Source organism: Poecilia reticulata, linkage group LG2 (genome assembly GCF_000633615.1).
Source record: "Poecilia reticulata strain Guanapo linkage group LG2, Guppy_female_1.0+MT, whole genome shotgun sequence".
NCBI classification, from domain to species: Eukaryota; Metazoa; Chordata; class Actinopteri; order Cyprinodontiformes; family Poeciliidae; genus Poecilia; species Poecilia reticulata.
Window position 1 is genome coordinate 30,317,915 of NC_024332.1, and position 108,252 is coordinate 30,426,166.

General features: G+C 39.2%; 8 protein-coding genes across 18 annotated transcripts in view; 5 read left to right on the forward strand and 3 right to left on the reverse strand.

The window, feature by feature from the left end:
- gad1a (glutamate decarboxylase 1a) overlaps window positions 1-6,155 on the forward strand; it is a 15,886-nt gene extending 9,731 nt beyond the window's left edge. The window contains exons 7-17 of the mRNA XM_008399564.2: window positions 435-547; window positions 722-837; window positions 942-1,021; window positions 1,095-1,149; window positions 1,491-1,607; window positions 1,728-1,792; window positions 2,241-2,319; window positions 2,421-2,570; window positions 2,660-2,767; window positions 2,938-3,027; window positions 3,475-6,155. Of these exons, the coding sequence (XP_008397786.1) occupies window positions 435-547; window positions 722-837; window positions 942-1,021; window positions 1,095-1,149; window positions 1,491-1,607; window positions 1,728-1,792; window positions 2,241-2,319; window positions 2,421-2,570; window positions 2,660-2,767; window positions 2,938-3,027; window positions 3,475-3,648 (1,147 nt within the window). The 3' untranslated portion in view covers window positions 3,649-6,155. The remainder of the gene's footprint in view (window positions 1-434; window positions 548-721; window positions 838-941; window positions 1,022-1,094; window positions 1,150-1,490; window positions 1,608-1,727; window positions 1,793-2,240; window positions 2,320-2,420; window positions 2,571-2,659; window positions 2,768-2,937; window positions 3,028-3,474) is intronic.
- A 5,749-nt stretch (window positions 6,156-11,904) lies between these two features.
- On the forward strand, window positions 11,905-22,784 carry LOC103458600 (Golgi reassembly-stacking protein 2). Of its 3 annotated transcripts, XM_008399534.2 has the most exons (10): window positions 11,905-12,362; window positions 17,843-17,923; window positions 18,020-18,223; window positions 18,304-18,390; window positions 19,060-19,190; window positions 20,187-20,310; window positions 20,416-20,548; window positions 20,681-20,764; window positions 21,039-21,152; window positions 22,179-22,784. In XM_008399534.2, exons 1-10 carry the CDS (start codon window positions 12,300-12,302, stop codon window positions 22,382-22,384), a joined length of 1,227 nt encoding a protein of 408 aa, XP_008397756.1. In that variant the 5' UTR covers window positions 11,905-12,299; the 3' UTR covers window positions 22,385-22,784. The 3 variants fall into 3 exon arrangements, with proteins under 3 accessions (XP_008397756.1, XP_008397764.1, XP_008397773.1); XM_008399542.2 differs by lacking the exon at window positions 21,039-21,152 and having other exon boundaries at window positions 11,907-12,362; XM_008399551.2 differs by lacking the exon at window positions 11,905-12,362 and having other exon boundaries at window positions 16,290-17,923; window positions 18,006-18,223.
- A 642-nt stretch (window positions 22,785-23,426) lies between these two features.
- Window positions 23,427-37,344, reverse strand: tlk1a (tousled-like kinase 1a). Its single transcript, XM_008399522.2, is given in 23 exon segments — window positions 23,427-24,479; window positions 25,458-25,565; window positions 25,638-25,749; window positions 25,906-26,041; window positions 26,125-26,294; window positions 26,373-26,462; window positions 26,565-26,656; window positions 26,745-26,826; window positions 27,005-27,102; window positions 27,422-27,488; window positions 28,316-28,504; window positions 28,621-28,757; window positions 28,838-28,948; window positions 29,068-29,160; window positions 29,265-29,351; window positions 29,444-29,539; window positions 29,672-29,715; window positions 29,816-29,891; window positions 31,316-31,387; window positions 31,495-31,616; window positions 36,937-36,973; window positions 36,975-37,013; window positions 37,015-37,344. Coding segments are annotated over 23 exon segments (2,271 nt in total). The 5' UTR covers window positions 37,057-37,344; the 3' UTR covers window positions 23,427-24,308.
- Window positions 37,345-38,905: 1,561 nt separating this feature from the next.
- On the reverse strand, window positions 38,906-44,914 carry mettl8 (methyltransferase 8, methylcytidine). Of its 3 annotated transcripts, XM_008399495.2 has the most exons (11): window positions 44,830-44,914; window positions 43,440-43,596; window positions 43,208-43,299; window positions 42,950-43,107; window positions 42,758-42,838; window positions 42,595-42,644; window positions 41,901-41,961; window positions 41,123-41,262; window positions 40,255-40,361; window positions 39,612-39,677; window positions 38,906-39,206 (listed from the first exon to the last, which is right to left on the reverse strand). In XM_008399495.2, the coding sequence occupies exons 2-11, from the start codon at window positions 43,589-43,591 to the stop codon at window positions 39,052-39,054; spliced, it is 1,062 nt and encodes a 353-aa protein (XP_008397717.1). In that variant the 5' UTR covers window positions 43,592-43,596; window positions 44,830-44,914; the 3' UTR covers window positions 38,906-39,051. The 3 variants fall into 3 exon arrangements, with proteins under 3 accessions (XP_008397717.1, XP_008397703.1, XP_008397710.1); XM_008399481.2 differs by having other exon boundaries at window positions 42,758-43,107; XM_008399488.2 differs by having other exon boundaries at window positions 42,758-43,107; window positions 44,753-44,837.
- Window positions 44,881-50,573, forward strand: dcaf17 (ddb1 and cul4 associated factor 17). Its single transcript, XM_008399507.2, has 14 exons — window positions 44,881-45,034; window positions 45,119-45,222; window positions 45,718-45,808; window positions 45,972-46,108; window positions 46,203-46,281; window positions 46,534-46,626; window positions 46,702-46,809; window positions 46,917-47,019; window positions 47,156-47,295; window positions 48,192-48,301; window positions 48,415-48,499; window positions 48,589-48,672; window positions 49,419-49,574; window positions 49,885-50,573. Exons 1-14 carry the CDS (start codon window positions 44,906-44,908, stop codon window positions 49,999-50,001), a joined length of 1,536 nt encoding a protein of 511 aa, XP_008397729.1. The 5' UTR covers window positions 44,881-44,905; the 3' UTR covers window positions 50,002-50,573.
- A 195-nt stretch (window positions 50,574-50,768) lies between these two features.
- On the forward strand, window positions 50,769-53,475 carry cybrd1 (cytochrome b reductase 1). The gene is made up of 4 exons (XM_008399468.1): window positions 50,769-51,304; window positions 52,439-52,647; window positions 52,847-53,001; window positions 53,085-53,475. Exons 1-4 carry the CDS (start codon window positions 51,112-51,114, stop codon window positions 53,344-53,346), a joined length of 819 nt encoding a protein of 272 aa, XP_008397690.1. The 5' UTR covers window positions 50,769-51,111; the 3' UTR covers window positions 53,347-53,475.
- Window positions 53,476-56,233: 2,758 nt separating this feature from the next.
- On the forward strand, window positions 56,234-81,024 carry dync1i2a (dynein, cytoplasmic 1, intermediate chain 2a). Of its 6 annotated transcripts, none has more exons than XM_008399417.2 (17): window positions 56,234-56,328; window positions 58,125-58,236; window positions 58,620-58,737; window positions 60,422-60,509; window positions 61,440-61,529; window positions 61,816-61,931; window positions 70,027-70,116; window positions 71,036-71,201; window positions 71,285-71,384; window positions 72,942-73,067; window positions 76,345-76,491; window positions 76,581-76,694; window positions 77,073-77,206; window positions 78,160-78,304; window positions 79,599-79,739; window positions 79,865-79,990; window positions 80,528-81,024. In XM_008399417.2, the coding sequence occupies exons 2-17, from the start codon at window positions 58,135-58,137 to the stop codon at window positions 80,639-80,641; spliced, it is 1,917 nt and encodes a 638-aa protein (XP_008397639.1). In that variant the 5' UTR covers window positions 56,234-56,328; window positions 58,125-58,134; the 3' UTR covers window positions 80,642-81,024. The 6 variants fall into 6 exon arrangements, with proteins under 6 accessions (XP_008397639.1, XP_008397648.1, XP_008397655.1 ...); XM_008399426.2 differs by having other exon boundaries at window positions 71,039-71,201; XM_008399433.2 differs by having other exon boundaries at window positions 61,440-61,499.
- Window positions 81,025-82,177: 1,153 nt separating this feature from the next.
- Window positions 82,178-106,519, reverse strand: LOC103458520 (calcium-binding mitochondrial carrier protein Aralar1). Of its 2 annotated transcripts, none has more exons than XM_008399392.2 (18): window positions 106,407-106,519; window positions 105,847-105,900; window positions 103,185-103,327; window positions 101,738-101,853; window positions 100,765-100,904; window positions 98,990-99,136; window positions 98,773-98,911; window positions 97,772-97,865; window positions 95,954-96,038; window positions 92,530-92,611; window positions 90,474-90,632; window positions 89,531-89,583; window positions 89,253-89,333; window positions 86,787-86,927; window positions 84,804-84,942; window positions 84,397-84,555; window positions 84,224-84,314; window positions 82,178-82,707 (listed from the first exon to the last, which is right to left on the reverse strand). In XM_008399392.2, exons 1-18 carry the CDS (start codon window positions 106,416-106,418, stop codon window positions 82,521-82,523), a joined length of 2,022 nt encoding a protein of 673 aa, XP_008397614.1. In that variant the 5' UTR covers window positions 106,419-106,519; the 3' UTR covers window positions 82,178-82,520. The 2 variants fall into 2 exon arrangements, with proteins under 2 accessions (XP_008397614.1, XP_008397623.1); XM_008399401.2 differs by lacking the exon at window positions 106,407-106,519 and adding an exon at window positions 106,194-106,337.
- Between the last annotated feature and the right edge of the window lie 1,733 nt (window positions 106,520-108,252).

The window sequence follows — 108,252 nt, forward strand, 5'->3', positions numbered from 1 at the left end:
CAGTTTTTGTCAAATTATTTCTCTGAATATGTTATTTTTTTCAGCAAATTACCTTTTTTTAGTCTATCAATCAATCGATTACTAAAATATTTGACAATTCTTTCAATAATCAGTTCAGAGTGGCAGATCTGAAACGGGTCCTGATAAATGATAGCGACAACTTAAACTTCCCAGGTCGCATCGCTATCTCCTGCAGGGCCTTCTCATTTGCTGTTTTACAGCTGGAGCGCCATTTCAGTACCAGTTTCCTCAGAAAATGGTCTCAGCCATGAGCATTTCAGGAAAGCTTCATTCAGGAACTCAGCACTGATCCGGTGACCTCTGGCAGTCAGTGTCCATTTGAAACCTAAAACAGAGCTGTGTGTTATGCAGGGAAATTCTGGGTTGGGTTTTTTTTTAATCACAAGTAAATGTGACCATTTTGTCTGCTTTAGGTTCACTTATGAGATCGCCCCGGTTTTTGTGCTGATGGAGCAGCTGACGCTCAAGAAGATGAGAGAGATAGTTGGCTGGCCAAACGGAGAGGGAGACGGAATATTTTCTCCAGGTAAAAGGACAACCAAAGAGCTTAAAAAGAACTCAAATCTTGACAAAACAAAGCAAAATTCAGTCCATTGTGCTGCTTGTTATTACAGCATTTGTCAATGTACCCATGTATACGGCCGTTTTGTCTCGGTTCATATTAAATAGCTGAAAATTTGCGCTCTTTTGGTCTCGATAGGTGGCGCTATCTCCAACATGTACAGCGTGATGATTGCCAGATACAAGTCCTTCCCTGAAGTCAAGACCAAAGGCATGGCAGCTGCACCCCGACTGGTGCTCTTCACTTCTGAGCATGTTAGTTCAACACTCCTCCCTGGTCATCTCAGCAATTTAAACATGCTAACCTAAGCTTACAATAAGCTGGATCCGTTCATCTGATGGYGTTTTTGTTCCTGCAGAGCCACTATTCCATCAAGAAAGCAAGTGCAGCTCTGGGCTTTGGAACAGAGAACCTTATCCTATTAAAGACAGATGAGAGGTTTGCTTTGTGTTTCGTATAGTTTAGCAAATTTTTATAATATATGGAATACTGATGCTGGTTTTACTTACAGAGGGAGAGTCATTCCTGCTGATCTGGAGGCAAAAGTAATGGAGGTCATGCAAAAGGTAAAAATAGACCTCTGACAACATCTCACCAATCAGCTTTTTTCCCTCCTTCCAGTACTTCCCGTAATCAGAAACACTCATATGAGCTTCAGCTTCGTGTGCCGGAGCAAGACAGGCTACTTTAATGCGACCACTGCTGCTGTCACTTCACATTATGACGCTGCAGCCTTAAAATTTCTCTCCAGGAAGTAATTTCTGTATAAGAAATGAAAGTAGAGTACCAAAAGAGGGAAGCATTAACAGAGAATTTTCTTCTCTGCCCATCTCTTTGATATATAAGTAATAACATGGAGCAAAAAAATCTTGTTACACCGAGTCCTCCGCTTTCTTCTGCTTTTCAGGGGTACGTTCCAATGTTTGTGAACGCCACTGCCGGCACCACTGTCTACGGAGCCTTTGACCCCATCAATGAGATCGCAGACATCTGTGAGAAGTACAACATATGGCTCCATGTAGATGTAAGGGAATACATCATTTCTACCTTTCGACTAACTAAAGACTACAAGTCTGTCATCCGTTGTACAACTTGTATCCAGTGTTTCCAGTGTTATTACAGTGCAGCATGTTGTGCTGTGCAGGGTGCATGGGGAGGAGGCTTGCTGATGTCCAGGAGACACAGACACAAACTGAATGGAGTAGAAAGGTAAAAAAATATCCTGCTTAGGGAACAGCATGTTCAGTACAAAAAAAGGATTGTGTTTGAGGTCTTAAAAAAAAAAAACTGAACTGACTGAAAAATCTGCCTAGTATACCCATGACATGTCACTAGTTCATTGCACCAAGAAATATTTTTAAAAAGTACATAAAGTAATGGTTTTTTTTGTGGTTGTTTTTAAGTATGATGAATATGCTACTAAACTGAGGGAACCCCAAATATCTTATCATGCAAAGATCAAAATCAGGATTCAATCTCGAAACGCCCCTTGTGATTCCCAACACTGCAGGTTCTTCCTCTTCATTTGACAAGTATACCATTAGTCACTCTGGCTGAAATTACATATTTATATGTTTTCAGTTTGCTGCTTGTCTTTGCAGACTAGGCACACTCGAGCCCTCACAGAGATGTGTTTACCGTTTCCATATGTGTGCAGGGCGAACTCAGTCACCTGGAACCCTCACAAGATGATGGGAGTGCCACTGCAGTGCTCTGCCATTCTGGTCAGAGAGAGGGTACGTCTGTGTCATCGGTGAAGATACAGTGATCAGTGAAGTTGAACACAGCACTCTTTCCTCCTGTTTATCCCTCATCCTCATTGTTGTTCCCACTGCAGGGACTTTTACAAGGCTGCAACTCTATGTGCGCGGGCTACCTGTTCCAGCCAGACAAGCAGTACGACGTCACCTACGACACGGGGGATAAGGCCATTCAGTGCGGACGCCATGTTGATATCTTTAAGTTCTGGCTCATGTGGAAGGCAAAGGTGAGCAATTATCTGATTCAGCTCACTGTCAGACTCTGACATGTTAAAGAACTGACTGTAATTTCATTTTTTTTTATCCACAAAAAAAGGGAACAGTAGGATTTGAGCAGCATATAGACAAGTGCTTGGATCTGTCGGCGTACCTCTACGACAAAATAAAAAACARAGAGGGATTTGAGATGGTGTTCAAGTCAGAGGTAAGATCCAAGCGTTTTTCATGCGTCTCTTTCCACAAGAGCGTTGTCAACCTGCGAAATAATGAGGCAATATTCATAACTTACCCCGGTTTCAGCACTGATTAGATCATTTTACTTTGCTGACACAGTAACAAGCTGCACCCGTTCCAAATGTTGTTTTCTCTTATCAGCCGCAGCACACTAATGTCTGCTTCTGGTACATTCCTCCGAGCCTTCGTGGCATGCCTGATGGGAAAGAGAAGCGCGAGAGACTGCACAAGGTAATGGCTCATTAATCTGCAAATTAAGTCTCTTTTCAAACTTCTCTCCTCACATGTGGCTCATTCGTAAAGACACACAGGTAGCAAAGGGGGGGAAAAACAGGCATAATGGTTTACAGTGCCATGCAAAAGAATGCACAGTCTTGTACCTGTCACATTTAATCACATTACTATCACAGATTTTAGTACTGTGAAGCAGAAAGAAAAGAATATATTATTTTTAACTGTTTCAGCACAACATGACCAGAAAATCTTGAAATGCATTCGTATTTACTCCCCCTGTGTCAATACTTCGGATCTTTTTGCGGCACATTTCTACTCCATGATGCTTCAAAACAAAATACCTTGTTTCTGCAATATGCACGATAGGGAACTTGTTTTGGTTTTTAAATTCCTCCAGAAGGCACTGTGCAGAGCAGATTTCTAACTGCACAATATCTGCATCAGGTGGCTCCCAAGATCAAGGCCCTGATGATGGAGTCGGGTACCACCATGGTGAGTTACCAACCACAGGGAGACAAAGTCAACTTCTTTCGCATGGTCATCTCCAACCCTGCAGCCACCAGGTCAGACATCGACTTCCTGGTTGAGGAGATCGAGCGACTGGGCCATGAACTGTGAGAGTCTACTGCAGATTGTGTTCTCCAACATTAAYGAGTGCTGCTTTATGTTCCCTTTGTCTTTTCAACAGAGTAACATTTTTTTTGCCTACCAGTATTTTCTGGCAATGCACAATTAACAATAGTGTACCCAGTGTGTTTCTGTCAGTTTTGTCTTTAGCTACGTTGATGTATCTATTGAAAACATTTGCACATCTGACAAAAAAAAAACAAAAAAACAAAACAAAGCACAGTGGCATTCTCGTCTATTATGCAAAGTGGGAATAAACCACAATAAGGTGAATAAATTGAAATGGGGTCATTTTCTGTTTACAAAGAAAATGAAACATTGTTAGAAAAAGAACATTCAGTAACACACATAGCACATTAAATGATTTTAAGATATGAGGTTAAGATAAGACTAAAAAGGAATAAAAATCTGGAGATCTAATCCTTTGCTGTAATTTTTGGTAAGAAAATCATTGACAAGAAATCTAAGACAAGATTTAAAATCTAAACAGAAAGAAAGGAATCCATTAAAATGAGAGCAAGTACACAAAAGATGATGTTTTAAAGATTTGGAAGCAATAATCTCACTCTTTTTATAGAGCAGCATCAATGGTAAAAGTCTGGTTGTAATCGTTTGAACAGCTAAAAACTGCACATCTAGCATTTTCTCTGGATTTCTGGGGAATTTCAGGTCAGGAACAACATTTTAATGGATTAATCAACTTAATTTTACATAAGCAAGGAACATCGTAAGTTTTCATAACTGAGGATTCTAATAAAAGTATTATTTGCAGTAGTGTTGCTATAGAGGGGGACAGGCGTTAAGAGCAGAATTTCTCTCTGTTCTTGTTGATGTAAAAGTTAGTATTGGCACAGCACAGCTTGCTACTGCAGGCAGATAGAAAAGCAACATTTAACCATTTTGTGCTGATAAAATGAGTGAGTGCCCCTCAACGCTGGTGTTGTTGAGGATACTGGTTCAATGCTGGAGGTTCATAGCCACCTGCGTTTGTGCGTTTTCATCAGAAACCAGTACTGAGCGCTAAAAATATTACCCTGTTTTTAGCAATCTGAGACAGGCACAAGCTTCTATTGTAACTGTAGGGGGCGCTGTTTCATACAGAACTATCACATACAGTCCTGTGAAATTGTTTCCCCCATAAGTGATTATTTTCCTTTTTCTTATTGTTCCATTTTTTTCTATATATATTTTAAAGCATATACTTTGCAGGCCCCAAATGAGGTGTGGAGCGTTTTAGAATGTGAATCTTGAAAAAATAAATAATTATTTTTTTTGTGTTCAAAACAAAAATTTTAATTTTTTTTTCAAATAATGTACGATGAAGTAATAAAATTACCAAAAACATGCACAGATGCCATGATGAAAGGACCTCTTTCAACATCTCATATACTGTATACTACCAATTTTTTTAGAATGGAAATGCTGAGAAAAGTTCAATTCATTAGCATTCAGATGTGGATATGTTTAGCAAGTGAATTATACTGAGAAATACTGTAAACGACTATTTATTCAAAAAGTGCTTACATTAAAAATAAGTTGCCTCCCTCCCCTTGTGACTGTAAAGCAGCCACAAAGAATGTCCCTCAATGTTTTATCTGTGTTAAAAATACAATATTCCAATATATTTTCAGACATAGTAGGTAAAATGATAACAGATCTTCACAACATAGACAAAAGCATAAATAACAGAAATGTAAAACATGTAATAGTTATGATCTGTGTTGTATTTATCGAGCCAGTTGGGACGTCATAGCAGCTGCTGCAACCGACTGCAGTGACTTTTGTGTAGATTGTGTTTCATTGCCTCTGTGCCAAATATGTCCTAGAATCACAACGAACCATTTCTATATGTAAATCAAACATTCAGTATACTGTGTGACAGATTATTTGATTTATATAGAGAGACTTTTATTGTGAATAGTATCCTTTGTTTGAAAAAACTCTGCTGTGAAACATGTGCTGGTGTGTTTGTGAACCAAAGAAGGTCTGGGTTGCAGTCATGAATATTGTCACGGAAACGGATTTAACTTTGACTTTAGTGCAAACGTGGAACCATGGCAGAGTCGCTGTGATTCACTGACTGAATGTCATCGAGGTTCTCCGGCAGTCCGGCCGCTGCTGACAAAAAGCACATTACCAAATCATGTTAACGGGGCAGCTTTAAATTTAGAGACACATGATTGTCTGTACTATATAATGTGAAGTGGAGTATAACTATAATATGCAAAATTATGATGAGTACGTGCTTTCTGTAGGCATAATTTTATGTTTTAAAAAAAAAAAACTCTGCGGTTGTTTATCATTAAGCATTTTTGCTTGAAACCAAGTAATGTATTTGCTACTGTACTACGACTGAGTAAACACCTGTACATTCCTGATTTTTGTGGGGATGAAATTTCCCTTGTAGTACTTAATGTGGGCACTTTAACATGACTAAATAACTACTGTATTCACAAAACTAATAAAGACATGAGCTGTAGATCATCTGCAGGCACAGGTATCTGTGGTTTCTTTGAAAGACTCAAGGATCCGATGGGGAAAAAATAAAAAAATGTAACCACAAATGCACTGTGACAGTAAGAGCACAGCTGGGCAATGAAGTATGGGAGAATAGGATGAGGATGAAGAATTTCACAAAATGTAAAGTTTTCAAAAAGTGCCATGGAGAACTGTTGATTCTGCTTTGTGTATATTATGGTAGCTGACATCACAGCAGGCAAAATAACGGTGCAATTAGTCCATATTATAGAAGACAAGAATTTTTTTATATTAGATATTTTTGGATCCTTCTCAAACCGTGCTGTTTGTATTCTTCCATCCGGTTTGTTTCTGTGCATATTTTCCTCTTGTAAAATGAGTAAACACATTATTCAACACAATATATGATGAGTCGGGAGTGAGAATGTGTTGCATTATTCTGCTTGCATCGCCTTAAATAGTGCCACGGTTAGCCAGTGCAGCAGACCGCATGCAGTCTGAACTCACCGTTTGAGCTTACCAAGCCGTTTGAGCTTCATGCGTCTTCGATCAGGTGCTATCTGGAATGATGGTGAATGCATGGACTTGGCTAATTATACAGTGAGTTTTTCTTTGAGGAAGATGCAGCTCAGATGGCTCACCAGCCTATCACAGGATGCTCACTTCCAAGGACCAGTTCATCAGCTAAGGATTTGACCTGTGGATAGAAGCTGGAGCACCCTAGTAGAGCTCATGCATGTGAGTGGAGAAAATGCAGAAAGATCCCAAACCGTGATTTGAATCCAGGACCTTTCAGCTGCGAGATGGAACAGCAAGCAGCTGCAGCTTGCACTGTTCATTTCACGTCTGCTGTCGTCGTTTGCTGAAATGGCAGGTTTTGCAACGTATTATTCAAATATTATCATTGCAAAATAAAGGCTGTGCATGTTAACCTTAACATGTTGAAAATATTATTTCATCTACAGCATCAAATCTTTGGGTTGCATAAAAGTTTGAGTTCTTCATTTAAACATTTTTGGGTCCGTTTTTTTTTTCTTTTTTTTTTCTTTCCAGAACCTCCTCTCAGTCCTGTTAGCACCATTAGTCAGATTAATCACCCCTAAGAGACTTTTTTAAGTGATTGATAATCTTCCATCTGAAATTTCATGAGCCCCCACAGCCATTCTCCTCGTTTCTCCCTTTCCTCACATTTTTTTTGTCATAAAATGCATTCGACTGTGATCTCTTAACATTTACCCCCCCAAAACTCCCGCAGAGCCTATTTCAAGGATCTGCCTCGCTGTGTTTTATCTCGACACACTCACAAAAAGATCGACTGACTGTTTGAGCGGCTCTCCTCCCTTCCTCCACCGGGCCGACGCTATTTCTTTGTTTCATGCTTCAGTGCAGCAATCATTACAGGACCCGGTGTCAATGGAGGCTTTTGTGAAGCTGCAGAAAGCGGAGGGGTGGAGGGAGCGACCACTGAAAATCACCTCTGACTTCCTTCTACAGGGGGAGTCATTTCTGCTTTTTGTTTGGTGCTTTTTGAATGATTGTATCCGTGGAGGTTAAACGTTCCTAAAGCATAATAATGCAGCTAATTTGGAGGCAGCTGCAGGAGAATGTTATGATTGAATGCAAATGGAAAAAGGTTTTATAGCTCCTGCAGTCAGTCACAGTCTGGTGGGTTTTGGAGTCCTAAATCAGTGTTCCATATCAGAGTCAATTAATTCATAATATGTGCCATTAAATCTGTATAATGCTTAATCAAATGTTTAAAAAATAAAAAGCCGCAATATGGAGTTAAAATTAAAATCAGAAAAAGCTTTGAAAAAGGTTTAAACTGTTACTGATGAAAATGCAAATGTGACAATTTAAGAGACAAAAACATGACATTCTTCTGTCACTTTAAACCAAAGTGTTTTGTTTTTTTTACTTAAATCATCTACAAATACATAACAAAAATGGTGACGGATGCTTTCAAAACAGATTCTTTAAACTTTGCCCCATCAACCTGCTGCGGTGTGCAGATAATTTTCCACATGTCCTGTCTCTGGGTGTCAGACTTACCATGTGAAGAAATTGGTTGCCAACATCTTTTCTTTTTTTTTTTATTTGATGACTCCCACCCACCCTCTTCTAATGGCGCCCTGTGCAGCTGCCCATATTAAGCCCTCCAGTGATAGCAGGGCATCTAGTTGTTGCAGCTATTTCTGGATGGCGGCCTGGCTGACTCAGACTGGAAACTTTCTAAAGTGTCTCTGCTCTGGTCTGGTCTCCACACAGATGATTCAGCCCTAATCAAAATAAGTCCAAGACAACGTTCTTTAGATGAGAATAAATGCTTTTTTTTTCCTTTAAAAGACATCAGTTTGGTGGAAACTTTGAGCAAGGTTTCCATATTGAGTCACTGACCATCTTCTCCTCTGCATTCTTATCTTCCCTTCTCTGTCTCTCACTCTCTCTCTCTCTTTCTCTCTCTCTCTCTCTCTCTCTCTCTCTGTCTCAGTATCTCATGAATCCATGGATTTTGTCAGTCCTTCCCTGATGTGCTAAATATATCTCCCGCCTTTGGGAATCACTGCCACATTAGTTTCCTGATAGATACTGACGCTCCCATTGTGTGAGGGAAGTCTAATGAAAAGATGATATTGACTGCAGGCTGCCTGCCAGCCCTTCCCCCTCCTTCATCCTCACGCTGCTCTCACACACAGCTCAGCAGACTAAATGCTTCTCTTTGAATTAGCTTTAACCCTACATTATCATTATTGTTAGCTTTGATAACAGCTTTGCTTGTGAGAGTGCCATGTGCACGAAGAAGAAGAATCATTAGTTAATTCGTCTTTAGGTACTAACATAATTTGAGCATTTTTATGGTTAAACCAAACACTAACTGCACTTGACTCAACACTGATAACCGGATCAATTATAACACCTTAAGGCCTCCATCTGCTAAGCTAATTTTAATTGGTTGCACTTGTCTAAATGGCCTTCTCTTAATGATTACGTGTCCATAGACTGATTAATATTGGTGGAGACTGAATGTTGAGTCGTTGATTAATAACTTGTCCATTTCCTTGCAAATCTAATGTGGCATTTCTTTAAAAAAAAAAAAAAAAAGGGCTTCTAGTAAAACATGGGTGGTTTTTTGTGAGGGGAGAAAAGAATATCAGCCTCTGGGCAGATATTCTGCAGCTTACTGACTCCGAAAAACCAAGATTATGTTGGCAGGGGATTGTTATACAGGCTTGATAAAGAAAACAAGCTGTTTTCTGCAGGATCAGTAAGTCATTTCTACTTCCTGTAAAAAAAAAAAAAAAAACTGAGCAGACTAGGAGGGAAAACATTTGATGTTGTTCAAATTACAATGCCAAAGTTTCCATACTCCATGAACTTTTCCACATTTTGTCCATTTGGAGCCAGACTTCAAGGTATTTTCTTCAGAAAATACCTTGAAGTCTGGTTTTATGTGATGGACCAACACAAAATAAAGTGTAATTACAAAGTGGAAGGAAAATGATACGTGGTTTCAAGGTGAACAAATAAAAATGTGAAAAGTGTTCAACCCCCTATTTTATGATATCTCAAAAAAAAAAAAAAAATCGAGCATAACCAGCTGCCTTCAGAAGTCAAGTAATTAGTAAATATAGTCCATCTGTGTCTTAACCGGACATTTGGAGCAAAGATGGATCATCTTCTGTTGGTCTTTCATATAAAAACCTAACAAAAAACGGTTAAACTTTATAGCAGCAATGTGAGAAAATGTGGAAAAGTTTAAGTTTATACATAATGTTTATGCATAGTTATAGATGTAGGATTTTATTTAAATCGGATTTGCACTTCTTTTCTCTGCCTCCTTGTGGAGCAGAGAGCAAATACATCAGCATTTATATATTAGACAAAAATATCCTGGACCTCTAAAAGATGTACAGCATTAGTCCACTCAGAGGATATTTTTTTCGCAGGCTGGATTTCTGTGGTTAAAGTGACAAAATAAAATGGTATTACACTTTTTTTTTCTTTTGCAGCTGTAGTTGTAAAATCTTGAGGGAGTGCAGAATAGTAATTTTAGTGCAGCGACCCAGAGCAGTGGTCTTATTGTTTCAAGGCATCACCAAGCAGCTGCTCAACTCTGGAGTTTATTTATCTACAGCTTGAAAGGGTAAGTGTCTCCATGCAAAACACCACAGCACCGCTCTGGAATAACAATGAACGTCTACAGAACTCCTCTTTGAAACTATCGTTAAAAAAGGAAACTTAAAAATGATAGGAAATAGTTTAAAATCCAAGCATTTCTATTTCAGTTGTAAGAAAACAATAAAAAAGGAGTTGCAGTCACTGAATCACTTCACTTGGGAGATGTTTAATTTATTTGAAAACACACATTGCTGGCAAGTCGGTGATCTTTGTTCCTGAAGATGAGCCTCAGTTGCTCAGCAGTTTTTGTTCTCATCCGTTCAAATGTAATTCAATTCAAAACGCTTTGTCGACTCCAAAGGGGAAATCGGCGTTGTTGTGACTCATACAAGTTTATTCAAACAGTTGTAGATCCTGTGACTGCAATCTCCTGAAGAGGTTGCATGTTCAACTCTTTCTGACCTTTACAGATGTCTTCTATGGAAAAACTATTATTCTAGTTTGCTAATTATACCCGAAGCAAGGGGAGCAAATAATTGTTGTTGTTTTTTTTAACCTTTTTCTTTGTATGCCCATTTGTTTTTGTGAAATCTAATTTGTAAATAAGATCTTTCTTTGACAGGGATACATACCCAGCAATTGTTTTTATTTTTTGTTTGTTTGGTTTTCTAGTTTATTTTAGTAAGGTATTGAAACACACACAATGACGCCACTAACTTCTACAGAAACACATGAATTCGTGTTAGTTTATTGTGCAATAAGGAACAGGACATTATTCAAAGTTGCTGTTCCAAGCACCCTGCAGTTCATCTGATTTGTGGTAGGGGGCAGCATTGTGCTGATATTACTGCTTCAAGAATCGTTCCGCTAAAATTAAAGACGAGCTTCAAAGGACGATTCGAAAAATAAAGAAGTAGGAATATTTAAAAGTAGGAACATCTTTACATTGGGGAGAATATGTACATATAACCTCAAACTGCTTTATTTATTTGATCATAGGCTGCTTATTTATTTGAAGAAGTCCAGCACCAAAGTTTGGTTAAAGCAATTAGTAATATCCGGAGATTTGGGTGTCAAAATGAGAGAAAGTACAAACAAGGTAGTGAGTTTAGAGGAAACAAATTAAAAAAAGGAAAGAAAGAAAAGAAAACACATATGGAAATCTTGACATTGAGCAAATTGGGGAAAAAAATTGGACTGAAATAGTGACTTTTAAAAAGGAAAAATATAAATCATATGAATGGTCCAACTTAAAGGAAACAGTGAAAAAGAATACAATAAATGTAACAAATCACTAATATGCAGCAAGTTGTTTGAGATTCTAAGTATTTCAGAACCTTCAACTTTTAAGCAACTGGGAATTTTCAAACTCTTGAACTTACTGTCAAAATGAAATGCAAAATTTTTTTGTTTTACCTGGTAAGAGGCTTCTGCTGATAAAATCTGGCTGACAAGCAGCTGGAGAAGAAATGACACTTCAAGCAGTAATATCCCCCAAACTGTTGACTCTGTTTAAATTCACAATCTTCTTGAGATTGCTGTTATCTCGCACTTTTTCCTTCCGCGCTACTTTCCATTAATATGCACGAATACAACGCTTTGTGAACAACCAGCCTCTTTAGCAATTACCAATCCAGGCTACACCTGCTGTTAATGGCCATCGTGTCATCATGGCATTACCTGTTTTTCTATCCGCTTTCATTTTTTGACTGGGCTTATGTCAGCTGAATGTTGAGGGGGGTTATTAGCTGTCAGTATATGATCATGAAATTTTATTCTGTTCGAACTTGCCTATTGTAATTCACTGAGATACACCTGCGTGTCGTATTTTTTGGAGTCGGTGACATCACAGCTCGGGAGATGCTGTCATCACACAGCTGGTAGGGAGGAGGGAGGACTGCAGCACAGGAAGTGCAGCAGCAGCAGCAGCAGCAGCAGGACACCACGAACGACAGGAATCACGACATGACTCTTTCCGACAGAGCAGCCGCCTGTTAAACCAGCGCAAATATCCCACCGCGGCGGTCGGATTCAGGGGGGGGGACATGGGGGGCTCTCAGAGCGTCCAGATCCCCGGTGGAGGATCCGAAGGTTACCACGTCCTTCGGGTAAGAGCAGCTGTAATGGTCGCCTGCCCGGCTAACATTAACGCTCCTCTAGGAAATTAAGACACACTGCGGTGCATTGGTTTGTATCTAATAGGGAACACGAGGAGGATTCACATATGGAGATATACATCCGCCATAGAAAGCATTTCCTTGTTACTTTAGATGTGAAAACAGCTGCTCGTCTTTAATGTGGAGCAGATTAACGAGGTTGTCGCGGAGGGTCCGCTCCGGTTTGGTTGGAGTGCGCCAGGAAATGAATACATCTATGAATTTAAATGAAATGAAATGTTGGACGTGTTTTTAACGCCTGTTTGTGCAGTTCTCATCTCCGGTTCGCAGCTCTCAGGAGGTTATTCTCCTTGATGCCAGAATAACCGGTGTGGCCACTACATGACTAATGGAGAAAGGTGTGTCCTGTCCCCACCTTTAGTCTGAATAGAAGGGATTCCTGGGATAGTTTTATCTGCACATCCAACTCTGGACTGAGGACCAAATATCATTTGGAGATCTTATTCGGACCCACTCAGTGGAGAATTAGGTCAAGCTTTACTAAAACAACCGAGCTCAAAAACAAGAAAACTATAAGGTCAGATAAAAATAATGTAAATGTAAACAGGTAAAGGTTTCTGTTTCTCAATTATTTACCCCTATCAGGACCAGATGGGATCCTTTTGAAGATCTTTTAGCTTACCTCATGTTGTCAGTCTCTCTTTGTTCATTTTTTAAATTTTTTTTTTAAAGAAAATTACAAACACAAAAGTAGGGCTTTGCATCAAAGCAGATTGTCCCTAATCTGTTATTTTTTTACTTTAGGAGCAATAAATGTGTATTATTTCCAAACCTAATGAGCGATAAAGGTCAACAGCTGTGATTTCAATATCCAATATTTCAACACCAAAATAATATATTCTTGTTCTAAGGCTTTATACAAAGAAAGTTGAAACCAATTACAACCAAATACTGATGTGAATTATTTAAAATTAATCTCAACCCTTTCGTGCATGAAATATTTTTTTCCAAAGTGTTTTTTTTTTTATTGGCTCTAGTGGCCTTTATTTGATAGTGAATTGACAGGAAAGTGGGTAATGAGAGTTGGGGAAGACATGCGGCAAAAGTCACCAGGCCGGGAATTGAACCTGCGACGGCCGAGTCAAGGACTAAGGCCTCCTTATGTGGGCTGTGCTCAACCGCTGCACCACCACACCAACAATCCAAAGTGTTTTTGATTTTGAGTTTAACATATTTAAGCAAATCTAAGGTTAAGCCATTAGTTAATATAACAAAAAAGAAATGTGTATTTATCGGACCAAAATTATTATTTTACACATTTTGGTATTGTTGTTGCAAAATATAACCTTTAAAAATTCAGGCATACTGCTGTGTGGAAAACAGGTCACCAAATGAATGTCTGTGCATTTCGTTTATATATTTCATTAAAAGTTTACATCTTTAAAATTCATCTTAAAAGTTGTTTTGCAAAATGTAATTTGAAAAAAAAAAAAAATATCTCAATTTCTGAGAAATAAATTTGGATACCCAGATACATATTCCTATTTATAATGGCTAACGTCACACTAGATTCGTCGGATCTAGTGTGGTTGCAATATGGGCAACCGCACGCAATAGAAAAACTTTGTTGCTAAATATTTGGAAGGACATTTGCCTCGTTTCCAAAAATCTCGAAGCTCGTGAGGGATTTAAAGAGGCATAAGAAGAATTAGGAGACCTTTGCTTTCTAAGAAAAACCTGCTGGTCAGACTGAAGGTTGCCAGGGAGAACAAAGACAAAGACTGGAGCGTTTATAGACGGCATTTAATAACTGGGCGGGTTTTTTTCTTTTTTTTTTTTTTTTTTTTTAAACTTGTAAGGCAGGTGTCTCCATCTAAAATCAACAGTCACCTGCGTAACGTATGACAAAGATGCCCTTTACATTCATTCGTTTTAATTTTTTTTTTTTAACAAGTTTGACCTGCTGGCTGGTGTTGCAGTGAACTTTCACCTTCATTTGCTGTTTTAACTGATGAGGAAAATTTGAAAAGTGACCCCAAAAAGCCTTAAAACTCTTAGGGTGCGGTTTGTTGACATAGTGCAGATTATCCACAATGTAATCCTTTGATTGTAGTCAACCAGCGACGATAATTTATTCTCAAAACATCTCAGTTCCGTAAGATAGAGTGGAAAATATTCTTGTTGGGGTGATTTAAATGTGCCTCTGTACTTGCTCAGAGGCAGGTGTCACCGTCATTCATCACCACCTATTTGTTCTTCAGACGAGTTAAACCTGAACCTGTTTCACCATAAAACACGTTTAACCCAGAAGTTTGTATGTTTTCCTTCTGAGGTCATTAAGTTTGAGCTCAGACTCGAAGAGGACAACACTGTATGGCAAGCCGTTTTAACATAAATTCTGTTTCGTCGGACTATCCKTTATTACATTCCAGATATCTAAAAATGCATTTTGACTAGACAAAACTATATTTTGACTATCCGGAACGGTAATTTAAGATGTCTGTATTTACATTCTGACTAGTAAGAATAATAATTCAAGATATCTTCAATTACATTTTGACTAGTCAAAATTATTTTCAGGATATCTCAAATGACGTCACTGGATCACATATCCGTAATTACGATTTAAGATATCTTCAAGACTTCAACACAATTATGACTAGTCAAAATTACAATTAAAGATATCTTTAATTTAGTTTTGTCTATCAATCAAATTTTATGTGTATAGCACATTTCAACAGCAAGGTATTTCAAAGTGCTTTACATAATTAAAATAAAAACAGCATGCGACAGTGAATAAACAGTTAGAAAAACAGAATTTTTTTAAAGAAAAAGAAAAAAAAGATTAAAAAAGATGAACATTAAAACCTTGTAGGACTTCAGTTAAGCGTCTCACACCTCAGAGTTTTAGTTAAGATGTCATTTAACAAGGATTCTCACACCCTTAAATATAGATTCGTTTAACTGGGACGTTTTCCGGGGGGACTTTACATAGACAGTGTGAAAGAGAAATAAAAAGTAGTTAACTAGATGAAAAGTAAAGATAAAAACATCAAAGACATCAAACCCCGCACTCTAAACCTAATTTAGCCATAAGCAACTCTAAACAGGTGGGTTTTAAGTTGAGATTTAAAGGCACCCAGTGTTTCAGCTGTTTTACAGTTTTCTGGAAGTTTGTTCCAAATTTGTGGTGCATAGAAACTGAATGCTGCTTCTCCTCGTTTGGTTCTGGGGATGCAGACCAGAACCAGAAGATCTGAGGGGTCTAGACGGTTGGTACAGCAATAACAGATCTTTAATGTATTGTGGTGCTAAACTGTTCATTGATTTATAAACTATCAACAATATTTTAAAATCTATTCTCTGAGCTACAGGGAGCCAGTGTAGGGACTTTAAAACTGTTATGTGCTCTATCTTCCTGGTTTTAGTGAGAACACGAGCAGCAGCATTGTGGATCAGCTGCAACTGTTTGTTAGTCAGACCTGTGAAGACGCTGTTGCAGTAATCAATGAGGCTAAAGATAAACGCATGGATGAGTTTCTCTAGATCTCGCTTGGGCATAAGTCCTCTAATCCTAGAGATGTTCTTCAGGTGATAGAAGGCCGACTTTGTGACTGTCTTAATGTGGCTCTGAAGGTTCAGGTCAGAGTCCATCATTACTCCCAGGTTTTGGGCCTGATCGCTGGTTTTTAGTTGTAAWAACTGAAGCTGTGCATTGATTGTGGTTCGCTCCTCTTTAGGTCCAAAGATGATAACTTCAGTTTTGTTTCTGTTCAGCTGGAGAAAGTTTTGGTACATCCACACATTTATCTGTTCTAAGCATCTGTTCAGTGATTGGATGGGTTCAGAGTCACCTGGTGACATCGTGATGTAGAGCTGTGTATCACCCGCGTAGTTATGGTAACTAATTTTATTTCCTCTTATAACCTGAGCCAGTGGGTCTAGTCATTATTTGCTTTTAAGATATCTATAATTTAGTTTTCACTAGTCAAAACTACATTTCTCCTATCCAAAAGTACATTTAAGATATCTTGAATTATGGAGTCATTAGAGATATCTTTAATTACAATTATGACTAGTCAAAACCAAAATCGAGATATCTTGAATTTACTTTATGACTAGCCATAATTTAATTGTAAATATCTGAAATATGTATTTCAGATGGTCAGTAATTCATTTTTGATATCTTTAACTGAAGTCTCCATACAAGTCAATGGTAAATCTGACATCATTTCGACTAGTCAGAATGTAATTGGAGATATCTCAAATAGTTATTTTGTCTAGTAGAAATATAATTAGAGATATCTTGCATCGCTAAAACGTCTAGATGCAAAACAATTTGAGATATCTGGAATGTAAGGGCAGTAAAACCCAATTTATGCTAAAACTGCTTGCCATAAAAACTGTATTTGCTTCTTTAAAAAACGTCTTAGAAAGTCCACATACCCAGGATGCTCAACTGACTTTTTTTTTTTCTTAAATACCAAGAAAGTCTAACGCCACTGTTTTCATCTCCTTTTTGCCTTTTTTTACCTGAACTTACTAATAGGAACCATTTGTGCTGTGCTGAAGTCTTTACTGTATGTAACAAGAAATCAGCTGTCCAACAGTAAAGGCTGGAATAATGAAGTTAGGCCAAATTATAAGACAAAGATAAATGTACTGTGGAGGCAAAAATCGAAAGCTATTCAGTGACAAGTCTGCAAAAAATGGAAAAACAGAATAATAGTCTTTATTATGCTGTAGCAGGTAAAATAAGAAACCATTTTCTATGGACATTTGTAGGATACATTGCACATCATATTCAACTAATCACAACACTTCAAATGGAAGACAAGTTAGAAAATTTCCAAAAGGGCCAGATACTTAATTTCAGAAAACGTATTCATGTCCAAGCTGGACTGTGGGACATAATTCACCAAATTCATTTTCAGCTTTCAAATTTATGAAACAAAAATGTATGAAACGGAACTAAATTGTTATTATTATTTTTTAAATTACCCATTTCAAAGTCTGACCTGGGCCTCCTTAAAATTACGTCACAGAAACTTTACAACAAATCCCAGCAGGCGTCGGTGAACTGAGCCAACGAGGCAAAGCGGAGTGAGCTGAGATGCCAGAGGCTGATGTGAAGAATTCCATTCATGCCAAAGATGGTTCTAAATATGGACTCTGTGTGTGTGTTTTTCCCTTTTCTATAATTAGTTGCCTATATTTATTTATGTGCATAACAGCCTAGTTTTTCAGTGACTAATGCACATACCCAGGCAATGTCAAATATTCTGTTTTCATCTTTCTCCGGTTTCCGTTTTAAATTTTTTATCTTCTCTTTGCTGCTTTGGCACAAAACGTGCATATCAAACAGGATTTCATGTACAGTCTGTTTGAAGGACCGGACGTACGTCTTCATTCCTAATTGTTCTGCTTTGGTGCGCTTGTCCTGAACTGAAAACCCCTGTGAACCTTTTCAGGTGCAGGATCATTCCCCGGGTTACCGCGCACGACTGGAGCCATTCTTCGATTTTATCATCTCAGTTTGTGACACTAGGCTGGTAGGTGTTTATGTGAATCATCCCGATCCAGGGCTCGGACCGCCGTCTTAATGTTTGAGCGCTGATTTTTAAAGTATTAAAGTATGTCCGCAACAGAACAGGGACAACGACACCCTGAAAGAGCTGCTGAAAGTGAACGTGGAGAGGCCCGTCAAGATGCTGCTGTACAACAGCAGGACGCAAACTGTCCGGGAGACGACCATCACACCCAGCAACACGTGGGGCGGCCAGGGCCTTCTGGGGCTCAGCATTCGCTTCTGCAGCTTTGAAAGGGCCAATCAAAACGTTTGGCACGTCTTGGTGAGTGTGCAGGTCTCGTTTGAGGCTCTGTTTGCCATCAGATCCACCGAGTTAATGCTTGAGTGCGTTTCTTTATTAAGGAGGTGGAGCCAAACTCTCCTGCAGGCCTGGCTGATTTGAGGCCCTACGTTGACTACATAATCGGAGCGGACACGGCTATGCGTGAGGTATGCCCTCTGTGCTGATTAGAAGTCTTTTGTGTGGCGGCTTGCAAAACTATTCACTCTTCAACTGCAAACATCAGAATTTTTTATTTATTTTTTTTCATGTCAGACAGATGGAGTGATGAAGAATTTTGAATTTAAATTAAAATTATACTTTGGTCTCTACGTTTTTTTTGTTTTTTTTTTCAATAGAAGTACAAATCTGAAAAGTGTGGCGTGCATTTGTATTCAGTGGTACTGAGTCAGTATTTTGTGGATTCACTGCAAACGCAGCTGCGTCTCATTTTTTGCTCTGTCTCTACCAGCGCTTCATTGTTTGCCCAATTCTTCTCTATAAAGAGGAATGTCAGATCGGATGAAGAGTATCTGAGAACAACAGTTTTCAAGTTACAGGTTGTCTTGACTTTGACTAGGCCATTTCAACACACGAATATGCTTTGATCTAAAGCATTTCATTGTAGTTCTTGGCTTAATGTTTAGGGTTGACAGCCTTCTGAAAGTGAAGCTCTGACAGTTTTTCTGTCAGGATTTGCTCCTGTATCTGCTGAACCAAAGCATCCACACAACACGACGCTGCCACCGCTTTGTTTTTACTGTGTGGACTGACACTTTTACGAGACACTTAACATCAAATTTGCTGCATATCTATGCCTGGCCTGTGTTTTTGTTCAGAGCGAAGACCTGTTCTCTCTCGTCGAAGCGCACGAAGGGAAGGAGCTGAAGCTCTACGTTTACAACACGGACGCAGACAACTGCCGCGAGGTGATCATCACCCCGAACTCTGACTGGGGCGGAGATGGCAGGTATGATGAAAACGATCCACGTTGCCTTTTGACAATGGAAAATTCAGGTCATACTTTTTGAAAACACATTGGAGAGATTACCTTTGCTGATCATTTTACTGAGACATAAAAAACAGAGGCACAAAACCTAATTGCCTCCGGTGCAAATCTGCCGATCCTCTCTACTTGAATCTTTATGGGCCAGATGCATGAATGAAACTTCACCTAATTCCAAAAAGCAGGTGCAGGATACATATGGTGCCTCCTCTGAAAGTGATTGTGAAATCTGATTTTCTCTCCCATCTTTAGCCAAGAATAGAAAAAGACACTCTTCTGGTTAGTCATTTATCTTCAAGCAGGATTGTCAGCTTGGCACGACTAAAGGAAATACCAAAGTACGCCATTGCATACCATTTGTCAACTGACATACCTTAAATGCTCCTCTTTCTCCTCCAGCAGTAGGAACGGTAGTGATTCTACTGCATTGGAGGAAGAGCTGGTCTTCAACTAAACAGAGTTTTATATATTGGGCTCTTGCACGTGGCCATCCCTTTGAAACTCGTCATGCAGGCCAGACGTTTGAAAACTCCTCGAACTTTTCTGCGTCATCGTTTTGACCAAGTTCACCCGCCAGCTGACTGTCAGGGAATGCTTTCCATGTGTGTGAGAAAAGCAGACTTTTCAGAGTAAAGATTGCATTAAAACAAACAAAAATAAATAAATTACTTGATTATAAACATAAGACTAGGGTGCTGACAAGTCAGGTGAATGTGTGATCCCCGACTTATCTGCTGTTCATAGACCCAGACAGGTCCTGGGTTAAAATTTCCTCTAGAGTTTCTTTGTGACTGAACTGAACTTGAAGCTATTAATGTGTTAAATCATTAAATGTTTTAGTTTTGCTTTCAGAGTTTCACTATGGGTTTGGTTTGTTTCAGCATCTCATTTCTGGGAAAAAAAAAAAAACAACCTTTCTTGAGCCGTTCTGCTATTTTGTCCGCATTTCTGTTTCCGCAGTCTCGGATGTAAGATTGGGTTTGGTTACCTGCACAGGATACCTACGCTTAAGGAGGAAAAGAACTCCCGTTCCCCTTCGCAGAATCATAAGGCGTCTCATATACCCAAAGACGGCTACACAGAGGTAAGGTGACGTGTCCGTGGCAACTCAATCCGGAAAAATTTCATATTGCTTCATCTCTTTTGAGATTTTGTTGACATTTAGAGATAAAGAAATTCTGGTTACCAGGTCCAACTCTCTGCTGTCATTCCAACCGTTCCAGTTGTCGTCTCGTCTTCTGCTCCAATTGGATTAGAGCAGCCTCTCAGCAGCTTGTCAGTCAGCTCTGAGCCAACGGCTGTCCTCGTTAACACGCCGACAGGTAAAACACTGATCAGATTCTTTCAAATTTTTACTGGCAAATCCTGGATTTACCAGTCGCATTAAATTGACCTTTCCTCCCCGCCTCCCCCCCCATCGTTGACATGTTTCTACTACCATCCTGCTGTTTCAGGAATTCCCATCATCCCACCGCCCAACCATGTAATTCCCAAGCAAACGCTCCCTTTGACTGTAAATGGTGCTGCAACACAACCAGGTTTGTGAGCTTGTTTTTACATCACGAGTAACCAAATGTTGCACAAAAGAATAAACGGCTAAAGAAAATGAATCAAGGGTTTCATTAGGTACGTCATATAATTATCTCGAATACTGGAGTTATTGATGGCGTCACACTACATGTTTAAAGTTCTGCAACAAGTTTAGAAACGAGATCATTGAAACTGCTGTTAGTTTGGATACTTTGCCAATTAACTTAAATTGTGTGTTAGTTGGGGGAAGAAAAAAAAGGGATTTGATTTCTTGTCGCTCAGGCTTGATTCCCCTTCCTGGAGCTATTCCAGCCTTTCCTAATTTCCCGAACCTAAACGCTGCTTTGCCAGAAGTGGGTCATGTTCTGCCGCCTGGACTTGGGATACAGCATGACGGTATGCTGCGCTTCACTTCTCTGTGCTTAGATTGTGAACGCTGTTTGAAGTTTTGTATTTCACAAAAATACAGTGAAAATGCGTAGCTGCTTGTATCGCGCACATCCTCTTGTTTAAACATTTTCATTTGCTGTAAATGGTTGATGGCATGCAATATTTCAAAATTCTTTTGTATGTTTTCAATTTTTTGACTGTGAAAGGCCATCCACAGCAACGTGCGCATGTGGAAAATTCCCCCTTAAACCCGGTGATAAACTGATCAGTCAGGATAGATGGCAGAATTTGCCACTTAAGTCATTCAGGTCCTCAAGTATCAAACATGTTTGAGTCAGTATGAGGTTGTTTTATTTTTTTCTGAATCGGATGCAACGTGCACACACTTGTTTTCTCAACGGTCCACAGAATATTTTCTGAAGTCTTGGGGAACATGAGGTGGTTTATTTGTGGAAATGTGGGACAGGTCTTTGTTTTCTTTTTGGTCAGTAGAGGTTTCTCTCCCACGGATGCTGCGTTTGCTCTGTTTGTGTGAGATTGATTCATGAGCACTGAGATGAGCGAGGCCTCCAGAGCTCTAGATGCTGTGTTGCTAGGTGACTTCCTGAATGAATTGCAGATGCACTCTTCCAGTAATTTTGCCTCCTGGGAGGGTTCATTACCATAAACATTTTTCTCCATTTATGGAAAAATGGCTGTCACTGTGGCTTCCTGGAATCCCAAAGCTTTAGAATTGGCTTTGTAACCTTTTCCATTCTGATCTCCATGTCTTTGAACATCATTTGTTTGTTTCCTTTTGCAGTTGTTTGGCCTACTTCATGTTGTCAGACGGGTTCCATTTGAGTCTTTTATTGATATTGCAGGTCTTGCGATTAATCATAGTAAACCCCTGACTTGGCAAGCAGGATGATTACCTTTTTAACTAAGGGATTGTCTAATAAATACAGTCATAATTTGAAAGATGCATTTTATGTTAACTCAGATAAAATAAATCTTCTAATGCAGCTTTCTTATTTCTGTTGCTCTCTGCAGGTCTTCCTCCTCTCAACCTTCCAGCCGCAGTTTCCAGTGTTACTCCTTCCGACTTCATTTATCCACCCGTTGCTGTTAATTCACACCCCACCATCTATCCCTCTTCCACCATCCACATGAACAGTTCACTGACCAAAGCCCCCAACCATTCATCAGTGCCCAACTCGGGAGCAATTAATTTCACTGTAACTGTGGACTCATCTTAGCACGAGGGAACTCATAAAGACGACACCTCGCCCTCAAGTCCTTCCACAGCATAAGCAGTCAGTCGCTGACAAATGGGTCGTTTAAACCATGTTTGCATCCGAGCTCCTGGAGGACGCTGAAGATACATGCGAGGAGTTTCAGCTGAATTTAGACATAACTCAAGGCTGGTACTATGCATTTTCACTTGTCCCCAGAAGCCGATCATAAAATGTGGGAAAACTAATGCGGTTGTCGGCATCATTTCATTTTAGTGGTTAGATTACTGAAAAGTATCGAGGAAGATTTAAAAAAAAAAAGACGTTGCTGCTGAGGATTCTTTTTTTTTTTCAGGTTTGTTTGCACTGTTGTAAAACCATCTTTGAAAAAGAAAATGCATAGTAAAGTTTGTTATAATCTTGACTCGTTATTCTGTTCTGGTTCTTCCTGATTTTTTTTAAGGAAAAACATGCAGTTCCACATATCACCAGAAGATGGTGGTATAGCCTTGACTACACGTGGTGGCTAAGTATTTGAGAAACCGTTTTAAAAACGTTTTTAGAGTGCTCTGTTAATGTCAAGAAGTTATGATGAAAACCCAACATTACATTTCTCAGACAAATTGTGGTCAGGAAACCTACCATCAAACTACCAACAACGCTGATCTGACTGTTCAGTCACTGAATATCTACAAGGATGAAAGCAAACAAGTTATGTGGAAGGAAAATGCAAAGCATCCAGCATCAACTGACATTGTGGACAAATTTTGCACTTTGTTAGCCTATATTTTAGCACATTTGTATTGGTTTAATGGTCCTGCACCATATAGGATGCCAAAGTGAGTTTGAGTCATGTCATAATTACCAAAATTAACAAAAAAAACTTGTAAAGCATCTGATTTTCACAGAATTTAGTTTTTCTATCCAATCATCCACCTAATCCACTGTCAGAGGGCTGAGCCCCTTCTGTGCAATTTAGTTTTGACTATTCTACACTGAAAGGCACCAGTAAATATTGATAGGAATTGGGTATCAGGTCATCAATAACATTCACTGAGGAAAAAAAAACATTTCCTGGAATTTATTATTCACTCTAAGCAGAACTGTACAACTTGTACCCAAAGTGGAACATACAGCCCTTGAAAAAGTAAGAGCAGCAAAGCAGCAAAATGAAAACACTCCAGGAAACTCATTTTATGTCAGGAAAACTTTTAACTCCTTTAACACATCACTGCTGCAGCTCAAAATTTGAAAATTCACCTATACAGCATATACAGTTTCCAATTTGTTAATATTCCTGCATAGGGTTTTATACATCATTTTTCTACATTTGGTTACTTTGTGCATTTAATGTATGTAAGTATGCTGCTCCAGCCTACATGACACTAGATGCCACTTATATGCTACACATTACATTCCCATGGCTAAGTTACTCAAATTAAAGCCTAACATTTGTGGGGGAGATAAAAACAAAAACGGAACAATTAACCAAATCAATAGTGAAATTTCTTTAATTCTACGTAACAATGACTGACTTCTCCTCACAGTAAATTAACTTCTAGCAGCTGAATCATTTGCATCCTGGCAGGACAGTCTTATTAAATCAAATGGCACACAGCCGAATCTCCATTCAGCCACTGAATGCTCCATCCGTCTGCAACTTCTCTACAGGGTGTCCAGTCACATTTTCTTCAAAATACATAGTTTCAGTGCTTTTGTCGGACGCCCATCCCAACACGTTCTGTAAAACACGACTTCTCCATCCTTCCGCTGATAAAAGTCCCGATAAAGGAGAAGAATCCAGGCGCAGGTCGGAGGAGGCCAACAAACATCCCCCCGCTCCGGTCCTGCTCTTTCTGCTGCCCCGGTCACAAGTCCAGGCCTCCCGATGAGCCTCACAGTTGCAACTTCAGTTCTTGCTTGGCCTCTCTTATAAAGTTCAAAACTGTCAGTATGAGATGAGACTGGATGAGGCTGAGCCAGCACTAGCAGCGCTCATCTGTAGATTTCCAGAGGAGCTCGATCTTCGCATTTGAGGGAGCAGGTAGGGGTCGCTTCCCAGCTGGAGAACGTCGACTCGATCCTCCTTCCTGTAGGCCAGGCAGCGTCTTATGAAGGCCTGAAGGGAGGAAAAAGGAAAATCGGTTCATTATTGTCCCGTCTGGGTTCTTACAGTTTAGATTGCAAAGTTGATTTGAGCCATTTCTAATAAACAGCTACGGGTTCTGATACATTATTACGTTGATCAAGTCTTAATGAGAATTTACTCTGTTTTCTCACCAGCAGCAGTGAACAATTTAAAATCTATTTCATTTAAGGTTGAGAGAAAAAGCAAGCTTTAGACAACTTACACTGATATGGGTGAATTAATGTGTTGATAAAAACTTTCATGAGTTTAAAGAACTTTGCTGTCTTCCTCTACAAAACTCTATCCTAATATGCCTAGTAAAATTTAAAAAACATGCATCGCCTCTGAACCAAGGCGATGCATCTTTTCTGGAGTAAATTTTTACCCATGTAATTTATTTCTAATAAACGCAGTAATAAGCCTCAGAAAACAAGCCAAGCTCCTGGAAATGTGGTAATAGATTATATGCATTAAATGTTCCCAGACTCTCAAACGTAAACGGCATGAATAAAAATGGTTTTGATAAGAAGTCTAATAAATTAGAGAAATTTTCATAAAACAAAATAAAATTTGTGCGGTTCCCTGATGTATAAATGTACTTTAATTAGGTTTTTTTGTTTTTGTTTTGTGTGTACTACTGTATTAAAAGATATCAAATTAAAGGCTTATTATACCTCAACATGATGAATAATATAGAATTGCCGTTTTTCAACATGTGACGGCCTAGAATATGACATCTAAAAACCAGTGTTAGTGCAAATAATTGAAACAAGAAAAGGTCAAATGTTAAAACCAAACATAAGATATAATCAAGTTATTTTTTATATAATCAGATCTTTCTAGTTTAGAACCGCTACACTTTACCCAGGCTGCTTAGAGCTGGAAAAATATTCAATTTTTGAAACTTTCCAATACAGGTAATGTATAACAAATATGTCAAACAATACAAAAAACAAGCAAGTCTCCTACCTTAGCTTCATTACTGACGACTGGCTTTACAGGAAACTGGACCTCAGTAGCTTTGAGAATAGTGTTCTCCTGCAGAATGTCCTGCTGCGACTGGTTGTGGCCAAACGGCTGGAAAACAGGGAAAACTTGGTTCAGGCTCAAGTTACCAAAAGACAAATATTATCAAACTATCGGTCTCACCTTTCTTCCATACAAACACTGGAAAAAGATGACACCGACTGACCACACATCCACCTTATTGGAGATCTTTGGCGGTTCTTTACCAACCACAAAACATTCAGGAGGAAGGTACCTTTGAACCAGATCAATACGGTTTAAGGTCTTTGGAGGAATATTTAGACACATTAAATACAACTTGATTTAACCAGGAGCATTTAATAAGTTGATTTTTGTAAATCCTTTAAACATCTCTCTATAAATATGATGCCTTCATGCATGATTCCCTCACCAGTATGTTCCCGCCCCCTGCGACGTCAGGTCCATCCCATCAACGCCGTAGTTGTCGTCATCCATTATTTTGGAAAGACCAAAGTCGGTGATTTTTATTTCCCCGCAGGCTGTGCCGTCCACCAGCAAGATGTTACCTGCATGTCAAAGTACAGTAAGGTCAACACTGAACCTGTGGTCAAACCTTAAGAGGCGGTAAACTCTCAGACGGTGCGTTTACCTGGTTTAAGGTCATAATGGATGATGGGAGGTTTGATCTCGTTTAGATATTTTAGTGCGTTCACGATCTGCATGACAATAGACCGCGCCTCTTTCTCAGACATTAGCTTATGCTGCTTCAAGTAGAAATCTAAGTCGTTGCCCTCACAGTACTCCATGACGGTACAAAACCTGTTCAATGAATCAATGGTTATAGCCGACATCGAACAAGAGACCACAGAAAGAACAAGAATCCAGGCAGATACTGACGTGTCTGTATCCAGTGAGAAGTAGTCGTAAAGTTTTACGATCCTGGGATGGTCCAGCTCCTTGTGTATTCTGTACTCTCGACATGCATGCCTGGCAAAAACGAGGTGGTTTTTACATCGTTAAATAAAATTTAAAAAACGAGTCCAGACACAGTAGATTATGAACTATTGGTTTCCTATTAGACCCACATACTTGTGATAGTTCTCCTTTTTCTCTTCTCTCCAGTTCTTATTAAGTTGGTGAATCTTCACAGCAGCATATCGTTGTTCAATCAAGTCAAAAGCCTGAAGGGCACATGTAGTAAATTTAAGCAACCCAGCACCAGGTGACCTTTAAGTCTTTAATCTGAGACAGCAACACTTTCAAGCCTACCTTGTAAACTTCACTAAAGCCTCCCCGACCCAAGAGGTGTAGGAGCAGATACCGTTCATTTAGCGTGGGGTGATCTTTAAATCTTAAGGTGGAGAACGGGAGAAAAGTATCATTTATTATTTCAGCTCATTCTCCACATAGCTTTTTGTCAAGCAATAACAGACTTTAAAGCAAGTTTAGTGGCTGTTGATAGTATCCGTGTGCGCGTATTATGTTCTATGTCAATGCAGCATCTGTCAAAGGATTATATATAGACTCACTGGGAGCTGTCTTCATTATTTATTCTCTTCAGCTCCCTAATGTGAAGGTTGCGGACTCTCTCCAGGCGCTCCAGCTCAGCCTGGATCTCAGCTTCTTCCTATAAATGATTCAAGCACGTAAACACACAAATGCAAAGAGGCAACTTTAGAGAACCGACAGCGAGAAGAGGAGGAGATCATCACAACCTGCCAAAGTAAAACTGCTGGATTGGCCTTAAACAAGGTGGGAAATCAAAGTATTTAAATAATTTCTAATAGTTGAGTTTTAGATTTCACACCAAGTAATGACACTAGATTGTTGCACATGTTTAAAATAATGACTGAAGAAAATTGCTGCAAAAACCAACCAAACAAACAAAAAAAGAGTATTGTATTCAACATGCAGTGATTATGGAAACTATGTGATCACAAACAAACCTTCTTCAGATGTCCAAGTCGCAGTTTGAAGATCTCTTCCTGTTCATGGTACTCTGCTAGAGTCAGCCTAATCAGGATGAGAGGCAAAGAGGGGGAGATTACTCACAGTACAGCTGTGAAGGAATGAAGGAAAAAGGAAACAGAAAGATGAGAGGAAGGAGAAACGGAAAGTAGGAAGGCATAACAAGAAAATCGTAATAAAATAACAAGGATGAGAAATTCATTGGAAAAGAATAAATGCTTAAAGTATGAAACCAGAATTAAGTGAATTAACTGCAGATCTATTGATCAGAAGGAAAGAAGAAACGAAGAATAAAAAGGAAGTAGATGAAGCAGGGAAAGGAAACAAAACAAAAAAGGAATTGAGGATAAAGAAGTGGGAAAATTGGAAAGGATGGACAAATATAGGGGGAAAACTAAAATTAAAAATTAAAAAGTGAATGTAAGAAAGAAGCAGGAAAAATGAGAAAGAAAGCACAAAAGCAAACAAGGAGGTGAATAAGAAAGGAATGAAAGCAGCAAGGATAAAATGAAGGAAAAAGGAAAAACAAAAAGATGAGAGGAAACAGAAAAGGAAAGTAGGAAGCATAACAGGAAAATTGTAATAAAATAGCAAGGATGAGAAAAAAGTGAAAAGGAAAAAAAAAGAAAAAAGTGCAGGAAGTAACTGGTAGAAAGGAAGACAGAAAATTAAATAATACACTCTGGCAATGTACTTTGTTTTTAACAAACTTATCCAGAAAACACCAATATTAAACCCCAGCCTCTTCCAGGCTCTATAGGAAACTCTGACCTTTACATAGTACAGAGCAAAACCCACATTTCTACAATAACATAGATATAAAATCTTCACCCAGGCTACAACTTTTAAAGATAACACATGCAAAGTCTTACAGTTGAGGTAGGCTGGGTTTTAGAAAGGGATCACTCTCTGCTCCATTCACTGCCTTGGTTTTGCGTTGCTTTGGCTCCGAGTTCGTGGTTGGTGCTTGGGAGTTGCTGGAGGACGGAGGCTTCCTCTTGGCAAGAAGTTTCCTCTGCCTCTCGATGTCTTCTCTCTGTTGATTTATCCACTCCTGCTGCCTGTTGATGCAAATATGCATTTTTAAAGCCCCACAAGTCAAAATGTTCTCCAGCATTAAAAGATTTGTTTTAGTCGAGTGATTAAGGTGAAACTAGAAGGGAACGAAGGCTTTTACTTGACGAGGTTCTGGAAGGCGTAGCCGTCTGTCCACTGCTCTGTGAAGGAGGCGCCGTGTCTCACGGTGGTGAAATGGCCCAGACGTAACCTATCCTGCATGCTCTTCTCCCGACAGGCCTGCTTCTCCTGTGTGCTCTGAACAATCATATCAAACAATGATTTGCATCGTATTTCACAAATAATCTCAACCGTAAAAAGAAAGAAACCTAATGTACCTTTTCTATAAGCAACTTTTTGCTCATAGTGATGCATTTATTCAAGCGTTCCTTATACTTTTCAAGTAATTTTTGCTGCTCGTCTATCTGCCTCCTGAGATCACAGTTTACCTAAGAAGCAGGATCAGGAAATACATCAGCTACATAATATAAAAAAAAAAAACTAGGAAGGCTTTATTTAATTTGTTAGGCACTAATGTGATCAGAAACCCGTCCTGTTTGTCTCTTACCCTTAGCAAGTCATCTATTCTACCCTCCTTCTTCTCAAGGTCTAGGTTCTTTGTACTTTCAAGGGCAGCCAACTTCAAAACTGTAAGGTCAGTCTAAAGTAGAAAAAACAAAACAGAAATGTTAGTGGAGGATTCTCAAACTAATGCAAGCTACTAAAAATAACATCTTGATGCAAAAATTCAGCCATCCTCCTCACCTGAACAAATTTGACTGATAGTTGCTTTGGATTTGGCATCTGGTCCCCAAAAGACATATTAATAGGAGATGAACTATTTTGTCTAACCTGAAACAGAAAAAGATTATTTTTTTAAGACCAACTTGCATCAAATGGAGCAACCAAAGACGATCTGGATCTGAGGATGTGGGATGACTTACAGCAACGCCCTGAGCCGACTGGGAATGTGAGTTCTGGGGTGAGCGGAGCACTGGGGGGAGGCCTCTCACAGGACTGGACCCATTTCCTCCCTGAAACTAATAGGCAATAAAGAGGATTGTTAAAGTTTCACATCTAGAAACTACAGAGGTCTCTTCTCGCTAACAGGAGATTAAAACAAGCCATGAAAGGTAAAGAAATGTATAAGGAATATTAAACTGCAACCTTACATCAAAGTAATCACTTATTTTGGGTCCTCGCACAGCTGATTTTCCTTCAAAGAGAAAAGGAGGAAGATTTTAGGTTAGAAAAAAATGTTTTCTCAGATATTCTGGACTTATTTAATAAAAGTCCAAAAATAAAAAGAATTAAACCTTGGCTGCTCTCTGACTGGATCTCAGGCTTCCTTTTTCTGCCTCTGGTTGTTTCAGACTGTTTCTTCTCTGGAGTCTGAAATATGACATTTGAAAAAAAAAAAAAAAAGATTATTACAACACAACTTCCAACCTGCTATCCATCTGGAAAGAGGCTTTAGTGAGCATGCAGCTGATCCCAAACTCTTTAATCTGGGTTTGATTTTTCTGTATGTAATCTTATTAGTTCAATATTTCCATAAACCAGGATCACTTCTGTTGAACAAGTCAGTAACTGCCAAAGTGAAATCTTCAAACTATAACAGCTGTTATAAAATATATTTTATACTGGGTATGTTTAATATGCCCACCAAATATGAAGTAGAATTGCCTCTTTTTACACCAGACCCCAATTAAATGAGGAAAAACAGGACAGTTTTAGCAGAAACCAAAGATTTACTGGAAGATTTTTTATTTCTAAAAGGCCACAAGCATAATCCCCAAATATACTCAATAAAAACACCCTGGAGGTGTTTATTTAACTTTAAAGAGGAAACTAAAAAACTGAAAATTGCATTTGCAGAGCAGAAAAATTGATCCATTTATTGCAAAACATGACACATATTGCAGTATTTTAACATGTGGTCTCAATCACTTCATCATAACCCTGTTATACAAACTGTGACTGACTGCTTCTAAATGCTGGATGAACAAAAAACAAAGTTTACAGCTATCCATCTACACAATCTAAAATAGAAGTGATTTAATCACAAAAGCAGAAGCTAATGGGCACCTTGAATATTTGTTTTAAAAAAACAAATAGATTAGGTTGTTGTTCATGTATCCAAAATACAACCAGTTGACATTTGGGAGAAACACAAACCCTTCAACAAAACACCAACTAAAACCACTGCATGGCGATACACATACAAGCTCAACATTAACACAGACCAGTGTTCAGTTGCCAATGATTAGAAGAGCAACTTTTTAAAGACATGCAGCATTAAGAACATTTTGTCCATTCATGATTTCACTATGAAAATTAAGAAATTCTGCATTGTTTATTTTAGCGACACAGCTGGGGAATTTTCTAAGGTGCCTTGATGTCTCGGAGTCCGTCATCCTCCGCAGCTTCCTGAGTTTTCTAACTTTTCCTCCTCCAATTGCAAGCTTGCCAACCAAACTACAGCATCCCAAAACAGCTTTGTTGAGTCGACATCTTTCCTCCGGGATGGCTCAACAAAAGAAGTTCAGTTTGTGTCACAATTGTTTTTTCCTTTTGCAAAGAGGTTGTTCACTACTGAAACTTATTGAACAGAAAGACTATTCAGCTGGTCATATTTCTGAGATATACATGGCCCATACGATTAGACATTTATTGTGACAACTACTGCAGTTCAATTTAGTGTGTGGCTCTAAATGTAGAATCTCATCATTAAGTTGAGGATTGTAGTTTAGTCAATCTGACTGTAATGAGTGTAAAAAGGTTCTAAAGCCATACTTGAAATGTTTCTGCCTTACCTCTGACTCCTTGTCACTTAAGGATCCCAAACTTCCAAAACTATGATTTGAACATTCATTGTTGGTCAGTCCCTGCAGGAAACAGAAAACATTTAGCTTGGAATCAGTTTGAGACCCCCCAAAAAGTATTAAAAACAAACCCTTCACCATTTTAACCAACTTAACACACTATGACTCACTTTGGTTCCTCCACTTGTGCTGCACGTGCTTCCCCCTGTGCTGCCACTGACCCCACCCATAAAACGAGCCTCCAGCAGTTCCTGTCTGCGGGGGTCCAGGCTGTGCAGCTCCTCCATGGTGCCTGGGTGGATAAACACCTGTTATTTAGGAGTCTACTTAATTGAAGTTTTTCATTGGTCCATAAAGAGCAGATGGCACAGCATCAGTAGTAAGAACATTAACACAAAGAACTCATTTATATCCATTCTCAAGGGGCACTGAAAAAAAATCCACTCCAGCGAAAACAAAATTTTTTTTTCAAATACAGTTTACTCTTCCCCACACTTAAATAATCCTATATTGTTAAGAATACTGCAGGTGTCAAATCTATTTTATAACAGAGCGGAGGTTACAGTCTTTTCTGTGCTACAAAGCGCTGCCATCCTGAGAGTTCAACAGGAATCTTTCGATTGCTAGGCGATGCTGAATGCTGCGTTCCGGTGGGAATGATACAGGAGCTCCTTGGGATTCTGTGTTGCTGCAGACACAGAGGTGCCGGCACACTAAACCTGTGCTTTAATGAGACAACCATTTTGAAAAGCTACCGGGGCCTTAGCAAAGCACCCAGCATTTCAAGAGGTTGAAATGTTCAAGACCCGTTTAAAAAAGGGGGAAAAATAAAGATGCGTGAAAATAATAAAAGGAATTTAGCAACCAGTCAGGAATAGCTGATCAGAAACTCAAATCTTAATTCTGACCAGTGAACATATCAAGTGGAAACTGTTTTAGCTGGATGAAGACATAAAGCTGTGAGGTGCATAAAATTAACTGTGAGAAAACACAAAGGCTGAACAAAGCTCCTAGAGAGGAAACTGTATTTTCTACTGAGGCGTGTTGGGCTTGTTCTAATGCTGCTATGATTGGAGTCAGTAAATAACAGAAAGAGTTTTCCCTGTTATAGTCAGTTAAAAGATGCCGGATCAGGAAACATCGACATAAGAATCTACTTATTCCACACTAGTCAGGCTAACCCTTTTAAGGTTAGCCTTAAAAGGGTCATGGTTGGACTAACACAGCATGCTAAAAACAGATTGAATTATCAACTCAATAATTTTTGCCTTTTTTGAAAGAAAACAAATATCCTGTTTAACTGCTGTACCATCCAACATGGCTGTTCTCTCTGCAATAAGGTGAGATTGTCTCTCCTCTTAATATGAATAATTAATCGATCATGACCAAAATGCTGCTTAAATTCACTTTTTAGTAACAATAAATTAATTAGGAGTGCACTTATATAGGGACATTTGGGCTGATAATGATACCCAATAATATTTTTGATATTATATACATTATAATACCATTTCAACACCGTGATACACCTACCACACCACTAACATTACTTCTCTGCTTCTGTTAAACATCTCCCAATCCTGCACTACATCACTGTCATGTCACATGACCAAGCAAATACCACATGGCCAACCTCGTCCCTCTACTGAAACATAAAAAGCAACAACATGGAAATAAGCATCGGTTGTCTATATTGGGTCAGTTTAGCTACGGGATGATACTGATATGCTAAAAATTGACAGTCAATACCAATATTTCTGCCGGTGTATCATGCATCCCTAAAATTTGACAATGTAGCAAATTTTGTTTGTGGAAAGAAGTTGTGAACTATTACTTGTCCTGTAAAGTACTAACTGCTGCATTTATTGTGGTTCTGTTTTATTTGTACAGATATACCTGTTCCACAACATGAAGCGTTTTGCTAACTTTGTGACTGAAAGTTGCTTTTGAGAAACAATTGTTTCGTTTGTTTGAACTATGAACACTTTATTACCAAGTTAAATTTTCAGTAGAAAACAACTTATTTCTATCTCTTTAAAATCTGAATCAGCTAAAACTGGCAGAGGCAGGTTTGAGATTTACCAGCAAATTTGCTGTAAAATGTCCAGATGGTAAATTATAACAGTATACCTACAGAACGCAGATACTGCAGTGGACCCACTGATGGAGACAACAGTTATCAAAATATGTTTGATGTAAAATGAAAATTAATCTAGTTCCTATAAGATACGTTTTCCAAGCTGATATTGTAATATGTCCACACAAAACACCACTTCTGCAACAGATTTATAGAATCTGGGACACGATTCATAAAATTTCCGACAATACCTGAAATAAAAACTGGATTCTCTGCATGTAACGCACAAAGGAAGCTTATTTCCGCAAATAACATACAACCATGAAAACTGCTTGTAATGATAATAGTACAAGATGTAACACATAAAAATGACATGCCACCAATTTTAAATGGAGCACAAAAATATATGACATACACTTCCAACTGTTAAATATATTATTTTCCTTTAAGTTCATCCACAGAACCGCCTATTAAATATAGATTCAATTTCTAACAAATTATTTTGTTCATTAATTTAGAAATAAACTCAAACCAGTTTGTTAAGTACAGAAAACTTAACATGTTTTAAGAAGTCGGGATTTAAATTGCTACATTGTTATGTCATGAATTCTCTGTTAAAGCTACATAAGAATTATTACTCTGTAAATACTGAAGTACTACACTTATCAGGTGATTGAATTAAAGTATTACGAAGCCAAAGAAAGACCAGTAGTATTCAGAACTTACACAACTAAAATATTACCAAAATCTACAAAATAAAAACAGAAAGAAAGACAATTGGGCTTTCTTGTAATAGTAATAGTAATTTAAATGTACTATTACTGAAAGCGAAATTGCAGAAGTCTTGAGACCATTACATATGTGGCACCACTTTTTCTTTTTCAAATGTATTTATAATTCAACATTCCAGGGAGTTTCCTCTGTAAACCTCAAATCTCTTCGCTGGAAATGTTCCTGATGAATGCAATAGAAATTCCACCTCCTGTGCAATAAGAAAAATGTTGGAAGCAATTTGGCAGCCGTTCAATTTCCTCCAAGAACCCAACAAACTATTCTTGTTGCGTTTCTCCACAATAGGTCTTTGACTTCCAATCAAATCTGCAGCAGCACATTTTATTGTCGAAATCATCCGTCTAACCACAGGAAGACCGTCTGCATTTGCTTCATATTCAAGGAGCCACAAGTCAAAAGCAAAACAAAAAGCTGCCGTCAATTACTTAAGATTATTTTGTAACGAGAGCATACACCTGAATAAAATAAGTGTGTCAGTAAATCAGATACCACATTTCCAGCTCATTGCTTTCACCTTTAACTTCCACCAGCTTGAATGGGCAAATATAAATCATGCTGGTAATAAATGACTGGTATGTTCACTGTTGCTAATGATGATCTCCAAAATAAGAACTGCAAAATCCACAGGAAGCAGCTGTTGTAGGCATTCAAGCAACCCTCAAGGGAAGTGCTACTATTGAAACTCTTCCCTTTGCCACTTTTCACTGCAATCTTTATGTCTGATTTGGACCCATATCAACGGCAGGTTCCAGTGATTACAGAAGTCCAGATTGTACGGACTACATCACAAATGTCTCACTTAAAAAAGGTTGAATATTTTGGAGTTTCAGATTGTTTGATGTGGATTTTCCAATGCACAGTGTGTGTTCTCCATTTGTCAGAAAGAACAAGAAAAGCATGACGATTGTTTCGRCAGTATTTGGACACGTGAGATCTGTGTCATGCGAGATCTGCTAAACAGAGATCAGCCGAGACCAAGACGTCAGCATTTGATGCAAAGTGCTATATTTAAAACACATCTTGAGTGCTTTATTTTGCAAAATGACTGTTTCTTCTGACTAATAAAAGACTTTAATAACTCATTACAAAAGCAACTGAGAAATGTCTTACTCTGCTCTTTCAATTCCCCTAATTAGGTATGTGCCTGTGATCTGCATCACAACATAAATTGAGTTATTACATTTTTTTTCCCTTTTAAACTTTTAAAATTGGTCAAGCTTTCTGCACCACTCCTTAATGCTAAAAGTATTTTTTAATTAGGTAAAAGAAAATGTGCCACAATGACCTAAGTTATTGTTATTTTTCTAGGGTATTGGGTGAAGAAGTACTGCCCCTCCTAGACATGCTGCTACTGACTGCTTGTCCACTGGCTGAAGGAAGGAGAACAAGCTGTACTCATCTATTTAGAAGCAAACTACAGGATGGCTCACRTCTACTTATTATGATTTGACACTTTAGATTTTTTTTCCAAGAAACCACAAATATGGTTTCTTGGAGAAAAAAAAAATTAACAACATCCGACTTGTGCAGCACTCACAACAGGCTTAAGGAGCCCTACAATACCCCCCAATGTTAGACAGAACATGCATACCAATTTCACACAAACATTTGTGCTTTTTTATCAAGGATTTCCTTCTGTCTCAAACACAAGGCCCCTCAGTGTATGACTTATCTATTTTCAAGCCCCTGCAGGAGCCTGCGGTTGAACCCTTACAGCCCTTGTTGTGGATGTCATTTTAACTCCATGCTGTTCAGCAGACTGACCACCTGTTTATGGACGACTCATTCAGAGTCAGAAATAAAGCCCAGCCATGATATGAGTGTAGAGTTTACACCTGAGCTAAATCAYTGACAACTACAACTTCAGAGCAGGAGAAACACATTTTTAACAATGACAAGTGGCATTGTGATGTAGGCAGCCATCATTGTTGTCAATCACTGTATGGTACAGTGATAATACAAGGAGCAGAGGAGAAGCCAGCACAGCTCACTCCTCCATCACCGCAATATCTGGTGAAAAATGCTGACCCTAAAGTAGGCRCAAGAGCCACATAATAGTGAGTTACAACAGCTTTCATCCCCCTTGGCTGTTTTGCAAACTCAAATGAAGAGATGAGGTCAAAYAGGGATACCATGCGTTCAGTATGTTAGCATCCATAGCAAGGGGACATCTTCAAACAGCCTAATTTATCTGAATTACTAGCCGATTCAATGCACTCATGTCCCGTTAAGTACATCCAATCATTAGATATAACATAATCCAAATTTCTGTATGTAAAGACTACAATCAGGACACAAAGGATTGGACACCTTTACCTTGCTTGTTAGGACTCCATCGATATAACATTAACACTTCTAGAAACTGCTTGTTGTTCTACTTGCATCAACTGACTCGTTTTCAAGAGTTAGCCTTCCCAGCGACGTGATGTTTTTGTCAAACATGAGTCGATTATAACGTCTAAATGCGTCCTCCACAAAGATTTTTCTGCACCAGTGCAGGTTATTTGTCTAAAAGGTTACAACACTGGCCTGGGCACTGAGCTACGGTCCTGTCTTCGGTGCTACAAGCTAGCCCAAACAGCCTCAATGGACTTTGAAGCTGACGCTTCACTGTAAACGTTAGCTAGTGCCGAGCAGCTTTCGCGAACAGAATTTGTTCGGTAGTTTTAGAAGAACTGATTTAATCCCCTGTCAAAGGACCAAATAGGGAATATGTAGAGACTTTAAAGACGTTTAACRATACCTTCCGAGGCCTTCACCCCTGCCGTGGTATGCTGCTGAAAACACAGTCCGTGTTGGGGACGTGGAGAGCTGGGACCAAAGATGGCGTCCCCTCCAAACTTCCACTACTTTGGATTCTCATCAAGCTACTTTTTTGATCTGTAGGTGCCGCAGCGCAGGTCGCTCACACAGACTGGGAAGCTAGCCGTGCGGTGGACCGCATGTTGCTTTTCACACAGGTACACCAGACCAACAGGGACAGAAAACGGGAAAATTGGTGTTCTTTTAGGGCACAAACCTCTTTACACCTAAGCAGAGCGTCCGGGCTCCAGGGCCACCTCTCTCCGTCTTCGAGTGGTTGCCTGTGAAACGTCACGCAGCGTGTGCAAAATTCTTCTCGTAGAGGTGATGCGGTCTGTCTGAGCGTGCGTGGCGATGTCCACAATCATGGCTGATAATTACATGTAGAAAATAAATAAACTTTAGACATTGATAAAGAAACCTCACAAGACAAGGTTATTATTATTGTTATATTACAAGCCAATTTATACAATTTAAAAATAACGGTCAATATTAAAATGCTGTTGAAGTAGAATTATTCTAAATATGTAAGTACAACATATTGAACAGAATGAAGAAAACGACTCCGGATTTATTTTTGTTATATAGTCTAAAGCAAAACTTGTTGTCGAGGGTGTATTTTGAAAGACAGCTGAAAAAATATAAAAATAATACAGTAATTTAGTGAAATACATTTAAAATGGCAAACAAATAAGAAGCACATTTCAACAAAGTAACAGAAAACTCAGCAGTCCAGAGCTTTCAAGTTGCGACTCATAAATTGTGCCTACTGTTCATTTGTAACAAAAAGAATAAAGCGAGGCCATCAGTTTTATTCTATTAAATGGCATGTGGAGTCCCTCGCAAAAGTATTCACACCCTTTTAACGTTTTCACATTTTGCCATACTGCCATAATCTTCAATGCATTTTATTATGTATTTGTGCATATTTCTAAAATGAATCATGAGTTTACTTTTTCTAATAAATGAAAATCTAAAACATGTTTCATAAATTTGTGCTTAGCCATGTTTACTCTTACACACTAAAACTAATACTGCAACTAAATACCAACAGGTCAAGGATAAAGTTATGGAGAAGTTTTAAATATTGCTACATTTTAAAGCAATATCACAAGCTTTAGACATAATATGGCGCAGTTTTATCGCCAAAACATGAAAAAAGCAGTACACAACTAACCTGACAGGGAAGACATAAAAGGCATTAATCAGAGAAGCAGCCAAGAGGATAGTTAACTCTGGAGGAGATCCACAACTTAGCTAGGAGAATCTGTCGACAGATCTGTCAATGTGAACTCTATCTGCAGTAAGAGCTAAGACAGCACGGTCAGAACAAAGCATATTCATTAGAATGGCACAAAGTCCAGAACAAGTCCATAGCCAGATTTGGAAAGTACTATTCACAAATGCTTTCCAATAAATCTGACAGAACTTGAGCTATTTTGCAAAGAATGGGCAACAGCTTCAGTTACTAGATGTGGAAGCGATACAGATAAATCCTAAAAGAATTGCAGCTGCATGTGCAGCAAAAGGTGCTTCTACATCCAAAAATTTTAATTTGGAAAATACTTTTCAAACCATGCATTTTCTTCATTCCACTTCACAATTATGCTCAGTTTTCTGTTATACTATCACAAAAATGCATAATAAAACACATTGGAGATTGTGATTGTAGTGTGGGCATGAATGCATAACACTATTATTATTATTATTATTAAAGAGCAAAATTTAACAAGGTTAAATAGTAGGCCGACAGTAAAATCAGTCAGTTGTTCCAATCTGATTAGGTTACTTAAACCTAAATTTTCTAACCACTCTTGTAATGTATATTAGGTGGACATAAATCCAATCACTCTAACTAAGCTGTCTTACAAGAGCCGTGCTATTAATACAGTAAGATGAAAAGACAACAGTATGTTTAATTTGTTTATTTTACTTATTTTGCTGCAGCTGAAAATTTACATTAAAAAATTAAAACATTTTATAACCGAATAGAGATTTAAATAGTACAAAACCCATATAAAAAACACACAAATGCACAGCTGTGCTATTGGGGSTTCTAGGACGGCAATGGTACAGGTGGTTTCCTGTACTTGCTCTGCATCCACACCCGACGCATTGAGACTTTCTTTCCACGGTTCACTTGTAGTCGTTTGTCTTCAAGATTCTGAATTTCTTCAAGTCCAGCTTTGGAAAATAAATCATGGACCTCTTCTGTAAATGTTGCATAAAGCATAATCAGTGACCAGAGCTTTCTTTTCTTTTTTACAAAAATMATTTCCAAATTCTAATTTAATAGTCATCCAGAAATAATGTGCAATTATAATTCAGATTTTCTTAAATACAGTTTTCAAATTCTCTCTAAACTGGAGAAAAATTTTGATTTTTTTTGTGTGTGTGTGTAAAATAAGATTTTTTTGTCTGATAAATTAAAAAAAATATATAAAGTCAGAAAATATTGGAATGGATTTACATTATTCACCAGGGCAAAAAGTACACAACTGCTTGGTTCAGTAAACATCAAGCTGAGCTCGGTGTCATAAATCCTGGACACCGTCACCATCACTGTACTGTATTATGCATGAAGTGAAGCGTACATCTTTAGGTCATTACCAATACCTTTAGTAAAAAAGTAAACGCAGGTTCCATCTCCACGTGTGTAGAAATTGTCTGATAAGCATCGACCTAAATATTAGAAAAAAATAAAAAAATAATTACAGGAATGCATATGTATTTGGAAAAATATACTTCTAGGGTTCCTACACAGTCTAGAAAATCTGCAAAAGTATAAAAATTTATTTCAGTATTTTCAAGGTATGGATAAAAATAATAAATACATTTAAAAACCTGTCCTAGCCTATTACTCTAGTGTTGTGTCTATTCTTCTTTCTTACTTCCTCGTATACTTCTTTCCTCTCTCCTATTCTTTGCCACCTTGTCCTTTCATACTTCTTTTGTTTCTCCTTTTCCCCTTGCCTTGCGTTTTTCCTCCTTTCCTTCCTTGCTGGTGTCTCTCATCATTAATTAATTAATTAATTAACTCACTAATTCATTCACTCACCTTCCTTAAAACTAACTATAGGAAAATTGGCAATTTCATGGTGAACTTGTATATTTTTCTTTTTTTAAGAAGAACATTAAATGAGAAATCAGGAAATTAAGTCAGGAAAATCCTGGATTTTTAAAAAATACATAATGTGTAATAATCCTGGCATTCAAATCTGAATAAATATTTTGTTTTATTGTCAATGAGGAGCCTCACCCTTCTTAAACCTTAGCTGTGAAAGGTCATATCTCCCATAATCACGGAAGAGGAAAACTCCTCCATGCTTCAAATATGTTGAAAGTTGGTTCACAACTCTCTGCACTCTGTAAAGAAACAGAAAACAAATAATCAAATACTGTTGATTTGTAAGTGAACAGCAAATAAAAGTCAATGCAAGTGTGAACCATCAAGCAGCAACCAAGCAATGAAAACATTTAAATATACTTCTGTTCAGAAACAGCTGCTGCACAGCTCTTAAATTGTACTCCTCCTCACATTTTGTCAAATCACAACCATAAAATAGTATTTTATTATGGTAGATTTTATATGGCAGAATCACACCAAGTACAGCAGAATCCAGAAGTTGAAGGAAAACAATATGCAGGGGTTTGATTCAACAAATAAATCTGATTTGTGTCACTTGTATTTGTATCCAAGACAGTACTTATACTGTATTTTCTTACAACTTTAGGTGATGGTCTAACACAAAGTTGGCATAATTTTGAAGTGGAATAAAAAATACATAGCATGAAAAATATTTTCCAATTAAGTCTCAAAAGTATTGTCTGTATTTGTAGACCATAGTATGTAGACCACCTTTTGCTGCAGTTATAACTGCAAGTGTTTTCGGGTATTTTTCTACCAGACTGAAATATTCTATTCTTCTTTGTAAAACAGGTCAAGATAAGTCAAATCGGAGAGAATGAAGCATCTGAGAACATACATTTTAAAGTCTTCCTACAGATTCTCATTTGCATTTAGGTCTGGACTTTAACTGGACATGAAGGTGGGTTGGAGGGTTGTGAAAGGATAATGAGCAGGTCACTGATAAATAACTCTTCTTTATACTTTAATCTTCACCTACCGCTGAGGATGGATGGAGGAGAGCACAAAGACTGCTAGGATGACATCCAGGCTCTGAGGAGGGAAAGGAAAAGAGCCCACCTCCTCACAAATGTCGTGGACAAAGGCACGACACACAGAATCATCGTAGTCCGGATGGTCCTATTAGAGGGAAATAAACTGGGTCACATTCATTAAATTGTCTCTGTTCCCAAATTAATGTGGGAGATTTTCATTGGCATACAGTGTGTAAAATAAGTTTTCAACAAATCAATGTTTTTCTAAGATTAAATATGCCTGCAACAACCCAAATAATCTTCAAATACAAATAAATCAATGCAAAGTAATCAACAAATTGAGTTATGAGTAAAAAGAAAAAAAAAGAAAGTTATTCTTGTGTATGGCTCAGGTGTGATTTGGTTGCATTATTCCATGCAAACCATCTTCAAACCTTGAAGGCTCTGGGGGTGGTGTTTTTCATGCCTTCTTGTCTTCAGTTCTCATAGAGACTTCTTAATATGATACAAAACAAATCATTGACTAGGTATAGAAATGCATTGAAATTTGTAGCTCCAATGTGTCAAATATGTTCACATAATATGAATACTTTTGAAGTCCTGTTGTTCAACAAATTCAGTATTACAAGACTCTTTGAAACATACCGGTAAGTTAATCTTGGTTGATATAAACATCTCCCTCAAGTTTTAATGATGAAGTAGAAATGCATAATTGTCTGTTCATTTAGGATTCAACATCAGGTTAATATTATTACTTGGTTGTTTTACACTAATAATTTTTACCTTAACCAGCTGAATGGCACGAGGGGAGAAGTCACAGCAGTATAAAAAGGAGTCTGTGTTCCTGAGAAACAAAAGAACCAGCTCTGAAAATATCAAATAACCATAAGTGGATATGTACTGCAGCTTTGGATAACTTTGTTCCTTTGAATCAAGACTCCTTCATCACTTCAACAAAAACATAGACCTTGAAAGTTTCAGGAGTTACCTTGTTAATGTCAAAATAAAACTGGTGAACCATCCAAACATCAAAATTGGCCAAGTAACCACTGATCAGCACAGATTTTTTCCCCTTTTTTTTATAAAATATTCAAACTGAAGACTTCCACTTTTTCTGCCAGGAAACTCATCAGCAAACAGCTCATTCTTTTGATGCATTTTGTTTCGAGTTTAATTAAAATCAGATAAACTTGACGAACATATGATTTGATTCATGAATGTAAATTATATCATTATAACTTCTTTTAACATTGGACCTAATGGTTCTACCTCAGTCATGGAACATGCGGTGAATCTGTTCTCTTTCATGGTGAAAGTTTGATAAGTTTACACAAACAACATTTTGCATGTTAAAAGAAGAAAGAAAACATGAACCCAATCAGTACATCTGCAGATAAAACATTACAGTGATCAAATATCAAACATATAAATCTTTATACAAGTAATTATGTGTAAAACAGTTAAATATATGACCTACTTTATGGTATTAACAATGGGAAATACACTGTTACCAACTCCACATCCAACCTGAGAAGAGATGAAGTGACAGGCCAAGTTAAAGCAGTTAAACAACACTCTAAACATCTAAAACGAAGGAAAGGGATAAGCATAAACATGAAGAAAGTGAACATTTTTAAAACCTCCAAAATCCTGAAAGACGCATGCTGTCCAGGAAAAGGAGAGATTTGTCTGATGGTTTTATTTGGTTCTGCTGCTGCTTCCTGCAAATAAAAAGGTATCTGTTTTTGGCGGCGCTGAATGGGATCATTGTGCTGACAGTGTCCCGTTTCCCCATTAGTGCGGGAGCTACTGCTAGCTGGCTCTGCTGCTACCTGATGACTGCGGCATGCGTTTGTCCTCTTTTCTTCTGCAGATGAAGGAAGTAATTCTGGGAACTCTAAAAACAGCCACCTGCGATCTTTGAAGAATTTATCCTGGTGCGCCTCGTAAAACTGGTCCCAGTACTGGCAAGCGTCTGTGCTAAATTTACCTGAAGGAAGGAAATTGGACTAATGTTTAACTTTTTTTTCCCACATTACGTAAATAGTAATGTGATGAGGTAAATTATCATGTGGCAACTTGTACGTTACCTTGCTCTGTTAATGGAAGTCGTATACTTGAATTTTCTTCTGCCTTCTGCCGAGCAGCTTCTTGGTCCTCCTTTGTCCACTGCACATGGTCCCTAATAGTGAAAACATTAAAAAACTAAAAGAACTGTTGTCTTGATTTAAGTGCAGGATATACTAGATTTTCCTATTTTAGTGTTTGATTCATAAAGATAGACAAGAGGCTTTAGGAAGGTAAAAACAGATGGATACTGACCACATGTTGTGTTTAAAGATGTCATCGGGGTTTGTCAGAATTCGTGAACCCAAAGGAGCCGTAGGTCTTGCCTTAGTGCTCTTTAATCTCATGTAAAACCGGATGAAAGCAGAAGCTTGTTTGACCACAGAGCAGCTCCATTGTTTATGCATTTACTCTGCAAAAGGTCAGGGAGTTCAATTATGACATTTATTCTATAGTTAGAGACTGAAACAACAAAGTAATTATTAATAACAACACACATTTTTAAAATAAGGCCAGCATACATAGGCCTCACACTGAAAAATTCAACCTTTAATCTGAGCAGTTAGTATTATACAGTTAAGAAAAATAATAGAATTCCACCTTAAATAATTTTTTTTTCACAAAAGCTCAGCTGCCACACATGTAGGCACATTTCCTTTAAAATAAACATCACAGAAGCAATTTTTTTATTCATACTTTACTTTTTAAACAGACTAAGATTGAGATTTTCAGCTACAAACACTCCAGGTAGGTTTGTGGGGGGAAAAAATGGATAAGTATGTGTAAAAGCACCTCAAGGCCAGTGTTAAATATTGTGGATCTGTAACGATATGTATATTAATATTTTGCTATTTGTGAAAATGCAATTTTTTACTTGTAAAACTATAATCCATGATATTTCAGGAATTGTAAATTAATCTCATGACTTCTTATCCGTAATTAATATTAAAAAAAATTTCAGTTTGCATTGAAAAGAATGACAGATTATAAACTGTATCATGATTATTCTCAAAAGTAAAAAAGAAACCCTAATTAATGCATATAATAAATGGACGAAGTGATGTAAGCGCCCTAAAGGAAACAAAATACTGAGCAAAACATGAAAACAAGGTAATCAAAACAAAAATCAATATATTACAAAATGAGCAGAATGTAAATGGAAAATAACTTTTGTGGTGATTTGAAAGTTCACAAGAGTGTCTGACTTGTTTGTATTTTGGCTATACTTTAACACGTTTACTACAGGAAATAAGTGGATCTAATACTACTACATCGACAAACTAAAGCTAACGAATGTCGGCGCTGTGGTTTCACTCGGAAATGTTTTCTTATTTTGTCCGTAGAAGAAGACGCTTGGCAAACATGCAGCTGAACAGGCTAACGGCCAGCTAACTTCAGCACCAACCGAAAAGCGACATTAATTTCCTCAGATTAACCCGATTACCAGGTCCCTCAGACTCTGCAGATATACTATAGATATACAAATCGCTTTTTGCAAAATATCTATAATCGAGGTTTTTAGCTAAAATAAAAGCTATTTCTGATGGCTTCCTTGCTAACTTACTTACGCTGAGAACTACTGCGATCTGGGAAAGATAAGATGTGGTAAATAGCTCTTCCAGTTGGAGAACATCCCCATCCTTACCTGGTGGCTCTGGATGTCGTGTGCCGTTTGAAAGAACCTTTGGAGGCTTTAGTTTGTTGAGAAGCTCCGCCTGCAGATGGCGCCACCCCGCAGAAAGATGACTTTTAACACCGCTGATCTGCTGAACCAAAGGAGCAGAGGGATCTGGGATACTGGGACTTTACACAGATTCTGCTTGAACATCCTCAGAAGCATCACTCTTCATGTAACATAAAGCAGCACTTTAAAATTGTATCAATTCCTGCTTTCAATACATGTTTTACTATACGTAATTGTTGCCTCACTGTAGGAAAACAGGAGCTTCATTAAGGTTTGGAGCAAGACTTCAAAAACTGCAATAATGTATGAGAGTGGTAGAGTCTACTGTGATAATTACCAGAACTGCTACAGTTGGTGAGTACGGATTATTCACTTGTATTATTTACAGAATAATCTAATTTATTAAATTCAATGTTCAGACTTCAGCAATTTGATAACTGTGTCTCAAAAACATGTCAGAGAATCTGAATTTAAATATGGACAGTCTTTTACAGTCAAAGATATACCATACTTGAGTGCAGTTTTAGCTAGCAAAATTAATTACTGTTGTAAAGTAAAGCATATACCAGCAGTTACTATAGGATAAATAGGATAAATGTGTCAATTGGTCACATGTGGAGATGGCAAATAGACAATTTCTTTCCATTGTTTGGGGCTATCAACAACACTTTGCTAGAAATAATTTAAGCTTCAGAGTTCAGACACTCCATTTAAATTTTATTTGTAAGGCTTTTTGCCAGAGACTGTATTTTTACGCTTAGATTTCTCCTCAGAAAGATTAAAGCTCACTTGTCTGCTTGACTATTACTTACGTTATATTAGTATGTAACTTAAATCTTCTGATTTTAGTGTCCACGATCAGCCCCAGAATTTATACAAATTCCCAAAGAAGTCCAAACAGCAGAAGATTGAAGATGCTCTGCTTTGTCAGAGCCCTCTTGTGAGTAAAATTTAGACATATTTGTGTCCTTCATTTGTGACATGTAGCTGATTTTGCAAAGATAAACTACCTTCTATTACAACAATTTACAAGTCAACTTTAGAATTATATTTAATCAATAAAGTATATCCTGATTTTGTTGATTTTTTTTTGTTTGTTTCAGGACAAAACTTTATCCTCTCCCTCTGAACATAAACCCTGCCTCTTAGCTCTGACAGCAGATAACTGGCTCTGCCGCATTTCAGCTGAAACGGGAAAAGAACTGCAGAGAATTTATCTCTCTCCTAAATACAAGTACAGGTATATTTAACACTCAGCTCTGTGTCCTTTGATGGGTTATAATTAATTTTATTTTATAAAGGTGTATTTGAAACCTTGCATTTCTGTTTTGTAGATATCTTGCCTGGAATGTTTCACAAGAAACATTTTACATTAAATCTGTTCAGAACAAAGAAACACCCTTGTCGAGACAGGTAAAATTCTATTATTTTAAGCTAACTTGAAATATGTTGCACTTTTACAGAGACATTGAAAGCCTATATGCCTAATATAATGAGCATTTAAGCATCCTTGAGTTGTTATTCTGAAATAAATTAATCAAGAAATCAAGAAACAATAGTTTTTATGTGGTAAAGGAGTCTGCTTTAACAATTAAACATTTTTGTTTCCTTTTAATAACATATTTGACAAAGATCTATGTAGTTTTTTTGTTTTTTCTCCCGCAGGCAGGTATATCGCAGAATGGGATATACCTGCACATGGCCATTTTTCGTGTTTTCCCCTTGCAAATTGTGGGGATTTTGGAGATAAATAAAAAGGTATAGTTCATTTAATCATATAGATGTACCTGATTTTAGGATTTATGTTATAAAATGGAAATAATTTTATTTCAGGGATTTGGAAGGGGTGTTACAGATGTGATTCTGTCCCAGGGTGTCCTTGCTGTGTCTTACAGTAACAAGTCAGTGAAGCTGTACAGCCTTGAACACATTGTCAAAAGTGTATGTATGTGTTGAGCTGGAACGATCTCCATATCTCCATTAACATGCTATCTGTGAAATGTATTTATAGAATATCTTAGATGAAAAATAACTGTCTTTGTTGTTAGTGTCTAACAGAAGAGTTGACATTGGGACAGCAGAGTCCCCTGCTGGGACACAGAACCGTCGGGGACGTTCCATTTGGTATCCCGGTTAACATCCAGATCACTGGTGAGGCACTTTGACCCTGTGGCATTCCTTCATTTAGTTCTCCCTCTATTCAGCCTTTATAAACTTCAGTCCTCATTGCCATAGCAAATATTCAGAACATTTTCTTAACTTAAACACCAGTGTTTTTATTTCACAGAACCGCCACCACTTCTTTTTGAGGCATTCTCTCACAATGGTATCCAGATCGGCGCCTTCCCTTGGCACTGCATTTACACTCCACCACACAAGAAACACAGAGGGACTCACTACATCTGTTCACTCAAGGACAGCACTTTGGTAAATTTAGAGAGTTTTCTTCATCTTTGCAGGACAACGTCTGTGTTTTGGCTGATGAGCTAATGATTTGTTCATGAGTATTTGGGACAAATTATAATCATGGAACTGATTAGTGCTCTTTGAAGTACAAATTAGTTAGCTTTGAATGGTGTATCATTAGACTTTGACTAGACATAATATTTGAAAATCTTGCAATATAAAAATACTGGCTAAGTATTGCAATGGCAACATCAAATGCAACCCATTCATTCTTATGAATGCTTCCAATACTCATCTGTTGATGAATTGAACAGAGCTCTGTGAGACGTTTAACACTTCAGAGTATTTAGTAACTTAATTCTGCCTTGAACTTTGCAACCTCCTCTCAGACTTGTCTGTTGCTTTCCTTGTTTTTCATGATGATGTTTAATTTCTGATGTTCTCAAAGAACATCTGGATTTATATTGAGAGAAACACGGGTGGATAGTATTTACTAATTAGGTGACGTCTGAAGGCAAATGATTGGCCTGAATTTTATTCAGGAATATCAGATTACAGTGGACTGAATGCAAATGCACAACACACTTTTCAGTTTTTAGACAATTTATGAAACTGTAATTTTTCTTTCATGAAGCATTTTTTCACTACTCCGTGTTGGTTTTTCACATAAAATGCAAACAAATTATATTAATGTTTGCCGCTGTAGCACGACAAAATATGACTAAGTTCAAGAGGTGTGAATTAGTTTTGCAAGCGACTGATGGTAGCAAAATATTGTTGATAGAGAAAAAAGTCACAGCATGACACGCATTGTCCAATTTAAACGTGCAAGATGTTGATGCTGTGTTGGTTGAGTTTTGCCCAGCTCTGAGCTGGGTTTGCACCATGCCTTTAACTATACATCTTTGTGATATCAGGCAAAAAATGGAATCCAGAACATGAACTGCTGTTCTCTTGAGAGTGACGTCATCTTCTTTCATCCGGCCGGTTCAGGGAGAGTCATCCACATTGGACCTAACACTATAAAGTGAGTGATCTGGTCAAGGTTAACAATATAAATGGTATTATAAAACAGCATTGTTATCTCCTGTGTCTCTTACACATACTGTGTGATCAAGTATGTCTTTCCTTTTTTTGAAGTGTGCTGAAAATTATTGGTGAACTAAACAGTCCTTTGCCATCAGAGGTGCTAGAGGATTACTCTCTGACAACACATCGAAGCAACGTAGGTGTAACATTTAACATCTTTACTGTATATGAGATGTTTTATTAATACTCATGGTCTTGAGCGTTCCTGGTGTTAATGTTCTGCAGCCGCCCCCCCGTGTCACCGTCACGTCTTCAGGCCGGGCGGTGAGATCGAGATTTCAACAACTGGACGATGATCCAACGCAGGAGGTACCACTAGACTGTTCTGAGCCTTAATATAAACAAAATCGCACAGACATAGTACTTGTACTCTTGATATAACTGCCCTTGAGACCCTTCGTTTAATTTATGTGAAAACAAAAAAACATACATGTTTTTGCAATTGTTCTCGTTTAAATCTGCTTATGCAGCTTAATGCTGTTGCCATGAATCTAGAAATATATAACAGACAGCAGATTTAGCAGGCAGATATTTTACTCTGAATCAATCCCATCTGCACAAAATCTGTTTAGAGAAGAGTGAACATCCTCTGAAAACACTTACAAGTTGATGAAGGATCATCTCTAAATTAAACGTACGGTTGTCTAACACCATTAGCTGTCTGAACCAAAAAGGTTACCAGTCATACGAGCTTTATTTGTTCCAAAGCATCACATGATAAATCTGTACTTGGATGTGGATTAGACCTGGTCTGTGGTCACAGCTTTACGTCTCGTAAAATGTATTGCAGAATTTTATTTTGAAATATTAAGAATTTAGAGGTTCCTCATAACAAAAATGTAAATTAAAACATGATGTTATGGAAAATGTGTTAGGAGGCTCCGTCTATAAAAATGTGTACTGTATGGCTCCTACAACAGATCAGATACTTATAGATTTTTTGTATACGTCATTGGTAACTTTCTGTTCTTGGCTCAAACATATTGACAATATGCATAGTTTATTTGGAGCAGGTGTAAATTTGTTCAACTCAGAGCAGTCTTTTGATATTTCAGACCTTTCGGTTGCTGGAATACGAGGATGAACTCGACCTTCTGGCCATAGCGGTAACTAATGGGGAGGGCGAGGAGGGCAGAGCTCATGTCCAACTGCATGACAACCAATCAGGGCGGTTACAGCGAAAGATTGAGCTGGATGAGCCTTGGGATGAGGTTTGTAATATAAAGCAGCTTATTAATTTGACATATTTTGTGTTAATTAATCAGCCTTTTTGTTGTCAGTAGGTTCATATAAAACCTTTAAAAATAATATATACTCAATATAAATTGTTCTACGTTTGAGTAGTTTTATTACTATTATGTCCATACTTCAACAAAAGAAACTAACTATTTGGTACCGCATGACAGTAGATTGGGGAAAAATGGCTGTTAGTGGTGCAAAATGAGAACGTAGTTGGTTCCAAAGTAAAGAAATAAACATCAGGCGGTGTGTGAGTTAATGCGTTTCTGTCTTCTGTTTCAGACTTATCCACATGAGCTGTTCTTTGACAGAGACACCATTGTTCACATTGAGCAAAAGGGCAGCCAGTTCTGCTGCCATGTTTATAAACTCAGGACCATCACTAAATGTCAAAATTGACCAAATGATATTGTGATATTTTTTCCAATGTTGTAAAGTTGTTGGAAGTAGTAGTAAACTTGTGGATACTTGTATAGTTTATTTTGTCTGAATATCTTTTTTCTTTATTGTAAATTTCTGTAATCACTAACAACTACAAAAATTGTATTGTTTTTTTTACAATATTAAAATTATATACTTTTCAAAGCTGTTTCTCTCTCTTGCTTTTTCTCGTGGACTTACACATTTCATTTAGATTTTTAAAAGTAAATTTAGAAATGCTTAATTTTAATTCAAACATAAGTGCAAACAATTTCAAACAGTATTTTGCTGACTTTTTAAAAAGTTGATCAAAGTTACAGTTTAATAAATAACTGAGAGGTTTCTCTTCACTTGACGGTGATAAAACAAAGTCCTCAGTCACAGGATTCTTTAGATCCACTTCCATTATCATCTATTACATCTATTTGAAGAAACGTGTGAAGTTTAAGTTTCTGCAACTTTTAATCTCCCTTTCAGATAAATAAATATGGAGAGCTATTTAAGCCAAAATTAGATCAATAAATAAGCATACTATTATTTGACTTAATTTAGCAATAATTACATTATTTATATTAATTTAATTAATTAATTTTGGCTGTATTTTTAATTGAACTGAATAAATATATGACTTGCCAGCTGTTGGCGCCATTACCCATTGATTTACAATGAACAACTGAAACATTTTTTTAAATGATACTGATGCAACAGTTTTCATAAAATCAAATGACGCTCTGGGCAGAGAGCCATCTCTCCCCTCATAATACTAGCTTATATCGGCTTTTTTTGAAAGTTGTGTCATTCAGACTTGACTCAGTGTCTGAGGTCGGCCTTACAGAGACAAAAACATTTAACGGCTAAGTGTTCAGCTGAGGTCAGAGGATGACACAGCACAAATAGCTGCTTTTTACGGGTCCTGACTCCTCTGTAAGTACGCAAGTTACAAAACGTCGCTCCTCCAAACAGTTGCGTGCCTCCCTGTCACGTGACCGCGTTTCTTGTAGAGCAGCCCGCTTGAAATAGTTTTTGGATGCTTGAAAACAGCTGCTTGCAGTTCAGACGCGTCCTCCTCGCTGATTTTCTCGCTCACTGATGGCGATGGAGAATTTGAAGCAGTTCCTGTTCGCTCTCTCCGCTGCCGGAGCTGTCGGGTTTGTCGCCATAATATTCGTGCTGAGGTGGGTTCTCCACTTTAAGGAAGGCTTAGACTGGAACGGAGGACTGGCTGAATTCAACTGGCATCCGGTGCTGGTCGTCACAGGCTTCATTTTCCTGCAGGGCACAGGTGAGGTGGATGACTACCCTCATTCCAAGAAGTCTGAAAACAGAATGTGGCTGTTTAGGCGCCCAGAGAGGAAGTTAGTGGGGAGAAACCATGTTGAACGGGAACTGTTTATCCTCCAGAATCTTGGGGTGGGAGGGGAGAGCGGTGTTGGCAATGAATTGAAAGGAAAAAAATCTCCATGTCAATTTAACCTTTTCATACTTTGTCGTGCTTCTGCTCTAAACTTTATTTTTGGGGTTTTAAGTGGTGGATTTTAACACAAAATACACTAATTGTGAAGTGGGAGGAAACTGATGCACAGTTTTTTCACCAATAGAAATATTACTGAAAACAAAGGGACTCTGCAGTTAGGTCTGGGACAAAGTAGTTGAGAAGTTCAAAGCTGACCTAGTTTAAAAAAAAAGAGACATCTTAAGGTGTGAACATCTCACGTAGCACTTTTCAATTCATAGTTGTGTACTTAGCAAATTCAGCCTTTATGGAAAAGTGGCAAGTTTACTACAATACACAGCAAACATGTGGAAGAAAGTTCAGTGGACAGCTGATCAGTTTGAACTTATATATTTAAATGCAGGGGACTAACACTACACATTGTGCTGAACACACTGCCCTCATTGTGAAGTCAGTCTGGTAGTGGCAGCATCATGCTGTGTGGGCAGGAACAGAATGCTGGCTTGAGTTTGTGTGAAAATGGATAGAGTTAAATTTACTAAAATCCTTGAAGAAAATTTCTTCAAAGCTGCAAAGGATTTGACAAAAACCTGAAACATACAACTAAGGCTACAATGCAATTGTTTAGGTGAAAGCATATTCATGTGCTGGAATGTGGCCCAGTTAAAGACCTGTAATTGATTAAGAGTATACCTGCAGGAATGTGCCTCTTTGTGTTTGTCTATCACATAAAATCCCAATAAAATATATTGAAGTTTGTGGTTTTAATGATCCAAAATAAAAATGAAAAAAAAAAGAAAATCCTAAATGGGCATTAATAATTTTGTAAGGTAGTGTAGATCAGCAGTAGGAAGGAAGAACAATTTCACATTGTGTAGTAAGTTGCATTTTTTCTAAGTCTTAATGACTCAGCAGTCTCTATGTGGTTCAAGCACTGATGGAGCCACTGATCCTCTCTTGCAGCCATAATTGTCTACAGGCTTCCCTGGACCTGGCAGTGCAGCAAACTCATGATGAAGTTCATCCATGCAGGCTTGAACTTGACAGCCTTCATTTTCGCTGTTATTGCCATGGTGGCTGTTTTTGACTTTCACAACTCTGCCAAGATCCCCAACATGTACAGTTTGCACAGCTGGCTGGGCCTGATGGCCGTTATACTGTACGGTCTGCAGGTAAATGGACCTATTTTCATTCACAGCCTACCCAACAAAATTGATTACGACACTTAGTTTTTTTTTTGTTTTTTTTTCAGTGTTTAAGTTGCTTTATCATGCTTATGTCTTCCCCATGAAGACACGAGGATTAAAAGTTGCATGACTGAAGCATCTGATAAGCTTTTTTTTTTTTCTTCCCTTGTTCTTGAATGGGCAGCTTGTTCTCGGAGTCGGCCTATACCTGATACCAGTTACACCTGTGGCCTGGAGAGCAGCTTGTATGCCCATCCATGTCTACAGTGGTCTTTTTCTTTTCACCAGTATCATAGCAGTTGCTCTCATGGGAATAACAGAAAAACTTATCTTTGGCCTGTAAGTATTTAAGCAATTCAGATGTTTATACGTAAATATTTGCTACAAATGAGTGTAACATTATTTATTTCTCTAACATACAGGGCCAACCCAAAGTATAAAGACTCTCCCCCAGAGGCAATCTTTGTTAATGTCTTGGGACTCCTCCTGGTGGTTTTCGGGGCCCTTATTCTCTGGATTGCCACTCGAGCGTCTTGGAAACGCCCCAGTGACCAGATTGCACATTCTCTGCATACCAACAGGGGAGGTGAGGACAACAGCAAAGCTGGTCCGGCAATGTCTGAACTGGAAGATGGAGCCAGTTGTGAGACCGATGGAGATGTCAGGAAGAGGAATAGTAAATAAATCAGAGAGCTAGGCTGACAGTTTGTATCAGGAATAAAAAATTCTGTGCAAAAATCTTCAAATAACCTCTAAAGTTTCCCAGGAAATATCTGTTGAAACATACCAACATTAAAAAGTAAAAAGTACTCATAATGTTTGCAATAATTTTCAGTGTCCATCTTTCTGTTTTACATTGTCTTCATCAAGCTGTCTTATTATTTCATTAGTCAGTCTTTAGGAACCTTTCTCCAGTGTTCATGAAGGACAATCCAAATGTCTCCTTTTGGATGACAGGCTGCCCTTTATTTAGTTTATCTGTCAAGATAATTTAATGTTGATTTAATCATTTTGAGGTTGAATCACTACAGAGACCAAGCCGTGAATGACTACATTATGTTTGTTTGTTTTTTCTTTCTGTGTTTTAAGTTTTTACTGCTTTGGAAATTGGTCTAAAGTAGTTATAAGTATTATTTTTGACAGACCATAATCTGAAAAATTCCTTCCCGCATTCACATATTTATAAATTTTGACACAGCATCTGACATTAGCTTAGGCACCAAATCATTCCAGAGACACCAGCATGCTTTATTGATATCAAGCTCAGTATTGTACCTCGGCTCTAAGGTTCTGATCCCCTCCTTCCCCTCAGATTTTGTGCAAATTAAGATTTATTTTGTTGCGTGCAATTTGGTATTTTTACATTTTAGTCTTTCAACTATCAAACTGCAAAATAATTGTCAAATATCCTTTGAAAATTTGTGCATGGTAACAATAAACAAATCAAAGCTGCTATTTGCATTTAGTGAAATGACACTAAAAATCTAAAGTGGGACTCCTCCTGGTGTTTCAAGTGCCCCTAGGTGTGAGTGTGTGTGTGTGCATGGTTGTTTGTGTGTCTCTGTGTTGCCTTGCAACAGACTGGCGACCTGTCCAGGTTGACCCTGCCTCTCGCCCAGAACGTTAGCTGGAGATCGGCACCAGCAACCCTCCCGACCCCATTAAGGGACAAGGGTGTAAAGAAAGTGGATGGATGGACACTAAAAATCTGATGTGTTGAAAGCCAAGACCAATAAGATAAGGGATGTTTCAAGATTTTTGCACTGTATTATTTGACCCTGATACGTCTCTGCACAACCAACATGCAAGTCCCTGTAAATGTTTGCAACATCACAAAAAGGGACCAACTGGTAGCCCCAAGCAATGACACAAACTGAAATTATGAAGATGGTTGTATTCTTAAACCAGCATACACTGCTTAGACAATACAAACAAAAAACTTAAAATACTACTAAACTTTAAATTGTAACTTTTTTGCACACCAAAATATTATTTTAGCTTATATTTCACCAACATTTATTGTTACATGTGCATGTAAATATTGATGAGCTGTGTGGGAACAGAATGTAGATGCTCACATTGGAATAGATATGCACTGTAGGTCATAAACCCACAGTTAATTTTTTATGCTACTGTAGATGTTTTATTACTTGCCAACAACTGAGTTTTTAATAAATTTTGTACTGTTTTTTGCTTAACATGTTTTGCTTTGTATTTATTTTGTCTCTACTGTGGAATACAGTGGCTAACAAAGTGCTCACCTCATTGGATGTTTTACTCTTTACAGATCAATCATGGCTTTAAAAAATTATTTTTGACAATTGTCACAAAGACACATTTAATTTCAAAGTAAAAGCTGATTTCCACAATATTATGACAAATAAAAATGCGTAACACAAAATAAGTGCTAAAATGTTCACCCCCTTTTAAAGCGACCGACCCAATTCACCAGAGGTCCAGCCAATTGGTGCTGCTCGTCTCAGAAGGTATGAAATGGAGACCACCTGATAGTAGTATCACCTTCCAGACCAAATGCTGCACATCACCAAAAGCACACCACCCTGCTGTAGAGCATGGTGGTGGTAGCAGCAGCATCATGCTGTGGTGACGCTTCTCACCAGCAGCTCCTGGAAAGTTTGTAGAGGAAGAAGGTAAAATAAATGCTGCAAAATATGAAGAAATCCTGGAGGACAATTTGTTTCCACCTGCTACAGAACTTCGGAAAACATTTATTTTCCATCAAGACGGTGACGCCATCAGTGAGCTAAAGAGGCGAATGCTTTTTATAGACACTGATGTATAATAATAATATGGAAATAGATAGAAAATAAGTTAACCTTAGTATCAGCTTCAGTTTTTAGATTTGTGATTATTCCACTGTTTAAGGTTGCCCAAGTCAATCATTTCAATGCACATGTCTAATCAGCACTGTTATGAACCAGATGTGACGTTATATGTTCTGCAGATATTTTTTCTCTCTAAAACATATGAAAGAGGCTAAGATAAACTTAAGTAAATATAGTCTCTAAACTATTTTTTGCAAGAGGAGTGCATTAAGATGTTCATAACCAGTGAACCTCTTAATGCAGGTTCATGGGTTAAGGACCTGCATTACGGTGACGCCATCGTAATGTAATCCATATCCTAGCCATATCGGCTAGGATATGGAATTCCTAGCCATAAAATCACTGTAGCAACACGAATGGATGAATGAATGAACCTTTAAAGCATGTGCACACATATTTTTCACAGCAATTAGGAACACAGCCCACTTCAGAACTGCCCTGGATTATCCTTGAGCTGAGAAATTCAATATAACAGCTTCCAGATGCAACAGAATCTGGTCATTGAGTTTGACTAAATCTAAAATCTATCAATGTTGCTGTTATTATGACAGTATTGTTAGAAAAGAAGACATAAAAATAAAAACAATGGTCATTTTTTTCAAAGTTGTCAATAAGTTGGTTTATAATGTTGAACAAATTACTATTCTATTTTTTAATTATTTAGAATACCATACAAAACAATAATTATTAATGCTTTCTTTGCACCTGTTGTGAATCGCTTGACCGTTTATTTTCCCTTTTGAACCTTCTCGGCACCTGTAGTTGAGTTGGCAGCTCTATCTTGTTTGTTTTGGTGGTCAAGTTGGAAGTCTACTTCGAGGTTTGTAATCCACGATTTATTATTAAGATGGCTATAAGATAAATCACTTACTAGTTCACTTTTTTGTAGTGGTGTTGGCATCTAAATTAGCCTTTTAGTCAGCACCGTTTCTACCGGTTGCATAGCAGCTAAGCTAACTCAGTTGCTTCAGGTTTGCGTTTGTTAAACTGACACATTTTCTGTTGCATGAACTCTGTTAACACATACCATAAAAAGTTGCATGTAATCTGAAATACGAAAACTTGCTGATTTAAAAAAAGGACGGCATTATGTAGGTACAAGGCAAATTCTGGAAAAACAAGGAAGGCTAATGCTAGCAGCAGAGAAGCCAGCGGTTGAATGTTGCCGTTTATTCATTCGATTTCGACGCTTAATGAATTGGCTTTAAGTTTAAAAGTTGTACAAGTTTTAGATTACATCCTTTAACGTTTATACAGATAAGTAAAATCAGTCAAACAATGTTTTGAACTAAGAAGTTATGGAAACCTGGTATTAGCTTTAGGGTGGGGCTCATTCAACCTAATCTAATGACAGTGAGTGGACAGTGTTGAAAGATGTTTAATGCTTTGCCTTTATTTATACTTTTTCATACAGATCTTTGAAAACTTAGTATTTACAACATTTCTTTTACCCCACTCACATATTATATAGATAATAGATTAAGTGTAACAACTAAAGTTATCAGTACTGACAGCTGAGATCCACGCACATTGACTTCTGCTATTTAAACAAATGAAAATCGGTGACATATTTTATGTCTAAAAGGTATTGCAGTGTGTTAACTATTTGTGAGCATATCGTGGTACATTTAGCTGGTTTTTTTCTCTCCCTACACAAAATGTAATAAGTTATACAATTGTAATTATTTTGTATAATTTTTTAAATATAAGGAGTTAATTTTCTTTCTTTTTTTAAAAATTAAAACAAACCAACAGACAAGAAACAATGATTCATATAGAAGTACGAGGCAGTGGATGATCAACTGAGTCATAATTTATGTGTCAGGCTTTTTTTGTTTGTTTTTTTGCCCTGTTCTTTTAAGTGATTTGTTACAAAAATATATTTTCCCTTTTTATAGATTAGTAGCTGATTAAGATACCTTAATGTAAAGTTGTGGATTGTCATAATCAGGAACTTGGTTCACATCTTACCAGATTCTCTCACTTTGCTGTAACTTGTGCTAGAAAAGATTAGAGAGCAAGGCTATGAAAGCGCTGCCTCTAAATCGATCAGCGTCCTCTAAAAAAGTTTTGCTGTGCACGAATGGCATCTACTCTTTTCTCCTTCTTGAGTTGCAATAGTAAGATGAGCTTGATTTGCATTATTTTTTGGTCACACTCAAACATATGTGCTTTTTTTGTTTATTATATTTGTAAATAATTGAGTGCAAAGGTGATGGAAAACATTATTAAGCTACGGGCTGTACTAAAATTGTTGGATAGTTGTGTATATTTCTAGACATAGATGAAGTTTGATTAAAAAAAATATGCACGACAATGAATGCAAACTAACATTTCCATTTTGTTTTGAGAACGCTATCAGAAATATTTAACTGGTTTGGCTGCAGAAGAAACAGAAACCCATTAAGTGTAGGTGAATTTCCTTTAGGATCTTTCTAAGGAAATCCTTAAGTGGAAGGCTTATCATGAGGGAGAAGCGTGGCTTTGAAAGACGATACTAACTGTTTAGGACACCCAGGATGCTTATCTTGTTGACTTATCCCTCTTGGAAATTTAATGAAACAGTTTAGCATATATATATATATATATATATATATATATATGTTCTTTTCACAGCTGTGACATCATGTCTGACAAAAGTGAGCTGAAAGCAGAACTAGAAAGGAAGAAGCTGCGTTTGGCACAAATCCGGGAGGAGAAAAGAAGGAAGGAGGAGGAGCGAAAGAAGGTATGAATTTTCTGACTTAAGGATTTGCATAGTCCGGCATTGGATCTACATAAGTGAAATGGAAAATATATTTGGCCAAGTTCGATGTACACGACAAATGAAAAACAATTATGGAAATGTTCAAATCTTCTAAAACGATTGCTCCTCCAGGCTTTCTGGTGTAACTGAGCTTCATCTCAGTCTTTTTGCATTTGCCATTTTCTGCAACGGCTGTGAGTTTCTTGCCTTGTTAGCTTAAATTAGGCAGGTAATCATGGTCTTCCTTCAGAGCAGGGTCTGAACAAGACATGGAGCTCTTTGTTCATCGTTTTTGTCTAAGAGTATCTGAATGTAATGTTGATTCCTGAAATAGTCCTGAATGCTTGATGTTTCTCTGTTCGCAGGCGGACCAACAGCAGAAAGAAGCTTCACAACAGCAGGATGACTCCGACCTGGAGAAAAAAAGACGAGAAGCTGACGCTCTTCTGGAAAGCATGGGGATAACACCAGATGCTGCACTTGGTATGTTGATATTTATCTGATGCTACATTACTTCTGTATACTGTCCTGGTCATTAGGAAACTGCATAGATCAAAACTAATTCAGTCACAACTGTTCAGCTGAATAAGTTCTAAATTTCTTTAGAGTTAGCGCTGTCAATGAACCTCATGTACTTGCTGCTACATGTGCTAATAGAGGAGAAACAAGTTACTTTTACAGAAAAACTGTTTATTCGCCATCATTGGTGGCCATGCTTGGTAGACTGAATATTCACAACAGTCTCTGCTAGCTGCAGCGTAGCAGAGAGCAAACGGGGAAAGAAAATAGGGATGAGCAGTTCCACATAAGATTGTGATTGACAGCAGAAATACCCTCCTCCTGGCTCTGATTGGTTATATCTCGTTAGCATTAGGTGAAGGCAGATGTTTTTATTCACAGACTGTGTGTCCTACATTATATGAGACGGATACTGTCAAGACATAGTGACAGTTTCAACAAATATGTCAAAATGCACATTTGATCAAGTTTCTTCTGTAGTTTGAGTCGAGAAACTTAAATTTGGGCAACATTGAGACAGATGCACATATTGTTCATTTGCAGCATATGTACTTTTATCTCTGTGTTGCCTAAAATTTGCAGAATAAAATTTTACATTAAGGCAAGTTGCAGAGAATTTATAAAGTTTTAAAAAGATAAAGATGGCTGGTGAGAGCAATGAATATCTACTATGTTACCAATACTATTTAACTGAATATTTCTTTAACTTGGGTTATTGTTTGTACAACCTTAGACCCACTGATTCTTAAAACAAACTGCCTTTTAATATGGTGGTGTTTTGTTTTTGAGTAAGTTTATGTCAGCCTTGTTCTTCTAATAGTTTGAAGTCTAAGTTATGCAAATGTAGTCAATTTTATGGTTAGGAAATGCACAATTCCTATAGACAGCAACCATCAGAACTGAAAAAAACCTATACTTAGTATAAAAATGAAATAAAATTAGTTGTCTCATATTTATGAAAAATAAAGCAAAGGTAAGGGACTTAAACAAATAAAGCACATAGATTTGAGCAGAATTTCATGGAAGGACTCGACAATCAATCAAATTTTTTACTGGATTCGTAGTGGAAACTATATGTGACGTTTCAGAAACCACATAAAAATATGTGGTTTCTTAGACTTCAAAGAAGAGGGTAAAAATACCCTCTTTCTTTGCTTTTACTTTTAAAAGCCACAGGTTTCAGACATTTGATCTAGGAGAAAATCCTTATACAAAAAGCATTTCTAAAAGAAGGTGTGTGTGTAAAAGTTTCCCACACCTGTGTGCAAAACGTCTGAGCAATGTCTCTATTGAAACAGCAGGTGGCAGAAGAGATCCATTAAAAACTCAATGGAGAAGCCGTTTGGAACATGAATGAGGCAGTGGTACCATGGTTGTGTTTTTAAAGCAGTTTAAGTTTGCTTAGATGTGCGTAGGTTTTTATTGGTTGAATTTTTCTAAAAGTATTAAAATGTTTTCTTTAATCCAGATACAATTTTCGCAAATTGATGCATTATGCTTTGCTTAATTTGCTGTTTCCCACACATGAAATGCATTCTTCCAAGATTTAAGTGGTAAAACATATCCAACAACACGCTGATGTGTTTCCGCTGTTGAGTTCTGAACCGTTCAGCTTACCAACCGTATTCTGCCTCTGTCTCTAACGTAGCCCCTCCTCTCACGACTCCTGCTCCCAAATCAGCGGAAACTCCTAGTGAAACCGGCAGCCAGGACTCTGATGGAGCCGTGGGACCCAGGTAGACAAACACACCCAAGAATCCCTCAGCAAGAGTCCAAACTGCAGCGCAGGAATTTACAAGTGTGGAGAGCGTCCAGGCTTCCCTGTTTTGGAAGATATTTCCTACCTAAAGCAAATTCTAGATATTTATTGCTTCATTGCGTCTCTTATAAAAGATAATTCTCTTTTCTTTTTTTCTTTCTTTTTCTCTTGCTTTGACATGTGATCAGCCTTTTTGCAGATTGCAGATGTGTTTTGCTGTAGATATTGCTGTAAATGTGCTAAGGTGCATTGTCAGCTTGTGTGTTTTGCTTTTATGAGCCTGTTGCTGCATTTTACTGTGACATAAAGGTTACAGACGCCAGTAAATCCTGCATCTTAGCTTAAACTCAGATTAGCTCTGCCATTGCTGCAGTGAGTGATGACAAATTTATGCCAACCGAAGACATGTTTATTTCATTTATGTGCCACCAAATTAGAACGCTCCCAAATTAACAATGAAACAGCGGGCTGCTGTGACGCCTGGGGGACTTCTTAACCCCTAATTAGAGTCCCCTTCCCTGGGCTGAAATTCAAGCTCCCCCAGTGTCCCATCAGGCCCGGTGAGCTGTTCCCACTACGTGTTGACTCATTTCCCTCACCAGCTTGGCCATTTCCTACACACATGGAGGTCATGTTTTCTCCCAGAGGGCTCCCCTCTCCACCGCCACCATTCTGGCTACACAACGCTCAAAGCCTTTGGTGTGACAAAGTTTGGACAGATCCATTGTTCAATTTCATTTTTTATTTTTTTTTGCTGGGAAATTAAAGCTGCATTGGTATAAATTGAACAGACTTTCGATCGTTCCAATCAGCATGTTCTGATGCTAACATAACGGGTCTCTTCATATGTGCTTGCTTGTCTGTCTGTCTGTCACTAATGCTGCCTTGTTGCTGTGACACTAATCAGGACTCTGCACTGGGACTCTGACCCGTCCACTCTTCAACTTCACTCTGATTCTGAGCTGGGGTACTGGACACTCTCTTCTCTCCTTTCCTGGTCATTTTCCTTTCTCTCAATCTATGGCATGATTACTTTAGCTTTCAGGGTCATTGTTAAGTTGATACAGTCCAGGAGAAACGGTGACGTCATGCATGTTGAAAAGATCGGATTATATAGCGCTAATAAATTGTGAACTAATCAATTTTTTTCACGGTACAGAGAAAGACGAATTATTTTAGATAAGCTAAAGCGTTTCTCTGAGTGAGGTGAGGATTGTTGCAAAATATATTAAGGATGGTTAATGTTATGTGGTGCAGAGTTTGAGTTGTTCTGTGTTTTATAGGCGTGTGACTCCAAAACTGGGAATGGCCAAAGTCACGCAGGTGGACTTCCCACCACGTGAGACAGTGTCCTACACCAAGGAGACTCAGACACCAGCCCCCATCCAGGCTAAAGAAGGTGATTTATGTTTTGTTTTTGTTTTATTTATTTATGTATTTATTTTTTAGATGTTTTCTTTCAAAAAATCAGACATTCGTGTAGTTTTTTTTTATGCAGATTTGCCCTGTCTCCGATTTTGTCTCTAAAATTAATTCATATATATATATATATATATATATATATATATATATATTTTTTTTTTTTTAAGTTGTCCTCACGTGATCATTAAATATCTTGTTAGCAGCGAGAGCTGCACAATATATCAAATCAAAGTCGACATCGCAATTTCCGAGTGTGCAATTTAAAAGGACTTCTTGGATGCAGCATCGGTTGGACTGCATGGTCTAGGCGAGATATTTAATTGCAACACTATGTTTGAAAATTGCGATGACTATATTAATTACAATTAACCCACATTTGCTGACACGTTTCTTTCTTTACCATTACATAATTTCCCTGCCACTCAGTGAGCTCTAATGTCTCAGCAGTTAAAGATACACATCAGCTGTGGGCATTAAGGGTAGTTAGAGTCCATTCAACAGGCCAATGTTATTGCATATTGCGTAATATATAAGCTATTGCCTATAATGCGTATCAGTACAGTCAGTATACACTGATACAGAGCGTGTAAAAGCCTTACTCAAAACATATATTATCTTACTAAATGTTGCACCCAAACAATCATTTGTGTTTGTGATTTTGCAAAAAGTAATATTAAACTGATTATTTAATACTCTCTTCAAATATATACTAACTATGAGGGTGTAAATGAAATAGTATAGCCTTCTAAATGTAGCTGCAAAGTTGGATGAAGTGCAAACTGTCTTTTATACCCACACCTGTTATATAGTTCATGGCGATTTGATTAAGATGCTAAATCTCAGGGGGAGTTCACGGTGGAAAGGAAAGAAGAGTGAGAGGAATGTGAGTTAAATCTAATGTTCAATAATATTAAAGCTATTTTACTTTCTTTTAACTCATGTGACCCTATTAGACGGAGAGGTGATGTAAGAAAGCTCAGATGCTGAAAAGCCAGATTTTGCCATTATTTTTGAAATTAAGAAAATTATTAGAGTTGATGTGAAAAAAATGCTACTTTTAGCATCTTAAATGCTAAAAACTGTAATGTTCTTTGCTTTTTAAGCTTTCTGATACCTGCTGAAAATCTTGCTTTCTCTCTTGCAGCTTGAATTAAACACAGACATTTTGTCTTAAATAGCTTCCTGGATCCCACTGCTTCTCTGATTTCACTTATTCAACACCACTGAAAATAATTACCTTTGTGTCTTCTTACTGCTATAACAACTTCCACACTGAAGAGTGTTGTTGTTACCATGACCAAGTATCTCTTCGATACAGGTCGAGCTAAAAATCATCTAGTTCTGGTCACAAGCTGATTTCTCTGTTCATCTCCACTCATTCATTACGTTCGGACTAACAAGGTTTCAGAATTTTGCTTCTCTAAGATATGTATTATTTCTTGAGGGTGGAGGGGCTGCTAACAGGAACATTTGGGGATAAGAGGGAAATGAATGACGTGTGGAAAAGCTTTACAAAGCCCTGAGATGAAAGTGATGGGAAAATGAGATGTAGGAAACACAAGGAGTCAGAGCAGAGACCCAGTTCAGACGGGCTCGGCTCCTCTGAACCCCACCAGCAGCTCGGCTTTGGTGTAATTAGCGAGCAGGATGAGAAACCAGTGACAGGAAGGAGAAATGCGATTGGAGCGGAAGATATGAAGCGCTGCGCGTTCAGCTGCTTATTGCCTCTGAAGCGTGTTGATATGTATGTAATTGCTGCTCCGAAGCTTTCATGTGGGTGGACAAACAGAATATTTGTGCCAAAATCCACATGTTGAACACATGTTGTATTAAATATTCAATATTCCCAGTTGAGCTGCTTGTTCTTGGATGATTTTTTTTGTTTTGTTTTCAGATGGTGAATAACGGGCTTGTCTGACATCCTGATCAGGATTTTGGTTTTGAACCTTCACGTTAAGCTACTGGATGAATTTGTCTTTTAACTCATCTCAGTTTGCACCAGTTAACACTCGTCTTCAGCGTCCATGAAAGCTTGGTTTGGATTTTAAACAGTGTACTGATGTGTAGAAAATTCAGAGATGACACGCAGAGTGCGTAAGGTCAGATTTCTTTCTTGTTTTGGAAAGGGGCTCATGGGGGTACACTACAAACCAAACTAGTGAAGGATGAAGAGCATCTTTTTTTTTGCTCCTCATTTCTCCGGCCTCCACTGGGTATAGTAAAACCGTGTTAAACAACGACACTCTCTGCCAGCTGTTCAACACAGAGCCCCCCTTCCCCTCTCTGCCACTATGTAATCATTTCATCAACTCCTTCGCTTCCCCTGTCTTCTCCCTTCACCGAACAGGCACATAACAAAACGCACTCAGTGACATTGTGCATTTTCACACCATCACTTCTGGCGCCCGATGAGACGGCGATGCCTCCCCATCTTGCTCCCGTTTGCCACATTTGTGATGCGTGGGGTGGCGTCTGGCCTGCTTTCTGATTGAGTGATTTATCGTGTTGTGGAAAAGAGGCAGCGGCGCCGCACTCTCAAGGTCAGCAGGCGGTGGCATTAGAGGGAGCGGCTATCGCGCCCTGGCTGCTGCAGGTTGAGGGTTCCCGCTGTGTGTTCCTGACATCCCAGAAAAACGAGTTGAAGATTCGAGATCACCAGCTTTATGTTCACACATATAAGAGAAAACAACAATGAGCAATCAGGGAGAATGCTATCTAATTTTTTTTGTGTTTTTTTTCCTGAGAAGCTTCTGTTGATGCTGCGAAATGGAGCATCAGCAGAAGCAATCCTTGATGTCCCAGTGAACTTGAAATCTTGTTGTCTTTATCTTATTTTTATGTGTAGAAGAAAGTATTTGTAGCCATAATACAAAAAAGTAATACTTTTTGGGACCTAAATTATTCTTATGCTCCATTATTTGATATTACAAACCAGAAGGCATCTGATTGTTTTTATAGTCGCCACAGTCGTAAGGGATCATTAACAAAATATTTGAATAATCTAAAAAAAAATTACTAAAAACTTTTTTACTTAAATTTCAATATGAAATTTCAATATTCAGCAAAAAATATGATTGTAACTATATCAAGCAAAGACATTTTCACAATTTAATTTTTTTTAACAATTTGGTGATGAAGCACCAAGTCTTTGAGATTGGAAGGCCTCCCTTCCATCACCGTCATCTTTAAATTCCTCCACAGACTGAAGTCTGGACTCTGTTCAGGCCACTCCAAAATGTCATTACCTCTGCTCAGAAGAAGCATGCTGGTAAAATTGAACGACCAGCGTTAAACCTGATTCTACCAGTGTTTATAAATAATTGTTGTCCTAATTATATTAAGAAAATAATAAAACCAATACATTATCTTTTTATCGTATATCTTTTTGTTTTCCTAGTCCCGATGTTAAATAATCTGCAGCCGTTTTCAATATCATTTTGGGGAAAAAAAGTTTTTACATTTACAATATCATATTTTGGATAAAATTGTTATCTTAATATAGTCATATCAAGTAACAACATGATGAAAAACATTAAAGTCATGGCTTAAAGGTGACTTGGCAGCTAAGTGAGCAGCAGACAGACCTTTGAAAAAACTGTTTCTTTTAAATAACCTCTTAAACCTTTTGTGCATCTTGTAACATTTATATAAAACACCATATAGACAAAATGGAGAGCTGACCTGGAATGTTATTAGCTGCTAAGATGTGCTGATGGTAGCATGAAATATTCACCTAGCTGTTAATAAAAATAAAATAAAATAAATAAAAATCACGGTTTATGTGGTTCATCTCGTCACTGGTCAAGAAAGTCGCTCAGACTGAAAATTGGAGGATCAACCGAGGATAACTGGTGCATCTGTACTTTGTCAGGCTTCAGTTCTTTGGATTTTTTCCACAGGGCTATTTGCGAGACATCTGATTAGTTTTACTAGTACGCAGAGGAGGTACAAGACCATATGACTAACTCCTATCATAAAAGTTTATTGAGTTTAAAAAAAAACAAACGTGTGGAAGAATATGTTGCTTTCAGAGCGCTATAGCTGACATTCAAATTCACAAAACGACACTAAAAAGAGAAAACCATTAGTATTAAACAATGAATTTAAAAGAATCGGTTTATTAAATGTCAGCTATACAAATCCTGACTGCAAAGTTAACTGAATAAACACTTTTTATTGCAGCAATGTAAACGGCACACTTTCAGTTAGCGTTGCACAGCATATCAACTCATGATTGTCTTTTGTCGTCGTCGCAAAGGGTTGCTTTGGTGCAGTATTTTGTCGGCTGATATATATTCAAATATCGTGCATTCATGCTCTGCATATTGGCTAAACTTCGATTGCCCTTGATGCTTACTTCTGATATATTTAGAGTCTGAAACACTGAAACTTGTGAAGAGTTGTGATGACAAAAAAGGAAAGAGTCAGGTGTGATTTTCAACAATGACATTGGCTCCGTTTGTTTTCCTGATTTCTATTTTCAATCCGTTGACGTCTCTCTATATGAGTGGAGTTTGAAGTAAAGGAAGTGTCGCGTTAATCTACTAAACTGGTGAACGTGTCAGTGCTGCGGTATTCCCAGACTGCATCAATACGCTCTCTTCAATAAAAGGCTGTAATTATGGAGTAAGATATTGTTGGACGCTGTGGGGAGGGTGGGAGGTGGATTGGTTGGTTCAGCACTGCATTTCAAAAGACTCGTCAGGAACACAAGTACGCCGAGCGGTTCAGTAGATCTCATGTTTAATTGAATGTGATTGTTTTAATCACTTTGAATTTAGAGGTAGGTCAAAACTTTTAATCATAAAGTCCTTAAAGGCCTGCTTGCTTCAAGTGCCACTTGGAATTGTGGTCAGCTTTTATGCACTTGATGATTAGTAGCGCTTGAATATCTGTCGTAGAGTAGCTGATCATTTCAAGGAGAAAATTTGATGTTTTCCTTTTTTAAATTTCCTCATTGTGTGATTTTTATTAATGTGCGCCCTTTTTGATTTTGATGTGCGAGTTTCCCAGAGGTTTACTTTGTTCCTTCAACCAATACTGGCGTTCGCTATTTACAAGGTTTAGATAATACTCTTATGTTAGAACCACTTTATTTTTAAAATGAACAACGGTAGTACTATTATATGTCTGTAGTATTAGACTACTGGTTTTCTGTGGGTTTGTAAGTGGTGTTTAACAGAGAAATATTAACTAGTGCCTGGAAACTGGATTTTCAGCTTGATCGTTTCAGACCAGTGATCTGCTGGTTGGTTGAAAACTCAAAAATCTGATCTTGTTTTTTAATCCTTGATCACACGATGCTAAGCTCTACCAGGTTGAGGTAGCAACCCAATTCTTCTCTTAGCTTTAGATGAAAGTAAAGGGATCGCAGCTATTTAAAAATAAACTGTATTTGAAGGACATATGGAGACTTATTGTGCTGAATTCAGGCTGCAAGAGAGAGCTGGACTTTCATCAGATAACAGACTGAATGGAGTATTCGCGGAGAAATCTATTCACAGATTTTCTAGACCGTGACTCTAAATTATTTGTAGAAAATTCACCTATTTGTGGATTTTTCAGTAAATCATATCCAAAATATGTGGTTGGGGAAAAAAAAATGCAGTGTTGACTGCTAAAATACCTAGATGCAATGCTACTTGATATGCTACTGGCAAGCATTTGCAAAACAGCCAATCCAGGAGTGCCATTTATTTTCCTTAGCGCTGACTTGCTGCACCCCCAACAGCAGAAATAAAGAAGACTGTAGAGATTATCTTCTGTGGTAGTGCCAACTATGCGAATTTAGGTGTATTTGGATTTCATTTAGTAATACATGCAGTTTAAGGCATTTTTGTGTGGATCTAAAAAATTTGCAGATTTTGGCTATGTGTTGCCGACTGTGGTTTATAAACCCTTTCTCTTTTTTTTTTCTTATCGTTCAACAAATGTTATGAAGCCTGGTGGATTTAAAACGGCTCTTTGGACATCCTAAAGCAAAGGTTGAGGTTTGGTTTCTCGAGGAATGCACGCAGTCTACCGTTTTAGAATGCTAGCTACAATAGCTTCACTGAATGTTAACATCAGTTATTGATGTCACATTAGAAATGGTCGTACCTTTCCTACTTTTGCCCTGACTTGGGCTCTGCTTCTAATATGAATAAAATCATGACTAAATAAAGACTTCATGACTGGACTAGAGAAAATCCTTTCAGTGCCATTCCTATAGTTGCTGATATTATTCTAAAATCTGTATCAGTAAATCAAAGCTTTAAAAAAGCCAAAGACAGAAATTCAACCTGAAAATTTTGATCTGTGCATGTCTGATCTTTGAGTTCTTGCGGTGCAATGCTGAAGACGAAGCCTTGGTGACTTCTGCAGCTGTGTACAACAGTTGTTTAATACTTGTTCATCCTTTGCTATGTTTGCATTAATGTATTGTCTGTCGACTTGGACTTGCCGTTGCTCTTTCCACCCCTCCACTCCCTGTCCTATCCTGTCCCCCACCCCCAAAAAAGCTTTTATTTCTTAAGTGGTACAAAAGCCATAATTGGACTTGCTTTGAAAGAGGTGTCAGTGTATGGGACATTGGTGATCCGGGTGAATTCTGTTAAATGCAACCCACCCACCCTTGCTGCTTCTACCCCCCACCCGCACACGCGCACAGCCCCCCAGCGGGGTCACCAGGATCACTAGCTTTTCTCCAAATGGCCATTTTGGCTGGCAGGTGCATTATACCCTTTATTTTCAGATTGTCTGTCCGCTCCTAATGCCTGGCAGGTTGATTGCTCCGGCTGCCTCGCCAGGGAAAGGGCTGACGAGCGCGGCCGGGACTAGCTGAAAGACAGTGATTACTGTTTTCCTTTAAGCCTGATTGAGGCCCTTGAAAGGAAAGATTTTAACCTTCTCCTGTTGGGAGTAGGGTATGGCTGCACATCGAAATGGCTCGTGTCATCAACCCGATTCTGTAAACTCATCAGCGCTCCCAATAACCTTCGTCCCTCAACCCTCCGTCTGAGGAAAGGGATAAATCACTTTATGGACAAAGTGACGGATGACATTATCATTTAGATTATCTCTCTGGGAGAGAAACTCTTGCTTGCAGTGTGGTGATCTTGGATTAACTGCAAACGCTTTTTGGAAACAAAGCAAGAACGTCCCCCTGCCCAGTTCGAATCGCGTCTTTTCTCCTTTCGTTTTACGTTTAATACCATCTCGAGAAGATGTCCTGGGAAGAATCACGTTAGTCTTCTTTGAGGTGAAACCTGTGTGCAGTTTGCCAGCTGGTGTGGCCTGTATTTTGTTGTACACTCTCAGAGCCTGAATAGGAGCTGCAGGACCTCCTGCTAGGACGGTAATTGCGCAGGCTTGCCGTTCAGGGGGAGGCTTGTCTGGAGGCGGCCAGGCGGAAAACCTCTGTGCCATCCCCATGCTACCTCTGAAGTGCGCAAGACAATCCCTGCATCACCATCTGCTTTTGCACCATGCCGTCATCTGGTCAAGTCCAAAAGGATGGGCCGAGGCAGCTGCTCCTCACCCTCTGCCCCGTGGCCTAGAAGGGGGCAACCTGCAACTGGGACACAGAGGAAATGGCTACACTGACAGCCAGACTCCCTTTGAATGGATTGTGTCTCATTAACAGTTGGGGAAAGACAGGGGTCCCTATGACAACAAGACACCCGCTGCGCCATGTCCCTTTAATACAAACTTCCCTGCTATAAAGGAGCAGGTTCCTCTTTGAAAAGCAACATAGTGCTGACAAACCAAACAAATGCAAGGCAGAGATACAAAATCACTCTTTTGCTGCGCCCGTAATCGCTGGGTGGAGCTTTTATTGAAAGCGAAAAATAATGAAGGTGTGAAATAAAGCGGCCAAGCTGCATGAAGCATCCGTTTGGAGGCGTAATCGTTCCTCTTGATAAAGTTTTCCACTTTATTTTGATTTTTTTAAAATCGTATTGTAATATGGAAATCGGACAAAAACGGGTAATCACTAGGATATGACCTTTTAGGGTTTGTCTTCAGGAGATAAAGTTTGTAGAGCCTCGTTTAATCTGTGACCTGAGTTTTTATGACTTTTTGATCGACAGAAGAAGAAGAGGAGGAAGAAATTGCTCCAGCTCAACCAGTAGTCGAGGATCAAACTGAGAAACTGGTCCAGAAAGAAGAAGAAGAAGAAGGTAATTCATTACTGCTACAAAAACTTCTACTAAAATTTCAATTGGATTTGTTGGGATTTTTACAGAGCATCACACTGATGCCTCCTAAAGACGGTCGTACACCTTTAGATAGACCATTACAAAGTGCTTTTGGATCCAGCGCCCTTTACCTTAAATAAAATTGACTGCCTTTAGAACTGTAATTCTGACCTCAGAGGTTTGGTAGAGAAAATTAGAAAACAACCAGCATCTTAAGGCCAGAGAGGCAGAACATTAATTAGAGAAGCAGCAAAGAGGACCTACTGTTAATCTGGATCTGCAGAGATCTACAACTCGGATGGGAATATCTGGCAACAGAGTAACTATTGTCCAAGTGTGAAATTGTCATCCTTACAATAACGCCATAAAAAGTCCGTTTTGCCTTAAGCCATGTGTTTCATCTGGTCAGATGAGACAAAAATGTTGATTTTTGACCCATTTGGAGAAGAAAACCCAAAAGTGTATGTAGTAATCCATACAGTGACACATGGTGGTGGCAGCATCACGGTGTGATTCACACAATGTGATTGAAATCAGAGAACCTGTGAAAAAAAACAACAACAAAAAACCAATTCCTTTTCAAAGATTTTCTTCTAATCTGACTGACTGACTTAAGCTATTTTGTCACGAAGGACAGACAACAACATGGCTAGTAAGCCTTGCAACTGCAACTCATCTGAAACTTTTCAGGAATTTCATTTGTAGAAGAAAAATAAAAGTTGTTATTGTCCTTCCTCTTTGTACTGGTCTGTCACATAAGAATCCCAATAAAATCCATTAACCTTTGTGGTTTTGGCTTAACAGAACAATGGAAAAGTTTTAGATTTCTTTTTTTTTACATTTGCAAATCTTTATCTTCCACATCTCCACAACAGTAAGTTTCTGTTTCTTTGTCTTTGTCAAGCCCCGCCGTACGAGCTGACCGAGGAGGAAAAACTCCAGGTCCTCCACTCCGAGGAGTTTGCTAAATTTTTCGACCAGAGCACTCGCATCATCGAGCGAGCGCTCTACGAGCACGTGGACATCTTCTTTGACTACAGCGGTCGTGACCTGGAGGACAAGGAAGGGTAAATGGCACTTAATTCAAAAGCCGTAATTGTTTATTTTGAAGTATTACTTTTTCATTGATTGATGTCATTTCCCTCTCCAGGGAAATTCAGGCGGGAGCGAAGCTTTCACTGAACAGGCAGTTCATGGACGAGCGCTGGTCCAAGCATCGGGTCGTCACCTGTCTGGACTGGTCTCTGCAGGTGATTTTCTCTGACAGTTGCACCATTTTAACACATCCTTCAAAGCGCCATTAAGCAATTGTTTAATCACTCCTTTTTCTAAAAAAAAAAAAAAAATCAAATTGAAGGAAAAAGTGAATGTAATTGTTTCAAATTGGCTTTTTAAAGGGCTTTGATCATGTTTTATGGTTACTTTGCTTCAGTTTGACAACATTTCCCTTTCAGCCAAAACTCCCTCAGGAAAACCAAGTTTGGTCCCATGCACATTGTAGCTGAGTCCGCCGGCTGTAATGATTTATTTCCTCTGGTGTCTAAGGTCATTTCACTCCTGATTCTGCAATGGTTTTTGACAGTGACTGAGCACCTAACCTCTTTGTTCACTGTATTTCTGGCCCAGAACAACATTAACACCTGAAAAACCTCAGCAGCATCCTGCAAACATCCACAACCTGTTTGTATTTCTAGATGCTGTTTCCTTTTTGATTTTGGATGCAGTTTTATCAACAAAGTTTTTTTTTTTTTATATATATTGATTTTTTTTTTTTTTTTTTTTTTTAACTGCTCCTGAAGTAGTCGGGTTTTTATGAAATAATAAAAGGAATAAAGGACATTATTGAGGATCTGAAATGGTGCAGCTGCGTGAAACGAGCCACAAATATGTACGGAAAGAGTCACTTTTTCAGCATAGACGTTTTGGCTTTTGAAAATTTAATTTGTTGGAAAAAAGAAATGGTATCTATCATTCCACTTGTTTTATTTCCATAGTTCAGAGGGATGTCAACTCGCCATCTTGTCTGACAAGCAGGTTTTACAGACTTTATTATTTGGATCTTGAATTCAGGTCAATGCTACGACAGAATATTAGGGCCAGGCTGCAAAGTTTTTTCAATAAAATCATGCCTTAAATATGAATAAAGTCATTATTTTAGGAGACTTCAGTTGTAGTTTTATGAAAACTCCTTCACAAATAGCAAAAAACTAAAATTAGAAATTTTAACATCTTGTGAAGCTATATTTTGCTATCAGTTTGACAAATAAGGAAATACTTAATCTTTTAACAAGTCAGCTTCAAATCATTATCAGGAGTAGGACTTTGAATTGATTGAGCAAACGACTGGGTCTATTTTGGAGAAAAAAGCCACACAACTAAACTCGTCATGTCATAGCTCGATAACTAGAAGCTTTTTTTCTATTTTCATTAAAACAACTTTTTTTCTTAATTTTGAGGTGTTCTGGTAAAATAGAATATACGGTCTGCTAATATTATGACTTTATCCTCGTAATTAAACAAAAAGTCTTGTAGCCTGGCTCTAATACTCCTTCGTACAAATTCACCGAAGAGGAGTTTGAAATAAAAACCACGTTTTGAAAGTACTTAATCTTTGTGGTGATGTTTTTTTTAGAAAAAAAAGTGAGGAACATTTTTACTAAAATTGTATCTGACATGACAAAAATCTGAGATTTTATTTTTTAGCCATATTGCCCAGACCAATACTGGCAGCTGTTGCTCTTCCACATACAACTAGATGTGAGGAGTGTGTCTATTTTATCCATTTGTTTTCTTTTTTCTCTCACTAGTATCCTGAGCTCCTGGTCGCCTCCTACAACAACAACGAGGAGACTCCACATGAACCAGACGGCGTGGCTTTAGTCTGGAACATGAAGTACAAGAAAGCCACGCCAGAATACGTCTTCCACTGTCAGGTACCAAAATTAACATCACTCACTTTTCCTTCTTGAACTCCCTTCTGTGTGTGTGTTTTTTTTTTTTTTTTTTTTTCTGCCCCACCCCCACAAATATACCTCGCTCCACAAGTGTGGAACAGCGCCAACCCTTTCGCTCCCCCCTTCCTGCCTCCATTCACATGGTGAGTTCACCATGCTGGCATTCACCTCCACCACATCTTTCCACAAACACATGTTCTGGAGAAGACCTGTGGCGCAAGACCTGAACGGACTCCAAGAGCTGCAGCAGGATTAAGTGTGGGTGGGTTTTGGTGGGGGGTGTGGAGCAGGAGTGGGGGGGAGGAGCAGGGGGGGCGCAGGGCTGGTTATCATGTGCATCTAAACAAGGGGTCTGTGTTCAGACAGAGCGAGCTGGGAGAGCAGTTGAGCGCCATGGCTCTGCTCAGCTTTATATTAATGCTGCCCCGAGGCTCCTTCACCAGGACGAGTTGAGTAGAACCACATGTTGCCTTCAGAGCGGATGTCATCGAAGACTCGCTGCTGAGATGAATAAAATTGAACAGAAGTGTGAATGCAGTTTGCTTTGTGCTTCCAAGTTGGCTCAAAAGCTGATTTTTTTTTTTTGTTTTTCCTTTTTCTCTACTTTTTTGTCGCATTATTTCCCTCTCGATGATTATTTGATTAAAAGGTGATAGTAGCTGAAGCGGTCAGAGTGTTTATAACACCTTCGCTGCAGTAAAAACAAACGTTGATTCTATTAGAAAGTTAGTTTGTCAACACTGGTGGATATACAAATCTGGTTCCGTTTTTGCTTTCCCAGACCAAAATGGAACCTTTTCATTTTTAATATGAAGCATAATCGGAAAAGAACACACTATTAATATTCTGGAAGAATATGAGGCAGGTGATGAGTTACCCGTCTCTAATCACGAGGTCAGTAAGATAAACTTGAAGTAAAATGTCGCAGCAATTTAAATTTGACACACGAATTCAAAAACGGAAATTTAAAACATGATTATTAGCTTTTAATTAGGAAAGAAAAGCAATAATTATTCCCTCTGCTGTTAAAGTAATGTTTCTACATTCAAAATTATGGCGCCTTTCACGTTCATTTTGCTTTTCACACATAGCAGCAAATAACAGATTCTTTAAATTCAGGGTGGTTTTTAATAATACAGAATATTTTCTTTCTTCTCTGTGTTTAATAACTCTAATTAATTTTAGCAGCTTAATTAGTTGGGCTATCTGCTCCCAAAACTAGCCTACAGACATCAAATCTGTTCAAAATTTATTTGAATTGCACAGTCATAAACAGCTTTTACTTCACTTAGGTAATTTTCAAAGAAAAGATAAATAAAAGTAATAACGTTCTGATAAATTGTAACTAATAAAATAAAGTACCAAATTAAAAAAAATCAAGAAGTCCTAGAATTAAAAGCAGGTTTTACACAGGGACTCTGTCTCTTCAGATTGCAGTCTGGATCTGGGAAGGTTCAGCAGTAGTTTGTGAGCCTTGCAACCCCAGCTGGAGTGTGATGACGTAAAACATGCTGCTTGACGCTCGACTGCTGTACTTTTAACAGTTTTATCTTGATAGGAGCTTTGGGCGTTGCTCCTTGAGTTTCCACTCAAGTTGAAAAAAATTAAATGGAAAAAGTCATTTAAATAGATATTCTGACAACGTGAAGTAGGATAGAACATGTCAAAAAGCAACACTTCATGAAAGAAATTCAAGAACAGATGAGAAATAAAATGATTTCAAAGGATTTTGGAGGTTAGCAAACCATTCGTGACTCTGTAAAGAGACTGATTATGGACTTGCTGTAACATTAGTTGCCCATTTGGGATCTGAATAAATCTGAACTGAACTGAAAGGCGACGTCCATCAAGGTCAAAACCACCGTGGATCAAAATGAACTCAAACATATCTTTATAATCCCCAAAACTTTTGGGAAAATATTCTGTGTACTGACACAAATAAAAAACATTTGTGGAAGGTTACACATGGCATTAAACTAAAACAGCATTTCAGAAAAAGAACACGGTGTGATTATCTGCAGCTGCTTTGCTGTTTCAAGACCTGGGCGACTGGCTGCAAACAAAGGAAACATGAACTCTGCTTTCTAGCATTGAATGTCTGACCTCTAAGTGACTCGAGAAGCAAAGTTGAGTTCAGACTTGAAATGCATCTACATGCTGTGAAGCGGGGGTCTTCAACCTCCGTCCTCAAGAAGTGCTGTCCTGCGACTTCCAACTGCATCTCTGCTTCGACACACTTCAATGAAATAATCGGGTTGTTTTCAGGATTTTGGAGAACTTAACTGCACACTCAGGAGGTAATTTAGTCGTTTAATTCAGGTGTGTTGGACCAGGGGCACAACTAAAAGTTGCAGGACACTGGCCCTTTAAGAACCGGAGGTGTTGACCCCTGCTGTGGAGTGACCTTAAACAGGTTGTTTATGCTCATGTCCACGCCACTGTGGCTGATTTAAAAACAACAGAGGATTCTGTGAGCCAGAGTTCCTCCATAGCTCCTGCTTGACCAGTTATTGGGATTAGGGAGCAATTACTTTTTAAATATGGCCAAGTTGGTTTTTAATGGATTTCTCCCTCCCCTTTAATAAATGCATTTTTGACTTCACTCAGTTTGGTGATCTGAAACATTTTAAAATATTAAGGGTAATTGGACCTGTCACGATAACAATTTTTACTGGAACTGTCAGAGAAGTAACTGCAATAAATGATAATATTGTTGTTTTGAGATTGTTTTGAAGTCATGTATTGGAAATGGCATAATAATGGTGGTTTATGCAGTCTGGTAGTCGTCTGCAGCACTCGGCCCGTCTTAAAGTGATGTTTGAAGAAATAGAAAAAAATAGGTGGCTCGTTTTTATTGGCTTAATAAAATACAGCGTGACCAAAATGAGTGAAAAAGAAGCCAGAATATGAAGAACAGACTAAAGAAATAACACTCATGAATACTTTTAGAAGTTTCACAGAACGTTTGGCTCCTGGAAACCAAACGTTCACAAACCAGTTCTGTCACGGATCAGTTCGGTTCTCAGAGGTGGTTTCTGGCGACCTTTTCTCAGCTCGAAGCATCAGCTTCGGGAATGTTGCAATGCAACACTAAAAAAGAAATGAATCACCTCATTTTCTAGTCTGTTTCTCCCACAGTTAACGAAATACAAGCCATGAGTCAAGTTTTTCCTCAAAAGTTCACTTGAAACGTTTCATTTGTTTGACGAGCATCAGAGATCTAACCGTTCGACCTTTTTGTCTTTGGTCTTTGCAGTCGGCCGTGATGTCTGCGGCGTTTGCAAAGTTTCACCCGAACGTCGTGGTTGGAGGGACGTACTCTGGGCAGATCGTTCTGTGGGACAACAGGAGCAATAAGAGGACCCCCGTGCAGAGGACCCCGCTCTCGGCGGCAGCGCACACGGTACTGCGGACGCCCCACGCAGGCGGATTAACTTGATTTACTTTCAACATGGTAGCAGAAAAATAAATTCACTTTCACTGCGTTCGCAGCACCCGGTGTATTGTGTGAACGTAGTCGGCACGCAGAACGCCCACAACCTGATTAGCATCTCAACCGACGGCAAGATCTGCTCCTGGAGTCTGGATATGCTCTCCCAGCCGCAGGTGAGAGAAAACTCAGAGAAGCGCTGATCCGAGCGAGGCGGCTGGTAAACGGCTTCCTTCACTTCCTCCGCTGCCATTCCTAAAACTACAGGCTACAATTCTAATACAGCACAGAAAATCGACGTCACCTTCCACAACTTCTCTTTCTGTTCGCCGGAGACTAAAACGTGTTACTCCGAGTCTCGTTCACGCTGAATGTCACTTCCGATTTATTTCAACATACAAGTTCAGCCGTTCTTCACTTTGAAGGAGGTAGTTTTGGACCACTTGTACTGCCAGGATCCCAAAGTACTGGGTTTGATTTGAGTTTAATAGGTTGCTCTTGGCAACAAACGCGACATGCGTAACGGACGTTGTTCCATGTTTTTCCCTCAACAGGACAGCATGGAGCTCGTCTTCAAGCAGTCCAAAGCTGTCGCCGTCACCTCCATGTCCTTCCCTCTCGGAGACGTCAACAACTTTGTAGTGGGCAGCGAGGACGGCTCCGTCTACATGTCGTGTCGTCATGGAAGGTGCGACCGCAGCCCTTTTTTTTTTTTTTTTTTTCTTCCTCAAAACTCCTGCAGGAAGCTGAGGCAACCTGTTAAGCCCACCTAGGACCGGGTGTCAAATAAATAAAGCCCACTCGCTTCCCAGCACAGCCCAAATCCAGCACTTGATCTCCTGCTGTTTGAGGTTTCACTCCTGCCCAGTCATCCTGTTTTTCTTTTCCGCTTGTCAGTTTATGTTTGCAAAGGTCATTCAATATAAACAGGGCACACATGCAGGGGAAACAAATCATTTTTTCCCCTCTCGGCGTGTTTCTGCGCTCCAGACAGTTTGTTTACAGGCCGTTGTCCCAGAGAGAATTAAAACTGCAGTTCATCCCACAATGTTCCCATCTGTGCGGCCGGGGCCTGCCCTCCCCGAGTGCCGAAATGTGGCTTGAATCAGCGCAGCCGCTCGGCGGCATGTCAGCCACCTCCGCAGCGCATCGCTGCGAGGGCATCGCTGCGAGGTTCTGCGCAGCAGAATCACCTCTGTAATTGGGGGGAATAATTTTCCACCTCATTTACAATGGTGTGATACTCTCATCGCAGTTAATAATGCATAAGCATCACTCATGCTGAGTATTTACCCCTCTACATTAATTATCAGAGCCTCAGTTGGATAACAGCTCTGCAACATGTGGTTGAAGGGACGCGGGCACTTTCTGCCTCCCTGCTGCTAATTACATGATCTAAGTAAATGATTACTGTGAGCGTGTCCAGGAGAGGTCCGTCTGCGCCCGTCGAGTCCCTTCATGCTCAATGAAACGCTTAAATAGTCGCCAGCAGCAGCAGCAGCAGAGCCGATTGTTAACCTTTTTAGGGTTTTGTTGCTCTGAAAGCTTCGGCGTGGCGTGAACACGCGTATCTAATCTGAGGGTCAGTTCTTCACATCTGTGGCTCGTTATCGCGCTCATTCGGATCTGTGCGTTCCACAGCAAAGCGGGGATCAGCGAGATGTTCGAGGGCCACCACGGCCCCGTCACCGGGATCCACTGCCACACAGCTGCAGGGCCGCTGGACTTCTCCCACCTGTTTGTCACCTCATCCTTCGACTGGACCGTCAAACTGTGGAGCACCAAGGTAAGACTGCTAAAAAGGCGAACGGAGGAGATATGAGGGGGGTTTGTTAAACTGCAGTGGTTGAGAGTTTTGGTGCAACTTCTTTCTCTTATTTTGTCATGTGGGAAAGAGACTTCAGTGTGTTTTATTGGGATTTTATTCTGCATCTTTGTACAAAACAAGCCAGTTTCACTTAATCTCCCTTTCACCATGTTAGCAGTGCAACCAGTTCCCTAAACAGGAAATAAATTCCACCTGGTTGAATTTTTTATTCTCAATACAATGTCGTCTTTTGTGTCAAACTCATTTTCATTTTGAGCCACATCAAGATCATGAATGTCCTTAAAGGGCCGGTTGCACCAGAATGTACTGATGAAATCCGTTAAACTTTTTAAAATAATGTGACTAATAGCTGCCTTTGCATTTAATGAGTACTAACTAAAGTTAAGTAATGTTGAGCATTTCTTCACATTGATGTAATCAGGCAGAGTACAGAAAAAAATTGATGTCATTTGATTAATAAAGTAATACTTATACACACAATTTATGTTGGAGTTGAGGGTGCCAAAGGAAAACGTGAAGGCGCGCAGAATTTGGACCTGTGGGCGTTGAGGTTTTACACATGCGCCGTAGAAGTTCATTCCCACAGTGAAATATGGCGGTGGCAGCATCATGCTACAAAGACTCTTTTCTTTTCAGCAGAAACAATGAAGCTGGGGAAATAAATGTATGAAGATACATAGAGGTGCATTTAGAGCTTAAAAACAAAACCTCTGCTTTTTCAAGCCAAATCCAATTTCCAAATTATTATTTTTTCCCCTTTAAAAAAAAAATTACAAATGAAATAAAATATTTTCAAAAACTTTTCTTTTATTTGAATCACCGTTAATGGTGGTCAACCTACATCCAAAGTCTAAATAAATATAATCTGTAAAACAATATGTTAAACAACACAGTGTTGTTTTTGTCATTTCTAGAAGCTCAGGTTTACTTATCGGTTTAAACAAATGTAATAAAGAAAAAATATAGACACAAACCGTTTCTTTTTTGTAACCTTTTAAAGCTTGCTTGCATTATTTTGAAGTTTTCAAGAAATTATCCAGGCAAGAGAGAGAGAGCAGTGTGTGACGTTTAAGCGAATATTGTGTAATTTCTAACTTCCTGTCCAAGTGTCGTAGTTGCGAGTAAAGTTGTAGTAACAGTCGGGTCAGAATAAGATTTATTTTCAAGTTTCTGAGCAGCCAGTGTGTGAAAAAACTCACATTCTGTTTTACTTCCATCAGAATGAGTGCTCCCATGTGTTTCTCCTGTGCAGAATAACAAGCCGCTCTACTCGTTTGAAGACAACTCCGACTACGTGTATGACGTCATGTGGTCTCCCACTCACCCGGCTCTGTTTGCATGCGTGGACGGCGTCGGCCACCTGGACCTGTGGAACCTGAACAACGACACCGAGGTCCGGTTCCTCCTCCCGACACCTTCCTCTGCTGGCTCCCACATACAGCAGCATCAGCAGAGTTGTCTGCAGAGAGCCATTCCTCCTCTGATTGATATTCTGCACTGCTTTTGTTGTTGTTTCAGGTCCCCACTGCTAGCGTTGTGGTGGAGGGGAGCCCGGCCCTCAACAGGGTCAGATGGGCTCATACCGGGAGAGAGATCGCAGTGGGAGACGCCGATGGATGCATTCTTGTTTATGAGGTTGGAGAGGTGAGCAAACATGACTGTTAATCCGGTGTGAGCTACGCCCTTGTTTTCCTATGCTGCATGAAATTAGCTTTTAATATTTTCCAGGTCATGATTGGTATGAAAACTTAAAAAAAAAAAAAAAAAAGGGGGGGGGGGGGGATAAAAATGATTCCATATCCCATTTGATTTTTGTCCTCATTTTCATCCATTCATCTTCTTGTTTTGTTTTTTTTGCAGTTTTTACATTTAATCTAAGCCATTCTGAATATATCCTGAGTTCAGAGTAAAGTTTACCTTTCAAAAGAAACCAGAAATAATGACAACACTGGACATTTCACTCTGGAGAAGTAAGAGATTTGACATGCAAACTGTGTAGCAGCCCTGAGCACAAATGAGCGATTAATTATTTAAAATATTCACTTCAGCCTAATGAGTCGTATTTAAAGGATCGTTTAATGAACCGCTCTGAGCAGTTCGGGTCTGTGTTATTTAGCCATTATCTGCATAAATGGCCGTCACCCGCAGCCTGGAGTAACTCTTCTGTGTCCCTCCTTCCAGCAAATTGCGGTTCCGCGAAACGACGAGTGGACGCGCTTCGTCTGCACGCTGGCAGAGATCAACGAGAACAGAGACGACGCGGAGGAGCTGGCCGCTCAGAATCTGGCTGCGTGAGCTCGTCGCTGCGGCGTTTAAGGGACCAGCTGGGCGCTCGTTACTGTCGGCCCTGTTTTCTGACCACATGACTGTAGGATGAAAGTGTAAACATTTTCTGATTTCCATTACCGGTCTTCCTCAAATAGAGATCCAAGCAGCAGGGTTATCAAACAGCGACACTAACACAAAGCCATTTATTTAAAAAAAATAAATAATAAATGGTCGTCTTCTCTTCAACCAGATGCCTTAATGTTTATCTGTAAAATCTTTACCTGTCAGTATGTTGGTGCATGTCAAGAGCCTTAACTTTTGTGTTTTGTTTTTTTTTTTCAAGCCAAATAGATGCACCGCTGCACAAACTCAGAAATGTCAGTCATGCTATTAAAGTTATGAACCCAGTGCTGTGATCATCTCAGAGGTTTTCTTTCACTCACCTGGAACTCGAAGGTCATATTAACTACAGGCTTTTAATGATAAGTTGAACCACTCAGTTTCAGCATAGAATGATTACTAAACTTGCATGCATACGGGTACATAAACACGCAGAAAACCACTTTTTTTTTTTATGGACTCCTGCAAGCTTCCTTTTTATAGATGGATATTTTATTTCGGACTAATTTCAATTGGTTGATTTCTCAGCATGAACATTTTGAATTTGGGTTAGGTTTCCAGAAGTTTGATGTTTATCTGTTCCAAAGCCAGTTCTGATGCGTTTTTGTCCAAGTTTGAATTTTCTGTTGATTTCAGGTTATCAGGTTAATCTGGACACATGCCTCTTCCCTGTTTATTTTCACCAAGCAGGTTCATGAGTACCACTGTAGTTTCATGAGGCCCATATCATGATGTTGCCACCGCCATTCAAGGGTTACTACACTGTTCAGTTTAAAAGCCTCGCCTTGACTCCTCCAAACAGACTTCTTGTCATTGGTGCTTAACAGATTCCTCATTTTCTGCTCTCAACATGGATGCACCTTTTTGGTCCTCTGTGCAGTTCATTGTGTTGATTTTTTTATTTTTTTTTGATCAACAAATCACCTTCCAGCTTGTGGTATGTTTAAAATTCCTGGCTTTTTTTTAAATATGCTGACCAATTTTCCGTTTTCTTTAAGTTTTGACGACTCCAACTACAGTGGTTTCACTTCTATCCACGTGTTTTACTGCATGCAGAATTTTGACTCATGTAGATGAAAAATGTGCATTATATTCAAATTATTTTCAAAATAGGTTGTATGTTGAAACAATATTTGTGATTGACTATAGATCGGTTCAAACAGTTAAAATGATTCAATATTAAAATGGAAGACATTTCACGAAGGTGTGTGTGTGTTAGTTTCTGCCTGTGGCTGCAGCTCAGGTTGTCATCTCTGCTCATTTAGACATGACAAATTTCTGCTTTGATGCTGTTTTGTACTTATCCTCCTGGCTGGAGTCATGAATGCTGTATCTGCTCAGCCGAGTTCGTAGCTGACATGTAAAGTGACGGGATCCAACTAGATTCTTCGTTTTGAGACAAAACTTTGGGGGGGAAACAGAGAATGTACATTTCACAGTAGAAACACTTTGAATGATTTATTTCAATAAAATACAATAAATACACTTAAATTATTTCCCGCGTCCCTGGTCATAATTTCAAAATAAATATTTTGAAAATATCTGTACATCTTTGTTAAATATAACCTATGCACACCAAAACTCTCACAAACCAAGAAATAAAAAGAGCAGGGATTCTTCGCTGAGCCATAATGTCCCTCTGTCGAGAAGTACAATATGTACAGTAAAGTTGTGCAAGCGATGCAAAGAAAACAAAAGCCACACCCATGCAGCGTTTGAAGAAAGACGGCCTCTCGGATTAACTTGAAATCGGAGGAGCGTGCAGGCCTCCCCGCCGCGGCTTTGTTTAGGACGGCTGAGGTTCAGATTTGGACTCTCCAGAGGACTTGAACTTTGGCAGGTGCAAACCAAACTTCCTCTCCACGCCGGCAAAGGTCGCAGCAGCCAGACGGTAACCGCCCACGTGGTCGGCGGTCACAGAGGGGAAATCCTTCACCGCGGGTTTGGGAATGGGCTCGGAGCCAGCGGGACGACTGGAGAAGGAGAGACGGGTAGTGAGTGAACAGCTCCATCATTGATGCTTGATTCAGATCCAGCGAAACTGATCTCTCCCAAGGGAGATTATTCTCTCTCATGCACACGGAAAAGTTGATATCATAATGATAATCTTCATTAAAACACTGCATGTCCAAACCAGACTTTGTCAAACGTGTTTTAAACCGTTGTAATCGAAGAAGAAGTTCAGTTCATGAACAGACTGCTGGTTCCAGCTGTATATTCTCTCATTCCCATCAGACTTCTCCTCATTTCATGATACAACCACATTAACCTTAATGAGAGTTTTCATGAGTGAACAGCAGACAGTGTTGTATAAGTGTGATTGAAACTTTCTCTCAGGATGCACAGTGGCGCAGTTGGTAGAGCTGGTGCCTTGCAGCAAGAAGGTTCTGGGTTTGATTCCCTGCCCTGGTCTTTCTGCATGGAGTTTGCATGTTCTCCCTGTGCATGCGTGGGTTTTCTCCAGGTACTTCAGTTTCCTCCCACAGTCCAAAAACATGACTGTCAGGTTAATTGGCCTCTCCAAATTGCCCCTAGGTGTGAGTGTGTGTGTGCATGGTTGTTTGTCCTGTGTGTCTGTGTTGCCCTGAGATAGACTGGCGACCTGTCCAGGGTGAACCCTGCCTCTCACCCGGAACGTTAGCTGGAGAGGCACCAGCAACCCTCCTGACCCCACAAAGGACAAGGGTGTAAAGAAAATGGAGTGTAAAGAAAATGGATGGATGGATGAAACTTTCTCTGGGATTGCAATTGCATGCCACCGTTTCCGTTTTCTGACGAAATGTATGTTTCAGAAATCCTTTAATTTCCCATGGCAACCGTTTGGGGGTGCCTGAATGCCTACTCTCACCAAGCACCGCCTTTTCCATACAGTTCCTCTTCAGAGCTGCAGTTTTTAAGCATAGCTTCCACAACACAGAGCGCCTCTCCCCAAGACTCCCCCGCTCAGCTCCTTCAGACTAGCCAGCAACAATTAGCAAACATCTGGTGGAATTACACCTCTGCTAATCGTTCCTTCTACCTCTCAGTGAAAAGTTGGTAAAAAAAAACATTGTTAAACACTTGATAGAGGAATGTTGCTGTGATGACTTCCTTAAGGTGCAGAGTCTGAAACAGCAAGAGCTTCTTAAAGAGACAGAGGACCAATTTCAAGGCAAATATATACGGCATTTTTATAACAACTGAAGGTATCAGATAGATACTTAATTGTGCCACAAAATGACACATGTGCCTGGAAAATAAATAATACGCCCCTTTAAACTTCACATGTTCCTCCCTGGCTGGTCTGGCTTGTTTACTAATGCTCTCTAACAAACATCTGAGGCCTCCAGAAAAAAATCTGGATTAAACACTGACCTCCACCACAATTAGGTAAATTCTGAAGCTGATGGAAAATGTCATGAATATTCCCCCCTCCTCCCAAGACATTGTTGAGATGTGCATGAAACAGAGTAGACGTTTGTTCTCATTTTCTACAACCAAAGTACTTACTGTCCCCCAAAGTCAACGTAGAAGAATCTCTGCAGCAGCTCGTAGGTCACCAGGGTCACACCAAACTGTGGCGACGATCTGAAGACACGAGCTAATGGAAGGCAGAAGTGCACCTGAGGTCAGTTTCTCTCGTCTGCAGTCGATAAAGAACGATGGATGCAGGAGTGCCTTACCTCCCGCGCCCTTCCAAAATGCATTGAACCCCTCCTCTCGGAGAATCTTCCTGAAGCAGTCGATGACTCCGTCGTACGTCGTCTGGCCCGCTCGAGCTGCCACCTGCAGCCTGGTTTTGATGACATCGGCAGGGGTCACCAGCGACGCCGCCGGTACGCCTTGTTTGCCACACAAAGACATAATGAAGCAGTTTGGGTATGCACAGGTGGAGTCACACAGAGACCAAAATGGCTACACCTTCACGGTGTGATGGGAAGAAAACTATCACAACATAGTCAGTCTATTGATGGGGGAAACAACAGGAAGGAAACCAATGTGCTTTCTTTTTGTTTTTTTATTCCGAGCAGATAATGTGACGCGTTCATTTATGACACAACACGGCGCCGTCCTCCCAGATGTTTGTTACCTGCTATAGCTCCGGCAGTAAGCAGCTGCAGCGGGCCCAGCCTTCCGTCTTCGTCCGCCAACGCTTTCTTGGTGTGCGCATAAACCGGGAAGTAGATGGCGGAGAAGGGGATGTCACGCAGGAAGCAAGCTTTGGCTCCCTATCAAGAGTAAAATAAAAAATAAAAAGAGAACATTTTATAAACAAATACATCAGCTCAGAGACTGATGAATGAGCAGAGAGGTAAAGCTGGTTCGTCTGCAGGGATTAAAAGGCTGGGGGAGCTGATTTATTCAGCCTGCAGAGGGGCTTTAGTATTGATGATGGAGCTGAAGGGCTCCAGGGAGAGCTGAAGCACCGGGCCTCCGGAGACAGATCCATCACGGACCACAGTGTGCTCTCTTACCAAGAGGAAGCCAACTCAAAAAAAGAAAAGAAATTGTAAGCAGTAAGTAAAGCCACACGGATCTGGAGGGGAGCAGGAGTGAAGCGCAATACCTAACCAATTTGTTGGCTGCAGCAACCGTCTGCGTTGCTGCAGCCCAACACTATTTTGGAAAATTGAAAACACTCAACAACACAACGTCTCATGTTCAAGTTTCTGTTTCTCATCAACATTTTGTCGACGTAGACGTACGGCTGCTTCTTCAAATGCAGAAGAGTTTCATCGGCAGAAACTTAAAGATGAAAGTAATTTGACTGTTTAAGATGTTTTTGTTTCTTTCGTTTGATGAACATCGAGAAGTAATGCATTTTCAATCATCATATTCTTCATCTATCTTCAAATGAGGTTTGAACTTATTTTAATAAATCAAGCATTAAACTGTTCTAGCTGTAGTCAAATACATGAGCTTTTTCCATAGAGGATGAGCAGAACCGACTGATCACATCATCATAATGTCATAATAAATTTTGTTTTATTGTGTTACAGACCTACACAAAGTGGGGGCACAATTGTGAAATGGAAAGAAAATAATAGATGGTTTTTAATGTCTTTATATATTGAAAAAATATTTAGACGTTTCAGGAAGAGACATGGCCGCCCACCTTCACCGACACGCTGGGTAATAAGAACATCAAGAGTGACTCTGGAGGAGCTGCTGAGAGCCACGACCGAGAAGAAAATCAGTCAACATCAAAATGTTGACTCGCTCTTAGCATAACCCCATGGTGAAACATGGTAGTGGCAGCATTGTGCTCAGGGTCATTCTCATCAGCACGCGTGGAAAAATGGAGGGAGCTGAAAACAAGGTCACCCTGGACAACGACTTTAAAGATACAGCTAGAGCTAGCATGTTTATGTGTTAGAACAGCCTAGTTAAAGTTCAAACCTAAATGATGGATAGAATTGAAACTCAATGTTCACAGAAGCTCTGCGTTCAAGCTGAACAATGACAAGCTATGGAACAGTCGTCAGGAAAGTCAGCGTTTGTGTATCGACTCAGGTGGACTGAATGAACGTCTACAAATGTGCATAAACCCTTTTCAGATTTAATCAAGTTATTTCTATTTCATAGATAAGCCTTACTTGGTGTTGATATGATTTATAAAATCTATTAAAGTTTAGATGGCAGACTGCTTCTGCTATGCATAAAGTCATGACAAGTTTAGTATTTTTAGTATTTTAGCATGTTAATGTTTTCAGAATGTTACGCATTTTATATTTTCCAATAATAATAATAATAATAATACTAATATGAGTGACACATTAAAAAAAATGGACACACTCATGTCTCCCCTTGATTCCTGGTTATTATTGTTGATTATTCTTTTACAGTTCAAGTGGAGAGATAATAATGTTCAACAACTTCAAGAACATTATTGAGAATTTGTTTGAATAGGATACCAGATATGGCCCCAAAAACTGGGTGAAACATTTAGAAATTTAAGCAAGAACATGAGCAGAAACCCTGTTTTAGGCAGTAAAGTAAATGGAAAGCGCATATTGTTGGTCAGGCGTTCCTCTGCCCCGGCTGTGCTGTGGATCCTGCGGAGCCGACCCACCTTGTAGAGGCCAAGGAAGCCGAGGTCCCTGACGACGTTTAGAGCGCTGACCCTGGGGCCCGTGGTGATCTCTCCAGCCACCTGCAGGCGAATCTTCACAATCTCCAGTGGGTTGGTGAAAATCACCTGTGAGGCTCCAGCCTACAGAGTGCAGCACACATACAAATACGAAAAGCTGGTTTACATGCAGATATTTGGGGTTAGGTTTTGTCCCTCCAACCCCTGTGGGGTGAACTCTGGGTGAGAACGGAGATGGTGTGTAAGCATTTTCCCCCCCTTATGGGAATTTTTAAATCATCTCGGTAAACTTAAGAACAAAAGTTGCTTTATTTTCGCCCTGTTTTCCGAACGGCCTTGACAGGAGGAGGAAAAAGCCGGCATTGATGGAGGAACAACCGGGGTCAAAGCGGAGCAGGAGAAGCCACTGGCTCATGGTTGGGAGGCTGTGACCCTGGCAGCAGCCCTCTGCCCCCGCCGCCTCCCCTCCAGGCGCCTCCTGTGGCAGGGTGAGCGGCCCGGCCCGGCCTCGCCCCGCACACTTCCCCAATTCAACCCCTATTCCCAGGAGAGAGCGCTGAATCACCAGGACAGTCCAGGAAAGCGGTGCCCTGGAGGCATGGCACCCTCTGACTCTGGCACATTTATCACCCTCCCCAAATCTAATCAGGCCCCAGGATGGCTGCCGCTGACATTCAGGGCAGGGGTCTTATCTGTAAACATCCGAGCTAAAAAAAGCTCATTTTCAAAGTGGAGGGGGGGGGAATATCCGCTTCTCTGAAGATTGATGCACTCATCTCCTGTCTTTCATCTTCTGCAGTGATAATTCAACGAGTTATCAGATTAAACTGAATTTAAACTTTCATGAGTGTGTGTGTTTGTGTGTGCGCGTGGGGGTGTGCGTACGTGTGTGTGTGTCTGGTGTGCGTGTGTTTGCGTGTGTATGTGGGACAATTAACAGGAACCCCTCAGATCCGATTAGAGAAACTCAAACTTGTGGCTCTGAACAGCTGGGAGATGGGACACCCTGGTTGTCCTCTGTGAAGACCTGCGCCGGGACCTGCGCCGCAGGTTTGGACCCTATTGTCAAACTCAATCACGCTGAGCTAGACCCTGCTTCATCCAGAACCCTCCAGGGCCTCTTCCTCCAATTACACTCTGACAGGGGTCGCAACCTCAAAGACCCCGCTCCTCCGAGTCCAACCTGCAGGCCTTCATTCTTTCAGCCGCTCTCATATCTGCTCTGAGTGAAGGAATTACATCTTTAATCCAACGCTGCTCTCAGAACACGGTACGGAGCTGCTTGTGTAGGATTTGTGGTCTAAGATTCAAAAGAGTCATTAGAGGGCGAAATAGGCTGATAATTGCAGATGGATGAAAACAAAACCTCTAAATAAATAGCATTTTATTCAGTCAAAGTCTATTTTCTCACAGTTGCACATCCAAAATGAACAAAGCTCCCAATGATGAGGAAATATTTGCTTCTTCACTTTAGATTTTACACAAACATCAACCCACACACTGCCAGACATTTTTGGGTTGTTTTTTCAGTATGTATGATTGCCATTTATATGATCTTTTGCACATTTTAAGGAGTCAAAATGAGGCTTTCAAACTTAACACTACACAAATTGTTAAGCATGCTGGTGGCAGTATCATGATGTGGGACAGTTTGGTATGAATAAGTAGGCCCACCTAAGTGATTTTAAATGCTTAAACAAGTACGGTTGTTGCTGCAGGATAATTTTTTCCCCAAAACATCACAAATGTTTTTCTGAATGAATAAATTGGGCAGATACTGTCCTACAATGGTCCAGAGGGCCTTGAAGAGTCTGAGGTAAAATCTGCCTCATCAGCAGAGAAACCAGCCAGTTTAAATGCACTTGATCAATATTGCCAGTAATATCCAATTGAATATTCAACCAGAGTTTTGACGATGTCTACAGAAAGTGTGTGAAAGCGACTAAACTTGATGGTAATTAACAAAATACAAGTTAGGGTGTTTAGAAATTTTGAACCTGATATTTTTCAGATCATTGCCTTCAAATTCATAAGTTTCTGAATGGCGTGTAAAGTATGTATTCTTGTCCAGTTTCTAGTTCAAATATCTTATCGCACTTGAAATAAGACAAAACTGAATTAAAAGTAACTTTTCAGCAAGTCATAGGAGCTTGGTTTAAGTCAATAACTCTTAAATATTGATTTAACAAGTTTTAGTTCCACAGAGATTCTTTCACTTACAACATGAGAAAATTGTCGTTTCTATTCTTTTTTTTAACACTCTTCATTTAAAGGTGAAGGTTTTAAGTGGTTCATCAAGGTTTCATTGCTTACATTACAAAAGCCCGTCATTTTAACAAGGATGTGCAGACCTGTGGGAGCAACTGTAAAAGGAACTGATGCTGCATAAATGAAATAAACTCCGCTCTTAAGTTTTTGGTTCATTTAAGGACATAATTTAACACTTACAGATCCACCAGCAAAAATCTCTGCCAGAAGAGGGATGGTATTATCTTGTGTGGTGAACTTGTCTCTGACGAAATCGTTCACCTGGAAAAAACAAAAACAAAAAGGGAAAATATTTAGGAAAAAAAAAAAATGAGCCAAATGAGAGTCGATCTTTAAAGCAAGACAGTAAATTTTACATGAGCTGCAGCCACATCTTAGATTGCTCAGATTCTTTCATTCAGAGACTCGTTCGTATCAACTTTTGTTTTTTTCTCCAGCTACGTGGTGGAATGACTTACCGTGAGTTTGATAGCTTTCTCCGGGGCGACGCCGATGAGCTGCGGGAGGAGACCTGCAAAATATTATTCATAGATAGCATCTGAGGCTCAAAGTTTGCCTTGAGATGAGTCCTCATTTTCATCTTGGCTGTATGAATACATCCGCTGACAACCAGAACAATGCGAGCAGCAGGGTTCTTGGGAGCCTAAAACAAACCTGTAAATATTTACAGATAGTCGCTGATACATGTGAGACATGCGAGACACAAAAGGTCCCATTGAAACCGGACAAAAGTCCAGAAATGACTGCTCCTGAATATAGGATCCGTTGATCCAGCTATTGGTGGGGAACAGAGAGAGCTGTGTGGCCATGCACAAGATTAAGAGGGGGGGAGCGTGGGGGGTCTGGGTGCTACAGTGGCGATAGCCGCCATACTGTTTCAGCGCTCGTCCTTCATCAAACCAGATAAACTTCTGAAGGAGCTGCTGAGTGACCGCTGTTTTCTGGTATGCGGCCAGAAAACAGCCGAGCGTGTCTGTCTCCCGAGTCGATCGGCCTCTTATCGTGAACAAGAGGGAGAAATAAGACGCTGCAGCGATGGAGGCAGCTGTAGATGGCAGTCTTGACTTCCCTCGCGAGCAGCAGAGCCCCGGGGGTGAAGGGCTTGTATATCAGAAGCCTTCAGCACTATTATCAGCACTCCGACAGAGGCAGATCAGACGGTACATGAATACCGCTGGTCATTTTCGCTCAGGGAACTCTCCCAGGTACAGAGATAATGAAAACCCTGGACTGCTGCTGAACACAGAGGGCAAAGGATTCTGGGATCAATTAGAAAACCATGCTCCTGACATTAGCTTCCTGATACTTGCCCATCATGCGGGCCACGTTGCACAATCCACATGCACGTGTTAAAAAAAAAAATATATATATATATATACACATATATGGAAATGTAATGACCTCTGTAAAATCCAAAGAAGCCCTCATAGCGCAGCACTTTCTTCGCACAGTCGAAGCTGTTCTTGTACATCAGCTCTCCTACGAAGGAACCCGTGGAGCGCTGGTTCTGCATCCGAGTCTTCACCAGGTCGATGGGGTACACGGCGGTGGCGCCAGTGGCTGCGGAGCAAACAAGCAGTCAGTGCTGATGCCAAAAACAGTAGAGAATTGCATTGGTTAAAAGAGAACTGCAGTATTTAAGGAGATTTATATTTTATCTTTGAACTGCCGGATGATCAATCCATTTTTTTTGTGGCTAATTTAATGAAGTAGAAAATTTGCACTTTTGAAGGAGTGAAACTTGTCAAGACGAGTTAAAAATCAGATAAAACTTCTCCTTTTCTGGTCATTTAGGTTGACCACTTTTTTTCCTATTGCTAAATGTCGGAAGAAATGAAAGAAAGAACGTCAAAGATTTGCTTATCAATTTAATAAAAATCAGAGGTTTGTATACATTCCTTCATATTTAGTAGCATTGCCTTTGATTTGAGTCAAACATTTTGGGTTTCTTCCCCCCTCCTTCAATAGTTTACTGGAGTTCCGACCCATTCCTCCTGACAGAACTGGTGCAACTGGGTCAGGTTTGTAGGCTGCCTCACTCACACACTCCTTTTCAGATGAGTCCATAATTTGTCTACAGGACTGAGATCAGGGTTTTGTGATGGCCACCCCAAACACTCACTTTGCAAATCTTACTTTTTCATGTTTCTTTTAGAGAACTGACTTCCTCCCCACAAAATTATTCATACCACGACTAGACTTGGGTTTAAATGTGTCTTTTAATTTGAACAATAAGTTTATTTCTGACTGGAAAGAATATTAATATCTTGAAGTGGCCCAAGCAGAGTCCTGACATGAATCTTTTTCTAGGGTGTAAACATTGTATTTTTTGAATTCTCAAAGAAAAACAGGATTCAAGTCAAGAGGTGACAGAGCTTCTGAATGCCGTGGATGTTTCCACTGGAGGGGGGCAACGTAGACTTGAAATGTTATCACAATATATGTTGCATTTATCGTGACAATAAAAGTGACAATAAAAAGTCCGTAAGAACTCATTTATGCGTTTCAATTGGCTGTTATAAAAACCCCACAAAGGCAAATACTAGCCATAAAAATAAACAGTGGAGAAAATTAGTAAAAGCAACAATCCCAGCCATGCTGTCGGTTTCTACCATCAATAATTCAGATTTATCACATACAATAATTGCCCATTATGTATTTATTTGTTTGTTTCAATGTTGCTCTTCAGCACTTTGGTCAACCTCGGTCGTCTTTTTAAGGTATTTTATTAATAAAATGTGACGTTAAAGTGTCACCCACACAGAGTTGCAAAGATGCAACCTGCTAAAATACGTCCAACAATGAATTTTGTTATCTTTTATGTTGTTGTCTTCTCATCCTCACAGCTTGAACAACATGAGCAGCTCAAATGCATCTTTAAGAGCCCAAAATGACTGGTTTCTGCAACCTAGAGTGATCCTGAGGTAAGCTGCACTAAATCCCTGCTCTCAGCTGCATCTTGTCTGACATCGGTTGTTGGTGTACTGATTGTTCTTAATCATTCAAAGAGCCTAAAAGGCGAGAAAAAACTCATTGCAACAAAGAAATTGCAGTTTCACCGCTACATCTCGCGACAGACGTCTCGCTCGGGCCCCGTCTTGAATCGGCCACTGCAGAGTGACGACGACGTGGACCCACACACTCACAGGGTCGGAGCGAGCTCCTGTCTGTGGGCTGGTTATGTCAGTGGTTCCTTGTTTCTGCTCCCTCCAGTGTAATTAGAGAGGGAGATTCCAGGGAGTGCAGTTCCGGAAGATTTGTGTCATTCCAAAGCTCCGTCTCCAAAGACAGCCTGGAGCCACCGGTGGCACGGCAGCACAATGCCGGAGCCTCACATCACAGCCCCTCTCCCCTGAAAACACAATGGCCGGCCCCGGGGCCTCAGTTGCGCCAGTCGGGGCGGCTAAGGTTACCCCTCGGGCGGGCCGGGGGCCTCTGCTGTAGACATGTCACTCACCTCCGGCGATTGAGCCCAGGGTAAACCTGTAGGCGGACTCTGCAGCCTGGAGCCAGACGGACCGAGACGTTTCGTGAGCGTGCTGTATGGGAGGAAAGAGACACCGGCGGTCAAATGGATCTGGAGAAAGATGGAGGCTGGATCACAGCGCTAATCATGAACCGGCGGGCTATCAAGCCACAGTGAAACGGATACATTGTGGAAAGAAAAATGTTATGGAGATGGAATGTGGACATTTCATGTACAGCCTGATTCACCGGCAGTCGGTATTAAATGTCAGAGTCAGATTAGCTCCGGGTGACTGTGTGGACCTGTGGCGGAGTTTTCCACATATGTTTTCATCTTGGAGGTTGTGATCCAAACATTTGGTTTTTATTTTAAAAGTATGATTTCTCTCCTATCGCCATCATCTCTGCGCTGGTGTTTGATGTTCTCTGTTTCCGCTGGAGTGCAGGGGAACAGATTAGCCCAACAACCCGTTTCCATGTTCAGATAATAATCTACACAAAACGCAGTTCCTTTTGAGAACTTTCGTATTCCTTCAGCCTTTCCACATTTTGTCACTTTCACAAACTGTAATGCGTTTTGTTTTGAGCTTGGTGTGACAGAGAGACATAATGTGGGACAGAATAGTGAAGATGAAACAGTTCTGGTTCTGCTGCAATGGGTGAACCCCAAACACACCCACCGGGTCATCATTCTAGGAAAAAAACACCACCTATTTACTCTGTCTCTTACCACACATTAAGAACTGAAGCAAAAAAATAGACAGATTGCCTGATTATATTTTGTGTTTTTCATATGCGTCTCAATCTGAGATGGCACTGATGGTGAAAAAACATTGAAAATCCCCTTTATGTGTGTTAAAAATAGAAAAAAAAGCTTTCATGAATCTCAAATCGAGTTCTAAGAAAGGTTTTAACAGTGTACATATTTTACTAGAAATGATAAATGAAATAGCCCTTTAATTCAGCAAAGGTTTGTAAGGTACATATCAGCCACCAACTTAACCAGCTTTATAACAATGTTACATTGCTTGGACATTGGAAAACACTAGGGGGCGACGATACTTAGTGACTGGGCATGCTACTATGAAGAAGTCATGGAAAATTAGTTTGGGGTTTAGCTGAAAGACACGTCAAACCTTTTTTTAGTAAGAATGGCGCCCACCTGATCATGCCGCCCTGGACATAAACTACGCTTCATGACTTTCAAATATAAATAAGAAGGTATGCTGTGCATTTGTATTCAGCCACCTTTACTCTAATACCCCTAAATAAAACCCAAAGAAACAAGTAGTTTTCAGGAGTAACCAAATTACTACATAAAGATCCCTGGTGTGTAATTTAATCTGAGTATAAATTCAGCTGTTCTGTGAATACTTCACAGGTTTGGCAGGGATCTTTTGAAGAAGATGAAGCCGGATGAAGACTTAAATTGATATAATGGTCTACAGAGATCTGCATCATCCAAAAATGAAAAGCGTGTGGTATTGCTGCATGTCCACTAAGATGTTGAATTTGCATTTTGCTGTATATATCTAAGCTAGTTGATTGATCAAAGTCTTTCTTTTAAATGACATATAATTAATATAAAACATCTCAGCTTGAAATCTGGGTTATTTTCTATAAAAATAAATCACGACTTTCATTTAAACAAGAACATTTACATAAAGACATTTATATGAAAGCTCCTGTTAGCTTTTTACAGATGTTGGATGTTTATTTATCACAGAGTTTAAGCTTCTGAGGAGGTGAAACTCTTTTCCACCATTGCACTTTATACTCTTTGGTTAACTGGTCCTCACGCTCCACATGCAGACAACCAGATTGGTATATTTTAATTTGGAAAGAGCAACCACGGCCCCCACACAGGCTTTTATTACATTCAGCATTCCTTCTTTACGTACAGAACTTGGAAAAACTACATTTTCTTACAAGGCTCCTTCTACTTGGAACAAACTGCAACAAGCTATGCAGCTTCACTGAGCTGAAGGGTTTTAAATGTATTTTAGTGCATGAATGGTTGTCCCTGATTTATTTCTACAGTATTTTATTTTCCTTTGTTATTATTTTTCAGCTAACCGATTGTAAGAGCTGAAATAACTCTAGTGTGTTTTAGTTTGTATGCATGTACAAACAGGTCGCTCTAGAAAATAAAACCTTGTCTCTCATTTACCAGTATATAAATAAAGGTGAAATAAAAAAAATAATCAGAGACGTAGCCAAGACAGGAACATAGTAACTCTGGAGGAGTCCCTCAGGAGGGACTGGACATCTATTCATCGTTTGCTCCACAAATTTGGTGTTTGGCAAAGAGTAGAAGGAAGAAAGTCATAAAAAGTCAGTCTGTAGGATTTTCTTGTTATGTAGGGGAGTGAGTAAAAATGTGAATGAAACTGAACGTTTTTGGCCTACATGAAATACACCCTGTATTGAATATCACCCTGAATATCATATATCCTGCATATCAACCTGAAGATACCGTCTCCACTGTGTAATACGGTGGTAGTAGCATTGTGCTGTGTGTATGTTTCTCTTCACAACGGATAGGGAGGCTGGCCAAAGTTGATACACAAGTCACATTTATTCTCAGCAAAATACACTAGAGTTTGTGATTGTAACTTAAAATCATGTGGAAAAACTTCAAGAGGTGTTCATGCTCTTTAAACTACCAGCGCGCGCAGTTTGGGGGTGTGTGAGTAACTTCCCCCTACGAGACGTTAAGGGAGAAAAGCAGATTGCTCTTTTCCTCTTCCCAGATGCTTCCACTGAAGGCCGCATGCTAACAAGATCGAGGTCTTGATCAAAGGCTTTAAACAATTAGTCTACTTCCACTGAAGAGCAGGCTTGAGAATCACAGCTACCCCCCATCCCCCCCGCCCGCCTCCCCAGTAGGAGTCAAATTCCAGACCTCTGAGCGCGAGTCTCGGGAGCACGAGTGGTCTGAAAGCTCTGACACAGAGCCGTGTTATCCGGTGGAGGCAGGAACTATTTTGTTCTCCCACATCCACCTTGCCTCCCACTCCCCTCCTGCCATTAGCAGACTTCGCTAAAGGCTTCTAAAACTTCTCAAGCCCCACGGTGATAAAAGCCTCTTATTAGCGCCTCAGATGTGTGATTGCAGCTGATGCGTATGTGCAGCCGCACTGAATAAAATAGGAAGAGCCTTTCATGGAGAGCCGCAACGCAACAATCCATTCCTCTTCTGTGACTATAATTGGTGTACTTTTATCTGGGAGTTTAAGAAATGCACTTCACAAGGGAAGAAAAACACGGGCTCTCTGCTAATTCAGAGCCTGAACATGCTGCCTTTCTTCGCTCCCTTTTCTGAGAGGGAAGCGGAGATAGAGAAGAGGAAAAGGCTTTGATGAAAGCCAGTTGGAGGAGGATGCGAGGAGTATTAGAGAAGTCACTCAGGATACCTGTCTCTGAGTCTCAGCTAGGTGGTACGGCATGGCTCCTTCCTCCAGCGGCGCGACTCGCTCGATGTCTGCGTTGTTCAGCCGCCTTAAAGAAGCGAAAGTGGGAGTTAGGCCAGAAAAAAAAACAAAAAAAAACTGCTTCTCCACCGAGCTACAGCAGCCAGTGATGTAAGATTTTCCAGTCGTTTTTTTACTGCCAAATAACTTGAAGTTATTGCATCTTTAATTCAAACTCGCATAGACAACACACAAACAAAGCTGGATAAACGCCCGAGGCGCGGCAGGTAAATGAAAGTGTTTCGCTGCAGAATATCTGAGACAGAAATGTTCCCCGCTGGCCTGACGCATCATAAAGTCTGCATCCATGTTTTATGTTTGTCTTGTAAAAATAAGCCAGTGGAGCCACTGTTACTAAGCTAAATGGGCATCAACTTCATCTTTACAGCCAATAAACAGGACCTGTAACATATTTATTCTATTTAAGCAAGAATTTTAAAAAAAGAAGCAAAAAGTACATTTGAAGAAGTTGCTCCAGAAAAAAACAAACTGAAGTTTTAAGTGTCACCATGTTTATACAAAAAAAAAACTAAACCCAAATACATGTAACAGTTTAATCGTTTTTATTTGAAACACAAAAGCATCAATTAATCCTGCTCTTCCTTTTAACAAACTAACACAAAAAATGTAATAAAACACCTGCTTAATGTAATGTTAGTTTAAGGGATTGTCGTGTAGAAAATAATTTTATGCTGTTCTGCTCTTTATAGACAAGGTCAAGTACAAACACTGGATGGCTAACTAGGCTGCAGAGGGATTCTTTACAGTAGTTTGGCATTTCAACTTTAGTTTCAGAATAAAAGATGGTATTTCCAAGCAGTTTAATTACTTTCCCTGTAATTATGGAAAAAAAGATTTACTAGTCCCCTTTTCTGTCAGCTGTCCAGCAGTGCACAGCAATGGTTGGTTCCTGGCATCTCATTTGTAGGACTTGACAGGAAGTCCACCACCATGACGCTCCAAACTGAACTGTCTGTGTGGTGTGCTGGGCCATTTCTCCTTCATATATGGTATAAAAATGTGCAAAAACATACAAAGAGCTTAACCTTTTGTCTTCATTCGACTATATCCTCTATGGCTAACCTAAAAGTTGAGTAAGAAACTTCAAATGTGTTCCAGCTTGCGTTTTCTTCAGCAGTGGAATCTTGTATAGTGAGCATACATAGAGGCCAATTGGATTTAGAGCAATAAGCATCTTTTTACAGAAAAATGTATCAGTAATTTTTTTAAAATAACTCTAGATTCTTTATTTAACAAGAACCTGATAGTCTGAGTCAGATTATGTTCTGTCTACCTCCAGATTATGTCCCAAACTGCGCTCACTGGAACATTTAGACGTTTAGAAAATAGGTCTGTAACCAATAGCATCATTGGGTTTTGCAACTGGGAGGTCTTAAGCAAACTTGTTTCATTTTAATCCACTGTGACTAGCTTGCTTTTTGTGTGATACAAAACCATTTTACAGACCATCGGTTACAAATAAAACATAAGATATTAATTCTAGCATAAAGTGAGCAGAATTACTTTCTAAATACGCACAGGTATTTTCCTTGGTTGCTTGGCTTTCAAATATTCAAACTGGTAAATGATACACGAATGGCAGTCAGCCACTGCACTGTAGCTGCACCTACACTGGACAGTCTGATAGAAGCAAACTCTACTCCTTGGGTTGTTCTACTTTTGTAGACACAAATGATTTAATAGAAAATATTGGTTTGCTTCGAATCCACACTGTTGCATGCTAGTGATGCAGCATCTTACCCAGAGTGAGAGTGGAGGCCGACGAGCTGGAACAGGATGTCTATCTCCATAGGAGTGATTTGACCAAACTTATTCGCAGCGTGAACAAACTCTTCTACGGTTCAAGGAAAAGGAAGAAAAAAAGGAAGTCAAACAAGTGTGCCTCAAAAAGCCAAGTTAGAGGCCAAGAGGTGGAAATAATAATAATAATAAAAAAAGGTATTTTCTACAGTAGGCTTTAATTACAATAGTATTTGCAAATACTGATCTTTAGTGAGTTTAGGTCATTATCTTGGTTTATGTGTTTGCTGCTGAAAAGGCATGTAATGGAAAATATAAACCTTTAAACTATGTTTTATGTGCCCAAGTTCCATCTCTGGAAGTACTCGCCACATGAACATCCACTCTCTAAGCATCGCTCTATTATTTGAGCTTCAAATTTAGTTCTTTGCTGCTGCCTGCTAGGTAACAAAGTGGCCATCGGGTGGTCTTTCTAAAAGGAAACCTAATGGTAGTTGTTGAGGAAAGGAAAAGAGTTAGTTATTCGCTTCTCCCGAAAAAGACCTTTCCATCAGATCTACAGATGCAACCTGCAAGTTGGCTTGAAATGGAGGACTGCGTGGACATGCCTTGCATGATAGAAAAAATTAAAAGTGTTTGTCTAAGCCTGGACGATTTGTTGCTACTATTTGCAAATACTATTAGCCCAAAGTCTTCTCTAAATGGAGGAAAAACCATGGAGAGAGAGAGAGAAGTCTGATGTTTGGGTCTCAATGGACAACACAGTTGGGAGCAGATGTGACTGACAGGATCAGCTACTCATGTAGAGGAGGGGTCATCGGATGACCACATTAAAAACGTTCATTTACCTGTGTAATTTAGTGCTACAGTTAATGTTCCCTGTGTGTTCACTCACACCACTCTGTCGAGAAAGTTAAACATAGGATCGAACAACCAGATGTCATAGCACACGTCAAATTCAGGAGATTGCCGAATTTCAGGAGGTGATTGGAAGGAAGTACCTTTCGTGACGAGGGTTTCTTTGTGCGAGCCGGCGAGCGTGCTGTAAATCTTGCGGATCAGCTCCATGCTGTTGAGGAGGGCGTTGAAGGCAGTGAAGTAGGAGAAGCTCACCATGTGGGAGGTGCTGCCTCCTGCAGCCTGAGCAAACAGTCAGCTCAAGTCAGAGTAGCAGGATTTTTATTTTAAATAGCGTCACCCGTGCGTAGTACGACTCACTGAAACCAAGTTTTCTTCTACGAAAGGAGTAAGCATGTGGTGCCTGATGGTGGACATGATGTCGCTGAAGTCCAAGGCAGTAATGGTGCCACTTTTCTTCTTGTCCTTCTGTGCGAACGCCTGGCGAGCGTGCTCCAGCTGCAGCTCCTGCAAAAACAGGTGGATGCAAACGGCAAAAGATGAACGGAATCACTGCTAATATCTAGTGCAATAAACTCCAAAGCGAGTGGTTTTCTCGGGTCAAATTTTCAGAACTGTGAAATCTTTTTGGATAAATTGTAAAGCACGAAACGGTTGCTACTAATTGATGGCAGATTCTTGCTTAGTGATCATGGATGGATGGATACTTTACTTTCTTTCTTTCATCTCCACAGATATAGAAGCCATCAGATGCTTAAGTGTCACACGGGCTATTGTCTCCCTCCAGAGACTCATGAAGCCCAGGACCCTGGTCTGAGAGCCGAGCGGCTGCCCAGTGGCTGGCAGGTATGTGTTTGAAGAGACATGATTTAATATGACAACCATGCAATCAGGAGAGGATGCGGGGGAACCTGAACCCTGCTGTCGGAGCTCATCGCCTAGAACCAGAGGAGAGCGGAGCACCGTCACTGAAACACTTGCCTAATTGTTGGATTAGCTCTAAATTGAGTTCTTCTTCCACTGCTTTTCTTCTGTCTCTTGTTGGAAGCACATAATGAATTTTTGTCAGCTGACAAAGCTAATACTCACCAGTGCTGCAGCTTCAGTCAAATGCACATTGTGGCAGCGCTGCAACTCTGAACAACAGCTAAATAGACACACTTGTAATTATTTAGATTTATTGTATCGCTAACTGACTATTCCTGGCCATGACAGCAGACAACAATAATGACATCAGTGTATGAAATCCTGTACACAAGAGGATCATTTGTGCAGTTGTGGGAAACTAGAGTCAGTTATAATAAACCATAGGGAGCTGTGAGGGATCCCGCAGTGAAGCAGAGAAGAAGCCCACCCAGCTTCTTCCTGAGACCACAGCCCTCAAGCCCGGACCAGGTTCCTCTGCACATACACCGATGCCGTTTGCCCACCGCAAAACCATCACTCAGATTCAGGTCAAGTCCCACAAAAGAACAAGCTTTGGATTCTTTACAGGCACATTACTCAACCCTGGTAAACCTAAGGAGGTGAGGTCATGTGCAAGGCTGTAGTCATCTATGTTGCTTTTATTCTAAAGCATTATTTTCTGTCTCCATCTTCATCACGTTACTACATTTTCACAGTGTAGAGCAGTGACCTCCATGTCTCGTGCAAATGGGAGTTAAATCAACATTTGACATGTTCTAGGTCTCATTGTGGCATTTAGCAAACAAAAGTCATTTTGGTCATTCTAATTAAACTAAAACAAGAGAAGACAGTGAGAAAAAAAAGTGCATTGGTCTTTTTACTCAACATCTGAGTAAAAAGACCAACTGCATATTTTCAATATGCAGAGAGAAGACTTGAGATATAAAATCTAAAAAAATATCACATCGAAGCAATCCTTTGACATTGCTAACTTGCAATTCATGATAATGTGACACTGAATGCCATTTAACAAATTGTGTAGCTCTAACTCAAAGGTATGTTGTAGCAAAACTTCTCAAAATATCAGATGTTAAAAATTATGAAGGCTTATATTTTGTGGCCATCTTGTGGGTGAGAAACCCAGACATTAGTCTCTGCAGTGACACTGCAGATAAATCCTGGGAGTCCTGATGTATACATGGTTGGTAAAACTGACATGAAATGTTTACCTGCAGAAACTGAGTGAACTCTGCGTAGCTGAGATTCTTGTTCCTCTCGTGGCCGAAGTGCAGCCGGATGAACTCACAGTCCCAGTTGAAGGGGATGTGGTGATGGACTGTCGTCTGGCTGAAGATGTCTCTGACATTCTCTGGAAAAGTGTTAAGAAGTGGTTATAAAACAACACAGGGACAAACATCCAGCATGCAGTTGTATTATCACACCATTCAATTGTCTTTATCTCATAAATGCTTTAAATAAATGCGTGAGACGTCCCTAGAAGGCCTTTGGTTGCTGAAGTCGATGTAGTGCTCTAACACCTCTGATCTGGCAGTGGACATAGTAACCGAGTCGAGTTAGTGAGTAGGTGTAGAGAGCAGAGGCTTAAAGCAACCTTCTCACATCTTGGTTGATTCAAAAGACAGAGACACTTTTAGGCTGCCTGGTCCTTTCACAAGCCAGTCGAGTCAGCCATGTCAACTTCAGCTGAAGCATGCAAACTATGTCCTTACAAAAGGTCAAACAGAAGAGGCAAGAAGGAGTCTTGTGACCTTTGATGACACACTTCTTGTACCGTATCGTGTAACCCTCACTGCTGGATAAGAATGACAGGGAAGAAAAGGTAAGATGAAAAGAAATGAGGCAAAAGGGAAAACCACAAGGTAGGATAGAAGAAAAGAAGCAAGGATAATAAGAAGGATGCAACGATGGAAGGAAGCACATCAAAGAAAATAAGGAACAAAAGAAAAGACAAGGTAGGGCAGGCGAAAACATTTAGAGATGTGAATTGAATTTCTTATGTTTTTTTTTTTTTATTCTTTTGAAAAACAGATATTTCGTTGTTGTGTAGAGACACCGCTTGATACTCTCACCTGTCCTGCTCTGAAGCTCTACAAAGTGCTGATTTAACTCTTGGAGAACATAGAAAATTAAGAGCTAAAACATGTCTTGCTGTTCTCAGCATGTTTCATACCATGTACGTACCAAAAGAGATGTTTCCTGTGCCAGTCTTGTCAAACAACTGAAAGGCCACTATGAAGAGGGCATCAGGGGCGCACAGAACCGATTCAAAGGCCAGAAACTCCTGGAAAGAGATCAGTCTGTTTGGATGAGAAATAAAAGATGTAATCTCAATTAAAAAAGCTGATTTTTTTCAGTAAAATTACAAATTTGCAGCCATGCCAGCTTGAATAACCAACTAAATAAACCTAATAAGATCAAATAAGCTATAATATTGGCATTAATGGCAAGAAACCATTAGATAAGCTTAGCATTAAGGTAGTTTTAACACCAGTTAAAACAAAAAACTTCAGGATGATTAGTTCCAATGAGTGTATTTTAGATTTTGTTGGCATCATTTCTTCCAATTTGATGCATTAAAGTTATATTTATATTAACTTGGATAGTAGGACATATTCAGTCTCACTCACAACACATATCTTGCCTATGTAAAAAAAATAAACTTGAGGGAATACAACAGAATAATAAAAGTCAAATATTTAGAGAACTGATCAGCCACTGTCTTTTTTTTTACAAGGGGAATATCTTCTGCTGTAAATATGTGAAAACGTCATTATTAAAATCTAAAACAAAGGAAGACAGAGATCAAGTGAAAAGCAAATGATTTACTTTGAAACTCAAGGTCACTATCATTTAAATCTGAAATATAAAACCAACTTAATTTAAATATTTAGACCTGTCAAAGGGCGAGAGATAATACAACAGCTGTTTAAATTCATCTTTGAGAGAACACTGAAGACAAAATATACAGAGAATATGAATTTATAATAATCATTTTCTTATACAGCCTTGAAGCAGGAGGCAGCTTCTACTCAAACTATTGTGTAGATGAAAGCCTCTGAATGCAGAATTAAAAAACAAAAATGAGCTTTGCCTAAGCTAAAGAAAAATTTAATTGGAAAAAAAAATATGTGGAACAGATCAAGACAGCCGAGATAAAAAAAAAACCCTTCTAAATAAAGCATAGTCAGATATGACACAATGGATGCTACAAAGAAATAGGAGATGGGAACTTGGGCCGTGGGATGGATGAAATGACAACTGAAAGCCGAGCAATAGAAAGACAATGGAACAATCAAGTAATGGAGAACAGGCAATGCAGGAAACAGGCAGTCAGAACAAACACTGACAAATGGGTAAAATTTTCTTTTTGAATCAAAACAGGGATTTAACTAGAGACTGAAACCAGGAAACACTGATCTGTGCTTCGCAACTTTAGTTTGAATTTTCACAGATCTCTGCCGATAGCAAGTTTGATAAAGAAAACAATAGTTTTGGAGCACAAAATGAAAACTGAAACACTTCTCAAACCAGTGTGTGGATGAAAAGTGTAGAAGAAAAAAAACATTTAATGTTAATAATAAGGAGCGTGTTTTGAAACATTTCAGTCTAAGACAAGATCTCTACTCACCCGTCCTTGGTGGTGTCGGCCACTCCGGCTATCAGCTCCACAGTTTTGGGGTTGTGTTGCGGCTGTATGTGCAGACCCAAGTAATTCTGCACAAAGTCTCCGGGGGTCATGTAATGCTCCCCATCCTCCACCACGCTGGCATACTGCAGAGGACACATGTACAGAGCCGTAAACAGCGGTAAGCGTGGACTGACATGTCGTTTTAGACAGAGAAATTGTAAGGTAGAAACTCCATTGTGCGCACAGAAAGATGAGGAGCTCTTCCCTCTCTATAGGGATCTCTTTTCTGTGTCACAATATGGTTTTGTGTTTTACAAGAACAAAGGAATCTCAGTTCACTCCAGCTACAGTGCATTTAAAATCTATACAATGCTGTTCTTTGGGCTATAATGACACATAGAACTGAACTGTTCATATTCTTTCACATCAGCTTTCTCTCTTAAAGCTACTTGCCAGGCTGCTCTGTAAAAAACCCCAGCAAAAAACATCTTTCACTTATAAAACCAAAGTTTTATAAGTGTTGTTGGATTCAATTTGTTTGTTCACAATTAAAAGCAACACTCCCAAAAACAAGCTTTAAATCCCACATGGCTCTGGTGACCTCACAAAAAGGTAAAAAGCAACTAATTTAGATTTAAATTGTCTTTGTCTTGTTTTTCATATTTATTTGCATGTTTTCAGTCACATTCACATTTTAAAGGAGCAATCTGTATTCTACACAGTGGTACCATAATCTTTAAGATCAATTCTACTCTTATACCTCTTATGATGTCACCAACCCAAATGCACATGAAGCATTGAAGCTGGCTTTTTTAGTACATTATGTAAAACTTTATAGTCTGTTAAATCCTGCTCTTCATTACCAAAGGCTATCCAACATATGTGTTTATTTTGTGTTATTGAAAACAAATTATTAGTCTTTAAATCATTAATATTGCAACAATTTTCAAGCAAAAAGATACAATTTAAAAAAATAAAATTTTATCTAAACATATCATTATAGCAAAAATAATTAAATATTAAAAACATAATTTAGGTCTTTCTAAAGCATTTTAACTAATATATAATCTCTGCTTTTCCATAATGTGCTGTAGATGGATGCAACATAAATAAAAGCATCAACCTTTAAGCTTTGAAAGTATGCTACTCCACATGACTGAAGTAAAACCTGATCTTAGTGTCCAGGCTTCAAGATGTGCAGTCATTTATAGAGACTGGGTAGGGTTTCATGTTTGGCACCAAGATAGCTCTGGAAGCAGAAGGGGAGCATGAACCGGCAGCAGAAAGGCCATGCTCATGGGCCCGAGCCAAACTCAGAGAGAAAGCAAGGGCGTGGGAGGAGACCCCTCCAACCATAAGTGTTTTCACAGCTACAATTCAATGCACTCTGCTGAATTAACGTTTCAGACGGAAAATATTAATTTCAAGCAACCCATTGCCGTGCTTCTCCGTCACAATTGTGTATCTATTCACCCTCACAGTAGGCCTCAAGTAGTTCTTAATCAAATTATACAGGCAGTCAAGAGTGAATAATTAACCCTTCCACCTGAATATGCATTGAAATTAAACAGAGCTGTTACAGCTGAGTGAAGGGATGTTGAGGGCTATATGAGGAGACCGGCATTTCAAACTGAGTCACTTCTTTCAGGGACAAGTTTACACTCCTAACAAGACGCTCTCAGAGGGTAAGGAAAGCTAAAGACGTGACGAAGAACAGTGGAAGTTCTTGGCTAAATTCAACCCTGGGATATAATCTTTGTACCATTTAGAATAACTGAGTTAAAGGTTTGACCAGTCAGAGCATTGTAGTTGTACTAGAGGTGAAAAAGGGGCCCCTATCCCTCAAAAATCTATAAAATAGCCCTTTAGAAAATTACTCGATGAGAAACTGTACACCTGATAGCAACTCTAGCCTCCTGTTTTTCAGGAACATGTTTTTACTCCAAACAATATGTATAGTAAACACATTTACAGGTGTGTGACAACAGCAGTAACACTACTTGCTTGACAGGCTCCTCCTTCTGTGCTACAACAAATCTAAGGTGGTACTAATGCCATAAAAGTGTTTTTTTTTAAATAGAATAAATGCTTTACTTTAGAGAATATCTGTGCTGTTCAAGTTTGACCAGCCCAGATTATTAAGTGCAGCCCTAATTCTTTATATATACAAAAGAAGTTAAATAGCCCTTTTCTGAATGACACACTCAAAACTATAAATTAGATAGCAACTTTAGCCAGCAACCATTTAAAGGTTTTACACTGTGAACAACTCTGAGGGGCACTTATCTTCCTAACATAGGGAAATGCAAATGAGTGGTAGAAAACTTAGTTATGGTGACCCCAAAGCTATTTTACCCTGGGAAAAGAGCCACATCGTCCATTTCAAAAACTTCCACTAGACAGGAATGTGAGTTTTATTCAAGGCTTTGAAAAGAGGATGAAACAAAATTCAGTAAAAAGCTTACATTTCAAAATGTACACAGTAATTATAGATTATAGCTGATCTGACTCTAATCAAAACCTTTTATATGACCTTTGATGGACTTACATCAGGCACTGCAAAAGCAGAACTGACAGATAAAGTAAYAAATCATGCATACAAAGTGTTTTTCTATTCATCTGTGCTTTTGATAGAGGTTGAGAAACAAAAATTGTAACCTACCTTCAGAAAAATAGTCTTCAACTCATTAGGGTCAGCTCTTCTTGTGGCTTGCACCTGTAACACACAAGTTTGAAATCTCCATGAAAAAATAAAGTTCTCAGAAGAACACAATGTCGTCTGAAAATCTGGAAATTAAGATTCACACAGAGATATCTGTCATCAACAAAACTGGACTTCAGTTTGTCACTTTTCAGCTTTGATTTTTTTTTTTTTTTTTTTTTCTTAACGCAGGCGGCTGAGCAGGATCGATCACAGGACTCGAGCAAAAATAACTAGTTCCAGCGTCTTTTTAACAGCTTCGAAACAAGTCTCTCAGATGCACAAAAGCAACAGAGCAAAGAAATTACAGTTGTCTCTTTGAGGCCAGGGAGATGCGCCTATATGTCAGGATGCAGAGCAATAATACAACAAAAGGCAGGAGGGGACTCCGCTGCGTTGAAGCTCTAACCCCAACGCGTCCGCGCAGATAAGACGTCCTCCGCACCCCAAAGCGCAAAGCCCGCGGCCGCTTTTACCGCATTTTAAACACATTTCTGATAAAGAAATATTGACGGAGTCACCTTGACGGCCATGCTGGATGTGACGTCACCTGCAGTGGACTGTACTAGCGCACGCGCTGGGGTTCGGGATTACAGCACGCGGACATGTCAGCAGCAATGTGGATGTCTGGGACCCTGAGCTAAATTTATCCAAGTATTGTCCCTTCTCTCTGCCGCTAGACTGGTGTTGTGATGGGAGAAACTACTGCAGCTGAGGTGCTGCGGCATGTTCCTGTCTGCTCTGGTGGGAAGATGACACTCCTGCTGCCTGTAGCCCATTAACACAAAATACAAGAAACAAAGCTGGATTTAGTAAAGGTGACTGAAGTCCTGTGGAATAAAACCGGTCAAGGGCAAGCATATTCTTCCCTGTTACACTGTAAAAAATAAATAAATAAATAAAAAATACTTTTGAAGGTGTTAAGTGAAAGTAAAGATAATAGATGTTGCTACAGTAATATAATTCAAAGTAAAACACTAACATATTCATTCACAGTAAGCCATATTTCTATTCATTTTCATTTCAATTCAGTAACACTCTTCACTAGAGAGTCAGCCACAAAATATTGTTAACCGACCAGGCTGTTCTGAAACTGCTATATCCATGCACACTTGTGGAAAGTTTAGTAGGAGGAAAAAATTGTAGAAAAATTTGCTCCCACTCTAAGGGGACTGTGCAGCAAAATAGATTGAAGAATTTGGTTGTGTCATGATCCTTAGGCCTTCGCTTTGTATTTTTATGATTTTGTTCTTCACCGTCTTTGATGTATTGCTTAAATTTTGTAGTCTCAGTTCGTTCCTGTTTTATTTTTGCTCCTGTCTTACCTTTTGCACTGTGGTGTAGTTGGTTCCTGTTTTCCTGTCAGCCCTGTGTATGACTTTCATTGTTAATTTTTAGTTTTATTTTTGTTCTTGTTGTATTATCGAGTTATTTGGTCATTCTTGCACTAAAGTTTACATTGTGAACTTCTTACAATGTGGACTAGGGGGAGGAAACCAAGGAGCCCAAAGAATGAACCTCGTTTCCTATTTATCCTGTCTGCCTGACATTGTCTTCTATTTGTTCTACAGTAATTTATGATTTGAGGACATTTGCTTGTCTTGATCTACTGTGTTTAATAAAGCCCAAAGTCAACACCACCATCAGCCAGGAAGTACAGCATGCTGCTAAGAAGCTTTTTGTTTTTAGCAGGAGTTGGTACCTCATCACACTGCCAAAAGTATCATGGCCATGCTTACACTGTGTTGGATTGCCCCAGAGAACTAAGTTGATCTAAACCCCATTGAGAGTGCATGAAATACTATGAGGAGGATGAGAGACACCAGACAAAGCAATGTACAAAAGCTAAAGAGAGCTATAAAAGAAGACTGTGTTTCCTTAACATCTCAGTGGAGTCAGACTGTGTGATGACAGATTATTTTCAGCATGCAGATACATAGAGGGAGCTAACTGGTGCTAATAAGAGTCTTGGGCAAAAACACAAGCTGAATAAAGTACTAAAATGTGATGCCCACAATAAGAAATACTGTATGTTGAATCAGATTGACTGCAGTAAAAACACTTAATGTATTACCTACTAACTGAAATCAAAATTCTTACATAAATTATACAGTTAGTAAAATAAAACAGAAAATGGTTTAAAGAGATGTCATTGGGACATTTTTAGCCATTAATTGGGAGAATTCTTATAAAAATACTAATTCAACGAGAACAGTTGTGTTGTTAATCACCACTAACGCCCAAAACCTCTACCATTAACTTTCATCCATCCGATGGATGGATGGATGGATGGATGGATGGATGGATGGATGGATGGATGGATGGATGGATGGATGGATGGATGGATGGATGGATGGATGGATGGAT

Coding starts and splice junctions, on each gene's coding strand:
- LOC103458600 (XM_008399534.2), top strand. CDS start 12,300: ATGGGGGGCTCTCAGAGCGTCCAGATCCCCGGTGGAGGATCCGAAGGT. Junction 18,224..18,303: donor AAAACGTTTGGCACGTCTTG/GTGAGTGTGCAG, acceptor TTCTTTATTAAG/GAGGTGGAGCCAAACTCTCC. Junction 20,311..20,415: donor CCAAAGACGGCTACACAGAG/GTAAGGTGACGT, acceptor TCTGGTTACCAG/GTCCAACTCTCTGCTGTCAT.
- mettl8 (XM_008399481.2), bottom strand. CDS start 43,591: ATGCATAAACAATGGAGCTGCTCTGTGGTCAAACAAGCTTCTGCTTTC. Junction 41,263..41,900: donor GTGCCATTCAGCTGGTTAAG/GTAAAAATTATT, acceptor TCCCTCTAATAG/GACCATCCGGACTACGATGA. Junction 40,362..41,122: donor TCCTCCATCCATCCTCAGCG/GTAGGTGAAGAT, acceptor GTTTCTTTACAG/AGTGCAGAGAGTTGTGAACC.
- dcaf17 (XM_008399507.2), top strand. CDS start 44,906: ATGGCGCCACCCCGCAGAAAGATGACTTTTAACACCGCTGATCTGCTG. Junction 46,810..46,916: donor TTGAACACATTGTCAAAAGT/GTATGTATGTGT, acceptor CTTTGTTGTTAG/TGTCTAACAGAAGAGTTGAC. Junction 48,302..48,414: donor ATTGGACCTAACACTATAAA/GTGAGTGATCTG, acceptor CTTTTTTTGAAG/TGTGCTGAAAATTATTGGTG.
- cybrd1 (XM_008399468.1), top strand. CDS start 51,112: ATGGCGATGGAGAATTTGAAGCAGTTCCTGTTCGCTCTCTCCGCTGCC. Junction 51,305..52,438: donor CATTTTCCTGCAGGGCACAG/GTGAGGTGGATG, acceptor CCTCTCTTGCAG/CCATAATTGTCTACAGGCTT. Junction 52,648..52,846: donor TTATACTGTACGGTCTGCAG/GTAAATGGACCT, acceptor TTGAATGGGCAG/CTTGTTCTCGGAGTCGGCCT.
- dync1i2a (XM_008399417.2), top strand. CDS start 58,135: ATGTCTGACAAAAGTGAGCTGAAAGCAGAACTAGAAAGGAAGAAGCTG. Junction 61,932..70,026: donor CCCCATCCAGGCTAAAGAAG/GTGATTTATGTT, acceptor TTTGATCGACAG/AAGAAGAAGAGGAGGAAGAA. Junction 70,117..71,035: donor GAAAGAAGAAGAAGAAGAAG/GTAATTCATTAC, acceptor TTTGTCTTTGTC/AAGCCCCGCCGTACGAGCTG.
- LOC103458520 (XM_008399392.2), bottom strand. Junction 89,334..89,530: donor AGAAAGCTATCAAACTCACG/GTAAGTCATTCC, acceptor TGTTTTTTCCAG/GTGAACGATTTCGTCAGAGA. Junction 86,928..89,252: donor AGATTTTTGCTGGTGGATCT/GTAAGTGTTAAA, acceptor TGCACTCTGTAG/GCTGGAGCCTCACAGGTGAT.